Raw genomic sequence first — 144,179 nt, 5'->3', positions numbered from 1 at the left:
GATTGTTATTGTGCCTATAAATGATTGTCATTTATTGGGCTAGCTTCTTCCAAAGTGTAAAAGTAGCTTAAATGAGCATTTATTACTCATACGCCCTGTTATGCCGTGCTATTATTGCATGTTTAGAGTGTTGAAAAATTTGTATGGTTTAGTTATTCAAGTTTGCAGCTCTAAAGTATGTACATTTACTTCTAAAGTCGTAAATAAATTGCACTACAAGTAACCCAATTGATCGATTAACTTTAAGTAATGAGTACCTTTAGGTTATGTGGAGTTATTGTGGGTATTAAGCATTTGAAAATGATCTGTACTTTAAAGTAATTCATTATAAAAATTTTGAAAGCTAGACACAGTTGATAATTTTTCTAGTTGACAACTCTAGATATTACTCAATATGCCTTATATATTTTGAAAGTATTTTGTATGAATCTAAGTTCACTTCTTATAGAAATATTGAAAAAAAGAGACGATCAGAACAGAAAAACATGTTACACATACGCCCTGCTGTGCCTAGCTCAAAGTTTCACATTTACCTGTCGTCTTTAAGTTATTTACAGTCTGAATATGGTTTTTTTAATATTGTAGTATGGGGAAGCATCAAAAGCCCAAGTGCGGAACTTTAATCCGCTAAACCTAACCTACTCCCAACGCATGTCTCTCCCACGGAACCACCAGATTAAGTATAACTTCATGTGAGAGAAAAAGACGTTTAGGTCTCCTCTACGGTACGGACTGACTAACTCCTAATCTGTTCTAAATATCTCAGTTTTGTCATAATCAGAGCTGCCGCTTCGCTGACAGCTTTCCATTTATCAGAGGACTGACCAATATGTGCTGTCAAAGTTTGCACCGTTAGACTACCGCCGAGTGTAGATTTTAACTTTTCCCTAATATTTAAAAAACGGGGGCACTGAAAAAATACGTGCTTAGAGTCTTCTATGCACTCTGTACACGTTAAGCAATACGGACTAACATCATGATAAATTTTGAAGAGATACTTTCTTAAGCATCCATGCCCACCCAGTATTTGGGTTAGGTGGAAATTCAGGTCCCCATGTCGTCTGTCTATTCACGTAAGAATGTCCAAAATCAGTCTGTGGGTCCATCGTCCTTTAGATGAGGTTTGCCACCGCTGCTTCGACATTATTAGGCTCTTGGTTCTCTCCTCTTTTTTTACTTTTGAAGACGGCACTGAAGCTGGTACAGTCGCGCGAATATCAATAGGCGTCATGCTGGCTAATACTTCAGCAGCATCACTTGATATCGTTCGGAAAGCATTTGTACTCGGATTGCGGAGAGCCTATGCACTGCGTTTATTGGTCTAGAATATGATTTTATATCTAGTGCTTGTATCCATATTGGTGCTGCATATTCACGGAACTCATTCTCGATAGGGCGTTATAAATTTTGTTTGTTTTACCGGAAGTATACGCCAGGTGTTCCTTAAATTTAAATTTGAAGTCTAGTATTAGGTTAGGTTAGGTTAGCAGGTCGATCCCAAAAAAGGATCCCACTTGGACAGCTTAAGACGCCGGTCCGTTGTGATGCCTACAAAATTCCTATAATCCGGATCAAAAGACCCTTACAAGTCGACGAGACGCTTTGTGCTTACTACAAACTTGTTAAGACGGCCAATATCCATTTCGGATAAGTATTCAGGTCCGCCAAAAGTGTGATTGCCGAGATATTTCAATCTCAGCCTAGCGAAAGCCGGACATCGGAGGAGAAAGTGCCGGAATGATTCCACCCCGCCCTCCTCCACGCAACTTTGGCAACTAGCATCGGGTAGTACTCCAAGCCGTACCGCATGAGAGCCCATTGGACCGTGTCCAGTGAGAACTCCTACCATAGCGGCGAGATGAACTTTGCTCAGGGCGAGAAGTTCCCCCGACCTCCTGCGATCCACTCTTGGCCAGAAGGATCTCGCGGTCGCACAGGACTTGGTCGTCGACCAGCGTCTGCTGAGTGCACGCGAGGTCCATTGATCGAACACACCGTAGAACATTATTGGCTTAACTACGGCTTCGTAGAGCCAAAACACCACCTTAAGTGAGAGTCCCCACCTTTTCCCTATAGCCCCTTTGCAGCAGTATAAGGCGACCGATGCCTTCTTAATTCTCTCCTCAATGTTTGGCCTCCAGGAAAGTTTTCTATCGAGGATAAGCCCTAGGTATTTCACTTTCTCAGAAGGTTGAAGTAGTGAACCCCCGAAGGAGGGGCGAGGCAAATTTGGTATCTTATACCTCCTGGTAAATAAAACCATTTTGGTTTTACTTGGGTTGACGACTAGGCCACTTCTATTAGCCCAGCTAGATACCACGTTCAGGTACCCCTCGGTGAGCTCGTAGACGGTATTCAGGAATTTTCCCTTAACCATAAGAAACACATCATCAGCGTAGGCTGTCACCCGACAGCCTTGCGTTTCGAGTTCTATAAGTAGGTCGTTTACCACCAATATCCAGAGCAGTGGGGAGAGTACTCCCCCCTGCGGAGTTCCCTTATTCACTTTTCTGGTTGTCTTGGCACCACCCCACTCCGCTGCGACAGTTCTGTCGCAAAGAAGACTAAAAATAAGGTGCTTGAGGTTAGATTCCACCTCAGACTTTTCGAGGGCTTTAACCACTGCCTCTGGTCGCACATTGTTGAAGGCCCCTCGATGTAGAGAAAGGTGCCCACAGCAAATTCCTTGTGCTTGAGAGCTATTTCCAGCCATGACACTACATCATGCAAAGCAGTGTCGACCGACCTGCCTTTGATCAGTTTACCCCTCGGTGTTCTGCTCCTATTGTACAGATCCATAAGCCTTTCTAATGTTTTCAACAGAAACGAGGATAGGCTGATGGGTCTGAAATCTTTTGCACCGACGTGAGAGCTTTTGCCGGCCTTCGGAATGAAAGTAACCTTAACCTGTCTCCAGACCTTCGGGACATGGCCCAATCTGACACAGTTCGCGTAGATGGGGGCCAAAGTCTAGTATTACTCCCAGATACTTCAGCTACGGCTGTGAAGTAATATCGTACTCTCCTATGGTGAGTGTTAACCTTTTTTCCACCTTCCTTGTGCTTATGAGAAAGACTTCCGTTTTCTGCTCTGCCAGCTCTAAACTCATGGTAGCAAACCATTGGCGCAGACCATTTATGCAATCGATGCATTTCAGCCTGATGTCATCTATATGTTTAGCCACTGCTACCACTATGAGGTCATCCGCATACGCTATTGTTTTCACGTTTTTTGGTTGATGTATTCTTTGTATATCAAGTTCCTTAGTAGAGGGCCTAAGACCGAGCCTTGCGGTACTCCACTCGAGATAGTGTAGCTCTGAGTGCCCTCGTCCGTGTAACATATAAGAAGAAGAATAACAATCTGCGATTTTTCAAATAGCTTATTATAATATTTGCGAGATATTGGGGAGTGCGTATTTCGCATAGAGCTTTGATTATACAATATTTGCCCACTTTGCGGAGTTTTTTTGTGCCACCTTTCCATCTTTTGCCACTTACTGCACATTTCGCAGTATCAACGACCTCTCTTAGTGCGTCAATAGGACCTCTTTTTTATAAAGGCGTATTGTCTTTCTATAATCCGCCGGCTTTTTGGATTGTTAACTCCAAGCGGTTTCTTACAATGCTTTCGGACACTTTACCAATCGTGTCGAGCATGCACAATGTTCGATAAGGTTCATCCGGTGGCTTCTTTTTTTGGCTTTGGGAGCAGTACCAAACGTTGTATCTTCTAGGGGTCGGGGAACACCTCTTCTATTATACACGAATTGTACATTTCTGCAAACAAACTGGGTTTTATAGTCAAGGCTTCCTTTAGGGCTTTGTTGGGTATGCCATCTATTCAAGGCGCTTTGTTGTTTCTTATTCTTTTAGCTATGGTCAATATTTCATCTTCAGTGACCAACAATTGTGGCTCTGCTACATCGTTTCGTGGCTTAGCATATGAGATAGGGTGGTGTGCCGGAAATAATAACCCGACTACTCTTTTCATAAAGAATGCATTATTAGGCTGCTGGGACTTTTTAAATTTGGACATGCAAATTTAGTACGTGGGGATATGTTCGCTTCATCATAGAGCTTTTCGAAACTGTCTCTTTTGCTGCGGGTAATCGCTGACTTCAGGAGCTTCTTGTGCCTTTTTAACGTTTCCCTGAACTCAATTTCGTTTGCACCACTCTGGGTACGCTGTAGGCAACGTCTGGAGGAGTGACAAAGTTTCCTGAGCGTGGCTATATGCTCGTTCCACCAATATACTGGCCTTCGTTTATTACGGTGGGTTGACCTACGCATAGTTGTGTCACATGTTGCGACCAGTGCTTTTCGCACTGGGGATACCAAGTGAGCGGCGTCTTCAGCTGGTGTCTCTGCCGCACTCCAGACTAACTCAAAAATATCTTTATCGAAATCTTTTGGTCTCCAGCTTTGCCTTTGGGAAGAATTTCTGCTACGGGGATTCGTTTCCCGAGAGAACAAAACTTCAGCAATTATAGCAGAGTGATCGCTATTTGTGTAGATGTTTGACACCTCCCACTTAATGGGTCTGCTCAAAGTGTCATTAGTAAACATAAGGTCTATTATTTATTTCCTTTTTGGTATGCATTTTTCGTGCCGCTATTCATTAACGTGAGGTTCGTTTGGCTCAGGTATTCTAAAATAAAACGGCCACGATGGTTTGTTCTTTTGCTGCCTCAAGCCGTAGACCATGCGTTAAAATCACCTACTATTATTGGTGATTTGCCTCTGGTTTCTAGGGACAGTTCCAGGAGAAAGTCCTCAAAATCTCTAACTGATGCGTTGGGACGGGCATAGCAGCTTACAAGATGTATGCCTTGTATTTTTGCCCATGTGAAACCATTGTGAGTTTGCCTGGAGTGCGACATGAAAGGTTTCCCTTTTGCAAGACCATATTGCTGCCTTGCCAGTTCTGTTTGCGATCCAAGTGCTTTCCGAACGCTGGCAGTATTATTTCTGTAATTGTTTGTTTGAGAAAGTCTTGTGCTGCAGCACAGTGGCTTAGATTTAGCTGCAATATCCTCATTTTTTTAGTGATCATCATCCCCAGATATTTCAGGCACTTCGTACTCAAGACTGAGTGCTCCCCTTTACAGAGCATGCATTTTGGAGCACTTGTGCATGTCTTTGCAACGTGTCCTCCAGTTCCATAACGCGTGCAAAGAGACGACCTGTCAGTCGGGTTGCAACATTTTTGTGTCATATGTCCCAAGTTGAAACACCTAAAACAACGCGGGATAGGCGAGTATTCCCGGCGACGACAGATCAATCACCCTATCCTAACTTTGCATAGTTTTAGTGCAGCCTTGGCATCCGGAGCACGCAGGCATACAAGAGCTATTTGTGTGCCACTACGGGTTTTTTTCATACATCTGAATATCTAAGATAAAGCATTTGCTTGCAAATAGAAAAGCAACATGCATTTCGAAAGTCTTTAATTTGATTTCATTCAGAAAATGTTTTTTCATAAAAACTGAAAGTTTGAGAAGCCTTACAGAGTTGATATAATGCAAAAAGAGTTTATAAATATATATGTATAAATGAGTCGAATATAACACATATTTTTATGTCCTTCGAAGTTTTTTGTTCAGTTTTTAAAGAGTTTGTGACTTTGATTCATTGTTTTTGACAAACTAAATGTATATAGAAATTTAAATTCAAAAATAGATTGAATTCTAAAATTAAACAGTTGTGTTTATTACTTGTATCTTGAAATACAATAGGTTATATTTGACGCATTATATATTTTCTCTGTAAATGGGTTTATTTCGAAGTTAGGGTATTTCTTGGGCCACTTGTCCCAACAAAATCATAAAATCACGTTAGCATACTGATTTAATGTCCTAATTGAAAAAGAAACATTTCCTGAATATAACCAGCCAAAATTAATAAGTAGGAAGAAAGTAAAATTTTTCTATAAAAATGCAAGTTTTCTAGAACTCAGAACAACTTTTAAAATATCATAAATTTAAGTAGAATAATCTAGTCAAATAGCCCATAATGTCCTGCTGCCGGAAGTTTTCGAAATTTACATGAATAACTTAGTTTTCAAAAGTTCCAAACATTTCTTAATTTAACATAAGCTTAATATATTTCCGAGCTTAAATTTTCCATAGCAAATACCGTAGTAAAAATACTATAACATATTAAATGTAAAAGCAAATATCCGCAGCATATACCGGTAGCAATTGCGTCCACCCCGACTTGACAACTTCAATAAAGCGAACTGTCACAAAAGTTAAACAAAACTTATATAATAAAATATAAAATATAGTGAGCAATGTCGAAAAGCTGTGTAAGCGTTCGAAAAAAATAAATTTTTCATAAATTTTGCAATATTTGTCAAAGTCACCTTCAACAGTTGCCAAACAAACTTTGCAGCATACAGTTGCAGCAGCAGCAAATGCAATAACATACCGCTAACAACAAAAACAATACGCGTATATTAGTGGTATATATATATGTTTATGCAAAAATATATGTTTATACGATATTTTATAAACGCAAAATTCTTCAAAAATAACCATATCTAGAGCAAGCTCAGGAAGAGCAAGCAAATATAGGGTGTTTTTACAGAGTCAAATAGTTTTATTTGCATTGAAACACTGAAATAAATGAAACAGGAATGTTTGGACAATATTAGTTAGCCAACTCTAGTCTGTAGGCTTTAGTGATAGACAGTTGTGTTGGCCTTATTCAGATTTTGAGTTGAGTTTTCTAGATAGTTAAGGAGCTTGGGAAGCGCTTTCAGAGTTTGCTGGTTTTCGAATAAGGCGAAATATGACCTACTCCATATATATGTGACGGACCCTGTCAATTTGCCGCATAGAACGCGATTTTTAGAAAGAAATTATAATGTTTTTAAATATTGGTGCGGTCGTTATTCCATAGTAATTATCCAAATTTGTACCAACATAAATGTAAAACACATATCTATTACTAACTAGAAAACTCAAAAGCTCTAAAAAATCACCCTCTACTCGCATATTTAGTACATACTGAGGTATCAGCCTTCAAATATTTTTGCTTAGCTGCACGCTGTTTGACTTTTTACAGCGTTATTGTTATACTTTTTGTTATTGTTGTTGTGATTGTTGCGATTTCTGTCAGTTTTTGTCGCCGTCCTGGCCACCGACACCATCGTCACCAGTAATTTATGGCAGCGCGGCAAAGCGTAAAGCAACAAATCATTTGAACACCGCGGTAAAAATACATTATATACACACACACAGCTATACGCATACATATATATTACATGCACGTTTGAGCTTCAAAAAAAGCACATTTGCATGCAGGCGGTGGCCCGCTTCGACAAAGCCCCAAATAAATATGCAGCGTAATCTCGAAAGCAAGAAATATATTAAATTGGAAAAAATATGGTTACCCCACCCGCCAACCCCGCCTCATAATACGCAAGTCAAACATTTTTCTAACGCAACGCAGTCAACACGCTTATAAAATAACGGTAACACCAATAGCAACAGATAGGGGCGCCAAGGCATTAGTGAGTGAGAGTATTTGTGTGGGCAGACATATTTACACACACACATGGACACACATACATACGCACGTGACTCAACGGCAGCAGCAGCAGGTGCAAGGGGTGTAACTGGAACGAGCATAACAAAGCTAACGGTAACAATTGCAATGTAAATATTTACGAAATGTAAATACCAGAAAAATGATATATGAGTCTGCGTGCTTGTGTGTGTGAGTAGCAAATGCTGGTGGCTACACGCTGAAATACGTCCGTACAACACGCACACACATGTAAATATGTATACATATGTATATATGTTATATACTGCTTGTTTGTACCCTTGAAGTTGGTGCAAATTTATGTTTGTGTGTGTGTGCGTTTGTATGAGTTTAGTGAGATATTTCAAATACTCTTTAACCACAAACATTTATTAGCAATACTTTCATTGCCGTGCTCAAAAGCATATAGGAAGCTATACTCACGTTCAAGTATACAATAATACATATGTTTAGCTTTATTAAATCATAAAATTATATATTCAAAAATGAGAACTGAAATGTTTTCGCACGTAATAAACTTTGCAAGTAGTTTTGAGTAATTCTTTGTTTTTTACTTTTTGTGTAAAGGCCAGTTTCGGACTTTTTTCAAATTTATTTCGTATTTTTTTGCGCGTCACTGCAAAAGTATCATATAGTCAAATAAAATATACGAATATTTTAGAAATCAGAGTTTCCTATTCGGGGAAAAATCTTCAGGTGTTGGCTATATTAAAAAATTGCGAAAGAATTCAACATTCATAATTCGACGAAATCGTAAATGCATTACAATCGAATGTAATATTTTATTAAGCGATAATAAAGGTCGAATACTCAATTAGTTTTATAACCATATTTTAGTTTCCGTAAGCGAAAATGATATTAAAATTATTCTCAAGTGGGATATACATATCTAACATAAGCTTAACCGAAGAGGCTACTTTTAATACGAGATGTGTTCAAAGGAAAAGGAGAATTTTGATTTTCCGCGGGTGATTCGATTGTCGATATTTTGTTTGTATGTTTATCGTGTGCTTGCATTAAAAGCCAATTCCGATTAGTAGCTTGTTTTGACAACCGAAAAGGTTAGTCAAGTTTTTGTGTAATCTTCGATTTTTGACTTTTGAAAGAAATGGATCAAAAAATATGTATTAAATTTTGCGTTAAGAATGGTATAAAGTGCTCCAAGGCACTTGAAATGTTGACTGTGGCATTGGGTGAGTGCACTTTGTCTCAAAAAAGTGTTTAATAGTTGTACAAGTGTTTTACAGAAGTACGAGAATATGTTGATGATGATGAGGATGAGGAGACAGGCTTATCGATTGGCTCATGCTATTCAATTTTCTCGAATGTTTTGGGAATGAAACGAGTGGAAGCGAAGTTTGTTCCGAAATTGTTAAGTTGTGAGCAAGAGCTATGTCGCATTAGTATAATTTGTGGCCAAAAACAAAACCGTAATATGCTTCAATCACCGAATTAACTAGATTTGGCTCTCTGTGCCTGTTTTCTTTTCCCGAAACTGAAGAAATCAATGAAAGGAAAGCGTTTTGCCACAGTTGATGAGATCAAGCCAGAATCGAAGAAAGAGCTGATGTCCATAGCGCATTTCAGAAGTGCTTCGAATGATTGGAAAAAGCGTTGTCACAAGTGTGTTACATCCGAGGGTGATTACTTTGAAAGGACAAAGTAAAAACTTTTCAAAAAAATTCAAAATTCACATTTTCTTTTGAACACATATATTGAGTTGATGTGCTTAACATCAACCAGAAGATCGGAATTGATGATTTGAGGGATATGAGGTTAAGAGCAAGGTCTAGATGAACTCCATTGATGATCAGCACATAACCAATAGTATAATAAGATTTGTTAGAATAACCAAAAATTATTGTTTGTAGTATATACAATTTCAAATATTTTCGGCATTAAACTAAAAATACGGTATAAGACCAAGCGGAAGTTTGAAAATCTTTTATAAGGTAGAGATAAGTGTAGTATCAGATTTTATCTATTTTTGGCATTACCACACATTATTAACAGAAAAATATGCTCTCTGATTTTCATTTAGTTACCTCACATACCAGCAACAATATGTAAGGGGTAAAATCAAATGGATCTTTGAAAATTCCTGATATTAGTTATAGGGCGGCTAGTGCAAGTTAAGAGACAAACACGCTTACTCAATTTAATTACGATAACGTACATATCTGCCGATATATGTCTTATAAAGTCAACCGGATGTTAAAAAATCTTTCTATTAGGTACAAGGGAGCTAAGGCAAAAAGGGACCCGATACAAGCCATTTTTACCATATAATATAATGACCTTTTAGCAGGAAAAGATTTTCAATTTATTTTATTAATATATCTCACTGACCGATATTTTCGGCAAAACGTCAGCCATAGGCTCTGGGATCCCCCTGCCCAGAGCCTGTGGACTTAAATATTTATGGTCAGATTTAAACAATTTTCCGTCATAAGGTGGCACATCTTAAATGCACTATTTGTGCAAAGCTATATCCGGATTATAGTTTCGCTTCCGCCCATTTTCGCACTGTAACATGGGAATGTCAGTAAAGATTTACAAAATTTGGTTGAAATTGGTGGAGTAGGTCCATAGATATGTGATGACACGCCCATTGTCCAATTTTGATACCGACTCCTCTAAAGTCTTCTGTTATCATCCCGGTTGTAAAATTTTATGTCTCTGGCGCATTTATTTATTGATTTATCGCGGTTTTAGTAGTTTTTAAGGCTATAACCCGCCATCCGATTTCATACATAGTGGTTTAGGAGATATGTACATTAAACCTGTTAGAGGACAGGGCTTTTTGTTTAATTTCTAACCCACAGTTGCTCTTGGCTAATGCAATCCCCTTTACTAAATTAAAGGTATATATCTGAATTTAGTGCTTATTTATGTCATTTTATAGGCTTTCGTTTAATAATTTTGTGGGTGTGGGCCCATATACGAACTCGTCCTCACTTTTCTAAAAAAGACGTGTACCAAATTTCATTGTGATATCTTAATTTTTACTCAAGTTATCGCTTGCACAGACGGATAGGTGGACGAACGGACGCACAGACAGTCACTCGGAATTCAGCTTATCTCGTCTACGTGATCATTTACATTACATTACTCCATATCTAACTCGATTATTTTTTCGTGATACAAACAATCGTTAGGTGAACAACACATATGAACATGTTGCAAGAGTATAAAAATTAGAACACATGACCCCATGAGTAATCCCTCACGGATATAGCATTTCGTTAAGAAAGTGAGAATAATCTGAGCGGCTCATGATAGTTGTGGTATAAGCTCGTTTTTAGTGATATGCCAGCCCTAGATCGAACCCTTGGAAAATTAATATATACGTGACCTTGAAATTTTCTTTTACTATTTGAGAATAACTGTTAATAGATATATGATGGTTTTTCACAGCGGGTTTCAAACACATTCTCACAATCATTTTCGAAAGTATAATCGCCTAGAAAAAACGGTTTTTAGAAATTTTTTCAAGAAAGTTGCAGCATGAAATGTTTTAAAATTTGTCGGTAATAGGTATTTATTCACAATTAGTGAATATAGACAAAAAATTTCAAAAAAACAATTATGTATAATTTTTGTTAAAAAAAAAATATTTTTAAATTTTTTTTCCCACTTTCTCTGCCTCTTAAATTTATATAACTGGACAAAAAATAGTTGCTGAATTTAATTCTAAAGCAGAGCGGTTGTAAAGTTTAGCATCAGCGAGGTTGACACACGATTATAGCGATCTTCCTACTTATTTATACCGTAGTACGATTGGGTTTTTTGCTCTTTTAAGAGAAGATGATTAATGCTTTTCACTTGAAGGATGGCTTCTGTAATATAACAGTACTGTAATGTTCCTAACTTTGAATTGAATACGAACAGTCTGAATATTATTTCTGCTGATGTATCGTCAAATCTGAGCTGAGTATTTCTCTTGCCAGAGCAGTTGCCAATTTCTTTGAACATTGGTGTAACTATTCAAATAAACCCAAAAAGGTAGTTAAGAGACTCGAAAGAGGGCTCCTCTTCAATCTTTTGTGCATACAAACTGATCCTGATCTATTGGCAGCACATGACAATACACAATTTCTGACTTCCGCAAATAGAAATTTTTGAAAATTTTTCATACACTCTCTAATAGAGATTTTCGTTAAGATATTGATAAAAATTGAATCCTGCTTATAATTAGTAATCGATGCAAATGAAAATAAGGAAACCATTTTTTACTTTTCGTTCTTCTTCCTTCAAAAAATATATTTTTATTTAATCAAATAGCGGGACTTATACCTGCCATTCTAAAGAGCAATGAAATATTACAAGCTCTAGCAAAATTTTTTTCCCCTTCAACAAATTAAAATTCCAATTTACTTTTAAATTAATTAGGTAACTCGATAAGCTTGAGAGTGTCAACGGAAAATAGTGAGGTAAAATATTAATGTGTACAATCTTCAATCAGAATAGGGCCAATTCATAAGCACTAAACTAAAATATGCAACTGCAACATTCGAAAACAATACGCAGCCTCCAAAAATCAACGACCCCTTTCGGCGAACCATAAACAAGATTAAACCCTTAAGCGAATAAACTCCCAGAGGGAGCGGCCAAGAGCACTTACGAAACTGTCACGCGACTCAATTGTGTTGCTGGTGTTAAAGAAGCAGCCGAAATATCGGAGGGCTGGAAAAACTGTCGACGAAAAATATAATCTTAATTAAGGAAAAAGTCAATGGCTGAGCGACGCAGCGACAAAACAACCGGCTGGCTGCCTGATGGTCGCGCTCTCTATGTGGGTGTGCCGCCAGGCAGTCTCTTGCAGCATTGACGAAAAACCACAAACGAGGTAACCGGTTGGCGGCCGAAATAAAATACGAGAAACTAAAACGAATTATAAAATTATACAAAGACAAATAAAATGGATGAGGAAGATATATATGTTATGTATATACTATATTTCATAGTAAAGTGCTTAGTGCGGGCGAAAACGAAGCGAAACCGCCAAAACCGAAAAAGTGAAACAAACAGCCGTTTGCATATCAAAGCAACTCTGGCAAAGATGAGATGCGATTTTTTAATTAAATATCCTCTTTGGGGCCCGTTTCACACCGTCGTGTATCTGTTTGAAATTTATTCCATTTTTAATTCCAACTCAAGGCGAATAATTGCATTCTATATTTTAGTAGAAGCACGGAAGTCGTGCAAGGTGTAAGAGTGAGGGGTTGAAAGAGAAAGCGTGTGAGCGTCAGTGTGTGGCTGGGAGTGAGAACTTAAACAAAATCTGCAAGTGAGCTCCAACAGATTGTGTTTTGGAAAGTGTTTACTGGTGGCTTGCTGACTGGCTGGCTAGCTGGCTGGATGGATGGCTATAACGAAGGCGATAAATGGAAAAACTTTCGCACTACTTGAGCGTAGACGAATACCTTTTCGTACATAACTTATAAATATATCTACATATAGTGAAATACATATGTATGTTTATACAAAAAGACCTTTATGTACTATGTATATGCTTTGCTGTTGAAGAATCTGCAAATTGAATTGAATTTGTTTGTGTTCAAAAGCATTCAAATGGAATGTAAAATGTCATTGTCACTATCCAATGACAACGGCAACGGCAACAACAGCAACAATGGCAATGACAGCGATGGATTTGAGTACAATTTGGCAGAAATTTAATTTTCGTACATGAAAGAAACGAATGAAAAAATATTTAAATGAAAACAATCCTTGTCCGCTTGTAAGGATAAAGGATTGCGATAGAGTGCCGGGAGTGGTGGCGGTGACAATGGCAGAGACGAGTGTTGTGTTTATTATTTTAAAACATTTCAATATAGTCACTTACAGGTAATAGTAACGAGTAGGTGGTAAGGTTGCCATGAGGGTTTGGTTAGAAATTAAGGGTGTGCTTAGTAGTAAATATAATAAATATTAAAACTTTTCTTCTTACAAATAACAAAGTATTACTATTTCGCAAAATTGTGATTAAAAATGGTACACTTAGTGTGACAACATAAAAAAATGTGGAAAACGGTTGGCCTCAAGGGCCATCCCTGCAACTTCCCGCTAATTTCATACGCTAACGTTCAAATTTCGCTTTTTTCACTGCTTTTGAGCTCTTCGAAATTTTTCGTTTTCAATATCTCGCAAGTAAATCAACCGATTTTGACCCGGTTTGCGGCAAACGATGTGTTTTTTCAAGGTTTAGAATGGTCGATCGGTCAAGTCGTCTGGAAGAAATTCGATTTTTCAAAATTTTCATTTTTAAGATTAGAGTAATCTAGATATATGTAGTTCTGCTAATAAAGTATGGATGACAAAACCGCATTTAGGTACTAGCAGATTAAAGAGAATGCTTTTTAATGTTCACTTGAGTGTAATCGATGAATTTTGTTACTTCACAATTTTGAAATTCCTCGGAAAATAATTTACTTGTACATGGCAACCCTAAATTTTTTTTTCTCGTCTACTTTGGTATCTCACTTATACTAAATAACTGCGAATTTAGTTATCTATTTTAATTCACTCGCATTCGTTATATCCTTTGCTCGTGTACATATTGTTGTATTTGAGCTTCCTTTGTAGCAATCTTTAATGAAAACAATTAGAACAAGCGATATTGGCACAAAAAAGCTCAAAGTCATATTGAATGTAAACAATGAATGAGTGAGCATAAGATATCTGCGTTAATAGTCAGTAGTTGAATTCATTAATGCTTGAACATACGACTGCAAGTTTTTAGATCTAAGGATAGAAGAAGGTAACTGTAATGGTCTGTTATTTTAAATAATTGTAATTCGATTCGACTATTGCTAAATTATAACAAATATGTTGTAATATGATATGTATTTGACTTAACAGTTTGAGGTGAAAATATGTTTAAGGCTTGGTCTATTTACCACCACTGAGATATGTACAAAAAAAAAGTAGGTTTTACCCACTCAATGCTCTTCAGAATTTTTTATTTAACATTTCTAGTATACTTTCCTTTCCTGTATAAACTAACTGTTTTTTATGATTTTTATTCGAACAATTGTGAGTTTTCTATTAGCTTCAATTCTATTTCTTAGTGAGTTATGTAGTTTAATGAGGCGATCAGTACTTGAAAATCAACTTCATATGATCGGAATTAAAGTTAGAGACACCTTAAAATTTTTTTTCTGTATCGTAGTTGGTTTGATTGTCATGAACATTCATTGCTAAAAATCACATATTCATAATCAGCACTTCAGTCGTTATCAAGTCGAAACAGAGATTGGACATTCCAATTATAATTTTAATCCTAAATAAGGAATCATAATGCATAAGCAGAAGAAATCTGTGTGAAGTAAGCAGTCAGTCTTCAATTCTAATGTATCATATTTCAATGTGTCACACTCCTCTCGTTCTATTCTTCCCAAATAGAATTAGACAGGTAAGGCGGTGATCTTTACAATGAAATAATCATTCATAGCGGTTTGTAAAATCATAGTTTATTCCTGAATAGCTTTATCCTTATTGTAGCTTCTAAGAGCAATATTTCACTAACAATGTGTTAAGGGTTTCTAGGGATCGCCCACTAATAGGTTTAATGAATATATCTCATAAACCACAATATTAACCAATATCACTAACTTATGACCCATATAACGGCTCTGTTGAAAACTACTAAAAGTGCAATAACTCACTAACAAAACATGGCAGCGACATTCAACTTTACACCTAAGGCGGTATAAACGAGTTTTATAGGACCTAATATAAAAACTGGACAGTAAGCGTGGCACCGCCCACTAATGTCCCACAAATTCAGTGCATAACATCATTTTTATTTTAGTATGTTACACTGTGAAAATGGGTGAAATTGGACAACAACCAAGTCTACTGGCCATAAATCTGAATTTTAAATTTCATTTGATTCTTTCAGTTTATAGTGTGAAATCAAGTACGGCACAAAATATCGGAAAAATACTGTGTAAAAGTGAAGCAAGGCATCTTACGCCCAAATATTGTTGAAATCGAACCAAAATTTTTAAGCCCCCTATACCATCTATATTAACTTTAGTGCCTTAAACTAAAATTTTACTTAAAACTTTTCCTAAGTAATATTATGCCTTTGTGCAAAAAAGGGTTAAATGGTGTAAAAACTACCCCTAGAATCCATATAAAGACTTTCGAACTTCAAGTTGACTTTATACCGTATATGTCGATCAACATGTGAGTTATTTTTATTAAACTAAAAAATCATCTCTCTCTAATAACAGTGTATTCTTGTGCCTAAAATGGATCAAATCGGTTGAATACTGCCCCTAGCTTCCATATACCTAATATAATAATGGTTAAGCATCCAATTAACTTTGTGCCATATATATGCGTCAGTATGTGTGGTTTCTTTTTGAAAGGTTGCGAACATCTTTTTCTGGTAATAGTATATCGTGATTGAATTGATAAAACCGGGTCAATACTTAACCTTGCTTCCATATACCTAATATAAGAATTTCAGCTTCCGGTTGGCTTTATACCGCATATAACAGTAAGATGTCTTAGCAAAATTAAGTAAACATATAATATTCGATATACTACAGTTTGATGCAGAAAGTGTGTAAAATCGATCCTCAAATTACCCCAGCTTTCATATGACATATACAAGTATAATGTTTGTCGTTATTATAGCATACTTTATGCCGATTTATATTAATTTTTAAGTTATATTTGCAAAATAACGTGAAGTCCTAACGTTATTTCAATTAGTTTAAACCTTTCACTATCCCCAATATACCCGATAGTGTGATTTACTTTAAATCGTTTATATCGTGCAATATGAGAGCTACTTTAATAAAATTATTCTAGATCTAATTCTAAACTTCATATTCCTAATATAGTGATTTTTATTCTCTAGTCGATGATTTTCCTAAAATACATACACAAAACTATAGAATTATGAATTTAGCTTCTTTGGTTGAGTTTATTTCACTTATGTATATATCATTTGAGTTAATTTAGTTGGTTTTAACATAATTAATGTAGTATAAATATTAATAATTTATGAATGTAATACTTTCACACCTCGAATAATGACTTCCTTTTAAAAATGGAGAGCGCTATAAGGTACGCTAAGTTCTGGTTCACCTCAGCAATATCCACTGTCCGTGGTGGTATGAAAGGTTAGGATAGGTTAGGTTAGATAACGGATCGTTCGCCATGGCGGAGGTAAGATGTTCAATCTTACTGCGTGGATTCCGATAGGACTGTAAGCAGTTAAAACTCTTACAACCATTAAAAGGTGATCCAATATGACAACATGCCATATAAAATAAATGATTCAGTTAACTGGCCATCTAGTTTTTGTGATTCTACTCCTTAAGTCCATTTTCGATTATTGACATGAAAAAAATTATTTGTTGAAATTTCTCTTTTTAACTCTCTGCTAAAGCAATCGTGTTTTAGAAAATTAACAAATTCCACTGCTCTACAGAAATAACTTCGGTTCAATTTACCCGCTTGTATGTAAGCTCCACGCTTCGCATGCACTGCTAACACAACCATCCCATGGCGAAATATTGTTTTACTTGCTTTACTACTTCCTTGAGAATTAATTACAACATATTTATCACTTCCTTTATAATTTTGTTAAAATTATGTGAAAAATCTAATAAATTTTGTTGTAATAGAAAAATGTAGTGAGAAGCTTAAATAATGATAACGTTTAATTTATGTACTGCACAGAATATAGGGTGAGCTAATAATTTTGCGGCAAGCGCCGAAGTAGTAAATAGGTGTACATATGTATGTATATCCCTACATATGTATGCCATTAAACATATGTACATATATATTCAACAATATTTCCTGCTTGTTAGTCCAGTACGTACAACAGGGTACAAAAGGCAGTCCAAGGCAGCAACACGACACAGTGTGGAGAGTATATCCACCGCGTAGACCATGACGCCACTGCAGGTCGGGCCAATTTGCCGTCTTTGTTCGCTAGCGACCAGCGGCGCTATTGTCGTTTAGTTGCCGTCGCCAACGCAATTGCTCGTCGCTTCCTTTGGCGCGTTAAAAATTTGCGCAATGCATTTACTTGGTTGCCAACAACAACAACAGCTACTACAAAATCAACTACGGTAATGGTATGGTCTCTTAAAAACAATTTATGAAAGTAGTTATGGAATAGCGGCAGTACTGAGAGAGTACTCTCACTCTCACTCGCCCGCTCTGCGCGGTGAAGCACCCGGGGTGCCGCCATAGCGAAGCGTAGGAATCCTAAAAATTTAACAAAATGCCCGACAACGTTATTCTATCGGTCATTAGGGGTGTTGAGCAGGCGCGACGCCATAATGGTGATGTTATTTTGCGTGCTGTTGTTCTTGTTGGTTTTCGCATGTGGTTGGCTACGCCGTATGGCGGTCGGTAAAGTGGCGTGCAACGTGTGGGTAATGTGGCAAAAGCGTTTGTGGCAATTTACTCGCTAGCTTTTCAGTTCACTCATTCGCCGTCCCATCCTCTTCCTTCGCCCCTGCAACGGTTAACATTTGGCGCGTACTTTATGAGCCGTACAGTTCCGCTAGAAATTTGGCGCGTACCAATTATGTGGTAATTAATTTAATTTGGTGCTGCTTTTCGGTTCCGTTGCATAAATGTTACACATCTATTCTTAGCAAGGAGCGTCACTCACAAATACATACATACATTTACGTTTTTATATATTACATACATATATATTTACTAACCTGCATATACTATGCATAATGTCTTGCACTCTTCCTCATAAATATTGTATGTATTTTGGGTCGGTGTTGCGACGAGCGGTAAACGATACTGTTCACACACTTTAGTTAAACATAACAAATGTGTGCTTAAATAACGTCCCAACAGGAGTGTTAGATATTTATGATAATTAACGAAGCGATGTCGAGGATGGAAAATAATCTTAAATATCCATCCCACATGTTATGGAATTGCGCGGTTCAAATTGAAAAATATTGGAAATAAGCCATTTTCATAAAATTACAAAATAAAGTCAGGATAATGTTTTGCCCAAATTTGTTGAAAATCGGTCGAGTAGTTCCTCATGTAAAGGATTGCATGTAAAGGTGGGCGGTGTTGAATTTTAATTTTCGATTTTTATCTCTACCTAAAAATACCACTGAAAGCTCAATTAGTTCTCGATAGTCATCTCGGATTAAATCTTTGAGCAATTCGGATTCAATTTTAGGAAAATATCGATAAAATAATAAGAATCGTTAAGTCTGACCGTCATAAAAGCACTGTATCGATTGCTCAGGAACCTGTGCATATCATATAATAAGGCGTCAAGTGACAGCGGCGTGGTCAAAATCGCCGTGAGCCGGTGCATATGGTAGTAAGGATTGAGGATTGATTGATTGATCAACAGTTTGGGCCATCTGAAGAATGAAGTCCCCTAGAAGCGGCCAAGTTCGGCCAATAGGAGAGGAATTGCATTCCATCAGAATAACGCCAGATGGATGCTACGGGAGCTTGGTTGGGAATTTCTTATGCAATTGATTGATTTGCTTGACTGAAAAGTAATCGCTGGGAATCTACTCTTGACGAGTCTTATCAAAAATTTTGGTGTTTTGTAACTTCCATTACTATATTTATGACCATTTATTTTAATATTTTTAGTAAAATAATTATTTATTAATAATAAGAGACAATAAGTTATTATTTTATTAACGAGATCAGGTATGCATGTGTCTGTATTTATCATTAATAATTTTTTTGCATTTCCGTGTGCTGGAAAGGTCATTACTTGAACGCATAATGACTTGAAGCTTACGGAAAATGAAATACACAGAAGGAGGATGTATGTAATAAAGAGTCAACATTATTAACACACACACATACATGTACTTATTTATGTACACATATGTTCATGAATATATTAACATAATATTCTGCCCACGCGCCTGCTCCTACGTGGGCACCAACACCATACTGGAGCCTATTTCTCGACTTGGACATGCGGTGTATGTGTGTATGTGTGAGCCAAGTGTACGCTGAAATGAGGAGCAATAATGAGTAGAGAGGCATAACAAAAAACTCGTAGGTGCCAGAAAATGAAGCACGAAAGGCAGCAGATGGACGATGCCCGATGAGCAGGCGCAGTCAAAGTTGGAGTTTAATTAACATGCTGCCGTTAAGGTTGAAGCTTGGCGTTGAGATTGCGACTGTTGCCTTTGGGCAGACATTAATTTCACACGTCTCTACACGAGTTAATACTTCAGTGATGACAAGGAAAGCAGAAAATTGTCTTACAACACATATTTACATTATATGTATACTGAATACATATAAACAAATGACAAATACAGACGGTCTTCGGTGGATAAACATGCGTGGAAGAGCAAATATTTAACAAAAGTGCGAATGTGCTGAGTACTTTACGCAACACAAAGGTATACAAGAATTAAGAAAATAGGTGTTTGACTTTAAAATATGAAGTTGTGTGAACATTAATGTGGCTGAGTTGCCACATATACATATAATGCTATATAATATTATTTTATTAAAACATTTGTACAGTAGGAAAATTTTAGCTTAAGATAAATTTAGAAAGTACCTAAAATAATTGATAAGGTTTCGGAAAACCTCAGCAGCGCTTACGTGATAGTAAACAGTTACATGTATAACGACCCTTAGCTTCAAATTTCTGAGCAAGCTGTTGCCGTATAAACATACTTGCTTTGAATTTCGAGTTTTGAGGTCAAAATAACTTTTTACTCTGTTTTGTTTTGAAGTAAGTTTTGGATTTCTGTATAAGGGACACACATAGTGTGAAATTAAAAAAAAACGATCAAAATTTCTAATCGATATCTCAAATGTTTTTTGAGTTACAGCCTTCTAAAGTGTAGCCACTCAGTTCAATCAATTAGTTTATCTTCAAATGCGTTTTTCGAATTTGCTGCAAAGATAACTCGAAGGCAAATGATCCGATTATTATGAAATTTGTTTCTCCCTGTTCTTTATATCATTCTACAGTCAATGGCCTATCTGTTTCAGTCAATTTTGTGTAAAATTAACTTTTTTTGATTTGTTTTTTTGATCGTAGGTCATTCATTGTACGGAGAATATCTTCTAGTTAAACGAGCATATTTAATTTTTAGGCTTTATTCACTAAGAAGGCCGGAATCACTGCAGCAATGGAGGACCCTATTTTTTAAGCGCCGTCAGAGATCTCGTATAACTCAAGAAAAGTTTTTTTTTTAAATATCGCTGTATATTCTTGAAATGTGAAATTAATCTTTGGCAACGACAAGGCTAGCAATGCCGCCTGATTGTCTGCGTAAATGGTAGCTTTCTGTTTCTTTCAGTAGAACACCACAGGCCTTTTCCATGTCTAGTACTTCTGCTTGGAAGATGCTAACTGATTTTGGAAGACGGATATCAAGATCCTGGGAATATACCCCCGTCTCTAAACTGCAGTTCATTTTGGATCCGTCAGTATACATTGACATATCCTCCCCTTCACTATTCACGTCTAGAGGGTATTTTCACCTGGAAGAAACTATTGAAATCAAAAATTGGAACGCTAATTATAAGAATTTGTTCAAGCTGTAATACATGGAAATTTTAATTTAGTGCAAGTCAGGAATATTGATGTTTTTCAGTATAAGTATACAGATACAGTCTGATTATTTCGACTAAAATTCGCTTCACTTAAAATTGAGACCCATTTTAATAAATCAATTATCCATTTATCGAAATGAGATAAACATTTGAAGACTGCTAGCTGAAGACGTGATTTCGTTTAAAAAATGCTGCCTATGGAAAGCTCTTTCTTTAGTTAAAATTCTAATTATATCGCCAATAATAATCCCATTTTTTCTCCCTATGACAGAATATTCCTTATTTTTCTCGACTATACTAGTAGAAGTGGTCTTCCACATGTGGTTCGAACCAATTTAGACATAAAAACTGTTCGTGAAGTGGTCTTCCACACGTGGTTCGAACCAATTTAGCCATAAAAACTGTTCGTGAATGCAATCCCAAAAATATCCTTAGAAAATGAAAAAATTATGTCAAGGGAAATGAATATATCGACCAGGTCTATCTTAAAACTTATTCAAGATGATCTCCACATGAAAGCCTACCGTCAGTCAACTGGCCATCTTCTGACAATGCTCTTGAAGCACATTAGGTTCAACAGATGAAATCCGCTTCTTCAGTAGCACACGGTCAACGACCATGAAATTATCCTTTTTTACAAAATCTACGGAAAAACTTCCATCCTGGGAACTGGGGAAAAGTGCACCAGCTCGAGGTTTTAGAAGGTGCGATAAAGCATCATCTCTTCGATGGAAAGCATTTTTTTGTTATTCATGATTCTTCCCAGCATGCAATGCAAAAATCACCCGGCTGTAGCTCAAAAATATATTCCCGGTTTCACAGCAGGAGGTGATTGGCCGTCTAGAAGTATGGGTTTGTATCCATTGGACTACAGTTTGTGATCAGAGTTGAAGAACATGGTCCCTCGATTGCATCATAGAAATTTTACGAGTCTCAAATCTTTGGTTTTCATCAAATTTTTTTGATCGATTATCTAATGTATGCATTATTAAATCAAATTAACTTTATTAAAACATGTTATACAATTTTATCTTTATAGAAGTCTAAACTTGTATCTGAACTTATAGCTGGTCTAAGCCATATCCAGAATATATAATATATACTATAGTTGATGGAGCGATGTGCTTTAATTTACTGATTTTTTCTTGAACTATCTCTTTTTAATTATTTTAAAATGTAAATACTTTTCAAACGAACCATGGCAACACCAGTACGAAAATTACTGCACCTTGAGTATAGTGTTGACACTCCACAATGCATTTTTATGCGACACAATAACAAATACACTCATAAAAATACCATGTACGCAAGCTATGTAATCACGAGTGTAGTCATTAAAGTATCCAATGTTAACATTTTAAGAAGAACATATTTTTAACGTCAACAAAAATAAACAAACCTGTAAACAAGCCACCCCCTAAGCTGCTAAACAAACTTTAAAGTATACTTCAACTGACACGTAGACACACATACATATATACACATATAAAAGCACAAAAGCACGAGCACACTTTCAGGACAAGTCAGTCGCGCTAACAAGCAAGCTGCAGCCAGCCATTCAAGCGACAAAGCCGCGTTTTTGTGCGCAGACCACTTCATTTTAGGGCAGGCAGCACATCAGCGCGCCTCAGTAGACGTGTCTTTCTTAAATGCGTATATGTGTGTGTGTATGTATGAAAGCGAAATGTGTGCCTGTATGTGTGCATTGTTGTGCTTGTCTCCAAGTCTTCATGCAGTTTATTTTTGTTGTCAACTTATCAGCGTCGCTGACATTCTACTACCATACATGCAGACGCTCTTACACGCCTCCACCCCTTCGCTTTCGTACGTTCAACGCCCTCGACTCCCATTCGCAACCATCTTTGGCTTTGCCACTTACACATGTACATATGCACACATTCATGTATGTGTATTGTGTTCTCATTCTCGTCATCGTCGTCGTCGGTCGTGGTCTCACTCGCTGCTTTTGTTGGCCATGTTGTTCCTCATTGCCTTTAACGGCACTGCGTTTACCGTCTTTTTAATGAGTATTGCATAAATCCGTTGAAGCTGAAGTTACACGCCTTACATATGCTCACAAACAAGCTTGAAAATCACAAGCAGCAACACATAGCACTTATTCACCTGCATTTTCTTGTTGGCGCACACAAGCACCTGTTTAAACTCATACTTACATACACACACTTACAGTTTGCTGTTGACGGCTAAGTACGCTGTAATTATAAGAAAAGGTTTTAATAAAGCAACAGAAACCACTTTAACACGCTCTTATCGCCGCCTCACAGCCGTAAATGTATTGTAGACACATGTATATATACCATACATACATAAATATGTATGTGTGTTGTTCATTCGTTTGTCTGCATTCATATGCTTGGCTGTCTAGTGTAAGACACGGCTCCTGATTTCATTGTAATTAAATTCTTTCCCTTGTTTGTCTCATCACAAAGTACTCATTTGAAGTGCACATGTGAGGCGATTTATCTTTTTTTCGCTTTTTTATGCATTTAAATATTCAGATTTACTGGGCGCGAACAATTTTCTCCTCAAAGGCAACTGTAAATGCTGAGATGAGTTGTAATTAAAGCTCACAATAATTGTAAAAAAAATATACATGCAATAAAGTCAAAGGCTTTTAATTGATAGTTGAAATGTGAATTATCTGCTGAGATGTGAATTAAATGAATTTGTGGGAAAATCGGCCTTAAGGCAGCACACCTAAAATACGTGATTTTAAAAATTTTTCTTAACAAAAACTACTGCATAAAATATTTTAAAATTATACAGTAAGTATTCATAAAAAAATTTTAAATAAAGAAATTAATTATAAGCGAGTTATTTACTATTTCCCAATTTATTAACAAAAAACCTGAAGTGCATTTTTTGTATGAAAAAAAAAAACCAAGTCAGGTAGAGCTAAGTTCAGGTGTAACAGAACGTTTAATACTCTTGCAACTTGTAGAGATCAAAACCGGGGAAGTACTTTTAGGCGTAGGCGAAACTTTATTTAAAAAAATTTTGGAAAAGAATTCAACATTCCTTAATCGTCGAAATCCTGATTGGATTACAATCCAATTTGGTATCATATTAAATTATAATATATTGTATGTTGAATACTCATTTAGTTTTATAATTATATTTTACTCACCGTAAGCGAAATTGTTTTAAAATCAACTCCAAAAATATCTCATACATATTAGGGTGGAGCGATAAACATTTTTTTTTTTGCTTAGCGTGATAATAAATCTCTAGATTATAAAAAAAGTAAATTTTTGGACAAAAAAAATTATTTTTGGTTTAAACTTCTTACATTTATATAAAAATTACCGAATGTGACGGTTTTTGACTCAAAATTTATTTTTACGCGTAAGGAAAGCAAGTTGTCGTTTAAGACTTTTTTCTAAAACTCCAATAATGACCACAAACTTTTTGTTTAAGTTTATAACTTTTAATTGGCTAGAAAGAGGACTCTTCACAGCTTCTAAAACACTTATCAAAAAATTTTTACGAAATAAGAATTTTAACTTGAAAATTTATTTTAAAACTGAGATATATAAAATGTTAAAACAAAAATTTTTTTTGTTTGTCCAAAAAATGATCTTTTTATATAATTTACAAATTTACCCTCTGGTTAAGCAAAAACAAATTTCATTTTTGCTCCACCCTAATATATATATATAACTCATATACTGACCGACAAAGTCGGCATAAAGTTTGTTAGAAAAACAAAAATCATTAGGGGTAATTCGTAATATTACGTATATGGGTACTAAAGATATTATTAACAGAAAAAAAAACTTTCTGAGTTTTATTAAGGTACCTTACATACCATCACCCATATATAATATAAGGAGCAAGTTTTCATCCGACTTTATCCTTTTTACTCACAAAGGGAAACATAAGGTGGTACACCTTAAAAGCACTATTCGTAAAAATTATGTCCCAATAAATTCATTGATGCTTGATTTGTTTTATATCTCCGTACATCTATCTCGACTAGTTTTAAGTAATACAAACAACCGTTAGGAGTACGAAACTATTATAACATACTCTGCAGTAACATGTTGCAAAAGTATAAAAAATAAAAAAGTTGGTGTCGTTTTCCATAATAAACGGATATAGTATGTATAAAAGATATTTGTCCAAAATTACAAGTAATTTGTATATCATATGCTCTGACAACCGCTTCGAAAAAATTCGCCATTTCAATTATTGATTTTTAAAGAAATGTACAGTTGTGCCCTAGTTACAAGTATGTTGTATTAACTGATTCGTAACAATGAATCATACTCATTCGTTGTGCGTTATCCGATTTCATGGGGACTATCTCAACTTAATTGGGAAGTACTATACGTAGTGAATATTTTTAAATAGGTATATCGCCCCCCCATAACCGTTATCATAATTTTTTAAGTTGAAATGATAACCGATTAGAACTGCGATTGAATTTGTGGTTAAATTGTTATTTGTTTATCTTTATTTCCAATCTCAATTACTTTGTTTTTTCGTACATTTCTATGGTTAACTTAGATCCATAATGTCTGTTTTGAGGTCATAATAAACCTGAACCTATTGTAGTGTATTGTATTTTTTTCCTAGTTCAAGCTTCTGTGCAGTATCTTGACTTCAAGTAAGGGTATTTTTAAAGATATAATGAGAATTTTACAAATCGTCCCGATATTTGATTTGCAAGTCTGACTTGAATTTCACTTTAAATTCTAAGACTTATTTTTACTTGTCATCATTTTTATACTAAGAACAGGATATATTAAGTTTGTGGCACCCCATGATGTTTGTAACACGCAGAAGGAAACGTCGGTGACCCTAAAATATATATATCTATATCATCAGCATGACAAACTGAGTCGATTTAGCCATGTCCGTCCATCGATTTGAAGTTTTGCACACTTCCATTTCTCCCCAAGCTCATTTGTCGGAACCGCCGCTATCGGACCACTATAGCATATAGCTGCCATACAAACTGAACGATCGGAATCAAGTTATTGTAACGAATCTTTTGTATTTGTGAATGTTATTATTTGTTGGTGCAATCGAAGGTAACTTTTTTCTTATTTTTGGTAATAATGAACAACATTTCATCTGTTAGAATAACATCACATATGCTATTGTAGAGGGAACTTGACTAAACTGTATACAATACAGAGAAGAGCAGCTGACAGTCTAGCTCAGTGTATAACGCACACATATGTACTAAATTATTTTCGAGCACCGTCAAAGTATCCTCATTCGCATCAATAGAAGTGTGTCTAGAATTCATCCAAATTTGGTTTGTACTTTAGGTTCCTTAAGATCTCGGTTTTCTTCTTTGCTTCTGTAAGCCTTAATACTTACATGGCGATTTGCGAGTACAAATTTTTTTCACTTTTTCAGTGTCGATAAAATAAATAAGTGGCTTACCTGAGGTAAATATTTTACCGCGATCTTCAGTAAAACAACTACTTCTCCTCTACAGGATAGACTTTTTTAAAATTTTTGACATTACTTCAATATTGCATTAAATGGATTTTTTTTTAATTCAGGCTTAATGCCAGATGAATCCTTAAATCACTGCGTCTGTGAGTTTTCAGTTTTCAGCCGATTCAGGCAGATTTCTTTACTATAATTATTATATTCCTGCTTATTAATTTGCGTTCTGTTTGGCTTTGACATAGCAATATTGAAATTTAAATTGCTTGACATATTTTACTAGGATTTTTTATGCACGAAGTAAATTTTCAAACACAATATTCTGCCTTAATTTACAGTTGAAATATTTCACGTAGCCGAACTAAACTTAAAGTAATTTCGTTTTTCATGCACTTTCTTATTTCCGCATCCTGTGTACGAACTTGCGCACGGCCATCCCTGGTAACTAGAGTGTAGTACCATTCAGGCAACCCGGGCAACCAGGGCGTATGATGAATGCATCAGCCTGTTTCTGTCGCTGCGCTTGGCTTGGCTGGCGTGCAACATGGCGTGTCGTGCAGCAAATGCGCTGTGTGCCAAGCGGTTTTTTTTAAATATATTTGTTTTCTTTTTCCAGTAGCGAACGTGCAACACGAGCGCAAGGAAACTTCGTTGAAGGGCATACTCGCAGACATAGTGGCGAAGCGCTTGGTGTGTTACGGGAGCATGAAAGAGAGTGTGAGTGAGAAAAGGAAAGCCATGCCAAGAAGTTGTTAAGCGGCAGGAAGCAGTGAAGAAGAGGTTGATAAAAATGAAGCATAAGTGGGAGGGCGTAACAGCTGTAGCGATACCTTGAAATAAGTAGCAATCATACCACAATGTCGCATGGCGGTTGCTGTTGTATTTTGTTGCTATTTTTCCCTGTCTGTCCTCTGTCGTAAGCAACAGTTTCCGCCACATACTGTTGCACACGCTTCGCGCTTGCTATCGCTTCTCCACATGGCTCTCCTGTTATTGCTTTAATGCCACGTCGCCATTTTTTCGAATGAAAGTGAAATCCGACAGTTGGCGTATGTGCGTGCTTGTGGCTGTTCGTGCACAGCTTCGGACGAAGTTCATAATATGTTCACTTATCCTATAATGAAATGCACAAAGTATGCAGCTGCTTGTGTAGTCATTTTCTGTGTTAATTATAAATTTATTATAATAACTACTTCGGGGCATCTTTGAGAGTAGTAGTAGCGCTCGTAATATCCGTTCGACCTATATACTTGTGTCAAGTATGGGAATATACCATGTTAATAAGAATGCATATATAGTAATAAGTGTATTTCTTCGTGGATAATGCTGACACTGTTGCCTTACTTTCTAGTGTATGAAATACAGTATTAATTTCATTATATTTATTACATCTCTGTTATGTCCAATTAAACCAGCCCAAGACAAAGAATAATTTAAATATTTAATTTTATGAAAAAATTATTTAAATATACATACAACAAAATCGTATAGAAATTAAAGCCTACGCAGAAAAATTGTGATAGAGAAAACAGCGCGGAGCTTTCTGTATAATTAAGTCTTACTATATAATGCTATTTCAAGCAAAATAAAAAAATTTTTTCAGGTCATAAAGATGTCAAATTTTTATGCAAATTATACATTTATTTTTTAAAGTAAATATTTTGATCCGCTGTTGCTGCTGGGATGTAACCTTACATTTTTGGTTTTTCATAAAACCATTTTATACTTTAATGCCGTTTTTAAAGAAACTATTATAATTTTTTTTAGCGGTGGATATAATTTTAATTTAGCAAGAGGAATTAGTCGTGAAATATTTGTCTTCAATAATCATGCTGTCTCATTACCGTCAAACACAGCGGCTATGCCACTTTGTGGTCCTTTAGATGGCTTTAGTAATCTGCATCGCGTTGTATAAGTAAAAATACAATATACAAAAATAAAAAAAAAACTTTTCAGAGAGTTTTCTGATTGCTTGACTCAGTATTGTTTGAGCATGTGTCAAAGATGGACACCAGAAAAAAAAATTGATCCAATTTTGTATTTTTTTTTTGATAAAGGCGAAAACGTAACCAGACGACTAAAAATATGAATAGATTTTAAGGTTTATGGTTCTGATACTGTAACATGATCTGCTCCCTATGAGCTAGCTGTTACTTAGGACTTGTACTGGCAACAAAACTGTCTAAAGGAGGAAATCTCCCAGAAACGGTATTCTTTGGTTACTTGAAGGGAGACTGGGTTTCATCGGGACAACTAGGCCACATACATCTATAGTGACTCGACAGAAACTCCGGAGCTTGGTTGGAATGTTTGTGTGCTTCCACATTATCCAACTGGACCTGACGTCAAATAATTACTACCTGCTCCTGTTTCTGGCGAATAATTGTGCTGGTTAAAAACTCTCCTCAATAGAAGCTTGTAAGAATCGACTGGCCCAGCGTTTTGGCAATAGGGAAGAGGGTTTCTATGAGAGCAGCATGAACAAGACGTTATCCAACTAAACGTTGCATATTTGACCGAACTTGGATCACTCTTACTATGTTAAATAATACCTTCAATTTGAAGAAAAAGAGAAGAAATGAGTAAATCCCTCTATGAAAACTTTTCCGAGGTATGTTTAAGATAAAATATTATTAAACAAGTGAGGTAGGGCTATGTTCGGAGGTAACATTTTATACTCTCGCAAAGTCAAATGGTACACTCGTTTGAGATTTCTTTCTATACTATGATAATAAGAAGTAGGAACTGTTGCCTCAGTTACAGTTACATTAACATTCACAGTAAAATTAATTGATTTTACATAGAATGCATTACAACTGTATTGAGGAGTATAAAAAGACATGTAAGCTGCGGAAATTCGAGGACCGATTACACACATTCCATCTCTTCATCCAGATCATTTATATATATATAACCCTATATCTAACTCGATTAGTTTTAGGTGATACAAACCACTGTTAGGTGAACAAAACTATTATACTCTGTAGCAACATGTTGCGGGAGTATAAACAAATTTTATCTAAGCCATTTGATGAGATTAAGTCTTTTTTTGATGATTCCCTCCTTCTTAATCCATGAAAGTAATTTTTATCTTCATAGTAACGGTGCAATATTAACCAACTTTTTAGTTAATTAGCTTAGTTGATTTTAAGAATACAATACTTATTTAATTTTTGCATAGATACTAACTGATACTCTTCATTGTTACAACAAATATTACGATTAATTAATTTAGTTTTTTCAGTAGCCTCCGTATTTGCCCACCCTATATATAGTACCTATAATATATGCAGTTGAAAGTAATTGTTATTCAATTACTGAGCTCATTAATTATGTGATCCAATTACTTCAGTTCATGAGGTTATTTTCAATCAATAATATCAATTATTTTTAGACTCTTGCAACATATTGCTACAGAGTATAATAGTTTTGTTCACCTAGCAGTTGTTTGTGTGACCTAAAACTAATGGAGATAGGTAAATGGTTATATATTGTGACGAGCACGGAGGATAAAACAAAATCGAATCTTCGATAAATTGCCAGAAGCAACTAGACAGCGAATTCGTAGTCGCCAGAACATTCTAGAAGCGAAGAGTTATTAAAGATGTACTGTAAGGGCTGCAAGATCGTGCAGCACAAACAGTTCTAGTTAGAGTGTTGTCGTGTTAAGAGCAATTTAGATATAAGCAAAAAGTTGTAAGCTCGAATAACGTGCAATAAGTGTTAAGTTGTTGGATTAGATAAGTGGATAGCCATTAAGCTGGGACTTTTATTTAACAATCCAGTGATTAAACTCAAGAGTGAGTTACAGGTATACGATTTATCGAGAAATCCGTTACAATATATATAAATAATCAAGACGATGAGACAAGTGACTCTCTGTCTTTTTTTCTGTCCGTCCGTGCAAACTGTAATTTGATTCAAAATTAAGTTATCTTAATGAAACTTGGTACAAAGGTTCCATGGTACAATATGAAGTTTGACATTGTAGACAGACCACTGCTACGCCCACAAAGCGCCATTACTCGAAAACCTATAAAATGCCATAATTAAGCACAAAATTAAGATATAAACCTGTCTTTTGGGATTGCATTAAGGAGGGGCATCTTAGTTGTCAAAATTTTTGAAAAGTAGGCATGAACCCGCCCAAAAAAGTTTAATTTAAATAAATATTTCTTTTCGAGCTATTTTACCAAAATTTACAAATAAGGTATATTTTTGACTGTTCCTCCGACAATATGTAAATGGATAAAATCTGATTATAGCCCCGCCCACTCCCAATATAAACCGCTAAAAGTGCGATAAATCTATTACGAAATGTGTAAGAGACATATAGTTTTACGTCTAGGATGGGAGTGGCAGCGCCTACATTTAGGTGCAATCACATATCTCGGGACCTGCTCGACTGATTTCAATCAAATTCGGCACATAACATTTTTATGACATATTCATGTCACAGTGGGAATATGGGCGAAATCAGACTACAACTAGGCGTGGTTCACATTCACATATCACACAATTTTAAATTCCATCTGGACTTTCTAGTATACCAATCAAACCCCAATCAATGTTTCTTTTACTTATAACTGTGTACTTTTGTTTAAAATGGATAAAATCAGATGAAAACTTGGCCCTCAAATAACTAATATCATGATTTTCAAACATCTCGCTGACTTTGTATGATTGGATATGGTATTTAAGGTGCCTTAATGAAATCCTGGGAGCGCTTTGTGAGGCTGTAGCATGTGGTATGAGCAAAAATTTATAAAATCATGTCATACCATATAATGATTTTGGTTATTCAAATAAGTTGCCGAATGTGGTCGGTCAGTGAGTTTTATTTACATATAAAATTTCTCCAAAATATATTCTCGAGTATACCAGAGCAATGCCAAAATTAATGAAATCAGCACGTCTATTTCTCTATTCCCTATATATATAACCCATACAATGATTTCCGTCATTCTACCTGCATTTAAATCGTTCAAGTTGGTCGAAATATGTTTCTTAAAAATTATTTGATTTAGCGCTGAATTTGAATGGAATTTTTCTATACCTTGATCTAAACCTCTATCCCTAATATAATGAATTTCGGTTCCCTAGTTGACGTTTTCCACATCAACTCATTATTGTACTTTTGCCTGACGGGAATTATAATATGGTTATTAAACTAATTTAGTCTATGGAATATAATATAAATTTATATTAACATACGAATTATCTTCCACTCATTAGTTTGTACTGCCTTCCGTATACGAGGTGGAGTTGTAATACTGTTCTGTCCTGCCCGTCCTTATTTGTTAAAATTTTTGTTGTAATATTTTCATCAACTTTTTAAACGTAATTAACACTTAATTTGCAGCAATGTCATTTGATTCGGTAAGATATTAGGTTAGGTATTTGGGCTGATCAGACATTAATGGGTATAGAAAACGATTTTGTTATGCCAAAACTCTTGAAGATGGTTATAATTTCTGAATCATAATCTGATCTTGATACTAATTTCGATTCAAGCCATTAAGCCACGATCTCGATTTAATTTTTGCGAGTTTTAAAAGAGTTTTTTTTAAGAGATATCCACGTATGAGAAACTATATATGTTAAATTTAGATGTTTTAAGCCATCTATAAAATTGCATCTCTGAATTTTGTGTTGTCCAAAAAATTATAAAAGTCCGACATGAGTCTCCGATCAGTCGGAAATGCTCTCGATCCCTACATATGGAGTAAACTATTTTATTTTGTTCGGGCCTGTCCTATGAAGATACTTTTGTAGCAGAAAGGTTACAAAAGAAGACTAATCCGTTTCAAAGTTTACGGACATATTTTGTAAACTAATTATTATAATTTTTGTAGTATTTAGTCTTTGTAACAGAATTGTATATATTGGAGAATAATTCAATAACAATTTTATAGTGTACTTTGGGTGTACTCTCTTTAAAGATATTTTTTCCCACTTTTTTGTAGAAGTGTTATAGTTCCTTATAATGTTGATATTGTGGTAAATGATGACATAAGTCAGTAAAATTCTATTTGAGTTTTAAAATATCTTGCCAAGAACGTAATAGCAATACGTAATTGATCTCCGTTTAGCTGCTTCCTAAATATGCTTGAGCTGAATATTACTCACATATCAAAACACTTATTTACTTACGACAACAGCAAAAAATTTATTCAGCGCAGTACCAACTTTGAAATTGGTATAATCAATTGAAAGTACCTGAAGTATAGAAGATGAAGAGAAACTCGCTCCAAGTAACGGCCAAAGTGTGCCATATGTTCCTGGTAAAATGAATTGTAGCGCGTTCCCTACTGGTGAACCTCTACTTAATTGTCCTAGTCTCTTAAATTTATGTCAGTAGCTTGTTCGTTTCGCCACTTTACAATTTTTCTTGTTTTAAAGCCGTTTAAGTACAGCCTAATCTTAAATAAAAATATTTCTCTATTCGCTAAAACTTGTAAAGTGATGAATCAAAGAAACCAAAATATATATATGTATATGATATATTTTTGACCGGATATCACCAATCGAATGCTTCATACACGTTCGCATGACCTTGTGGCATGCGCTTATATACATATATTGGTTTTCAAAATATTTCTCATATCTCATATGAAATGAGAATACATTCAATATGTCGTTAATACTGCACAATATTATAACAAAAAGTAACTTTACTGACTCTTTGCTCAAGAGTCTACAGAATAGATAAATTTATTTTACATTTGCATATTATTTGCCAAGCAAATAGCTGGAAAACGCAAAATAAATATTTATGATCACAAAGTTGCTTTTGCTAGTATTGGCAAGATTGCGTTTCAATACCTCACCAATTTGCATATAAATGAATTTAATTGATTTAAACACAAATACTTGAATTCCTTGTCATTGAAACAACAATCCAGCAATTAACCTAAATATTCCAGAGCAATATTTAATTATTTATTTTAGTTAAGGACGTGTCTTTGGCTTTGTTGGCATTTACATTAATCAATTTGGGCAGAGCGGAAGAGAGAGAGAGCGAGTGTCGGTTCGTGAGCTACGAGGTGGAACCGAAGGACGTGTCGCAACCTCCGCACGCACTGTTTTCGCAAGCAAACCAGTAAGTAAAGGGCCTCTTATACACTCCATTTATCAATGTGCGCTAATATGCTGCAAAGGTATTTTAATTCGGTTAGCTGCAATCTAAACAATGCAAATGCACAGCGTAAAGGAATGAAGGTGATCCTTCATTCACGCACTTTGTAGAGATTTTAAAAAGATTTGATGAATGAGTTTGATAAATATTAAACGTTGTTTGTATTTGTGTGTTTAGTAGAATGTTATTATGGCAATTATTTCTTAAGATTATTTTGAAGCAATAAAGCTTTTCTTACACGTGATTGAAGCTCGCTGTGTGGCATTTAATCGTTTTTGACAAATTGTTCAGCAATTGTGACATTACGGCCAATTAATCAAAATTATTACATATTCTTGAACAAATGATAGATTTGAAATTTTTTGAATTATAAAGTACTTTCTTTTATTTAAAGTATGCTTTTGTCATCGATTATTTGGCTATTAAATATACAAGTTGATTCAATTTTCAAAAGAAAAAAAATTAAAGTTTTTTTTAACGTTAAACAAACATATATGTAAACATACTTTTATACGTTGAAAGTGAGCAGAGCTCAAAAACCGTGAACAGAGAAGTGGCCAGTTAAGGAAGTGTAATATTTAGCAGCACACTTGCAAAAACTAAAAATCTGGGTGTGGTTATGGCTATTTTTTTGTTTATAAACGCATATTGTAGAAGATATTGTTTTCGATACAGAAGTTTCTGTTAAATACTCAAAGCTTTCAAATTATACTTTTAGAAATATTTAGATTATTTTGCAAAACGATAGAATGCCATTAGGTAGATTCAGCATTAGAACTTTAAAATCAGATTATATATTATATTGGAAATTGAAGAGTTGTTAAAATATTTCATACAACTTATATTTTAGTTGCTTGGGTGGATAACTAGCGTTTGGTCGCCTCTTTACTGGGTAAGGTTAGGTTATACTGACCGGTTGTCACGCCATACATACATCTACTGGTCTTTAGTAATGTCAGTTGGAATTTAATTTAAGCTTAAGTATTCGTCATACAAGACGTCAACGACTTTTGAAAACTTTAAGAACGACTTGATAACTAATTTTGCTGCATCGTCTAATCCCTTGAATTTCAAAGCTCCTAGATATTTAAGATAACTTCTAGATAATGCTGGACAGCGGTCTCTCATGGCCACTTCTCTGCACCCGGCTCGCGTGTGATGTCAGTAGATTGTGACATGTCATTAGGCCAACAACCGTCATGCAGTCTTTTCGGGACCATGTGAGTAAAACGCATGCGATTTTTCCTTCGGGGCTCTTGCACCTTTTCTTGGCGATCGTGTACATACTTAAGGCATCCGATCTCGCCGTGATTCGTCTGCCAGCCCTTTCGAAAATTTCATAGTTTGTTATTTTTAGCGACTTCCATATTTCCTGTACTTATTCGGTAGCCAAGCAGATGGCACTTTTGACAATCTCATAGGCTGTTCCGTTTCCTGGAATTCCTTTGTGGCCTGGAATCAAGTATATATGCAGCCGCTTTCCGGCAGCCTCTATATCTTCTCTCTCCCCGATTATTGCCTTGATTGGCGCCTGACTATCGAGGTCCGGCTCTTTGTTAACTTCCAATTCTCCCTCCGAATAATTTGAAAGCGGTTTGACGGGTTCCTCTGTTTAACTATCTAATAAATATTTTCATTAAAAAGCAAAAAATTGCAGTACGTACAAGTTCTGATATCTTAAGCAGTTGTTTTTGAACAATATAATGAAATATGTTGTCAGCTGCTAGTCAAGAGTTTTTTCTTTCTTTCTTTTTTTCATAAGTAAAACCGTAATGTTTCTGTTTTTCTAAACATAAGCCTTCGAATTTCGAAATCAGGCTTCTCCTACAACATTATTATTGATTAAAAAAAGTAGTTACTGAAGAATTACAGGTGTGTACACAATCTACCTTTTCCTCGTAATTTATATTTTTCGGTCAAGTTTAAAATGATTGCAAGGGTCTGAGTTTGATCTTTGAAAAAAAATCATATCTCAAAAAGTACTAGTTTAATGAAATACTTCACAAATTCTCTCGAATAAAAAGGTTTGTTCAAATACCCAGCCGAGCATAATATATAGAAACATAAGAAACTTGTGGTATTGGATACAATAATTACCAAAGCCTGTTATCACTGAATAATTAGTTGCCTTAAGAAGTGATTGCCCGCCTAACGATGAACTGTCATTCACCTGATTATGAAGTAAACAACTCAAAGTCAAAAGAAAGCTAATAACATATAGTAATCAATTTAATTATGACAGTTATAAGTTAATTTAATTAGATGCTATCTGAAAAAAGATCTCACGGCATTTTAACGAGCTTATCAAATTATATTATGGAAATTTTAGGCGTATGTAAATGTGCTCTAATATGTATGTTTGTGTGTTGAAAGCACCTAAGTTTATGCGTGATATGTCAAAGGCAAATGTGTCATGAAAACTTTTTGCTTTGGTATTATAAAAACAGAAGCAAAGCAAACATAAACTCACTGACATTTACGTATACATACGTATATAAAATTCGTGCATTATTGTTTTTATTTGCTCGTAAAATAACAGTACATAACGGGTTAACATAACAAATGATAAAGTAATAATTTAAGTGCAGGTGACTAATTAAGGTTGCTGTTGTTTTGTGACTACCTACTGTTTGCTGCAGGTTCGCAATTTTATATCAGAAATCCCCAGATTGTTGCAACAGATGTCATTTCGAATTCAGGAATGATCTTATACAAATACTTAAAAACAAACAAATATCTCCTCAAATAAAAAAGTTTTCCAAACAACGACTTGATTTGAATGGATCAGTTTGTATGGCAGCTATTATAGTATTTCGATATCAGTGATTTCGTGAAATAAGAAGCATTTTGGGGAAAAAAGAGTGTTTGCAAAATTTCTGATTGATATCAAACAACTATAGTATAAATGTAACTCCCGTACAAACTGAGGATCGGAATTAAGTGGTTGTATGGAAAACTTTTTATTTTTTCGAGGTATCTTCAAGAAACTTAGCAGAAAGTGTTATTCAAGACATTGCTACAATCTCCAACGAAATTGTTCAGATCGGAGTATTATAGCATACATGTAGCTGCCATTCTACTGACCGATTAAACTCAAGTCCTTGTAATTTTTTTGTCTCCTTATACCATTTTATGCTTTTACAAGTAAGGAAGTTCTAAGTTCGGGTGTTGGTAGAACCTCATATTAAAAAATGTTGCGAAAAAATTCGATATTCATTATTCGACGAAATCGTGAGACTCAATCATAACTTTCATAACTATACTTTACTTCCCGTCAGCGAAAATTATATTAAAATCATCTGAAAATGAGTTATACATATCTGATATAAACTTAACCGAAGAGGCTAAATTTAATAAAATGTGCAAAACGTCAACCAGAAAATCGGAGTTGATGATATTAGGGATATAAAATTAAGACCAAGGTCTGTACCAACTCGGATTTCAACTTGTCTCAACATCCTAACCATTTATATAACTTTTTTTTCTTTTTTAATTTTTAAAAGGTCAGAAGACATCTAACATAGTCCGTAGAGCAAAGTTAGTCATTGGTATGGCAATAACAAAATAAGTTGAAAAAAATTCAAAATTTTTACCTTATGCATTAAAAACTTGTTGACTTCAGTAAAAAAAAATCAAAAATCTAGAAAGGATGACACAGCTGAACTGCGGGTATATGCGCTTTCACCTCATGAGCTGCCGGTGGTAATTTGTGAGAGCACTGATGTGCAATGCGCAACTCTTCCATCCATTCGTGCCACTCAAGTACATCTATTAATCTTTATATTTGCTACAGTGCCACGTCACTGACAATTAAAGTGATATGTAGTGCATAAAACAACGCGTACAAACATCAAAAGCAAAACTTTTACCACACATTCTCTTCATCACTACAACAGCCGGCGGTGTAGTTATGGTACGCTGCCGACACTCACCTAGTGATTATGAGTACTCCGGTACACATGTCGCTACATTTGTCAACTCTTAATACTAGAAGAAGTTATGTGGCGCTACCACATACCACACGAACATACACAACTGCCTCCTAACCTTTCAAGCAGCGCCTTGGTTATGCCGCCACACATGGCGTATGAGTAATTATTGTTTAAGAGCGCAGGATAAATGTGAAATTTGCCATTGTTGTGGCGGCTTCTGTTGATTTACTAGCCACTCACTAGAAGACGAAGATGTGTGCGATTGCTTGGTTGAGTGCTTTTATGTAGTCATTAATGGCCTTTGTTGTAAAGTATGTAGGCAGTGGCACTATAAAGACAATAAAGAAGGAATTTGGTTCAGTCTTTGAAAAGTTAATTATTTCAATGGTTTCTCTAGGTAAATATGTTAGCAAATATAAAATGAAACTACTTTTCTTTATTTCCATTACCTCAGTTATTGTTTGGAATTATTTTACACCTTTCTGCTGCAGTTTTATTATACTCCACATAAATACCATTCAATGCCAGTCGCTATTCCACCAACTCTTGACAATTCAATTAAGCACTTCTCACTTCTACCAAACTTGTTTGTGATCTCACTCAAATGTAATGTATACTCCTACCATCTGCAATACCACTTTTCCAATCCACCACTTCAGGGCTTCTCCATGTCACAACCACTCGTCATTTATCACCAATGCATTTGCCATTATTAGCAGTTACGCGTTTATAGTTCGCTCGCCCCGTTATTTGTATTTGTCAAATTGTGAAATGCTTGACAAACTTTGCGCTTTGCTCATCGCACCATCAATACCACTGCTGTGCACATTTATTCATATATGTTGTTGTATGTGTACTTTCCTTCGTCGCTAGCATATTTTTAAAGTTTTAGCAATGTTTCCCATTACTTGTTTCGCGGATTCGAATTCGATGTCGTCTCATTAATACATATTGATTACCTCAAACTTTACTCATAAATGCCAATCGCATTCAAGCGCATTGAGTGGAATTTCTTTGCCAGCAATTGCGAATAATTCGCGCTGCGAGACGAGTGAGAATTTTATGGAAATAGTTTGGACCTAAATTATTTGGTTTAAATGTGTATGAAAATACTTAATTTGGTATTATAAGATTGCATATTTTAACTGCATTTAGACGCTTCCTATAGACTCTTATGTGTCGATCTCTGAATCGGTCTATAATAAACATATATCAATGATCAAATTTTAAAGAACACAGAAAGTTAGTGGAAGCTGACAAATAACAAATTGAACACCAAAAGTCTTAGAGTACAAGATTGTTGATCTAAGAGCACTATCTCAAGCCTTTAGAGATTTGTTATTACAGTATTATATTAAAACAGGGAATAGATCATTCGCAAAATATTTTATGACAATAAAATAACAATAAAATAATAAATCGTAATACTTTGTATAGGTTACATATTAACCTAACCATTTACACAAGCTTCCCTTGAGGCGAATTTATCACCGCCAAAATCATTCACCATAGATAGGAGCCAGTTCCAGACTATAAGACGAGTGTACAATTACCTCCCCACCAAACTTCAGGAGCTTCTGGTGAGTCACTAACGAAGTGTGTGGGCTGGCATTGTTCTGTTGGTTTTACATACAAATATCACATGGAAAATAATTGTATGTAAGGACATTGAACGATTCCATTTAGACTCGGAATATTTTCTTAATGATGATTTACATTAAATAATTGAAGTTTTTTATATGGATAAATAATTTCCCACTGGGTTCGCAATTTTCTCATACTGCCTGCATATGTTACCGTTAACTTTATGTACTTAAATTGAGATTTCGAACTTCACAACACCGGCTCTATACCCTGGTGTATGTACCTGAGCAAAGGTAATTTACAATTTTCCAAACACACGTGTACAAATGTAGTGCAAGGTTGATATCTTTACTAATTTGCCTTGCAGTGAAAACTTCGACAATTATTGGAGAGCATGCTCAGTTGTTTCAATTGAAAACCTTCATGTATTTGAACTGTGCGAATTCACGTATAAAATTAATCTGTGTTTTAATGTAAGTTTTCCAAATATAAAACTTATAATACTAGACACGGAGTGTGATTTTTGTCAATTATTGTAATATTATTTCAGTTGGAAAATATTTTTAACGATAAACTAGTGAATTCTCCAAGAATTAAAGTAATCTGATTACTCGTTTGTGATGTTTATTTACGGATTTGTGTCAAATTTTGTCAGTGTGTTCAGTAAGATTTGCCATTTCAACATGTCGTGTCTCACTTTGGTACAACGGTTGGAAACTGTCCAAGATAATTACGCAAATTGACGTTCTCCGGTGACTACTGTAAGAACTATTCGCGCAAAACATGATATTTTCAGATAAGGTCCACTTCTGGGTTCAAGGCTTCGCCAACAAACAAAATTGTCGATATGGCAGGGAGCCAAATTCTCGAGTGTTCCAGGAAACGCAAACGCACCCTCAAAAATTAACCATTTGGTGCGAATGGGCCTATTTTTTTTTTTGAAATAAGGCATGAAAAGCCTTTATCATCAATAGCGAGCGATATAAGAAGATGTTAATTGACTTTTTTTCTCCGGAATGTGATGAAATTGACGCGGACGATATTTATTTCCAACAAGACGGGTGGATAAATGCAAACGGAGCCGGTGGTAATTTTGCCGACATTTTTTTTAAATTGTAAATGTCATAAAATTACCAGCATAACAAAAAATATAGAATCCATTTACCCCAATTCAAGTGTTTTTTGTTAAACCCTATAGAACAAAATCCTCTCCTTCTATTGTTAAGTTTTGACATAGCATCGAATAATTTAGCGCCGAAGCTTTGAGACCGAACATTATCAGGCTTTCGTATTAAAATTTCGTGAAATCCAAACATGTAAATGGGGATGCTCTCTTCGTACCAACCTAAGTACAGGAACGATGAGAAGTGACTTGCTGCACCAGAAAGAAAACATTCCATGAACATGTTGGTTCGCAGCGAAAATTAGTAGGAGAGTTTATCGCGAGATTCCTGGTGAAACATGGAGGCGCGTTTATAAACCGAAAAAGATAGAGACCATAATATGTGAGTGCCAAGTATTATTGCAGAAAAGACGAGTGCTCGAAAACTCTACCAAATCGCACCAAACGCCAGCTTTCTTGTGAGTGAGAAAAATGTCTCTTCTGTGTTGTAAAAACCAAACAAAAGAATAATTGTCAAGTCTTTTATATGCTCGGTAGTTGCATAAAGTGGGTAGAGATCATCTCCCTTTTTAGCGGTCGCCAACTCGTAAGCCCTGGTGCTTTCGCAGCATCTTTTTCTCGAACACACCAATAAACGGTAAAGCTTTATGATATGTTTAATATGGCAAGAAATTATGTTAAATATATTTATGAGTTATCATAAGGAGAATATTCGAGAGACTAGAGTCTCATGACGCTGGTTACATTCTGGAAATTGCATCGAGTACATCTTTTGTTAAATATTTTAATAATATAAATATTTTTATATATATACAATATAAAGAAATGACATTACACTCTCATTGGCGTTACTGATAAGGGCATCAAGGCTATTTACAAAGCATTATGGGAAAACTATATGACAAACAATCTTTAGAAAAAGCAACCGGTGGTTTTTTATAACATAAAAACCTTTTGATTGTTGGATTGGTCGTTTGGTGTCGTACTGTAAAGGTAAGCAATTAACTACAACCACGGGTTAATTTAGCAGGATCAATATTAGTAATCTCACTTAACCAGTTGGTTTACAAGTGTATTTGTTATAAGTTGTGGTTCTAATTTGCCTTTGAACGATGATCTGCATTTTGCCCTAATTCGTGCATTATGACTTACTCTCCACTGCATATTCACGAAACAAACCACTCTCTCTAAACTGGAAGTCCGAAAACTTTAAAATTTTCCAAGACACATTCCAACAATGCTTTTTCGACAGCTGCTTCACTTGAACTTAGGTAAGCGAACGCTTAATACAAGTTGAAGGGCCAATGTTAGTAAAGAGAAATCCAGATTAGCGCAGCTTTACCCGCGAATTCTTAACCCTTTAGAAACCAGAATGTAATTTTTTTTATTTTAACCTTAAACATATTTTTTCGCTTGTTCAAAGTTGCAGTGGGCGGGACAGCAAAATTGAAATTCTTAAAATGGAATTTTTTTTCTGAAACCATAATCTTGAGTATTTTTTATTACGTATAAATAGAGCAAAAACATAAAGTCTTTGTAGCTCAGGGTTAAACGAAGAAGGAAAAACATTAAAAGCATCGGGAGAGCACTCAAGGAACACACACCATATTGTCAGCCCTCTGAAGCAACAAATCCTATTTGCCGATGGATCTTCAACCCGCAGAAAAAAAGGAAGGATACGCATCTCTAAAACTCTATCCTTTACCTGCCCTCAAATTCTAAATTTTTTTTTGCTTTCGCTTTTATTGCTGTTTTCTCTCGAATCCGACGTGTTTTTACATTACTTCGCTCATTTGGCTTGGCACACTGTGCAAAAAAAGGCGCTTTAAGGCAAATTAGTTTTTACATTGTTCTCCTGTCGTTGTCATTTCCATTTGTTCGCGTTAGTGTAATTGTTGTTTTCGCTTTTCGGCAAAATTTTTTTGCTGCACGTGTTTCTCACTGATGTTTTGTGCAATCACATTTTCTGAGTGTCCTTCGTTTTCACGCAAATTTGCTCAAATCATTCGTGAGCTGATTTTCACTATGGCTTTCGTTTCCGATTTTATATTTTTCGTTTTGTTGTATCCTTTTTTGCTAGCGGAAAAAGTAAATTTGCAATTCACTGTATTGATCAAGCCTAACTAACTGCATTTCAGGCACAATATCCAAAAGTTTCCTATGTCAATTGCTTTTTTGTTTCCTTACTACAAAAGTGTTGCTGCTGAGAGAAGGTAACAAAAGAAACACAGTTATTCCATCACGCTGTGTAGCGATTCGGAAATGGTTTTATGAAAACAACTACCCAGTAGAGACCAACAATGTTATCTATGCTTTCAATAAATCTTTTGATGTTTAGTTCTGATTAGTGTACACAATGTGCGATAGGAAACGAAATAATAGTTAACAGGAAGAAATCTAATATTCAATATTATCTATTCTCGCCCTTTATGGCCAGGTCTGTAAAGATAATGTAGCAAGGAAAAATAGAGATTTAAGGAATTCAACTATATATAATGATTATTTTTTAGCGCGAAGCTTAAATTTTATTTTTTTGTCAAACCGTTTTGCTTTAAAAATCTAGCTGTTGATATTACTTCTTTTTGAAGAATTAACTGTCAAAGTCATTGGTCGGTATGGTTGATGCTCACTAATTGCAATGTACTCACCTATTTTCAACCTTATGTATAAACTTTTATTTAAAATTTTTCTGAACTTTCAGTTTGTTTATTGTGAAGCCAAAGGAACTGCTGAAATTTGCTTAATTTCTACCCCTTGGCTGGCTGTGATGAGATATTTCCTTTCAAAAGAGGAGCTACTTTATTTAACAAGGAGCTTAGAAGTTTTGATTTTTACCCGAAAATTGACTGTGGGTAGTTTTGTTCAAAAACTAAAGAGATCCATGAAAGGTCGACCTTACGCTAAGTTTGAAAAGATAAAAACTGCATCGAATTAGGAGCTGATCAAGATCACAAAAAATAACTCAAGTAGTAAAAAAACGCTGACATAAGTTCATTATATAATATCTAGGGGCGATTACTTTGTAGGGGACAAAATACGAGTAGATATTGCTGAATAAGAAAGCACTTTCTTAAAAAATACAAAATTTACGTTACGTTTTAAACAAACCTCGTCATCCCCTTCGAACCTTTAGGGTAAATTTTTGTATCAATTAAATAATAATAATTATGCAACTTAACGTGATTTTTCAATATAAACCCATTATTATGGTATCGAATTATCAGACATTAACATATCACCCATATAGTGATAAGTTTGTGGTATGGAGCTTCTTCGTATAGTCTTTCTTGAATATTTTGGGCGAAAATAATTTTTAGCTTATCTTTGACTTTGGTTTTGGAACACATATTTTCCTTGAATTTCCATTTAAAGTTCCTTTTTAATTTTTGCCTTTGGAATCAGCTCATTTTTTTTGGCATATATTTTTTATACTATTGTAAACAGCCATTATTAAACAAAACTAATATAACTTTTACAACATTTTGTGGGTGTGTTAAATCATAGTTACACACAAATAAACATAACTTTCCTCTTCCTCACTTTCTATCCGTTCTGCAACTTTCCCAAGGCATCTTTTATTTTTTGTTTAAGAGCAAGCCAATTTAGCAAACTATTTGAACAATTGTTTGTTTAATATCACCACTCAAATGCAAGCAAGTCAAGAATTTTGTCGACCAATCAACACCCTCAACTCAACCGCTTGTTAGTTACGTATACGCGCCGTTGTACTACAGGCCAGCAATAGAATGGCGTGGCGATTGTATGTTTGCGTGTAGTAGTAAATGAGGAATGGTAAAGTGTAGTTAAATAATGCAGAAATTGAACAACGAAATTGAGTTATTTATTTCCTTATTTTATTGACACAAAATGAGCAAAACGCCAGACATAGCATACCGTAAAACCGCACTTACGGAAAACAAACTACTTTTATTTGGCGGGGAAATAAATTTGGTACGTGACAATGAAAGCGAAAACCGCAATTTGCTCGATTATAAACGGATGCAGTGGCACTCGGCAGTGTCTCGCGCGTCTTTTTGCTTTTGGTGTCTTGGTTGCTGTTGGTGTCCCTGTCGCTGCTGGTGGCTTTTCGCCGCCGCTTAAGTGCCCCTTCAACGACTACCGTCTGCTTGTACTATATCTTCGTGTATATGTGTCTGTGTTGGCATGACAGCAAGTGTTGTTCTGCTACTTTTCCATCAATTGTTGGCATTGCCTGTTGGCACGTGCGCGTCTCAACATTGCTCGGCTAGTTATTTGCTCGAGTGCATGATAGTTTGCCTTTGTATTTCTGCTTTTTTGCAAAACTTTTTTTTTTTTCCTTTTTTTTTTTGCATGACTCTTTCTGCATTTACTACCGCTCTGGCCTGCCGTCTGCACGAGTACGTTTTGTCAGTCTGCCAAAGTAGGTAGTAACTTTTACTTTTATATTTATTGCAGTGGCAATACAAACAGATCGATTGATGGCACTGTCAATATGTTTACTGTGCGTGTTGTTGCGGTTGCCGGCAGTGTTAAATATGGCGTTAATGGCATTGCGGTTGATGGAGTTAAAGCGTGCCAGTGAGTGACACACACAGTTGATTTTCTGTATGTGTGTGTGAGTATGTCATTGCCTATCGACTTATTTGCATAGCATGTATATACATATGTGAATATATGAGCGCTTATGTGTGCGTTTTCACACGCTAAAGAATTTACGTATGCGGTGAACATACACTTCGTTGTGAATTTTATGCAAATATTTGTGAGATTTTTTTTCTTTTCTTTTTGACTTCTTGCTTCAGGTGAGTCATTGTGCTATAAGTGACTGCATGTATGCCGCTTCAGTCACGTGTTTATTAAAGTATCAGTGTTGAAAAAAATATTCAACACGAGCTTGTATGCCATTTCGTTTATAAATTGCAAAATAAAATTGTCTGGCAGCACAATTTTGCGCTGTCCATTTGTGTTTTCAGGCAATTTGTTCAGACTTCAGATGTTGCGGTGAGCATGAGCCTGAAGATCTTGCAATTTGGTTTCGTTTAATAAATTATTGCGGTTGCTGGCAGTATCTGCGGCAAAATCAAGCTGTAATTAGCCCAAAATATTTTCGCTTCTTTGTTTCAAAATATTCTGTGTTTACTTCCACTGCAATTTCTTTAGCCTTCTTAGTAATTAGCCAGAAACAATGAAGCAAAGCAATACTTGTTAGCTTTCTAGTCAACACACGTGACCACACTGACCCACTTGGCAGCGCACCGAAAAATTTAGAATTGAGATATGCGGCTAAATTTAGCAATTAGAAGATAAATATTTGTACGAAAATAAATCAAGGTATCTTTTGTATTTCTGCAAATAGGCAGTATCATGGAAATATTTTACGTTATTTATGTCTTTTGTTGAAAGTCTACGCTGGAAAATATATAATAATAGCTTATACAAATATTAGTGAGTGATTTCTGGTTTCCACACAACAACGCTGAAATCATTCGTTAGCAATTTTTTATGTCCTGCCGCCCATTGGGAGTAAAAGTAAATTCGTGTCATGTTAGCATTCAATAATAGCTTTCATTTTTCTAATTCAAGCATGCAATTGTGTTCTCGAATAAATGCTCCCACTTCTTTTATATTTATACCTTTACAAAATTGAAGTGTTTGTTGCGACAGAAATAAAAATAGTCGATTCATAATCTGTTTATTGACTTTTGCACTTTGATAAATTTCCTACGAGAATTAATTTAATATCAATTGAATTGGGGCGCTATATACATATGTATAGTTATATTTAGAACTGACTTTTGTTTGAGTAAATCTCAATTTATATAGTATACATATAAATATATACATACATAAGCTACAAACGACAAATAAATTAATTGAACATTTTTTTAGCATGCTTCTGTACAAAATTTTTTAGAAAATAAAACTTTAAAGCAGTGTTTTCACACAACATGTTTTATGGACAATTAGGCATGTTCCAGAAACCGAATGAAATTGATTTGATTTCGTTTTTACAAATCGATTTTCTTTATCTTGCAGACGTTGTATTTTATACTCAAATAGCTGTTTGAAGCAAGAATGACGTAGTTTTCATCTAATATGCTTTCGTAAATATTTTATTTTCCCAAATTTCAAATTTTCTAGAATAAAAGTGAGTGCTGTCGTGAGAGTATTGCACAATAAAAACTTCACTTTACAAAGGGTTAGAAGTAGGCTTTTCAAGGATAACTCGATTACGTTGAAGTTGCTGATGTAATGTTTTACTACTTTTATTGACTTTTGTTTATTTGTTTGAGATTTCAGAAGGGAGATTGTATTGGTAGCGGATTGAATTGGAATTGCATGGCAATGATATAACAAAATATAAGCGGCATTTCTGGGAATAGTTTCATACACCTGAAATGGTTGGTTGTATTGAAAGCAGAAATGACATATTATTACTACATATCGCAGTGGCTATTGAATTCAGTTGCTAGTTTCTTGCTCAGAGTTTCAATCCATATTTTGTCTCTTTACCAAATTTTTAGGCGAAATTTCGGTTGTATTTTGTCCCTAATTTATAAAGCTTTCACTATCACTCAATTTTCACATTTTATAAAATAGTGTTACCCAAAAAATTATAAAGTGTTATAAAATAATCTAATAAAACCTTCAGAGTCAAGATAATAAAGCTGGTTTGCTTTTGAATCGGTATAAGAATTCGGTTTGGAACCTCCCATTTTTAGTCGAAATCAGCAACTGAGTGACTAAATTCAACCAGATTAGGTTCATAGCGGTATCTTGACATCTTTATGTTTAAACTTGAAAGTGGGCAGTTGGGAATACAAACTTCTTATATAAAAAATGTTATATCCAGTACTATTGAAAATAAATATATAAAATTCATCAATTGCCAAAGCTTCTTAAAATTTGTACTTCTTAACCAGAATACTCCTTTAATAAACTTTTCCCGACCAAACTTAAGTTGAAAACTAACAAGAAAAAACCTTAACTTCGTTTGCACCGAAGCTGTGATACCCTTCACAAATACAAGAGATTCCTTACAAAAATTCGGAGATTCCACCGTTGCATTGGACAATAACCCATCCTAAATTTGTCAAATAAAAAAAATTCCCATACAAGCACTTGACTCCGAGTGTTCAGTTTGTATGGCAGCTATATGCTATAGTAGTCCGATATCGGCTTTTCCGTCAACTGAGCAGTATCTTGGAGAAAATCGCGTGTGCAAAATTTCAAATCGATATCTCAAAAAGTGAGGGACTAGTTTGCGTATATACAGACAGACATACGGACATACATACAGACAGACGGCCATAACTAAATCGACTCAGCTCTTCATGCTGATTGTATATATATATATTTTATATGGTATTCGACATTTTCTTCTGCGTGTTACAAACTTCGTGGGAAACTTAATATACCTTTTTAAGGTATAAAAATAGATGAAATCAGCCCATACCTTACTATAGCTCCCTTACTATAGCTACGATATTCCTAATAGATCTGTTAATATGTGTAATTTTGTAATTATATTAAGTTGTCTTAGAAATAATGGTGTTTGGTGCTAAAATTTTTGAAACCTATACACATATACCCCAAAACCCCATACACAATGTAATGTTTTGATTCGTCTTGATTGATTGTAATTGATTCACAATCTCGTTAAATAAAGAAAGAAGAAAGAAAAGTCAAGTAAGGTTATTATACTCTTGCAACACATTGCTACAGAGTATAATAATTTTGTTCACCTAGCGGTTGTTTGTATCACCTAAACCTAATCGAGAAAGATTTCGAGTTATGATAAGGATGGCGAAACGAGTTGAAATCCGGGCGACTGTTTCTCCGGGCAGGCGATAACTTGAGTCAAAATTAAGATATCTTGATGACACTTGGTGTACATCTTCCTTGACACCCAATGATGGTTAATATTGCGGTCTATTGATAAGGATGGCGAAATGAGTTGAAATCCGGGCGACTGTTTCTCCGGGCAGGCGATAACTTGAGTCAAAATTAAGATATCTTGATGACACTTGGTGTACATCTACCTTGACACCCAATGATGGTTAATATTGCGGTCTATTGCCACGTCCATAAAACGCCATTAAACACAAATTTTAAAGTTCCATAACTAAGTCGCAAATTAAAATACAAAACTGTAATGTAGCTAGGGAGCCCTGTGAGCTAAATATTTTTTAATATATTAAAAACCACACACACACTCCCCATATAAGGGTAATGTTGAAAATAACTAAAAGTACGATAACTCAGTTGATAAATGAGCCACAAGCATTAAATTTTATAACCAGAATGGTAGATAAGGCTTTATAGGATCTATTGTGAAAATTGGGTGAAATCCTATTTATCAGGAACAACTCGACCGATTTCAACCAAAATTGATGTGTGAGGTTACAACCCTTATGGCACAAACCTTTAAATTCCACCTGATTCTTTCAGTATAGCAGTATACAAGTCAAACATCAATAAAGTTATGAGAATAAAACTTTGCACAAATAGTTACCTCCATTTATTTCATATGACGTCGGTAATTTCATCTATTGTCCGAAATAGCGCTTTAACTTGTGCCAAATATGGATAAAAGCAGGTCAACACTTGCCTTAGCCCCCATAGACCTAACACAAAATTTTCGAACCTCCGCTCTACTTTATTCGCATCTATCGGTCAATATGTAAGAAATCTTAATGAAATTCAAATAGAATCTTTTTATAATAACAGTGCATCCTCTTTAATTAAAGGGACGAAATCATGGCGATACTTTCCTTAGTTTGATATAAAGTATTGTCAAAACCAGAAGGTGTTCCTCCGCCATTGTTCCTTGCAAGTTGCAAGAATATGAAATATTCGGTTACATCCGAACTTAGCCCTTTCTTCTTTTGATATATAATTTTAACAATATCTGGAAATATTGTTAGGTCATTGGGCCTTGCTATTTGCGAGGTCACAAAGTATTTCGACAGATCCAAATTGTAACCTTTTCTTATTTGAGAAATATGCATATAATAATGCTGTCTTGGGTACAGCTCATCGTTTTTCTGGCATGATTCTCTCTATTGAAGGATATCTAGAGGTTCAGAACCCGATTTGATATCATATACATTTTTTATATGCTAATTAATTGCCTCTACGTTCCAGAAATAGGACAGCAGAAACTTATAATCTTTATAAAAGTGCTTCTATAGGATGACGAAATGGTACTAGGAGTTTTTAAACCAAAGGAGCAAGGCGAATGGGTCTGGATCTCTAACAAAATAAGCATACAAAGTTTTTTGATACCTGGCGCCCTCCGTAATAAGATAGCCTTACTTGCGCAACGGGGGCTATGCGCAAGTGGACATACTTTCCCCCACACTCGTGGGACCATCTATGAACCGAAACACAAATAAACAAATTCAAAACAAAAATAAAAACAATAACCGGAGAGAGCCCGGATCTCCAGAAAAAAAGCCGGAGAGGGCTAGTTGTTCCCAAAAAAGAGCAGCGTTTGGAGCGAGCTCGGCAACAAACATCAAAAGGACAGGAGCGAAGCTTGATCCAAAAGATAAGGCAAGCACTAGTAAAGGGGCAGAAGCTAAAGCTGGCCCACTGAAAGTGGTAGCGCCGGAGGCAGCCAGACTCAAACCCTGCAGCCAAAACACGGCTGAGAAGCAGAGGCAGGGAGGAGATGCCACAGGGGCTGTTGCTGGAAGTGCATCTGCCAGGGAGTGGCCTGCATTTAGCATTCAGGACCCGGCAAAGGCAAAATGTGCGGAGAGACGACGCGATGCATACCTACTAAGATTGGTAGAGTTAAAGCCGCCAACGAAATAGGAGCTAACGAAGGAGCTTCAAGCATCGATTGACAGCGCGAGAGCAGTCATACCCAATTTCAAGCTGGATCCGTCGGTAAAGGCAGCCAAGCGACAGAGGTCAGCTGAAGAGGCAAAGTCGTCAGCCAAGATGCCGAAGACAAAGGGCGCAAAATCATTTGCAGAAGTGGCCCGGAACCGAATTATCATTGGCGTTCTGGATGAGGGAGATCCCGATGGAAGAATCCCCAGAGCCCAATGGAAATGGGTGCAGGCTGCGCTGACAAATGTGGCGCTGGAAGTGCTACTAAGCAATCCGGGTCCGCCACCGTCATGCACAGATGCCGGCTGGTACCAGGGCCAGATCAAAATGATTGCTTGCGACGACGAGAGATCGGTCGCTCTATACAAAGCTGCTATAGACAAAGTGGGAGAGGTATACCAAGGGGCAAAATTGGTAGCAGTAGACAAAAAGGACATACCATCCATACATACCAGCAGCACAGATGTCAATGACAGAGGTGAGTGTCTCTTTAATTACCTACTAGGCACTAAGTTACTGGTGTGTAAAAAGGGAAGCACGCCAACACCCAATGGAAGGTTCTCGAAGAACATTCCTTTTCGGATCACCGATATATTGAATGTACAATAGAGGAAAGGGCCGATAGAGGCATTAACATAAGGAAACATAGGAAAACGAACTCGCAGGTGCACATGCAAGAGCTGGAAAAACGTATCCCTATGATTCTACCGTTTCAGCCCAATAGCAAAGAGGATCTAGGTATTCTCGTTAATCGACTCACGGAAACGTCCCGGCAAGCATTAGAAGTGGTTTGTCCAATAACACGAAGTAGGAGTAGAATAAGGCTCCCCTGGTGGTCTCTAGAACCTCAAAAGCTACAGAAAGAATGCAAATGCAGTTCAATTTAGCCAAGCAACCCCAAGGCGAGTCAGACTGGAATTATTATTACAACCTCCTTAGGTCATACAAAAAGGAAGTTAGGAGAGCATACAAAAATTCATGGAAATCTTTTTGTAATGATATCGAGAACACGGCGGAAGCGTCTCGACTTCGGAAAATAATGGCACAATCCGTGCATAGTATCGGTTATCTTCAGAAGCCAGACCGAAGTTGGACGGTATCCAGTGAAGCGTCCCTGGGGCTACTAATGGATACCCACTTCCCAGGCAGCTCTGAAAGCCATACTGCTGAATATACTCAAGACAGTGGAGCAGAAATGGACTCCACTCTTATAAACATAGTGTCAGAAAGCAACGTACGCTGGACAATAAATAGCTTTAAGCCCTTCAAGTTGCCGGGACCAGACGGTCTATTCCCGGCTCAATTGCAGCAGTTACAGAATTACAGAATGAATTGGCTAATTGCCATTCTTAAGGGGGCGCTGCAATTAAACTATATCCCTTCGCTTTGGAGGGAAGTCAAGGTAATATACATACCAAAGGCAGGCAAAAGCTCTCATACAAGTCCAAAGGACTTCAGGCCAATTAGCCTCTCCTCATTCCTTCTAAAAACACTGGAAAGACTAAGACTTAAGGATCTGGACATCTCTGAACCTCTCAGAAAATTAATTGGACAGATGCTCACGAGGAGGTCAATAATTTCAACGCTGGGAGCGTCAACGATGTGCAGATTTGTCCAAAGAGGGTGTACCTCAAGGAGGCGTGTTATCCCCACTTCTCTGGGTCCTGACAATGGATAAGTTGCTGTTGGATCTAGAAAAGAAGGAGGTACATGTTGTGGCCTACGCTGACGATGTGGCAGTATCAGTTAGAGGTCAATTCCCGAATACTTTCGCAAACCTTATGCAAACGATTTTGGACGATATAAATCGTTGGGCTGTATCGTGCAGATTAAACTTAAATGCTGGTAAGACAGAGCTAGTATTGTTCACCAGAAAACATAATGCTCCAGAAGTGACGGCACCATTAATAAATGGTTGCAGCCTAACAATTCGAGATAAGGCTAGCTATTCAGGAGTAATCTTAGCCAGGAAACTTTCATGGAAACAAAACTTGGATGCTAGGGTGAAGAAGCCAGCCACAGCATTCTACACCTGTAAAAGGATGGTGAGCCCCAAATGGGGGCTAACGCCTCGGGTAACTTATTGGCTCTATACAGCAGTTGTCAGACCAATCATGACATACGGTATATTGGTATGGTGGCCAATAATGGAAAAGAAATACGCGGTAAAGCGTATGAAAAGCATACAAAGAGCAGCCAGTATATGCATTAGTGAACTGAAACTAAATTCGGTCCACAATATTGCCTTCCCCACAAGAGAAGAGTGGAAAAGGGACGAGGTGGACAGGAATACAGGAATTAGCATCTACACGGATGGATCCAAACTGGATAATCGAGTGGCAGGTGGTGTCTTTTGCGCAACTTTAGATACCACCTTCCGTTTACCAGACCACTGCAGTGTCTTCCAGGCGGAGATCACAGCAATTAAAGAAAGCCTTGTGCTATTGACAAAAAGTGTGCTCACAACAAGGAGCATATATATATATATATATACGGATAGCCAAGCGGCCTTGAAATCGCTCAAGTCTCCAATGGTCTCATCCAAGCTAGTGAAAGAATGTCTTGACCTATTAGAGGATCTCATATCCTACTTCACAATAAACCTGCAATGTGTTCCAGGACATAGTGATATCCCTGGTAACTGCGAAGCAGATGAGCCAGCCAGAACAGGTACCACTTTGCAACTAACCCCTGAAAAAGAGGGTATTTTTATGCCTCTGGCAACTTGCAAACACTTAATCAGCGAACATGCTATATGTATAGCAGAGTCTCGGTGGAGACAATCAATAACCTGCTCAACCAGCAGACTAACGTGGCAGGAATAGAGCGTGAGTCGCACAAACCGACTACTAAAATTTAAAAGGAATGACCTACCTACCTACCTTACTCGTTAGTATGCTAAAAACACCTGTTCAAATTAGACCCTAATTTTCAGTACACTTTTTATAAACGGCGACTGGGACGGTCTTACGTGCTTTCAGCGAGTTTTGATTTTTTCGATTTCGCCTCAGTTTAGAAACGCCATTCGCTTCCTCAGTAATGATGCAGTTGAGTCCTCAGCTACGTTGTCAAGCATCTGTTTTGCGACCTCTTTTTGACGTCGATTTTGCATTTATACGATTCATAACCAAAACATTAACTAAAATGTTTTGAGTCAGTCGATCCATAAGAGATATTGAGATCCTCTGCTATCTCTCTGACGTCAACAAAATGATTTTCAAGCACTGTTTCTTTAACTTTTTCGGTATTATCGGCAATAATGAATGGTCGACTCGCATGCGATAAGATTTTGATGTCTTCACGACTTTTACAGAATGCTTTGTGGAATCCTTTTCAAATACTTGTGCTCATGAGAATGTAGTATAATCCCTAAAACACTTCTGTCCCTACTTCTGATTTCAATTATTCATTTGCCGTGATTCTATTGAAAACACAAAATTTCAAGCAAACACATTTTTAAATTGTTTTCCATAGTAAAAATCACCAAAAATTTCGCATCGTTAACAAACATGCACTAAACGACATGTGGAACTTCACAAGATGATAAAAAAGGTTGTACCAATATAGAAAGATTTGGTATTGCTTCGGCTTGTACGCGCAATTTAAATAGTCCAGTGTGGATCAAATTTATTATCTTCTGATGGTGAGTGTAGAAGTGTATGAATATGTATGTATGTGAAGTGCAGAGCTAATTAAAAAAACAAAGAGCAATATGCATATATTTGTATGTAGATTATTGCGCTGACATTTCTCACACAAAACCTCCGGTAAATTTGAAAAATGGAACAAGCAAATCGCTTAAGTATTCGCTAAAGATCAACAAACTCGTTAAGTTGAAGAGATAAATCTGCCGGAACAGCGCAGCAATGGTCTCTATTGTCGATGCGGCAAAAGTGATATAAATACAAAACATGATAAACACAACAACAAAAAAAGCACAATAAAAACCATAACGAATTGGTAAAACAAAAGCAACAACAGCGATTGTACCCACAGCCTTTCGCATAAAAACAAAAGACAACAACAACAACGCAAACGCGCTATGTAGATATGCTATGTATATACCTAGCTAGCCACGCAGCGAAACGCGGCCGTGTCAGTCTGCATATCGCCTTAATATTACTCCCAGCGAAGTCGCAGTTATATCCGTTTCATGCGCCACAGTATCATTTCCTTTGCAGATGCGCTTACGCCGAGGCACACAATAAAAAAAAAACTTACACATATATACTTACATAACAACGTGCGGGTGTAGCTTTAAACTGACCTCTTTTATGTAATGTTGTTAGTGTTTTTATACCATTTCGCTATTTTTTTTGCACTCCCCTGCTTTTGTTGTTGTTGAGTTTAATATAATTTTTTGCTGTCTCTTTTATCTGCTTCGCTGCCGTTGCCGTGGGTAGCTAACATTGCAAGTGTTATTATTGTTGTAGTTTTGGTATTTTTGTGTTTATTTTTGTTGTTGTTGTTTATCACTACTTGGCGGGCGGCAGACTTAATTTGACGCAAGCACCTAAATACGCTAAAAGACACGGAAAATCCACTGGCATCCACTGACAGGGCGAGTGAATGAAATATGGCCGAAAAGCAGATGGGGTTACGCTGATACACACGCGCACTTACACACACACACATAATTACATAGTTACATACAAATGTATATATATATATATAGGGCATATACTTACATCCATTGACTGCTGTGTGTCGCAGTGCATGTCAGGGCGTTCGAAAAAACAGCAAAAGGTATGAAGTAAAAATGGGATTTGCATTTACTCTTTAATATGAACAAAAGAGTATATAAGTAGCTTTAATACACACACACATACACATACATATTTTGAAATGCCACAGTGATATCCACATCTATGCCACATATTTACATATAAATATTATCTGATATAAACAAAGTATCAGTATCGGCTTGCAAGAAGGTTAACTTGGATATGCTTGAATATCGGAAAAGCCTGCTGTTGTATTCGTGCATATTATATACCGTTAACGCTTGTTGTACCCATGGCAAGAGTAGCGGTAATTTGCTGGCCGTAAAATGTGTGCTTTGTATGCTGACTACTTAAGCAGCGACATAAATTTATTGGATAACCAACTTGCGCACACACCCTCCCACGGAACAGATATATACTCATGAATGTATGTATGTGTACGTATATGTGAGAATGTGGGTATTCTTGCATTTTTTGCGTAAATCTCTTTTATTCTAATAAATTTGCCAAATAAATTAGGTGAAAAAGCGCTGAATCCGCTTGTGGCTTTGTTACGCGAATGACCTAAATTTAATCGAAATTTCACGCAATACATTGGTATAAGCTCACACACGCCGAAACATTGCTCAGGAGATTTTATATTTTTTATATTCAAAACCGTTGAAAGTCGCGAAACATGCGGCCTTTATTTTGTATCAAACATATTTTTCTTTACTCTCAAGATAAATTGTTAATGTTAAGCATTGATTGAGAGCTGTAGACTAGCATAGCTTCTTAAGTTGAACTTGGCGTGAAATCGGACTACAACCACGCCTAACTTTCCAGCATACAAATCCAGCATCAAACTTTCCTTTATTTCCTTTAACGTACGCCATGTCAGGGTATTGTCAAAATCGGATCATAACTTTTCAAGCCCCTAGATAACAAAAATGTGAACTCTAGAGCCTATGGCTAACTTTTTGCCGAAAATATCGGTCAATCTGTGAGATATAACGGGTTTTCCCATAGGGATGATATGATTTTTAAGTGTCATTTCGTCCATTTTTAATATGTCACAATCTGTAATTTTTAACTTCCCGCTAAGAAAAAATCGGGAAGAATTTGGTTTCACCCCATTTTGCAAAAATCGAGTTCTCAACAGATCTCGACGTTCTGAGGGTCGAGGAAGCTTCCCCGAACATTTCTATGATGATGTCCGTATATCTGTATGTATCTGTGTGTGTGTGTGGATGTATGTAAACCTCTTATAACTTTTAAACGGCTCAACTGATTTTAATAAACTAAACGGCATTCCAGAGGGTTTCATTGCACTTTAATTTCGTGTAAGTTTGGACCCAATCGGACCAGTAGATTTCGATAAATTTCAAAAATAAAAATTTTGAAAAATGGTTTTTTTTTTTTTGAATTTCTTCCAAACGACTTGACTGATCGATACCAAAAACTAATCAGTTCTAAAATCGGTTGATTTACTTGCGAGAAATCACCAAAATTGATTAGTCTTTGAGAAATTTGGGAAATAGTGTTATATTAAACTCCCATTAAACGTTAACATATGAAATTAGCGGGAAGTTGCAGGGATGGCCCTTGAGGCCAACCGTTTTCCATATTTTTTTTATTGTATTTAATAATGTTTACAATTTTATCGTGGAAAGATATACGCAAGAAAAACCTATACAAATTATTAAATTTTATTATCAAACTATTAGGTCTCCAATTGAATTTTTTTTTAAGAAAATCTTCTTCTCCGATGAGACTCACTTTCATCTAAGTAGTGTGGTAAATAAACCAAACTGTCGATTCTGGTGCGAAGAAAATTTACAAATTATTTATGAACAACCATTACATTCACCTAAATTGTCGGTTGGGTGTGGTTTTTGGTCTGGTGGAATCATCGGTCCGTACTTCTTTCAAAATGAAACCGTTACTATCAATGGAGAGCGGTATAGATCCATGATAACCAACTTTTTATGGCCGCAATTGGTAGAAGTTGATCTTGACAACATCTGGTTCGGACAAGACTGGGCTATGTGCCACACAGTACATGCAACAACCGAATTTTGGCGAGAAAAGTTTGGAGATTCACTAATTTCAAAAAACTTGTGACATTGTATGTAAGTTGTGATTTAACACCATTAGACTACTTGTTGTGTGGTTATTTGAAGCCATTGGTCTTAAGCAATAAACCAGACTCTATTCAAGCTTTAGAAGTCAATATTGAACGTGCTTTACATGACTTGATGGAAAAAGTACTCGAAAATTGGGTTTATCGAATTCGTTCCTGCAAAAGAAGTCGTGGAGGCTATTTGAATGATGTTATATTCAAAATTTAATTGTATCGATTGTACTTCACATTAAATTAAAAACATTTGAATTTGCTTTATAAGTAGTTTTTTTTTATTTTAATCATATCACTTTTATTGGAAAACCCTTTAGAAATAGGTTCTCTTTTAGTACAATAGATTTTTCATGTATCTAAAAGGTTTTTATAAGTAACTCATGTTATATGACAACCAGCTATTTTGCAATTGAGTAGTTGGGAACTTTTGTAAACTGAACGGTTTTTTTGTTACTTCTATAATTAGTTCATGAGGTGAACTATGGTCAAGGCCCATTAGATCATTTGCCACCACAAATATCAGAATATCTGCTTTAAAGCTTAAAGTTAGCACTTTTCGGCAGTAACAATCACCATAACATCGCAAACATTGCATTGCAGTGCACAAGAAAAAAAGTTGCATTCAAATTTCGCCGCACTTCGTACACTTATTGGCTCAACACCCACAGCGTTTATTGATGCGGGCACACACCATCAATTTATAGCAAAGTAGTAAAGTATTGCCAACTGATTACAGTGCCAAGAGCAGCAACCCTATTGTGGGTCAACACTACTTCCAACCTGGTGTGTGTGTCGGCATCAAGTTCGAAGTGGTATTGTAAAATAAAATGATGAACTCGCCAAGCAATCGTGCACGGCATGCATGTGTGTGCATGCCGCAGTATAGTTTTTTACGAGCCAAAATAGCCACTCACGGCCGACGCGATCGGAACGATGATGCAGCGCGATATCTCTATATCTCCACAAGTATGTGCGCTTGTGTAGGTGTTTACTTAGTTAGTCGTAAAAAAGTACACTGATTTCTTTCTTTCGGTATTTTGCGATTTTATTATCACAGCAAGTGTTGCGCAATTCCAACCACTAACCCATGGCAGTGCAAATATCTCCAAGGGAAGATACGAAGCAGTAAGTAAACATTGGGGAAGAAGGCGCAAAAGAAATTGAGTCATCAATTCGCAGCTAAACGAAAAGCTGGAAAGAAAAATATTTAAGTGAGAAAGAAAATAAAGACATATTCACATCCAGCGCCACGGTTGTGTGTATGTATGTATGCTTGTGGTAATAAAAAGAAAGTGGAGATACAAAAAAAGCAAAACGGGCAAAATGGGCGAAGTTGCGGCAAGCTGTGTAATACACAGCAAACTCCTCAGCAAAAAATACAACAATAACAATGATCAGGAGTGATTGTGTTGTTGTTTGCTCTTCCTTTATTCGTGTTAAAAAAGTATAACTATGTCTGTAAAAATTTAAGCAAAGCATAAAGCGAAAAGGCGCAGCGAAATGACAGAAACAATAGCGGTGGCGGCAACAAAAACAAAAAACAAAAACACTTAATGTACGATAGTAAAAATGGCCACAATATTGGAAATTGAAAACCATAAAACTCGTCCACACCATAAATGCATGCGAACCAATATACCCAACACACTGCACGTACTAAATGGCATCACATGGCCTCTAGGAAAATTGTTTAGGTTTTCTTTGCACACTATACTCGCTTACTCTGTCAGATTAGAGGTAGAATTAGATTCAAAAAAGTTAGATATGAATTTTTTTTAAACTAATGCTCGGTATTTGATAGAACTCGTATATGGAAGTACCTAGTTATAAGTCATGAAAAAATATTGTAATTAGTTGAATAGGAAATTAATGAATGATTTGTTAGTTAAATGGTTGAATTCGTTAACTTCGGCATATGCTTTTTGTACCAAGGCACACATACCAAAATTTTCAAATCAACCGTTGTATTCAAACATGCGTGAGACAGATTTTTCCAAGCCTATAAATTCTCTCCAGCTATGTCAAAATTGTAAGGTGATATGAAGAACACTGAGTACTGATATCCATAGCATTGATTATATCAGAAAGTCAAAGTAGAGTCAAAAAATTAAAAATAATATGTTAGAGCATATAAGAATCATCCGTCCAAAAATTAAATAAGACATTCTGCTCAATATCCTCCGTTATGTTATGTTTAATGTTGAAAAAGAGACTTTAAGTCTGATATTCGTCCAGAAAACTTAATATAAATAATTAACACCCCCATGGTGTATCTATACTATAGCGAGTGTATTAGCCGGTAGACAACTTTAAATTTTTTTTTTACTGTCTATTACTTGTCTTATTGTAGTATACAGAAATGTCAAAGTCATTCAACTTCTCAATTCAATTCTCACTACTAAATACTGTTAAGGTGACCACAGCAAGTATACCGGCCACTATAATCCAGTAGCCTTCCACAGTTAGAGATGTTAAGGCTGTTTTTTTTTTTTTGGGAATCGGCGGTAATTCGAAATATTAAATGATGATCTAATGATTTTCAAGTTTACCACTAAACAACAAGACCTCTTGGAAATCCCATTGACTTTACATAGCATCTCAAATAGAATTACTTTATATAGTATTTTCAAATAATTGTTTTAACTGATGGGACTCAATTTATATTTTTGAAAACATATATTTTCCATGTACTCTCAAAATTATTTCAGCTGCTCAGTCTTACTCTCTGCCACTGTATTATTCGATACTTCTCAGAAAATAAGAGTAAAGTCACAAAATTCGTAAAATGGTTCTTACCGCTCTTAGTGATTCGAAATTGGTTCAAAGTTTCGGAACATCTGTGTGCCATACCTCAGATCGTGTTTTGCAATTTGATTTCTTCCGATTCGCTTCCTATGAAGTGTGTTTAGAATTGCGTATAACAGAAGCGTAGCAGTTCCATTTGGTGATAAGGAAGTGTATCATGTTTTCTTGAAGGTCCATCCCAAATCTTAGTTCCTAGTTACTAGATTTGTTGAGAAAACCACTAGACAAGTATGTAACATCTGAATCGACAAAAAGGAAGAAAGTACCTAAAATAATTATATATTACTTGCCCAGAAGATATATTTACTGGTATGCAAAGTTAATGAACTCTGCTTCACATATTCCTAACGAGTGCTTGATGGAACATATATGCAATTCATACAATAACATACTTATCATCAGTTTGTACATTCATATATTGTATTGGCAGACAATGGTTGAACAACAGCCAAAGAATGAAAACGCGTGCGCATTTTGACCGGAAGCGCACTGGGCGTATGAGCAACAAACCGAAGCATACCCACAATGGAAACAACCTATCAATACCGTGAACACTTTGTTGGACATACACTCACACTCACACATATGAACACAAACACACATCAGACTAGTGGAGTACTGAATCTTCAATGCACAGACGCCACACGATGTTTTGCTTCGGGCGCTATAGCTGCTTGCCACAGGCGGCTGTTGCAATAACTGCTCCTTGGTTCCCAAACAATTTTCCATGCACTTGCTAGAATTTCTTTTGGGGCTAATAAAAATGTAAGAATTGCATTAAATTGTGTCTTTAAAAAAGCCAAAGTAAAAACAGACTTTACTCCGTCGTAGACACCAGAGAGGTCATGTTGCTGTGCTCAGTGTTGTCTCTGCTTATGGGTTTTGTAATTTTTTTTCCATTCCTGTTGCATCATCACAATGACCTTTTATTGCATATTTATCGTTACTTGTTATTTTGGCTTTTGTTGGAAGATTTGCTGCTTGTTGTCAAAGTTAATGGAAGTTGTTATTGATTTAGGGACACTTTATGCGAGCTTCGGAGACAGTTTCCGCGTAAATATGCTTACAAGCTTAAATGTTAACTTTACTTGCCACTGGGTAATATTAAAATTGAGAGAAATGCGTATTTATTAGCTTTAAGTCGTTTAAAGAGTGTTTAAGGTATCTGTGTGGGAATACAGAATAAGGAGTAGGCGTCACTGTACATATGTGTATAAGAATTTGAAAATATTTCAAGCCTTCCTTAGTGCTTTATCCCCTCAGTATTTCACATTTTGGATTGATTATTAAATTCGGGGACACGGCTTGTCTTTATTGAAGTACTATTTCACTGAGGAATATGTAATATATCCAGCTCCAAATCGTGATATTTTAGTTTTATTTTTGTTGTTGCAGCGGCAAAAAATATCCACCAAATATTATAATAATAAGAAATCCATGGGCCATATTTTTAGTCGTAAAAAACTCATTGGGATTCCTTGCTACATAACAATAAATGGTTTGTTGCTCTGTTGAAACGGAGTATTTTAATATAGGGGCCGGGATTTTGGATATCTTTGACGCTATTCTTCTTCTTCTACATTGCTTAATTTTTTTCCCCTTACCCTACCCATATGAATATAGTTTGATTTATTTATTTGTATTCTTCCAATTTTTCTAATTTTTTTCCTTTGCCTGCTCATTTTTACCTTTCTTACTTTAGCCATGCGAGTGCGTTTTCGGTGAATACTTTTCTTCTTCTTCGATATTTATTGCTTTAGTATTTTCGTCTGTATTACTCTATGAAATAATGAGTTTGATCTGTCTTTTCAGGAATTATTAATCTATAGATTTTAGTTGCCTTAACCGAAACTTAAATATTAATGAATTTATAGAACTTCCATTTGCCAAGCCAATTTCAAAAAATCTCATCCTACAAAATGCAGTATTAACCTTCCAGGGTTCTTCGAAAAATATGTTTATATCCCTATAACGATCATCAGTAAGTAGACAACAAAATCTTAGATAGCCTTCTTTAAAAAAACATTATTCGTTATTAAGTGAACTTGTGAAAGAGTTGCGCTGGTTTTTGGTTCATATTGCCACTTTAGTTTTTTAGCATATATTGGTTTATTTCAAAAATATGTAACTACTTTAAAATCAAACTAACTAATAGAAATTGACATTCAGCCATTGACCGATATCACTCATGCTTGATTTCGAATGATGTTTTGAGAAATAAAAAACTCTTACGTCGAGCATTTAAGAGCTAGAGAAAGTCTTGCAACAATTTCATCTGCTATTGGCACCAAGTCACATTACAGTACTTAGACAAATATGCCAATATATTGATCACTCTATTTGATAATATAAGGTTATTTATTATAATTAATACACGAGAAGTATGAGAAAGTATGGAGGAATTTCGTAAATTTGGGAAATGACTTGCCAGAAGCCAGCAGCGTTATTTTTGCCAAGCTCTGTTTCATTTCCAGCTAAAAGGTAGCTACATATTGCTTAGTAAAAGAACCTGATAGAATTCCAAATTGTATTTTATGACAAGTAAATGTATTTGTGGTTCAGTTTTGATCAGTCTTAAACCATATTAAGGGACCATCTTAGATTGAATTCAGTCGTGCTTTTCGTTGTAGATAAATTTTCATATGTATATGAATTCGTATATGTTGGTCCGATATGTGATCCTTAAATCCTCTTAATACTTTTGAATAATACTCTTGTATGCAATTTTCATATGTTTAGCATAATTTCAATTACAAGAGTTCGACTACCATAGCGATAGTTGATGAAAATGTTGCTCAAAATCAAATCGAGTGAAAATCACATTGATAATTCAAGGTTTTTTAAACTAAAAGTGCTCCGCAAACCCAACAATCAGTTAGATGCATCATTAAAGTTGCCTACGTATGTATTTACGATGTAATTACACTTTTCACTGCGCCATTAATTTAACATTAATAATGGTTAGCTTAGAAATTAAAAGGTCTCTTTTCAAGCACAACAAACTCTCTTATAAATAATTGTAGTTGAAAGGTTTGGTGGCAAAAAAAAATTCAATTTATAGATCTTAAATATTTATGCCTCAGCAACTTGAAGCAGTTCGCGCATAACTGAATCGCATATTGATCAAAAAAATAAAATAAAATACTTTTTCCAGCATAATAGCCACCAACAAAACTCGAAACAGATGTATATTAAAAATCAATAAGACAGCACCGAAAATTTGCTGAGCACTTAATAGCGCCTGGCTAACCTTTTTTTTTTTTTTTAATTTTTTCTTTGCCCCAACCATGCACCTCAGCAGTTATTAATGGCTGCAATTTTGCCTTAATGCCTTAATACTCGTAATTATCAATTTTCCTTATTATGCGCCTTCATCACTGTATTTAGCACTTTGCGCTCTACACTTTGCTACAACAAAAAACTAACCATCGTGTCTACATGCAAGGACCTAAATATATGTAGACACACATATAAATACGTACACATTGATGTAATGTACGCCAACCACATCAGCACATTGCGTTCGACAGCGACGGCGACGACTCCCATCGACATAAACTCATATTAATTTCAATCGATTTTTGATATTAAACTGTGCAACGCAGGGCTGTGCGCTGAGCGTTTTTGTGATTTTATCCATTTCATATAATTTTAATATTTTTTTCGCCATTTTCGTGCATTTATTTGCCATTTTCCATTTAAGCCACGCTACTACTTTTTGCAGACAAGCTGCCAGCGGTAAGTTGTCTTCGGTCGGAGATCATGAAAATAAATTGCATCCGTTTCCTTTGAACATTAAAGCTACAGCACCGATGCCAGCTAGCCAGCTGGGCAGCTGCTGTTGCAGAAGCTTTTCATTTCGCGTTTTTGGGTCGCTGTGAAAGCGTTTAAGCGATTTTTTGTGGGTTTTTTTATAGAGAACTTCATTAACTTTAGCGTGGTGTATAATTTTCGAATAAAATTGGAATATTTTTTAATGAATTTCTTACGCGCAGCTGACGGCGTTATAATCTATTTGCTATGCATGAATATAAATTAATGGACATAATATCTGTAAAACTGTGTACTTATGGATGTATCTATATATAAGGGAAAATCTGCGTATTTTCACTATTGTTGTTGTTATCACGATTACAATGCAGACCATTTCAATTATTGCGTATTAGTTATAATTTATTTTTTTAATATCGAACCTTGAATAGAGGAACTGTTCGAGCAAAGCGCACAAATGGTGCGAGCTTGAGAGAGAAAGAGTACCATTCTCAGGATTAATAATATTTAGAATAAAGATAATTTAATGAGCTATAACCTACTCACGAAAAGTCGACACAAAATCAGTAATACTGTTATCGCGACTATTGATATGATTGTAGCGTTACCTGATGTATTCAGCATGAAACAAGTTAAAATATACAAGTATGTATCAGCCATTATATCACAGGTACACGATATGTTTATAGGAGGCTTGTACATAAATAGCTCTGTACCATATTTCATATGAAAATTTTTGACCGATAGTTTCATTTCAATGATTTTGAAGAATTTATTCAACCCCATTTGTATGGTTTTTCGTCCGTTCGTCTATAGACCAAAAAAAAAACATTCAGCTTTCAAAGGAAAATTAAAATTTCTCGAAAATGCCGATTTATTTCTTTTGCATTGCCTCTCTTTAGCTTGATACGCTTAATTCAGTAATTCTCCAACTTCATTAGCCCGTCTAAAAAATAAGTTTTTCGGAGGTCTTCAATGTCGGCCTCCTTGGTGGCGATCATTCGACTCAAATTTGGCCATATGGAGCCAAAATTGGAGAACACGGTCGATGGTGTAGAAGTTCATAGCCTAATTTCAGCAATTTGACGACGGCGAAGATTATGGAGCGGATAAGTGGTCATGGTGGTCGTTTGGCCATTCTCCAAGTAGTCGGAGGAGCTCACAATTTGTGAATCCCAGTCTTCGCTTTCTTTGGAATTTGTTCGTCGAACTGTTTGGACTTAGTCAACGCAGTTTTTTGAAATGCTCTATATTACATGTATCTTGTGCATGTTCAATCGGCTGTGTGTAAATAAAATATCATGGAATTTTGCAAAATTATCCTCCGCGTTAGCTCTGGGAGTGGTTCATCAAAAAACCGACGTGTGACCCCATTGACACTCTACTTGTTGGCAGTCACAACTTACTTTGAAGGTGGCAACACTTCAAGCTCTTAAGCTGTAATTTTTTGGCTGTGAACTTTTGTGTTTTTATTTTATAAATTCTTCAAGTTTAATTGATTTTTTTTTACTGATTTAATACAATTTTTGGTGATTTAACTCTGAGTTGCAAGATAAGTATTAAATGTTCCTAAGTTTTGTGCAGTATTAAAAAGTTTAAACTTTCGAATTTTTGGTGCCGAGTCAGCTTTTTGTTTCATTTTGTTTTATTTTATTCTATTTTTCTCATTATCATTATCTCATTTACTTCTTTATTCACAGCTGTGTTGCGTTTAGCTTTTCATTTGTTACAGTGCTTCTAAAACTGATCGCTATATTGCTTTTTAAAACTGGCTTGGTTTTAAACTTTGATAAAAAGATTGCTATTATTTTTGCGTTTGTTCTTAATTGAATTTATTATTATTAATATTTTATTAACAAACTAATTTATTATATATCTATTAAATTTTGTTCTACTTACCCTTTTATTTGATCTTCATTCTTGTGGTTTATTATGTCGTGTAACTTCCCCAATTGTAACATTAAAGGCGAGTCAGATCGCTGCGTTTCATGCTGGTTTTGTGATGGTCTTGCCCATATTAAATGTGCTGGACTGACAGGTAGAATCTTAGATCTTATTCTCGACTGTAAGGGATTGCGTTGGTCCTGTTTAAATTGTAGATCTATTGAAATCGATCTATTTAAAGTTTATAGGAAGACACGCAGTGGCTTTAACGAAATCGGTCGTGATCTTGTAACCCTCAATGAAAAATTTAGGCACTATGAAAAATTGTTCAAATCTTTTAAGTGCTGAATGATTCTCACGAATACTCTAAACCTGCTCCTAAGCGTAAACGTCCTTCCGATGAAGTAACGCTTAGTTCTTCTGTACAGAAAGGAACGTCTTCTCCTTGCCCTCAAGGTGATAAGCCGTCAACTTCCAAAAGGCTCAATTCTCCAAAAGCTCTATCTAATAGTAATAAGTGTCTCACAATTCCAGAGGCCCCCCCTAATAACTTAGTAGCATCAGTTAATAATTTGATAGTTATTCCACCTAAAAAGTCTATATTTATTTCGAGACTTGCCAAAAATACCTTGGCGGACATTAAATCTTACATTTCGTCACGTTTAAAAATCGATGATATCAATATCCGTAAATTTAACTTCAATTATGATAGTAGAAACATTCAAGAAGATCTTAGATAGTTCATTCTAGCCACCTGGGGCTTTTGTACGCGAATTTAAACCTAAACTTAGAAGTCAAACTGAGGAAAACATTGTTAAATTACCAAAAGCAACCACCGATATAAAAAACTGATTGGTAGAAATTCGCTAAGCATTTATTATCAAAGTGTTAGAGGTCTTCATACAAAATTAACTGACTTGTATTTGAACAGTTCCAATTTTAATTTCCATATAATTGGATTTACAGAAACTTGGTTAAAACCTCACATTTTTGATAGTGAGATTTTAAACAGCGAATTTCAAATTTTTCGATGTGATCGACTGAACAGAATCGGTGGAGGTGTGCTTTTTCCGTGCATTCCTCTATCCCATCTGAAAATATTCTTGTTCCAGGGACCGACTCATTTGAATTTAAATGTATTAGAGTCTACGTTAATAGTTGCTTTATTTATTTAACCCTATCTTATATCCCACCCCATTCAGACTTATCTGTATACATGCAGCATGCTTCTTTAATAAATAGTGCTACCTCGATGGCAAATAATGCAGATTCAATAATTGTATTAGGTGATTTCAATTTACCGTGTGCTTCGTGCAAACCTTTCGATGACTATATCGTGCCGATTTGCAATCGGTCATGTTTTAATGAGTTTTTCAAAAAAATGTTCGAGTTGGGTCTGAACGAAATTAATTTGATTCCGAATAAATTTGGTAAATGTTTAGATTTAGTATACGTTGATATCTCTGCAAAGTGTTCCGTTATTCAGAGTAATCCTCTTGTTCTACCAGAGGACTCATATCATCCTGCTTTGGAAATATCTGTCGAAATCTCAGGCAATGTACGGGATAATAATCATCAAACTTCGTGCTTCCGTACTCGGTTTAACTTTGCAAAAGCTAATTTTAAAAAGTTAAATACAGAACTTTCTACAATAACATGGCCTAATTATAATGGTGACATTGAATTGAGTGTCACTCATTTTAATAACATTATTATGAAATTATTTTAAAAGTATGTTCCAATAGTAATTGTTAATAAAAGTAAAAGTATAAGTCGGTGGTTTTCGAAAGAGTTATTTAAATTGAAAAACAGAAAAACTCGAGCCTTTAAACATTTTAAAAAAACTGGTGCACTTCTCATACTATTCTAAATATTTTCTATTGTGTCGACAATATTTTGACCTAAACAAAAAATGTTATAATAATTACTTAAATAAAGTAAAAAGAATATTGTAAGTAATCCAAAATCGTTTTATCATTTCGTCAACTCCAAACGCAGGATTTCCAAATTTCCGTCCGCAATGAAATACAAATCTATCATTTAAAGTGACAATGATATTATATCCAATATGTTTGCAGAATTTTTCAAGTCAAACTACTGTAAAATTCTTCCAAAACTTTTTCTTATCAGCACGTGGTGTGTTCGAATACTTTAATTACCGCTCCAATTATTTCTGAAGAAGACGTCCTACTTAATTTAAATAAGTTAAAACCATCTTTTAGTTATGGCCCAGACATGATACCCTCATGCTTCCTAAAAAATAGTGCCAAATATATTTACCTGCCTTTGACAAGGATATTTAATTCCTCTCTTAAACACGGTATATTTCCTTCAATATGGAAACAGTCATTTATAATCCCTTTGCATAAAAGTGGATTTAGATCCAAAATTGAAAACTATAGAGGTATCGCAAAACTATCAGTTATACCTAAACTTATAATTCGGACCATAACCACGGCAGGAACTCATATGCCATAGTTTTCAATTTAATTTTTTACTAGATGATAAAAGCTAATATGATACAATTTCTACTATTTTCCATCGAAAAGCAGTTTTTGGAGTTATTGAAATAAGCCACATAGAAGTTATTGATCGATATTTTGTCTCCAACAACCTTCTTAGCGAGATATGTAGCTATTTGCAGTCCAATGCTGATATCATTTAACTAATATTGATGTGGACCGGAGTAATCAAACTGTCGCGAATAAATTAATTACCGCGACTTCTTCCATCTTCCGAGGTCTATGCATGATAATTTGATAAAAAAAATAGTGAAAATAACTGATAACACATATATTTTGACAGCTGGTTTGGCAGTTGGTTTGACAACTATTACAGTTTTCAAAGATATGTCTATAATTATTTAAAAAAAAACAAAGAAATAATAAATTTACAAAACTTTAAATTAATATTATATTTTATGTTCTCGGCTATTAGAAATTGTGAGTCATTGTATATTTGTAATCTATATTACTTAAACATACAAGTACAGCGGCTACCAATAGCAGCCATGTTTGTTTACGTGTTTGTGTAAAATATTGTCAGTGTGTTCAGTAAGATTTGTCATTTCATCATGTCACGTTTCAATTGGATACAACGCTCGGAAAGTGTTTAACAATATCACGCACATTTACGTTCATCGCAAAATACTCTTCTCAGATGATGTCCATTTCTGCTTTAATGGCTTCGTCAACAAACTAATTTGACGCTAATGGGGTGAGTAATATCCTCGTGTGGTTCAGGAAACGTAATTGCATCCTCAAAAGTTAACCGTTTGGTGCGGATGGTGGTATGAGCCTATTTCTTTCATAATGTGGTAGGAAATGCTGTTGCCATCAATAGCGAGCGTTCTAACACGATGTTGACCGTCATTTTTTCTCCGGAATTCGATGAAACCAACGCGGACGATCTCTATTTCCAACAAGATGGTGCACCGCGGATGCAGATTGCTATTACTAGCGAGCAAAGTTTCTGCTGAAAAAGCATTTCATAACCCAAAAACTAGTAGAAGAGTTGAACAGATGTTATAATACCCTTCACAAATACAAATTTTCCTTACTTGAACTAAAATTTCTTAGAAGAATACATTGTTACCTTAAACAATAACTCCTGCCAAATTTCGTGAAGAAATCTCGTCAAATAAAAAATTTTCCCATACAAGGGCCTGACTCCGATTGTTCAGTTTGCATGGCAGCTATATGCTATAGTGATCCGATATCGACGGTTCCGACAAACGAGCTGCTTCCTAGTGAGAAAAGGACAGGTGGAAAATTTCAGATCGATAGCTTAAAAACTGAGAGACTAGTTCGCGAACATACAAACAGACAGACGGACATGGCTAAATCAACTCAGGTCATCATACTGATCATTTATGTTTATATTTTATAGGGTCTCCGACGTTTCCTTCTGGGTGTTACAAACTTCGTGGCAAACTTAACATACCCTGTTCAGGGTAAAAAAAGCTGAGAGAGCTGCCAGTTTCTGCTAATGAAATGTCTATTAGCAGAAAATAGCTACGCCCATACATGATTTAATTATATAATATAAGGTTGTGTCTATACGGAGCGGGCTTCCTCTTACGAAAAATAAAGCACTTGTGTAAATTTGACACATTTGCTTTGATTTTGTTTATTTTCATTTTTTTGAGTTGTGAAAATAAAGATTTGATTGATTAATTTTCAAGTGTTGATACGCAGTGATTGTGAAAAGCGACATTCTGGTATTTTGTTGCTAGTTTCTCGTTTCTTTACTTTTGCGTTATTTCGTTCTTTGTAACTTGCAATCCACTTTTGATAGCTAGTAGCCACCAGCAGTTAAGATGCAGATCTATTGTCTGCATATTTTGACCAAATTTCAGTGTTTTGTGTAATTTTATACGAGTTTATGCCAGTTAGAAGATTAAAGTGCAATAACGAGGTAATTCAATATTCGTTATTCCGAGCACTGTCTTTTGTTGTAATTAGTTTCATATGCAATGAACAAAAGTGCTTGCATGCAACAATTTCAGTTAATAAATACTGCATTGTTGTACTTTTATTGCAACAGTTTTGAAGTAGTTATCTGTATATGCTGCTACTTAACCAAAGCTCAAGCACTTACACATGAGCTTACGCATTTAATCTAACTTGTTGCAAGCAGTGGCTAAGTATTGTATGTGGCTAATTTTGTGAGAACAATGTTGAAAACATTTCATTTATTTATTTCATATGCATGTGTATATGTATGTGTGCCTAACATACATATATTGTTTTACCTTATTCACAGACTTCTTTATGTTCATATTTATTTCAATTTTATTTTCTACAACATTTAATCTACGTTTTATCGGCGATTACGTATTCAAAGCACACATATATGTTTATATGCTTTAAAATCAAATGCAGTTTAACGTAAATACATTTGTGAGCATACAATTTAAAACTGAAAATAATCTCTTACAATCCTTGGTGATTTAACGTCACTTAGGGGCTGTTAACACATTATTTTATAAAAATGGTGAAGCCTGAAAGTTATTATGACACACAGCTGAATTTTAGAATTTCACATTAAATATGTATATGGTTCTGATCAACATACATCTATATTTCTATATATTCTTACCCTCAACAGGGTATATTAAGTTTGACACGATGTTTGTAACACCAAAAAGGAAACGTCAGCGAACCTATAAAATATATTTGCTTGTTTTAAATTATATTTTGCATTTGAAAGAAAGTTGCTTGTATAATTAATGATTTGACACCCACTCAAAAATTTCGTGTTTGTAGTGGAATTATATTTATTTCACTAGATAGCGCCTGATCTGGAAATTATATCTACAAGTATGTCATATAAAATTGCATCATCATTTTAGAAAATAGATCGCTGAAATCTGGGTCGACGAGTCCACACGTTAAGCAAACATTAAAATCGTGTTGGATTTTAAGACAGTCAAGGAATTTCTATATGGAGCCGCAGATATGCATCACCGATATTTGGTAGTTGATTAGTTGCATCTTAAATTTAGTTGCTACGCTTAAAACTTCAACCCTAAAATATAATATTTCTTCGATATATAGGTATGTTAGGTAGGTAAGTAAGTGTGCAACCCCTTCGTGCTTCGTAAGGCTTTTAAATATTGCTATCTCGTTTCATCGTCGTGTTCAAACCATTTGGTGCCCACAATTAAACTATTTATCTCCCTTATGCTTTTTGTAAATAGACATTTAAGTTTTGATATTTGCTGGATTCCAAGAGTTCTTTGTCGAGCTTGTGATAGAGATGGGCACTGACAGAAGAAGTGTTTAGTTATTCCCTCAGAGTTTGCAGCAAATGTTTTAGAGCATTGGCATATTAAACGCATATTTTCTAAATGTCCAACGATCTTTAATGATAGCTGTAAGTCTACTTTATCACGAACGCATGTATTTTAGTGGCACAAAGTATTCAGTGAAGGTCGTGAAGCCATCAAAAATTTACTTTGCGCGAGTCGTTCAGTGACATCGGAGCATCTCAACATATCCTTTGGATCGACTCACCCCTAGTTTTGATAATGTTTTGGTTACGGATATTTTGCAAAAATGACATGGAGTAAAGGTCGCAAAAGAGACACTTTTCAAACGCATCATTGCTTGTGACGAGACGAGGGTGATGAGCCGAAACCGAAAAAACCAACAGTCAGTGAAGGTACTAAAGGCCATCCTAGCCGTGGCTTATAATAGGTGTATAGAAATTTGGATTGACATACGTGTAGTCGATTTGTATTAAAATATTTGAAAATGTACAACAAAATGTCAGCCCGAGTCAAATTTGATCAGGTGGTAAAGTAGAATACGGCGATTTTTCCTTCGTATATATAACAGTATGGTACTTGTGCACAGCTCTTTACCAGAAAATATATTTCTTATTACACATAGTTAATCTCATGCAATTCATTGTAAATTCCTATACTATACTTCCAGATATGGGATATTATTTGATCAATTTTGTCCGATGTGAGTACATTAATATTTTAATAACGGCAAAGTAATCTAAGTGAAGTTGAATTAAATATCTTTATATAACTTCAGTTTAAGGGAATTTGGTACCCTTTTTAGTAGGACGACTTAACTCACTATTTTGATTTTGACAATTTTTAGAACTGAGATGGCATGTACTAAAGAAAATAGTAGTGCAAATAAATCAGATGAAATTAAAGTTCTGTTATAAGGAAAGTAGGCGTTGTTACCGTCCAATTTCGGCACTGTGGCATGATAATGTCAAAATAATATTATGTACCAAATTTGGTTGAAATTGGTGGAGTAGGTTCGGAGATATGTAATTTCATCTTAATGTAGGCGGACACTCCCATTTTCCAATTTTAACACCCGCTCCTTTAAAGCCCTTTTGTATCACCTCGGATGTAAAACTTAATGTTTCTCACGCATTTCCTTATTGATTTAACGCAATTTTAGTAGTTTTTAACAATACCGCTATATGGGGAGTGGGCGTGGTTATCATCCGATTTCACTTACTTTCATGCTGTCGTACAAGGTGTCAAGATGAAAAGGCCCTGGCGAACTAGGGTGATTACGTTGAATACTTTTGGAGGTATACTCACTGAAACTATCAAACCACAGGTGGCCATCATTATTGCGATTCGTTGTACTCAATTTCGGTTTTGTATCTTATTGTGGAGCTTAGTAATAGAAATTTATAGGTTTTCGATTAATGGCGTTTTGTGGGCGTGGTATTGATCCAATTACGCCTATCTACGAACTTGTCCCTTACCTTTTTGCCAGGAAACACGTGTATCAAGTTTCATTAAGGTATCTTAATCCTTGATAGTTTCAAGTGATACAAGCAACCGTTAGGTGAACAAAACTTTTATAATCTGTAGCAACTATTGCAAGAGTATAAAAATACATTGTTCTTACTTAACATAAAAAATTTTTCTTTTATGTGCTTTTCTTGCATGGGTAGAAACATCAGCCTTGTTTTGAATGCTCCAGAAGTAATCAACCAGCATACTTTCATTCCAATAGCCCTGGTATCGCTCTTTCATAGTGCGAATATCCTGATGAAAGCGTTCTTTTTATTCTTCTATAAGGTCACCTAAATTTTCTGGGACGCGGCGTAAACGGCTGAAGGGAAAGTGCGTCTTGATGCTCATGTTATATCCAAACTGTTATATCAGACTACGAGGAGGTGGTAATATTATATAATGCGTTCTCTGCCTACGAGAGTGCCTTGTCTCGGCTAACCCATAAGCACATGAAACAGGGGTATTTGGTATATGCTCCTTGTTGACCTAAAAGAAAATTTACCGTTTTAAGATCGAAGCATATCAGCCAGTTATGTTCTATGTATTTTATTCCCAAAGCAGACCAAATAGGTTTTTTTTAATAGATACAGACGCATTTAAACGGAATTCTTTAAATATACAAGGTAATTTCCAAAGTAAACAGGACTTTATAAAAAAAGACAGAACAAATGGTTTTATCGGCAAAATCTATTAATTTTAGCTTTTTTGCACGGTCCAAAAGCATGTCAAACGTATGTTTTAACTTGTTGCCCGGTATGGCCGCCAGTATGCCGGTGCAAGCCTTTTGAATGGCCTCCACGTTGAAACCACTCATGCACTCTGCTACTGGATAGGCAATCATCGCCATAAACTTGTTTCATCAATTGAAACGTTTCGGTAAAAGTTTTACCAATTTTAAAACAAAATTTAATGTGGGCTCTTTGTTCGAAGCTCATTTTCGCACCGATGACATAAACATACTGACACTTAAAACACAATAACTTCACTTCCAATAGATGAAATGAATGACCACAAACAGCACAAAACCTATTCGGACCATTTGAAAAAGTTTTTTTTTAATTTAGACATAGCGGTTCATTTATGAAATTAGTAATTTTTTGCTCTAAAAATTATTTCAAGTAAGCCGACTAACGATATTTTAAGAAGTAACTGTACCATCAAAACTAGAACTGTTAGAAAGAAACTGATAGATTTTAAATCTGCGAGGTCAAGTTGGTTAGAAACAGTTTTAAAACTAAAATAAACAAGTTTAATTTTCGTTACCAGTTTAATTGGAAATATTAGGTGTCTAAGAACCTATTTTTCAGAGGATCAAGCGAAAAAAATGAATTCGTTTTATTACCCTCCCAAATACATATCTAGCAGATAAATACAATATTTTCGTACATTTCTTTAGCTAATACATACTTCTTCTGTGACTATCAGCGAATAACAGTCTAATAAGGACGTAGGCCATACACACATTTTAACCAAAATTTGTTGCGTCTTACATAATACTCTTTTAAGTTCGAAAGCGAAGTTCTTATAAGACTCTTAAGTTTTTTCAAAACTTTGGAGTAATAAATGTCAAGGAAACAACTCAGGTCTTGGAACACCACCACTACAATCCCTGCCACATAATTATTTTGGGTTAGCATTTATATTGGACACACCCAAACGCTTATAATATTATGAAGTAAACAGAGCAAAGTGAAATCTAGAGAAGGCAAAGCATGCGTTGAGGATGATAAAAACTCATTACCTCTCTGAATAGCAGTACTTGAAATTGAGCAGTTTGAAGGGAAAAGATTACGAATTTTCCAACTCCAGGGAGTTGTCTAATGGTGCTTATTTAAGTCGCACTTGGGAGCAAAATGAGTCTCATAAACACTTAAACACGCCCACTTGGGGCCAGGCTCTATGAGGTGTTTTTCGAAATTTTTTGCGAATTTTCCTCGAAGGGTATTCATAGTAAGAATCACAAAATCCGAAAAATAATTTTTTTAATATGACTTTACTTTATCGTCTATAGTATTTTGCGTATTCACAAATATTACCCATTGATTAATTTTCCAAGTAATATATACATCAGAACACTATCTATGTAAAGTGTTGCCACATAATCTTTTATTTATATATAAGTATTGGAGTATATATTCCTACAAACATTTGTATATAATACCAATATACATTCACATTATATATACAAAAGTTCTACTCCACTCATTTTGCTCCACTTAGGACTGATAGGTGCCTATGAATGCGTCACACATGGGGCAGAAATGGTTTGCATTTCGACATGTGCTCATACAGTATGGCAAACAGCAGCAACAACTGTATACAAAATATATAACAATTACATATATACATATCCACATTATGTATGTACATATAAGTACATGTAAAAGCGTAAGAATTCCAATAAGATCCTTACCAAGTCCACGAAAGCAGTATACAAGCCAAATGAGTTTTTGTGGTCGAACGATGTCTAACAGTCGTCTTAACGGTGCATTTACATTGTGGACACCGTAGTTGTGTAGATTGTGGACTCACCGGCGGATTTGGATTCGTAAATACTGTCGAAATACTAGATATCTCATTGTCCATATCGCCTTCAATTTGTAGGCCAGCATACTGGTGCTTAATTTTGGTCATATTCTTAATGAAACTTTATCCAGAAAATGCGACGTCCTCCAGTAGCACAAATTTTAAAACAACCGCCGTGTGTGAACTGCCGATCACAACTAATGCACAGCTGTGGCTTTCGACTTCGTTTGACTGACGCCTGTTAATGAAAACCTTGCAAGAACTATATACACACCTATGTTTATGCATACATATGTATGTAGTTTCACATTTGGCTGTTGTTGCTGCCCGGTTTGAATGGCCCGTACAATATAAATGCATCAAAGATATACCTCGTGCGGATCAAAGTATATTTCATATTTAAAACTTGAGCAATGAACTCCAATGAGTCATATTGTCTCAAAATTTTTGCACGGTTATAACTCGCTAAGCCTTAGAGAGTAGCGATACAAACATCTAACTATTAAAGATTCAATAGAAAGGTCAAATCACATGCGGAGTGCAAGAGGTTGTATTGCTTTAATGAGTAATGCATCTTTCAAAACCAAGAAGCGAGGCACGATATTGCTTTTCTAAAATCCGCGGACTCGCGATCAAACCAAAACTCTGAATCCGATTCGCCTGCAATTTTGATAAAGGCCGTCTGTCAGAATGTACTAGGGAACAGTGGCGGCAATGTGCGACTAAGTACTTTATATTTTTTGAGCATTTATTTTACTCTAGGAAATATTCAGATGTGACTTAGAATTTTGGATCTTTCCAATTTTGTTCAAATCGTATACGATTTTGTAAGGTATACATATGTTGTTAGGATTACAATGCAGTTGGTGCTTTTCTAACATTCGGCTGACCAGTTGAGTTTAAATAATTGCAACGAAAAGGTATAATATTACATACCAAATGGTAAATACTAATACATACATACATAAGTGCCTCTTGGTAATATGATTCCAAAGCAGAGTCTCTCAAACACTTCATTGCTACACATCTACGACTGGCCAGTGTAAATACACAAAAATTATAGCAATATAAACCAAATATAAATAATAAACAAATGTAGGTTTATTTATATAGCATACATACGCACAAACGTATCACAAATGGGATATGGGAGAAATACAGAATTACCATATATGTGTGCATATTAAAACGGGTCGATTTTTTTTCTATAAAATCGCGAATGCGGGAAATGTTTCACGGATCATTCTGAACAACTTTGCTTAAGAAGCTACGGGACTAAAATCGGTTTCGAACCAGCGATTTTGAAGGCGAAGTTTATCTTTTAGGGTTTATGAAAATTTCTTCGTCAGTTTTTGAGATGTCCGAATGAAATTTAGTACATAGGTGCATTTTGATATTCTTTTGATCATTTGTCGGAATCGATCAGAGTGGACCACCATATCATATATCTTAAATACAACCCATTATTCTGTTATTTTATTTTCCGGTAGCCTGCCTTTAATTAAAAAGCTAAAGGCACGAAACTTTGTAGAACTCTTCTCTCTGGTGCTGATTTTGACTGGTCTCCCTACTATAATAGGTGTTGATAGTATTTGATAAAATACATAATTCCCTGCGGTAGATAGGTATTCACAGCTGTGCTTGTCCATTAATAACCTAGAGTTTCAATTTTGATAAAAATCTTTTAAACCGAATGTTCACATTACTATACGTTTTTTTTATAAGTTGGCTGTACGTATTTTACTGTTGTATAATATTCTTTCCAACGAAATTAAAAAATAATCAAATGTCATTATTATTTTATTATATCTATGATACATTTGTGAGTATCAATTTTGATACTTCAGGCATTTCGCCCTACATAAAACCTACCTACTAATTCTTTAGCTATTAAAACTTTTTGAACTTCCGATTCATTATTTTTCTGCATAGCTTGGTGTTGGGATTACTTTGATTTTTATATTATTATAGAAATTCATCAAAAATGCGACCAGAAGAGATCGAGAGCATATTGAATATTGATTTCTTTATGGTGTTAATGCCTGAAGTAACAAAATTGATACCTGTTTTTTTTCTTCTAAATAAATATGTAAAATAAATATTGTGATTTTTTTAGCTATTTTTCCCTTCATCTAGACCCTCATGCAAACACAGTAATATTAAATTGTTTTTAAATCGTTGCCATTATGTCAGATATTGAAATTAAAAAAATATTTTTTTTTTGATTTCAAGTTTCTGAAGCTGAAATCTTTTGCCAAATAGTCAACTACGCATGTTTGTGTTTTTTTCCATCATCAAACATAGGCCCGTAATCTGAGTGCGATAGTAGACGATCCCCTTAAATAAATTAAAATGCCACATAAGCCCTAGCAGTTTATAAGATGTATTTATGTAAGTATGTGAATACATATATGTCAATAGATTAGGCCGCTAGGAAACGAGGGGTCATGCTCATTAAAAAACAAAAGGTATCCCATTGTGAGGCTCCATGCCAGTTTCGAAGCATAATTGGCGATTGAATTATATCAATAACAATCTCCTCAAGGTACGAAAGGATTTGAGCGCCAAAGCGGTTATCACTTATATCTACCGGATTAGTTTTACAATAACGATACGCCATGCAAAATACTGACTACTGGTAAATGAAATTTAAAAAAAAAATCCAGCTGGAATTAGCAACATAAAAATAACTTACACATAAAAACACATACGGCATAGAAATGTAATCGTTTATTTATATAATGGAATGTACACTAACGTACTCATATAAGCATGTACAACAAATTAATAATGCGTTTTACCGAAAGGCTCTTCTCTTCGCCACTCTTTATACGCCCTTAAGATTGATAGGTGCCTATGAAAGTGCCACACGTGGGGCAGAAATGATTCGCATTTCGGCATGAGTTCATACAGTACGGCAAACAGCAACAACAACTGTATACAAATTAGATAACAATTACATATACACATATCCACATTATGTATGTACATATAAGTACATGTAAAAGCGTAAGTATTCCAATAAGATCCTTACCAAGTCCACGAAAGCAGTATACAAGCCAAATGAGTTTTTGTGGTCGAACGATATCTAACAGTCGTCTTCACTGTGCATTTACATTGTGGACACCGTATTTGTGTAGATTCTGGCCCCACCGGCGGATTTGGATTCATGGGTATTGTCGAACAGTTAGGCATCTGAGGCTCACCTGTCATCTGTACACCGCTGCTGCTCGGCTGCGCTGAAGTTACATGGTCAGTTTGCATGTAGGCTGATGACGGTGCCGACGCATTGTTCATTTCGCCTGGCAATACAAGTATGCCAGCATACGAATGCTTATTAGTGACCATATTCAGATCACAACTTTTTATAGCTTTTTCTACACACTTTATTCAGAACGACGTCGCTTTCCAAACTATCGTGTAAGAACTACCGATTAGAACTAAACCGCTGCACTGATTTCCCCTTCGTTTGAGTGAAGCGCGCTAACGGATCTTTCGTGGGTTCTCAAGTTATTTGACCGACAATAGTCGGCTTAGTATTGATGGCTTGGTGTTTGGGGAGCGCTGCTTGTCAGATGTAAACTCTTGCATGAACTATATACTTGTCTACGTAAATTATCGTATACTTATGTATTTGGATTGCATATGTTTCATACTATAGAATGTGTTCAACAGAGGGAGACTTTGTTGTTTATTATCGGCAAGTTCACTGTTGGTATACAATAGTTGCCAACGCCAAGAGAGTGGTTTAGTCTCTAGTGCTCTTTTAGTGCTTTTTTCAACTCATAGATATTGAATAACATGAAATAATGAAAAATATTTAAACGCTTGGAATTACTGTATTTAATAAATATTTAGATTCAACAATTTAACAATGTTTGAAAAAAAAAATTATTTTATTTAAACGTATTAACGCAATTGAAAGGTGATATAAAATAATAATTATAAACCCAACGATTGCCCTCCTCCCGCCCAACCGACGCGAGGGGCGCAATCCGCATACGTGCGGAATTTGCCGAGTCAGAAAAGGCAAGAGAGTTTTTTAAGTGTTGAGATCTAAAACTGCTAAGATCTAAAGTTACAATATAATAAATTGTTACATTTTCATTTATTAAGAGAAAACAATAAAGTCTTTTTAATTTTGAAAAGTGAGTCAGATAAGTCAAATGTGCTGGAATGAGAATTAAAATCATGACATATACAGCGGAATGGCTCGTTTAGTTCAAAACTTGATCTACAGGATTTTAGCAGTAAAGGTCTAAATGGCCTCGAAAGGCGAACCGGGATATTAAATTTAATTTCAGACAGGAGAAAAGAACTGCAAACTGTTCCATTCAAAATTTTCACTAAGAATATTATGCCAAGCATTTCCCTACGACTAGAAAGTGTAGGTAGATTAATAAGTTTTAAACGACTAGTGTATGGAGGTAGATTTACCCTAGCATCCCATCGGAAATGCGCTAAGGCGAAAAGTAAAAATTGTTTTTGAACCGACTCTAACTTATCAGAATGGATTTGGTAGCTAGGGTTCCAAACCACAGAACCATATTCCAATATAGGTCTAACCAAAGTTGTATAAAGTGTTTTAGTAATATTCGGATCTCTAAATTCTTTAGACCAACGTTTAACAAAACTGAGGACAGCTTTTGCTTTCACAACCATGGTATTAACATGAAGACTGAAATTAAGCTTAGGGTCAATATTAACTCCCAAATCAACATAGTTAAAAACTTGCTCTAGAATATGGTGTTTTATTACATAAGAAGAGGGGTGCACAGATCTACGGGAAAAGCACATCGTCTTACATTTATTGAGATTCAATGGCAAATCATTTCTATCACACCATGCAACCAAATTGTTTAAGTCTGTTTGCAACAGACACCTTTCCTCAGTTGAAGTGTATGATTTAAAAAGCTTTACGTCGTCAGCGTATAATAAAATTTTTGAGAATTCTATTACTGAAGAGATATCGTTAATAAACAACAAGAACAGAATCGGGCCAAGATGACTACCTTGCGGAACACCTGAAGAAACATTAATTGTATTTGAAGGTGTATCCTCAAATATCACTCGTTGTGTTCTATTATAAAGATAGGAAGATACCCATTGAAGGAATCTTGGCTGAAAGCCCAGCAGATCAAGTTTATGTATGAGAATCGAGATATTTACTTTACCGAAAGCTTTGCTAAAGTCTGTGTATATAATATCCGTATGCATATGTTCCCTAAAACCCAATGATACATGGATTACAAATTCAAGTAAGTTTGTTATAGTCGAATTCCCTTTACGAAATCCATGCTCAGATGAGGAAATTAACGGAGAAATCGAAAAGGTTATATGGTCAGTGATGATAGCTTCAAAAAGTTTAGGTATAACTGATAGTTTTGCGATACCTCTATAGTTTTCAATGTTGGATCTAAATCCACTTTTATGCAAAGGGATTATAAATGACTGTTTCCATATTGAAGGAAATATACCGTGTTTAAGAGAGGAATTAAATATCCTTGTCAAATGCTAGTAAATATATTTGGCACTATTTTTTAGGAAGCATGAGGGTATCATGTCTGGGCCATAACTAAAAGATGGTTTTAACTTATTTAAATTAAGTAGGACGTCTTCTTCAGAAATAATTGGAGCGGTAATTAAAGTATTCGAACACAGCACGTGCTGATAAGAAAAAGTTTTGGAAGAATTATTACAGTAGTTTGACTTGAAAAATTCATTGTCACTTTAAATGATAGATTTGTATTTCATTGCGGACGGAAATTTGGAAATCCTGCGTTTGGAGTTGACGAAATGATAAAACGATTTTGGATTACTTACAATATTCTTTTTACTTTATTTAAGTAATTATTATAACATTTTTTGTTTAGGTCAAAATATTGTCGACACAATAGAAAATATTTAGAATAGTATGAGAAGTGCACCAGTTTTTTTAAAATGTTTAAAGGCTCGAGTTTTTCTGTTTTTCAATTTAAATAACTCTTTCGAAAACCACCGACTTATACTTTTACTTTTATTAACAATTACTATTGGAACATACTTTTAAAATAATTTCATAATAATGTTATTAAAATGAGTGACACTCAATTCAATGTCACCATTATAATTAGGCCATGTTATTGTAGAAAGTTCTGTATTTAACTTTTTAAAATTAGCTTTTGCAAAGTTAAACCGAGTACGGAAGCACGAAGTTTGATGATTATTATCCCGTACAATGCCTGAGATTTCGACAGATATTTCCAAAGCAGGATGATATGAGTCCTCTGGTAGAACAAGAGGATTACACTGAATAGCGGAATAGTTACTGCTTTTGGTGAAAGGATTTTTTACAGATTCTAAAACTTTGACGAGCGTTGATTGCGGGTGGAGAAATATTAGTTTTAATCAATTGCATCATACGAAATCCTCTTCAGATTTCTGGAGTGAAATTAAGGAGCACATTTATTGTGATGGCTCAAAAAAGACGATTTGTACGACTATTGTTGCTGTTGTATATGTATGGTAATTCCATCCAAAACTCACATTAAACCATTTTTTTCGTGCAAAAAGTTCTTTTATGTTCTTTGAGGCAAAATATTGGGCACATGTTTTTATATTTCAACTCAATATCGAAAAAAGTACATCTTAGCCACAGTCAATGCAGTAAGCTAGCTAAGAAAAACAATAAATGTTAATATACTTTTTTCCAATATTTTTGTTTGTATTGGCTGATATTTCCCTCATATTTGGCATTTGTAGTAACCCAAGGTAAACATTTTTCTGTTGCTGTGAAATTATTTTTCAAAAAATAATTAAAAACGAAAAAATGCCAAATAATTCTTATATCTATTTTTATTTTAAACCTTCTAATAATTCTAAGATTCGAATTTACACAAAAGCACATAAAAAAGGTTTGGGAGTATTTTTTAAAAAAGGTGCATTCTATGGGTTAAAGAGAGAAAATCCGTTCATGCATACATTGTCATGCATATTGCCAACGGCTGGTTTACTGTGTACTGTACTTTTAACATTTGGGTGTACGTATAAAAGTAGTTCATTATAAAAACAAGTAAGGAAGACTAAGTCGGGTGTAACCGAACATTTCATACTCTTGCAAGTTGCAAGGATCCAAGCCGAGGGAATACATTCAGGTGTTGCCAAAACTATGTATTAAGAAATGCAGCGAAAAGGTTCAACTTCATTGATTGACAAAATCGTGAATGGACTACAATCAAATTTCGTATCATATTAATTTAAATTACAGGTCATGTACTCACTTAGTTTTGTTACTATATTTTACTTCCCGTCAGCGAAAAATATACTAAAATCATTGGGGGCATAAAAAATGAAGGGCTAAATTTTAACATTGCTCAGGGATACTTGAGAACTTATTTCCAAGCAATTTTATGAATATATAAATATATATATGTATAAATGGAGAGAAGTCAGGCGATCGTTTCAAAATCGCGAATATCAGTTATTCGGGGGTTAAGGCGAGTTTTCACCCGATTTCTCAATTCTAGGCACACAGATACACTGTCATTAGAGAAATACGCTCTCTTAATTTTATTAAAATAGCTCCCAGATGTGCCGATATATAATATGTGGTAAAAAGTCAACTGTTTATATATTATATCAAAAGACTATATTATTATCAAAAGACCGATATTTTGCACAAAAAATCCGCCATATGCACTAGGGTCTATATATTCGGTATGTGTGGGCTTAAACAGTTACTGTCCGATTTTGACAATTTTCAGAATCGAGATGGCATTATTTGTGAAATATAATCATTGGCACTTGTTTTGTGAACTGGAAAGGGAAAGAATCATATGGAATTTAAAATAGTGCTATATGGGAAGTAGGCCTGTAAATTTTTACTCAAGCTATCGCTTACAATGTCAGACGGACAGACGGACGGACAGGCAGACAGTCACTCGGATTTCAACCCATTTCATCATTCTGATCATTTATATATACATAGCCCTATACCTATCTCGATTATTTTTAGGTGATACAAACAACCGTAAGTTGAACAAATTTATTATATTCTGCGGTTAAATGAGTCTGAGTTCCAACACACCATCCCACACACATTCCACATCAGAACAGTCCACATCATTTCACCACGTACCAATCCAACCACCACGATCACACCATAAATGAGGACACACTATACTTCACACCGACAGAAGTAAAACGGATCGACGAGCGACCATCAACTCTCTTGCTCAACTCCATCGCACGCTTTACACGACCCCCGCTTGTCATCCGTAACGATTTTCTTTTTATAAATAAAATTGTGAACTGAATTTTTAAAAAAACTAAATACAGTTCGGCTCGTTAGTGAACTTTATAATGTCTACGGTGAGTGCTAACAAAGGTGGCGTATAAATTAAACACAGTAATATGTTGAAAGAGTGTAATATTATATTGCTCTTACTTAACATTCTTCAATGTGCTTTCATCCAAGAGTAGAAACATCAGTCTTGTTTTGAATGCTTCAGAAGTAATCAACCATAATATTTGCATTTCAACGACTATAGTGCAAATATCCCGATGAGCGTTCTTCTTATTCTTTGTTAAGGTTGCCTAATTTTCTGGGAGGCGGAGTAAACACCTGAAGGGGGAGTGCATCTTGGTGCTCATGTTACATCCTAGTTTCAGTCCAACATGAGCTGCCAAATATCTTCAGTGTTGTTTGGAGACTTATTTTTTTAAGAAATTTTTCACAACCCAAATAAATTTAATCCATTCAGATTTCTTCTTATCTCTCCTACAATCAGTAAACTTTTTATTAGTTCGCTGATTTGAGTACCGTCAAAAATACTAGCTTAAATTTTTTTTGTACTTAATTTTGGAAAAATTTACTGATATGTTTAAAACAATTCCTATCCTTGTTTTGAGATTTAACAAACTGTTCTATCACGCCTATATGATGCGGTACTAAATTAACTCTTTTTTAGTCCGATGTTCTGTCTTGCTTCGGCTATACCGTAAGCACATGCAACAGGGGTAATTTGAAATATCCTCCAAATATGCCTTTATCATAGAATTAGACGCTTTTAAACGGCATTCTCTAAACATTGTTAATGTAGAGTAGAATAATGCAGTTTATTTATGAAAATAGTAATTTTTTGCTCTAAAAATAAATGCAGCTAAGCCGAGTAATGATATTTCAAGAAGTACCTTCTGTAGCGCTAAAACTAGAGCTGCTAGAAAGAAACTGAAACTGGTAGATTTGAAATCAGCAACGTCAAATTAGCAAGAAACATTTTAGAAACTTCATAAAACAAATAAAAAATTTAATTTCGTTTACCGATGTTATATATCCAATTTCTTATATTTAGCGTAAATGACATTGCCAATTCAAGGCATTTATCTTTCTGAATTTATTGAAGGCAAAAGAAAGTGAAAGTAATTTATTACAATTTGACATTGCTTCGAGGTGCCAGCAAAAGGAAAATATTCAAATGTGGAAATTTTTTTGAAGAAAAGTCAATTTCAGGCGAAGCTTTCGTAAGGACAAATAAAGATGTATATTTTTTAAGTAAAAAAAAATACTTTATTTGAGTCTTTAAAACGCTTACCACATTAACTTACTTCTGTATTTAAACACGCTCATTTCCTCATTTGCTTTTGGTTGTGTAGATTCTGATAAGCTCTTAAGCACGACACTTAATGCCAAACATGCGCTGTCAAAATGAACTCGAGAGTAAATGATCTAAATTAACGAAAGAAAGTCATTAGTCATTTTGATAAGCATCACATGGTTTTACAAATACACATACATTAACATATGCACGCGAATATTTGTGGAATACTGATAAATCACGCAATCATGTATGCAATTACTAAACATTAGTATATGACACTTGGCAAATGGAAAATATATGTTTACATTTTTCTTTAAAAACTTTTCAATGGAAACTAAAGCGTTCAGCATAGGGTCAGGGTTTGTTCATATAATTAGGAGTTCTTGAAGACAAGGTTACTAATCTAGCTCTGACCATCGATACAGAGGGTCTATCAATAAGAACGATATGATGTTAAAATGAAATAAACCACTCAAATTAGGTCAAAATGGATTGTGTTTGTGTTTTTTTTTTGCTATGCAGATAATTTTATGCCATATATGATTTGAACACAATTTTGACCAAAATGGCCATCATGTCTTAGTTTGTATATCTCTACCCAGTTTCGTAAATTCTCGATGACCCTGTGAAGCATTTCGGCTGCAATTTCGCTATAGTGCGCTGAATGTCGTCTTCTGGTTGATTGGCGTAAACCTTTGACCTCCATACTGAGAAAACAACTTAGAGGCATTAAATGACATGATTTTGACGGCCATTTGATTGGGCCATTTCTCGAAACTCGCACCGTCTTTTTTAAAGTGGAGATGGTCCGACGCGGATTTCATTACTTTCCGGCAAGAAAAAGTCAGTCAGCATCGTGCTATAACGCTCGCTATTGAAGGTAACAGCTTTTCCTGCGTCATTTCGAAAGAAATAAGGACTGATAATGCCGCCATACCACAATCTGCACCAAACGCTCAATTTTTGGGGATGCAATTGCGTTTGCGAAACACTACATGATGAAATGGCAAATCTTATCATCTCATAAACAAAAACTGAAAATTTGCTTAAAATTTAAATGTTTTTTTGGTGTCTGCACATATTAGGGTCTTTCATTCAGGTTCATTTAGTAGTGTTAAAGGGTTCGGGTCAGTCAGATACAGCGCTTTAAACGTGCTTGTCTCGAACTTAGAGACAATCGCAAGTGTACCCCTCAAACTTTATTTGTAGCTGGACAAAACCTTTATCCAGTATACTTCAAAGGACTTGTTTTCGCAACCTTTTATTATTAGAAAAAACTTCCCCATAGAGGCTCTCTTGATTTGGCCCAAAAGAGGACATTAGTATTAAAATAACTGGATATATGCTTTAGACTATCATAATTATGTTCATTAGAGATTTGAAGAACTAAGCCGGAATACTTTTCGCTTACATTCGGAAGAAAATTGCATTTTAAAAGGTCTCAGATTCTCCTAACTCTTTTAAGAGATATAGTTAATTACAAATAGACAAAATACTAATTTTACTAACGTCTACGAAGAAATCAGAGGGTAGCTCAACGTGGTATCGAACTGGGAGAATAGAAGCGGCTTAGCCGTCAACCCAAGTAAAACTGAAATGGTTTTATTTACCAGGAAGTATAAAATTCCAGACGTCAGTGGGTTTATTCTTGATGGAGGGCTTTCATTGAGGCCACATTACCAAAGATGGTGTTTTGTATCTATGAAACCGAATCAAAGCTAATAACGTTTGATGGTGTATTCGTTTGTGAAGGGCGCTCAAAAAGGCTACGCTCGCTAAGAAGCTTGATCATGTCCAAAGAGCAGCTCTCAGACTACATCAAAAACAGCACTCAATGCCAATTTACACAGAGTAACCGTAGATATAGCCGGCAGATGCATTGCTGTGAAGGTGCTGTTAGGCTAAGGGAAACTGAGTATACGAAGGGGTAAATTCTCTTCACCTTCAACTGCATCACTAAAAACTTGGACCGCAGAGGTTACTCCGGGTACCCTTTTATCTGCTCACAAATCGACAAAGGATATGTGGACGGGGAGAAGTCTTTTGAGAAGATAGGCAGAGAGCTTCTTCACGGATGGGTCGAAGCTGGGAGGGAGAGTTTTCTGTAAGGCTACCGGATCACTGTTGTGTATTACGGGCAGAAGTAGCTGCCATTAGGTTATTAACAACCACACTGCTCCGAATTGCAGCCTCTTTTAGGAAGGTGAGCATTCACAGAAAAGCTCGCTAAATATGCGCACAAAGTTTGTTAATTAGTGTCTGTCCACACTAGAAATAGTAGCAAGACACTTCATTATCAGACTCGTTTTGGTGCCTAGTCATAACGGAATCGCTAGCAACTACAAGTTGGATCCCCGCTGTCATCTTGCATTCTAGCACTGAACCTATGGACCTTTCTTCGACAACCAGCTTCTGTGCGACTGCGAAATTGTTTTGGCCTACAATATATCGCAGAAGATGTTCTGAACTAGATACTTGCCCTTAGAAAAGTTTTTTCTTGGTGTAGTCGCATGAGTTATTACTGGACATTGACCAATAGGCATTCATGATGAGAAAGATGAGGTAAAGACAACCAGGCATTTTCACCTCCAAATGCCCAATTTTTGCAAGACTCAGTAACTTTCAGTTTTAAAACCACTTAGTAGTCATACCTTCGGCGAACCAATGCCCATAGCCGAAACTGACATTAGCCGCCCAACAGGTTTTTGATAGGCTTAAAGCGCTCTGTCGATTTATGGGAACCTTATGATCAATTATATAAGAGTTTTAGCTACCTTAACGGGCCGGTATTCGGAGCTATCCAAGTGAGATCAACCAATCGACCTCTAATTCTAATCTAACTTAACCTAGCTCGAGAACTTTAAGCAAGCATTTGCCCTTCTTACTTTTTCCAGTCTTATATCTTTTTATCTGTGGTTATATGTTTAGTCAAAGACACCAAACAGACAAATGTTATAATTTCGGTGGATCGTTTTACTGTCTCCTATAGATAATAAAAGGTTTTCATTATTTAAACTTAAAAGTATCTAGTATATGCTATGCACCAATTTCTTATGTCTAGGGTCACCCTTTAACCCAATATTAACTCAATAATAAGTCTTTTATTTAAAAAAGAGACAGGATGCTATTTGTATAGAGTAAAATAATAATGATTTGACAAACTTATTTATTATTATTTTTTAATTTGTAATTGCATTTAGATCTCATAATTATTCGTAATAATAATTTCGGCTTAAAGATTGGTTACTTACTAATGCTTCCATTGATATCAAGGCATTGGCATAAGAACTTACAAGTAGAATATATTCTTTCTCTTACCGCTCTCTGTCAATCTATAATATTATTTTTTTACAAATTATAATTTCATAAGAATACACTAACTACAATTTCGCAGCTTAAAACTGTAGAAAACATTCATATATTATCTTCATTTTTATTGCCACACTGAATTCAAATATTCTTATTGAAAACTGCCTACTTAATACTTAGTGAAACTAACATTTCCGTTATCACGCTACACACACATGCAGAATTTTAATAATCAATAAAGCAGACATACAGTTTTACTAAAATTAATTGCAAGTTTAAGTATTAAATTTTCCGCGAACTTTTTACTTGTGGTTTTTCGCAACTCAACATGGCGTATACGTAATATTTGTATAATGTCGCCGCAGCTAATTTTAATAGGCTTTAAGAAACTTTAAATGTCTGAAAGCCGCAACAGAACCAAATGCTTGGCAATGTCTATCAACCTAAGCACATAAAATTGAATATGCGCCGACTTTTGTGCTTGAATGTATGTGTGTGTGCCGTTTCGAAATAAAAGGCTGTCATTGTATTTGATGTAGTAAGCTTTTGCTTGACTTTTATATAGACTTATGTTATGTTTAAATCTTATCATTACTATTTTTCACAAACACTAACAACAACACCAATAAGCAATCATTCATTTGTATAGTTGGCATTGCTTAGCTACAACAGCTCTTTAAGTCAAAGGGTTTTGGCATTACAATGTGGCGCTTATAAAAGTAAATGAGTCTTTACATTTAGAAACATGTACTCACGCATAATAGTTTCCTTGATGCAAAGCACAAATCAAAATTGAACTAAGTCGCTGGCGTCTTTTGACAGCAGCGATCTTAGGTCGACCACAATTTCGAGGGTGTTGTGTTCGGCGTTGTCATTGTAATTAATGACGCAATAATTCAGTTTGTTGTTGACAACGCAAAAAGATTGGCATGATGTTATAAACTGTTTAACATATTTACATGTATGTTTGTATATATATATATTTCTTTAAACATTAGGGTAAGAATTTTCCGCCCAATATTTAAAAATACAGAGTCACAGGTAGTTCTTCAAAAAAGAGATATTGATGCCGCTATAAGTATATGATCCTCTTTGTTACGATTGAAAACTGAAGACTTAACTCTAAATATGTTACGGTTGTTAGCAACCTTATTGTTCCTTTTTTAGTATAATAGAAATGCCAGTTCTAACTTACTTATGTGTGATTCTTGTTTAAAGTTGGTTTCAATGGCTGATGGGGATCGCGCTTGATCTACTCATTCGCGAGGACACCGTTAGGCCATTGACTAGTTAGAATTCCTAGAAAAAAGCAAACCTTATTGAGGATGAAGAACCCACTAGATCTCTTGCGATCCACTTTAGGCCAACGGCAGCGTGGGAATTTGTGAAAGCCCAGCGCTGGACAAACTCCCGAGAGTCCCAGAGATGGGAACGTCCGATGTGTTTTACGTAAGTACAACCTCTTTCGTTTTCGGGTACGGAACCCAGTTGTTTGTGCAACTTCTTTTTTGAACTGAAAATTCAGTTCTTCCAGCATTTAGGTTTAAACCACAGCCACCACGATACTCTCCAAAGTACCGAACCCAATGAGCAGAGTGAACCAAGGTCCAAGAGCATTCTGCTCCCCGTGGTACCAGAGTTGAGTCTCCGGTAATACTGTGTAGCCGAAGCTACTGCCAGTTGAGCTACGCCTTACTCAATGACTGGTGACATTTGTCGCTTGAACTTCAAATGTCTTTTTATTTGGAATCTCATTTAAAGTCTATAATATCAGTTCAAGCTGAGTATTATAGCACTATGTTTGACATCATTTACTAATCCCAGAGATGGGAACTCCGAATCGAACACATTCAACTGACATCGGGGCTAAGGTGGCTTTTAATGACCTGGAACTAATACTATTCTTATCAGAAAGTGACTTGATGCCGTATATCGTTAGGTTAGGTTTTAATAACCTAGCTTTGAACGCACGGTTAATGAGCTTTAATCTAGTTTTGCCGCCCTAATATCGGATTTATGTATATCTAACGGTTGATTTTTCTACTATGAACCGATATAAAGTAGTATTAATTTCGCTTGTGCTCACTTTTTTTATACTCGTTTAAAATATAACTATTATCCACTGAAGTGAACGCATACACTTATGTTTGTGTCTCAGTTTATTTTCAGCCCACTCACATTACCCACTCATATTTTCTTCTTCTTTATCTGGCAAGATTTTAGCTTCTGAAATAAATAGTTTGATATTACTTGCGGGATTTTCTTCATTAAATTTCACACGTGATTTAATTAAGTGAAATAAAGTGGTCGTTTTGCCGCCATTAAACATTTCATACTTTTGCTTTCTTCTTCTCTAGATCCAAAGCTTGCCTTTAAGTTGTTCTTTTAATTACAAGCTCATGTCTATTTTTGATAATTTGCTCGCTAAGGTTACTTGTAAGTATGAGCTCTTTTTTTTTTTGTTATAATGTACCATAAATCGGCTGCCCAGTTTAGTCTCTGCACTATTATTCTCTTATTCATTCTTACATCTAGTAACTTAAACTACTACTAGGTTAGGTAGTTAAGTATGTGAGTGCACTAAAGTCGTTAGCGGAAATGCTCACGAACCTCGCTAATGGGCAGCTGAACTCTGTAAGTGCCACACTCTGAACTATTAGTTCGTCATTTGCGATAAGTGCAAGTGAATGAATGAGAGTGCAAGCTTAAGGGTAAGAAATTGCTCAGAAGAAATTTATATGAACTTGCTTAACAAAAGATACTGAACAATAAAGCGATGGAAGTATTCACTTTAGTGGGACAGGCGGAGGATAATGTTCATTAGGTATTGAATTACAAATATAATATATGTGATGTATTGCATAAGGGGTTAAGAAGAATAACATATAATGAGTATAATAATAATTTTCTCAGTAGAAATGTAGACGAAATGCCGAAGAGCTATTTATTAAAGCGGATTAAAATTCACATTTATCGATTGGTATCATCATGCTCACAAAAGTGTCTGTTTAGGCTGGATAACTGAATTCCGTTGATGCCAGCTTTTAAATAAAAAATTAATATTATTATTTTTTACTCCAATTTTAAAGTTAAAATATACTTTTCCATATTTAATCCAATATATTCGTTTATTAAAATAAAAAATAAAATTTTATATTTTTAATCCCAAACATTTTGGAAATTGAAAATACAAAATTGGAAATCTACACTTCTCCCTTCGCAAAATTAAGCCGTTTTTTTTGCAACCGTTTTGCCCTTCCCCTATCTTCAGATTTTGAACATACCATAGATTGCACCTTGTTGACTACCAAAAACCAGATGACTATAATTTTTTCGGTCGATCGGAACGTCTTCATTTTCTTCTTCGAAGTGACATGTCAGATTTTCTTGTGATATCAAAACATATATTTTCGTAAATAGTACAAACATCAGCTACATTTAGAGAATTTATTGCTCTTCAAAGCTCTTATCTTTTATTAGTTGCCGCATTTGTCGACCTACAAATATTCGCTTTTTCCGATACTTTACCGTGCTAACTTAGAACAGGTTCCGGAGTAGAGTACAGATTTTCTCAATTTGTAGGTTTTGGCAGGTTTACCAGTGTAATTTGCTATCGCGATATTTTGACAGCTATCTTGTCTAGTTTTGTGTTCTATTTTGGGCCAATTCAGCAAATCCTTGATTATTTAGGCTATGTGTACCGCCTCGTAAGGAGTTTTAGTTTTATTCATTTGTAATATGAATAATGATTTCACGAGTATTTGCATGCGATCTTATAATTTTTAATTTTTTGAAAGATTTTTATAATGAAGTATAACTTCATGCGCTCATTCCATCAATATATCTCAGCGTTTACTTGTATCGCTCGTTGGCAGGACAACCAACTATATAATTCCCTGACTTTTGATATGCAAGTACAAATGAACATATCCTCAATAACTCAGACGGCTTCTGTTGAGACCTGTTCATCCATCTACCTTCCAATCAATATTGCTTTATAGAGAAATATAAATGACTGAATGGCTTTTTAGCTTCAGTAGTTCAATTGCACTTTGAGTATTTTGTAAAACTATTTAAACGCACACAGTTTTTCCATTGCTCACAAAGTCGTCGTAAACTACTTACATACATAAACTCCTATATACATATAAATATATATACATACATATTAGCATAGGAATGCGCTTTGTATATATTCTAAGCACAACTTACAAGTAATACGGTTCAAAAGAATCGCAACCAGACATTTGAAATGCTATTACAAGACTAATACATACATGTGGCATGTGCCAAGTCTGTACAGTTATAACTAAAGTGTAGCGGCATGCTTGGATACTTAATATATTTATGTTGAGTGATTGTGGCTGTTTGTGTGTGTATGCTTTGAAAAAAGCGTTTCGACTAAAAATGCCTTAAGACACGCACACATACACATACAAAAATATACAAATAAGCTTTTAAATGTTTGCTATTTATTAGTCAGTTGTTGCTTGCAAATATAAGCAAGCTTCGTTATAAACATATATACAGATGTGTGTGGTGGTAAATATTCAAGTGGCGCATATCAAATGCAACATTGCATTTCCGTGCTTTTTGCCGCAATAGGAAAGCACCAGAAACAACAACAAAAACAACCAGTACCAAAACAGTAAGCATGCGTAAGTGTATACGGATATGGCCACTTTAGGCTAACAACTCTCATACAAAATGTTACTCATACGCGCTGTTGGTCGCCATATTTTTAATATGAGTAGTGCGTGCGTGTGTGTGTATGTGCGCGCTGTTATATATATATAGATATATATGCATGCACTGCAACTATGTGGCACAGGGCAGAACTATATGCAGTTACATGTAATTTGTATATATTTATAAATATTTATACAAATACATGCACATAAACAACAACAAATACACGCACAAGCTTGGTGCTTTGTTTGTATGTATTTATGCGGGTTTGAGGCAACATAAAGCATCGTTCGGTGGAGTACATACACTTGACTTAAGTTGGAGTTAGTGCACTTTGGCCAACAATGTTGTGTTCTACAACAACAAAAGCAGTGGAAACAACAACAACCACAAAAAAGGAGTAAGAGCGAAAAGCAGTAACAACGAAAAATACAACAACAACCACAGCAGCAACAGCAACAACAACCCGAAAAAGGCATATACAGCAAACTAGCGCGTACACATACAAGTACACACTTATTACATACGTACATGCATGCCAACCAATTCACATTTAATCCTTTAGTCCTGCTGGCTAGTACTTCCTTAACGCTTACCGCTTACCATTACGCTCGGCGCTGTATCCTTTCATATTCCTGCAATCAGCTTAGTGAAGTCATATGTTTCCGTCATTTTTAAGTGTTGTTATGGCTTTGTTGCCGACTACCACTGTTATTGCAACTGTTTGCATGCAATGCAACTATTGTTGTTGTTGCTGGTGCTGTTATTGTTACATTTTGTGCTTGGTTACCTCATTGTTCCGTTCTATTCTGCTGTGAGTTCCGGCAGCGTTGACGCATAACGAGCACTCATTGCTGGCATTACTTGGCCGGGCATTGTGTTGTTGCTGCCTGTTGAAGGGCCGATGAAGAAAGCAGCTAAGAAATAAAATATTATTTCTGGTCGAGTTATTTTTTATTATGCGCTATTATTGTTATTGTTGGCGTTCATTTTGACTGCATTGCACTTGCATTTATTCAGTGAGCGTCTCATACTGCAATGTCCTATAATGACAGATATCCATGACTACAACATCGGGCACAACAATAATAACAACAAATTGAATTTGTAACGCTAACAAGCGACAACAATGGCATAAATTCTTTATATGGGAGCAGTTGAAAATATAAAGAAAAAAAATTATAAAAAAAATATGTATTGCTCGTCTAAAGACAGCTGTCAGTGGACTTGTTGCCTCTTCTTACAGCAACAATTTTTATTTTCATCTGCTTAACTTATGTCATCTTGCTGCGCCATCCTGCGTAATTTTGTGTGAAATTGCTGAGGCTTATATTCTCATTTGTCGTTGTTCTGGTTGGGCTTCTTGCACACTTGACACTTATCTGGCGCGATTCTGCTGCTCTCTTGCGCTTCGATATATCATAGTATGGCACAATTGCATAATTTAATTATTCTTTGTGTATAGTAGCTCTCTCATTGTTGTCCGTCGTGTTGTTATTTATATATTACAATGTATCAAAATAGGTTTTGCTATTATTAACACTTACCTCTCTTTTGTGTGAAAACGAGAAAAAACCTTAACTTCGGCTGCACCGAAGCAATAAAACCGTTCACAATTAAGCAATGTTTCCATACAAACTTTCTGGCAAACTTAATATTCCCTGGTTACGGTATAAATATAATATAATATACTTAAAATTTTGCTGGATTTTCGGAACTATAAATTTAGTTTTCAATCAAGAATTTATTATCAATTACCTCTTGAAGATGATGATTCACAAGGACCCTGAATATTTCCTGTACGCTATATTAGCAGAAATATCTAGGCGAGACCGAGACAACGCCCACAAAACAAAGGTTTTAAATATTTTTTGAGTGTTTTTTATGTTTTGCTAAACATCGCGTTTTCTCCTACAAAGTGTCCCAGTATATAAAAAATTGTAATATCAAAAATCCCTCTAGGCATTCCCTGGGAAAAACTGTTGTCTAACGAAAGAAGTTTGATTTTTTTGATTTTTCATAATTTAGCATCAAGGCACTGCAATTTATTTTTTACCCAGATACCTTGGAATAATTGCCGCCGTACTCGTATTATTTAATATTTCATGAGATAGTCTTCCGCAAGTTGGAAAACACACCTAGATTTTTGTTCCATTTTTAAATTAAAAACTTAAGATCTCTGAAATAGCGATATCAAATTTTAAATAAATTTGTTTTTTCTTTATATGTATTTCAGGCACTTAAGGAAAAGCTTTCATAATCTAGAGATTAACATTAAATATAAAGGTAAGGTCATAAGACTTTGAGTTAATGCAAAAATAATTGCAATACTTAAATATTCCATATGCCAGTATAATACTGTCTACTGGTTATATCCTTTTTGATATCTTTTTGTAAAGCTTGATCGATTAAGTAATTTTTAATGTACTTGACTATTGTTTGGGATTCGATGAGTAAATTTTATCACGTTAACAATAATAGGAATAATATTGGATATGAAGAGCGGTGCCTTTTGTGCAAAAGCAGATTAATTTTTTTTTTTCTAAAAACAAAAATGTAACCTCTAAAAAGGCGGTGACTTCTAACGAGGAACGTAATTGTCATTATAAATGCTGATTAATTGTTATAAATTGCATATGTTTAGAACTTAAGTTCTACGCGATATTCCGACCATATTTTGCAAAGGTAATGAGAATTCGATCTACAATTTCTAACAGAATGAAAAATATGGTGTATTTTCTATGCTTGCGAATAGATAACACTAATTTCCAAATATAAAGATTATAGTCATATGATATAAAAAATATCAGTAATAGAATTGTGTTAAATTGTTTTGCTAAAACCATGATTTATAAATATTACTTTGCATTTTTCATGCCCCAAGTAAAATAAAATGCCAACATTTGTACTGCATAACACATTTTAATTCCCATTAAATGATTGATGTAAATTGGATATGCGCGAGCTTAGGCGGTGTTTATCCGCACAAAAGGTTTACAAACATTTAAGTAGAAAACAACAAAAATAATATAGTCCGCAACAAAGGAAAAAAATGCACACACAAATGTGAAATACTCTGGAGGCTCGAAGAAAATTTCAACGTACCTTATTTTTTATGTAAAGAAAAAGTAATCGATATCTGCTCATAGCGAGCGCTTTGTTAGAATGTAGTTACTGTTCATATAACCATCCCATTTCACAGTAAAAATTTGGTGGTTTTTGCCATGTATGTATGTGTGTATATGTATAAATCAACACGACTAGAAAACTAAAGAAAATTTCCATTTTAAAATTATAGTTTATTTATGTTTTTTTATTTGAATCACATTCGGTGGCACCGAGAGCGAAATAGTTTTAAGTGTCACATGTACTTACTATCAGATTTAGTCCATATTGAAATAAAATTTTTGTGAAATATAGTATGGTATATGACCAATATATGTTGCTGTAATTTACATAGTTCCCAAAACTTTTTCGCCATTTGTTCATAAGTAAAAAAAAATATTTTTACATGTATTTTAGGGAGAGTGATAAATTTAGATTAGAAATTTCAATGATATGTACTTTCACATCTTATATCGATTCGATTGACAACCACATATCTGACATTTTCCATACAAGTCGATACTATTTACATTGAAAAGGTTGGATTAATTTTATATTGGAATTATAGAGGTATACCACAAAATTATTGGTTTGATTATGACTGCCATTGAAGTTTTTATAATGAGCTTAAGGCTTCAGATAGCGATAAAATGGTTTACATATACATCAACTGTAAAAAAGTTATTTCAGATATTACCTCTAAAGTTTCTTGTTTGGGAGCCTAAATTTTCCGACGCTCGATAAAAAAAAAATTGTATTTTTACTATCAGTTTTCAAAAACAATAAAAATAAAAAAATAAACAAATTTCAAGTTACACTTTATTGAAGTAGAGGGGGAAAGGGGCGTGTCCATCCGTCATGATTTTCACACTTCTGTTCATCTGAAAACAAAAAATGCTTACAAAAAAGAAAACATGACAAAAATTTATTGTAATTTTTTAGACTAGAAACCCACTTAAATTTTAAATATTATAGTATTTTGCATAGCCGTTTCATGTTCATTGGAATTGGTACTTGGAGAAATTTACATTTCAGACTCAGAAACTTAACTTACATGTATCTCTGCCCTGTACAAATATTAGCTATGTACTTACTAATGATTGGTTTAACAAGTTCCTTTCTCGAATTATGCTTTTTTGTACAATCGAGTCAATTTTATTTCTACATTCAAGTTAATAAGAATGTGAATTTCTAAATACTGTTTAGTTCAGATCAAAATCTGCTACTTATTACGCGTCTATTTATGCATATGCAGTAGGTAGTACGTCTTATATTTTTGTTCGTTAAATTTGAATTTTATTCGATGATCCTAACAAATTTTGATATAAAAATGTTCCCTGGCAGGTATTTAGCTCACTGTCATATACAGAATCAGAATGTCTTAACTTCGACTTATCTTGAATTTCTGATAATTTATCAACCATCCATATTTCATAATCGGTTGATGCCGATTCACTGCATTTATAACATACTTGATATACAGGCTCATTTCTCAGTAGACATGAAATGTGCAAGTGACTAAAGAAATAAAATCGTCTAATCATAATTACTTGCAAAAGCAATAAGTTGTGAATCGTTAAGTTGATAGACGTTCAAGCACAATTATTTATGATGTGCCGAAATGACAATGAGAGAAAGAGAGAGTGAGAGTGAAAGTGCATGGCGTAGTGACTACTTAAAAGCAGGGAAAATAATTGAGTTTGTTTTAACTTGAGAAGAATTGTGTTGTTTTTACTGAAGTGACTGTCCGTCTGTCCGTCCGTCCGTGCAAGCTCTAACTTGAGTAAAAATTGAGATATCTTTATGAAACTTGGTAGACATGTTTGTTGGTACCGTGAGACGGTTGGTATTGCAGATGGGCGTAATCGAACCACTGCCACGCCCACAAAACGCCATTAAACAAAAACAAATAAATTGCCATAACTAAGCTCCGCAATATGTTACAAGAATGTTATTTGGTACACAGGATCACATTAGGGAGGGGCATCTGCAGTTAAAATTTTTTTTTAAGTGGACGTGGTCCCGCCCCTAATAGGTTTAATGTGCATATCTCCTAAACTACTAAAGCTATAATAACAAAATTCACTGGAAGCAAATTCTTTTAGCACCTCTACCTACGGTTGGAAAATGGGTACTGTTAAAATCTACTACTGGGATGGTATGAGATGACTTTATAGGAACCGTGCTTAACAATTTTAAAATTTCAACCAAATTCGGTGCATAACGTGTTTTTCGTATTCCTATGTCATAGTGCGAAAATATATTTCCGTTTACTAGCCGGTGAGTTTGTATCCTGTGAACTTCCTCTACCCACTAAATTTGCTTTTAAGGATTTATTATCTCACATGATTTTCGTTTCTTTCACTTATATTCTGGCTCTCTTGCTGCTTGTTGGCGTCATTTTCATTTGAATTTTTTCCACTTGATTTGCACTCGTTATTGATAGCGTTAAACTGTCCATGGAAAAGCACTTTTTTTCTGTATCATCTCCGTTCTTTAGTAAATATATATATAAGAGGACATATATATAATGTAAATAGATTTACTTAATGTAACTTTGTTAGCAGAAAATTGAAACTTAGCATTATTTATTTAGCTTTCCAATAGTCACTGTTATAAATACAATTTCCGCTAGCTGCTCGTTTATCCATTTCATCCATTTCTTTTTCACTTTTTTACTGGGCTCAGCTGTTTTGCTTTTCTTTCGCGAAAATGATTGACAAATTGCTTATAAAATCAACTTAAGTCTTCCAGCTGCAATCATCGAAAGTTTGCCGCCAACCAAAGCGTTCTTCCTTCCTTTCATCATAGCCATCTGCACACTTCTCCTTCCGCCATCCTAGCTTTCACTTTCACTTTCCGTTCCTCTGCATGCTGAAGGTCGTTTGGTATTTTTCTTATCATTTTGTGTCAGTCTTCGATTTTACTTAAGCCAAATTTTCCAAGTTTCCTCTATTATTTTTTACATATTTTGTTTTCCTTTTTATTTCGTGATCATTTGTAATTTCTTGTGCAACTTTTTATCGCGCTTTTTGCTTTGCTGAAGTCTGTTTGTATACTGAGACATTTTTTGAAAGAGCACAAAGTTTTATTGGAGCATATTTAAATTAATTAACTTGTGATAAATGGTGAGCGCAAGGACGAAATATCTGAATGAGAACGAAAATTATAATTAGATTATAGCAAAAAAATAGCTGCATAATTATCACGACTTGTTGCATTATAAACAGACACCTAAAATTATGTTAAACAAAGTCTTTTTTGATAAAAAAAAGGAACTAAGTGGGATAATTGGTGCTGCTAACATTACTAGATAGTATATATTGTATAATGTTGCTAGAAACATACCCAAAATTATTTGTTTAGTAACTCCGCAGAAACGATTGAGAAATTGTAAATTAACTGTGTTAGGATCCTAAGAGTATGCGGCATATTTTGATTATACTGAAATATGTTTAAATCTAAAGGGAGCTTATTATGAGGATAATTTTGAGGTACCCAATGAGGGTAATGGAAAAACATTTAATTCTATTATTATTATTTTTATTATCAATATAATTTTTTGTGGAATTTTAATGGAAATAAATATTGGTAAAATGCAATATTCTGCAAAATCCATTTCGAACCCTTCGACCTAGGTATAAAAATGTAAACACCTTTTCTTTTTGGTTTATTTGATTAAAATTAATAAACTGCAATAAACAATAGTACAACGATAATATATACGTACAGAGTCTTTAGACAAGCTCTCGAGTACTCCTATATCTTTATGAAACTCGGTATACGTATTTCTTGGTACCGTAAGACGGTTGGTATTGCAGATGGGCGTAATCGGTACCACTGCCACGCACATAAAACGCCATTAATCAAAAACAAATAAATTGCCATAACTAAGCTCCACAATGAGATACAAGACTGTTATTTGGTATACAGCATCACATTAGGGAGAGGCATTTGCCGTTTAAAATATTTTTTAAACTGGGCGTGGTCCCACCTCCTAATAGGTTTTATGTGCATATCTCATACTGATAATAATTTAAATTTATATTATAAAATAAATAAATGAAACTCTTGATAATAGTGTGTTTTTGTGTCAAAAATGGGTTGAATCGGATCAATACTCCCTTTAGTATAAAATTTTGTCAACACCTGAAGTAATTTCCCGAGCTTTGATCCTTGGAAGTTGCGAGAGTATAAAATGTTCGGTTACACCCGAACTTAGAACTTCCTTACTTGTTTTCATTATGATTTAATAGCCACCAGCAGTGCTGTTTCGTCAATGTGGTTTCAGTTTTGTCTCTAAACGGTATGTACTTGTATATGTCGAAACGTTTGTTTTCAGCAGTGAGTATTTTCGAAGGCACTACTTTGTTGCTCTTTTAAATATGTGATAGATTATTGGGATGCTGTTCTCGTTTTGGATAAAACCATTTTTGTCCAAGTTGAGAGAGGATTCGGGTGGTACAAATCCGTTTGCAATAACTAATGCAAAGTAGTCATCACTGTCGTTCTCTTATTAAAGGGTTATTGTTATCATATAGGCAGCGACTTATACAAGTATACTTTCTAATTAGAATTATAATATGACAATAAATACTGGGAGCTTTTGCAATGTCGTATGGTTTAGAGTTAGATATAAATTTAGTGAAATTACTATTCTGAGACCTGTGCAGCGATGTGCATGATTGGAGTATTCTTCTCTAGAATTTTCTGAGTCTTTCATTTATATAAAGGGGAAAAGTAACGTACTTTTAGATCTTGGCGCTAATGAATTCTCAAGTCATTTATGGTTCGGAAAAATGCATGCGTTATGCAAATTGAGTCACTAAAAACAGTTGACGAAAGGAATATAATAGTTGTAGCTATGATTATGATTATTATATTTTATTTCCCAGTATATTACATTGTGTGAAAAACTACAAAAATTTATATTGTCTATTAAACTAATAATAAGACTAATTGTTTATTTCCATAAAAGTTAGAAAATGCTCGTTTTATTATTAAAATTAGAATTTACGATTTATACTGCATAATTTTTAACCAAATGTAATCAAATTTAATTTAATTTAGCATAAAGCAATGCACGTGGATATTAAAAATGCATTAATTTTTGAAATATTCTTTTGCTGTTACTAAAGTATGAATGTGGAAAATATATTCAACTCTCAGTGTCATAATCGCTATTAACAGTACTCAAATTTCTCTCAGTGCTATCTGTGTAGATTGGCAAACACTTAAATTTAGGGATGACACGTATGTATATCGATTATAGAATATCGCGTAAGGCATTGTAAGTTGCCTGTCACAATTACGTGAAGTTGTACGCTTGCCAGTAGGTAAAATTAAAGAACGTAACGAGAAGAACGTGATATGCAGATTTCAAGATATGATTTCATTCACTTTTTCCATGTTGTCTTGAATAAGGAAGGACAAGTTTTATATGATTTCGCAATCTTATCTAACCCTGTAATTTTTCATATTCTCAATAAGACATCGGTATTTCATCACAGACAATCAGTCGCGTTGATCTATATAATATCTTCTGTTTTATGTTATAAAGTTGAATTCTATTTTATCATATTAATAGCTATGAAGTATTGTCTGTTTTAGACTCTCTGCGATGAGAACCATCTTAGTTTACGAAAAAACTCTGGTATTTTAAATATTGTTGGGGATTTATTATATAGATTACGATTACAATTGAAAAGATTCAACTATACAAGCTGTTATGTGAAACATTCCTTAACCAACTTAAAACTTATTCTTAACATAAACAAATATTCAGTTCAAAATACAATGGTTCAACCATAACTTGTTTTTATTTAATTCCTATGTTTTCTGTTCTATGTACGGTGTCTTGGATACAAGAACATGTAAGTTATGTCGAAAGTTTTTTTATATCTTTTGCAATGCTTTTCCAGTTATCATATCGATCGAACTTATTTGGAAAGAGCCTCAAAAATTTTTTCTTGAATATTACAAGGAATTTAGTTACTTCTAGAGCCTTCACTAGGATGACCTTAAGCTTACAAGTTTAGCCAATACTGATTAAAAAGTCTTAGCAATTTTCAGTCAAATGAGTAAAAGTTTTAAAAACCATGGCAACCTTGCCATCTCTAACGAAACGGACACATTTCATTCAAATTACTAGTACCGTTGTATGAACATTCATTGACGGAAATTATGTCAACCACAGACTGTGTACATTTCATTATCGCGTTTAATATCGATGGCCACAGGTTTGCATATGTATTACTCTTAGCGCTGTAATAGATTAAACACTAAAAAATATACCACTGTATGCAGTAAAAAGCCAGCGCGGCTGAAAATATAATAAATACATGTGATATTAATTTAATATTTGCGGTTCGCGTGTTGTAATTCATTTGATTTTTTCTACTGATGGTTTTTGTCAGATTAATGCCTAATTGTGGTTATTAATGCGCAATGTTGTAGTAAGTAGTGTTATAATAAAAATTCATTATATAATAAGGTAAATGTCGGAAATGCGGTTGGCTAATCGTGTTAAATTGAATTGTGCTTTAGTTTGCTCTAAAAAAAAAGAGAATTGAAAATAGTACCATGTAGAAAAAAATTCAACTATTTATATTATATTTTCGTAAAGTACCGAGAATGACTGTCGAAAAGCTTTAGCTCGAGTTATGGTTTGATGTTGTTTCTCTAATTCAAATACCTCTACACCGAGTAAAAGTAAAGTCAAAAACTTGATTGGTCTTGGCTTTTAGTTAAATTGTGCCAAAAATTTCTTGCCAAAACCGGTATTTCCCTTTTTCAATTCCCTTTAAGTAAAGATACTGGAGTAATTCTCACTAACCGGATTTATGAACTTTGTTCGGGTAGGAATCCATATTTTTTCACCAAGCTTGGCATATGTGATTTTGCCTTCTATGCGCATGATATTTATCAACTCGGAGGTACAATTTTCAGCTCGTCCAATTTGTGTGAGTTGCACTGAAGTATCGACCCAGGCTTTTAATTAGGTGATAGAACTAAGCCACCACTGCGGATATACATAAATACATACTTAGTTTTGGAAATAAATTTCCATTTGTCACTTTCAATAATACATTTTATTGTTGCCATATTTTTAATCTCAAATTGTGGTTTACAAAAAATTAAATTACATTTTCGGTATTTTTTTTCTATACTAATGTTGTTAAACAATATTTTTGCTATTTAAAATATTAAATACTGAAGTATATTAATAACATACCTTAACTGCGCTTTTGCACAACCAAATATTACCAATAATTTCTAAATTAATCCCATATTTACTATTAACGCGAATTCATTCCAAAAATAATTGTAAACTTTAATTTATGAAATTTGTATTTTGGTTTAATAAATGACTTTCAATTACGAAGCCATTGTAATTAAATATGGTCTCATGAAAAAAAATGTTTAGTGCTGTAAAATTTATATAAAAAAGCACGAAAAAATACAAACAATTATGAAATAGCCAACATTTTATGGGTACTAGTTAGCAGATATACCTATTACTAGTTTATTAAAAAAAAGTAACGAAGGGCAAAGTTCGGCAGTAACCGAGTTTTATACTCAACTAATTTGAAAAGATCAAAGGCGTGGAAATAGTTTGAAGTGTTGCAAAAATTTATATTAAAAAATGTTGCGAAACAATTCAACCTAATTAACTCAAATAAGACTTACCTGATATAAACTCAATTAAAGCTTAAAAAAAAAAGTACTAAAAGACTTTTTCTCAGCAATTATGTTTGATTTACCTTCAGCGGATTGAAATATATGTACATTAAGCAAAATGTTTGTCTACAAGTATCCCTCGCTACTGTACTAAATTAGGCTTCTCTTGGGTGCCAAAGAATTCATTCTGCAAGTTTTATTAAGATATCTAAAATTATACTCGAGATATCGCTTGCACGTCAGATAGCCAGGCCGGATCGGCGAACGGACGCACAGACAGTCACCCGGATTTTAACTCGTCTCGTCATCTTGATTACTTACATATGGTATATATTTATTTATTTCGATTAGTTTTAGGTCTTACAAGCAACTGTTTGGGGAATAAAACTATTATACACTGTTGGGAGAGTATAAAATTAGTGAAGAGCCGACCATTGAAAAAGTTCTTCTGGTAGACTATAGCGGACTCAATATTTTTGTACTGAAAATCATCAAATGTACCGGACATACAGAATATCGATTGCGTATTTTTACCCGCCTCTTCGACTAGGTGGCGTTGTGGTACAATTTTGGTTACTTTGCATAGTTTTTCTTCGAAAAATAGTATTGATACGATTTTAAAGCGAACTATATCTACTTTATGATGGTTTCGAAAATTTTTCGAAATCTACCCATATTTTTTTTAACCCTCAAACTTTGTATATGCTAATAAGTTAAGAAAAGAGAGAGCAGTCGGTTCATATTTTCAAACTGTAACTGATGCTAAATTCATATGCAACATTTTTATGGTATACTCTCGCAACATATTATATTACACAGAATATAAATGTATCTAACGGCTAAAGTCAAATATCTCATAATTTAACCCTTTGCAGTATATATAATATTATATGTACCAATAATGATATCGGAATAAAATTTATACAAAATAGAATTTTTCAGGACAAAATGGTCAAAATTAGAGCATAACTATGCAAGTCCTAGATATCGACTATGAGGACATTGGTGCCTACGGTTGACTTTTCACAAAAAATGTGTCAGATATCTTAACAAAGTTCGAATATTCTTGATAATTATGTGTACAAGTTCCAAAAATGGGTAAAACCGGACCAATTCTTCCTTTAGTGCCCATATGTTTAATATACCATAATCTGGCATTCTGAACTAGATCAGTTAGTCTACATACTTTGATTTCAACACTCACTCTCTATTCCAGCCCCAATTGCCGTGATCAGAGTGCCAATTTCTGCAAATGAAAAAATGCGATCCAGCCCTGCACGTTCTAAGTTTAGAATTTTTCCTCTTAAAGCAAGTACCGCCTGGGTACTCTCTGTCAAGTGAATTACAGTAAAGTTCCAGAATTAGCGTTTCTATGATAACAATTACTCTTCGTCATCAAAAATCATACTTTCAGTTGGCTTTATATCTGTAGATATGGTATATCGGTTAAAATGAAAGACAGGCTAGTAAAATTGAGTGAAAATCGTGGTTAAATTTAAAGTAACTGGTCTACGAGTTACCCCAGCCGCCATATAATACATATAATTCTTTGCGACTTAAATATTTTTAAAATTGCATGGAAACGTGTACTCGAGCTTAATTTGGCTTAACGTCATTATAGATTTCCGACTTTCCGGTTACCTTAACATCGCTTACCTAGGTGGTGCTTTAATGAAACTAAGAGGGCATGTTTTCCTAAACATAATGTGATTAAGCGCAGAATATTTATGTAATCGTAATATATTTTGGTCTAGCCCCCTTTTATTCGATCCCTTTGGCTAACTTTAACCTTCAACTTTATCCAAAAAGTTTCATTCTCTTGGCGGTATGGGTATTGGTATTGTAACAAATATTATAACTTAATACCACATTTCATATTTTTGAATAAAAACAACTAATGGTTTTAATCGACTACGTATTGCAGTTTATTGAAAAGTATCATATTACTTTGATTTTTTCTAAACGTTCATAATTACATACATATATATGTGTATGTATGGCGTTAGCTCGATTTTGATTTAAATTGATAGTTGCGTTAAACTTTCGAACAGCGCCAGGTGAACTCATCTCTTGCGCATTACATTGTAATTAAAGTGGTTTAGCGTCGAAATGTGCAACAGCGCTGCAGCTATCAGCAGTCAGTTATCAATAATGAATGCGCATTTTATTGAACTAAATTCCTCATAAATTGCTTGGAAATTGAAATGTAAACGGTATTGATATGTAATCGTAGCTTTTCGTGATAAATGCATATATAATGAGAATACATATGAAAGAGAATGAGAGAAAAATATACATACATATGTATGTACATGTTTACGAAGGGATTTAGCAGAATATGTTCGTATATGGGTATATACTCGTATGCTTGTACAATATATTGAAAATGTAATGTGTATAGGTATTAAATGCTATTTCTGAGTATACTTACCAAATGTACTTCATCTGAGCTTTCTAAATTTAAAGACAGATAATTAATTTAAGAAAACTGAGAGTTTACTCTGCCCAGAAAACTGTTCAGGTCCCGGCTGAGTGAATGATAAAGCGAAAAGTTATATCTGAAGGGGTATTTTAGTAAAGTAGTACCAATAAACTCAACAGGTCTCAGAGTTATATTGATTCATATTTTTATTTCATAAATTATTTGTACATCAGTAATAATCGATCGCTTGAAGCAACAATTACTTGCGTATTCTCTGACCGCTCTCAAATCTTTTCTTTTCTTTATGATTTCCTCTGTAATTTAGTTTCTTAATTCCAATGTTAAAACTTAAATTTCTAAGTCAGTACGAAATATAAATGCTTTGTTAAGCTCACGTGAGCGAAAATAATTGAAAAGCCAAAAACTTAAAATAAAATAATTTCTTTCTCTTTATTAAATTCTTACTACAATATTAATTTTCAAAATTTCTTCCCTTTTAGCATAGTTAACTTTGTCGGCGAATTATTTTCCTTCCTACCTTGGAATCCATATATATATACCCACAATTTAAATTAAAAAATTAAAAAAATATAAAGGAAAGAAATAAAAAAATGTGTTTAATTTTATATAATTTTCAAGTAAAGAATATAATAGTTTGCAGAGTAAATTTATTTATTATTATATATGTATGTATGTGGATTTTGAATATTGCAAATAAATAAAGATTTATTTAGGAATGTGGAATATTCATACCTTCTGCAAGTTCATGTATTATTCCGTGAAAATTACGAATGAAAACAGAATATGAATGTTTCTTGATGCCGATGGCGAGGAATCAGCTAGTTGGCCAAAAAATCAGCCGATACCGATGGCTTAAAAAAAAAACCCTAAATATTAATTTGTTTATGAAAATAAAATATTTAGTGAACTTGTATAACATTGGTCATGAACAAATAGTATTACAAAATATATAAGCATTTTAGAACATACTCGTATTCGCTTATATATATATACATGTGCATATACATACATTATTATTTATTACAAATACTTCGCATTCAATACATTATTTCATAGAATTTTTTTTCTTCAATATTAAATAAATATTTGATCCTAAATTAAATTCATGGCAATAGCTTCTGGTTAATAATGTTCTGAACAGCAGCCAACTTCACACTTAACAACTTTACCGTTATATATTCGAATAGCTGATATATGATATATTATATATGTTTGTAAAAAATTTTTCTAAATTTTTTGGAATAGTTTTTGTTTAGTGTCCTATCAAATATGGTAGACCGAAAGCAGCATATTCGGCATATTTTACTGTCTTTTTATCAAAAGGGTAAAAATACAGCTCAAGCAAGACGAAAATTATATTATATGTACGGAGAAGACGTGTTGACCGAAGGCCAATGCCAAAATTGGTTTGGAAAATTTCGTTCCGCCAATTTCCATCTTGGGGATGCACCACGTCCTGGAAGGCATATTGAAGCTGATGTGGATAAATACTGTTGTTAAACCATGCAAATCGTCGATTAACAACTCGGGAGATTGCTAAAGGTTAAATTCGTCTAACATGACCGTTCACAAGCACATGAAACGTCTAGGATTAATATCGAAGCTTGACATATGGGTTCCTCATGTTCCTACATAATGAAATTTGCTTCGTCGCATTAACGACTGTGAGCTGCTAATCAAACGTCAAAGAAGTGATACATTTTGTGAAGCGCATTGTAACTGGCGACGAAAAGTGGATTCTTTTCAAGAATATAAAGATCATGGACATCAAACGGATGAGAGCTCAAACCACGACAGTCACCAAAAAGTTATGTTGCCTGTTTGGTGGGATTTCAAAGGGATCGTTTATTTTAAGCTTTTGCTCGACAATACCACGATTAATTCTGAAGTGTGTCGGCTGGACAAATTCAGTGGTTCATTCCAACAGAAGAGACCAGAATCGGTCAATAGGAAAGGTGTAGTATTCCACCACGATAATGAGAGACCTCTTGCAAGGTTTATGACTTGCAGCTTGAATGGGATGCGCTAAAACACCCACCATGTTCTGCAGACTTGGCACCTTCGGACTATTAGTTGTTCCGCTCTCCAAAAAATTTTTTGGATGGGAGAACCTTCACCTCAAATCAGGACACCAAAAACCACTTGGACCAGTTTTTTGCCTGAAAGGATCAAACATTTTATGTGCGTGGAATCAATTTCAAATGCCAAAATGTATTAGATGAAAATAGAGAATATATAATCTCCTAAAATGTTTTACACAATAAAAAAATCGTTTTTAAAATGGCCCAAAAAAACGAAATTACTTAGTGAATGACCCATTATACAAAATTTTCGGCTTACGTTAATTATTTTAAATACATAGTCGATTATTTTTTTCACGCCACATTTTGATTGCTCCATCGCTGTACCGAATATTAAATTTTGATTCATCTGTAAAAGATAACCGTTCCAGAATTAAAAATCCTTATTTAAGTAGTTTCTTGCGAATCTAATACGTTTCATTTTACTCGTAGCACACACACCTGCGTGAATGTAGGTAGGTAGAGTGGCTGTCTGACGACGCACCTACGCCTTTAAGAGATCCACCGTTACTACAGTTCCCTCACTCTCACAGTTCCCTCACTCTATTAAGTGCTCTCTGAACCACCCCGTGCTTCTAATAAAGTTCATAAGTATAAAAAGTTGTATTCGTGTCATCTCCAAGACGTCATCAAGAAATCCTCGACAGATAGTTGCGAATATTTTCCTCTATAGAGCGTTGCATTGGCATCGAATACGTTTTAAATTCTTCTCTTCTTCTACCGCCTGACAACTTCCACAATAGCTATTATTTGGTGTTCCTAGTCTGTTGGCATGTCTGTCAATTAGACAGTGAGCTGTTATCACTCCTACTAGAGTTCTTATGTCATTTCTCAAATTCCATTCATGCTTCGATGGCCTGCTTGTTGAGCAAGTTAGGGATGGACTCCACTACTCAGCTATATTTACAACATGTTTGCCGATTAAATATTTACAAATAGCCAAAGGCATATATACTCTCTCTTTTCTCTGGCTAGTTCATCTGCTTCACAATTACCAGGAATATCACTATGTTCTGAAACCCATTACAGTTAACCACTAAGAGATCTAGGCATTATTTGATAATCTTTGATGAAACTCCAAGAGACTTTAGTGATTTCAAAGCTGCTTGGTTCTCCGTATATAGAAATATATTCCTTGTTGTGAGCACACTCCTTGTCAGAACAAGAAGGCTTAATTTAACTGTGGTGTGGCTGTGATCTTCGCTTAGAAGACACTGAAATAGTCTAGCATTTTGTTAATAAGACACCACTTTCCATTCGATTATCTACTTTGGACCCATCCGTATAGATGCTTATCCCTATATCCCTGTCCACCTCGCCCCTTTTCCGCTCTTCTCTTTAAGAGAACACACTATTGGGTACCGAACTTACATTTAATTCTATAGGATTACAAAGATCCGAGGATTGGGTAGAAACAGGAACTTACTAAGTATCTTAGAATGCCTCTTATTACAGGCGACTAATAAGGAAGATTCGCTATGTCTAAGTGCAGACTTCGCTGCCAATTGCTTATAAAACAAGTCTGTTTGCAGCAAATGTAAAATGACGGTTAGTTCCTGACTTGACGTTGTTCGAAGATCACTGATGTATATACTAGCTTCTCTGGCCATCATTTTGCATCGAAAAGTAAATTTTTTTATACATTAGAAGTTAAGCCCTTTATTTAGTACGCAAATAAGCAACTTGTCGTATTTATTTAAGTCGAGTAATTATGAAGATATTGTTCAGTCTCCTAGTTATGCCTGACCAATTGATTTTCAACACACAGCTGCGTTTGGTATTTCCGTTAAAATTTGCGAATTATTGTCTCATTCTTTAGTTTTTCTGTGTTTTGTTTAAAATGATGGTTGTGTACCTCTAAAATCATTATTTACTACGCTTGGTTATATCTTTGTGATTAAAACATTAATGATACATAGATTTTTTTGACGCATCGTAAGGAAAATTTAGAGGAAGTATGAAGCCATAAGAATAAATGAATCGGTTTAGAAAACTACCTCATGCATAATGTAAAGATGATTACTTTGTGACAGACAAAGGATAATCCAGTGATCATATTCAATTAAACCAAAAAACTGATTTGTAAGGCAAGTACCGTACGTTGACATCACTGTCAAAATAAAATTTCAATTCGTTTCAATTTAGAAGTACCTTCGCTAGTCCATCCATTGATATACTTGTATTATATATATGTATGTAAATGAGTACATGACCTCCACTTATCATCATATCTAGACAAACATCAAACCTTAAGGTTTATTTAGGCAAGCAAGTTACAATAAACATCTTTTATTTATATATATATATAATTTCCTAAGGATAAGGACACATATTTCATACATCATATGTCTTCGCTTTCAAATATTAAACAAATGCTACGTAAATCAATTAGTATTTAATTAATTATGAAAACTCGAATTTACATTTTACATGTTTAAATAATATATATTTGATTAATTGAAATGGACACATATGAATGCACGTGAGGCATTTGTTTCCCCAAGAGTTTGTACACATTGCTATGTCTTCATTATAACTTGAGAGCAATTGTTTACATATGAGAGCATATTGTACAAATATATTTATTGATTATGGACTTGCTCATTTTGAACTTAATTTGCAAAATTTCTATAAGCAGCTTCAAATCCAAAATATTTAATTAATATATATAATATAAAGGTGGAGTATTAGGAGACTAAATTTACCTATATTAAGTGGATCGGATTAATAAATTAGGATTTGCAGCTTTCCCAATTAATTTGTCAAAGATTTTTTGCTTTTTTATTGTGTCATAGTAAAAACTGTAATATATTATATTAGATGGGCTTTGATGATGTTAGGTTGCTAGTATTTCCGTGAACCTGTTAAAAAGCTTCTTGCATAGTATTTTCAATACCAAACAATGAAAAAGTGGTCATTTTGATATCGCTGTTCTTACTTGACTTGTTGAGAGCAACTAAATGGAAATATTCATGTGTGTTACTCAAATAACGAAATTCTACAGGAGTTCACAAAAACGCTTAAAATTACATAAGCTCTCGATATTTAAAAGATTTTCAGACTGGGAGAAGCTATGATAATAATACAACAGCAGAGTTCTATAAAATGCTTAGGACATCTGTTGGTTTCTCTCTAAAAATATCCATTTGGTATGTGGTCTCTTGAATTGTTTTTAACCATTCCGGGTAAGCGGCAGCTAAAAGAAAAAAATCCTGTCGTTGGACCTGTCTGCATATTAGAGCTATAGGCAAATTCGTATACAAAATTCGAAAATAGTAGCAATAGTCAGATATTCTTATATTTTCGCAGCATGTTGCTAGAGAGTATAATAGTTTTGTTTACCTAACGCTTGTTTTTAGCACCTAACACTAATCGAGTTAGATATAGGGTTATATATATATACATATAAATGAACAGGTTGACGAGACGAGTTGAAATCCTTTAATGATGATAATCCATTAAACAAAACCCTATAAAGTGTCATAACTAAGTACTAAATTAAGATATGATTATATAACTGTAATTTGGTACAGTGGATCGCAGTAACAAGGGACACTGGTTGGCCAAATTTTTTTTTTTTAATGGGCTAGGCCCGACACTTAAATACAAGTAGTTTAATCTACATATTTTCCAATACGCTAAAGGCAAATTAACTAAAGATAAGAAGTGTTCATCCCACCAAAGGTGGGTAAAGTCAGATAATAACCACGCCCGTTCCCCATACAACGGTTATTTTTAAAAGTACTAAAAGTGTGATAACTCATTGAATAAATGCGCCACAAGTAATAAATTTCACAACTAAGATAATCTTGAAGAGCTTTATAGAAGCAAGTGTAAAAATTGGACAAGGAGCTTGGCATTGCTCACCTTTAGGTGAAACCATATATCGCTGGAACTACTCGACCAATTTAAAGCAAATGGTACATGAGGTTACCATACTTATTATACACTGTGAATTGGCTGAATCGGCCAACAATCACACCCACTTCTGATATAACACTATTTAAAAATCCATCAAACTTTTATTTCCAGGTTACAAATCCAACACCATTGAATATATCGGGATAAAACTTTGCACAAAAGTACTTAGCCGGGCCGTAACTTTTCAAGGACCCATACATCAAATATCTGAACCCAGTGCATTGAACTGATTTTTTAACGAATATATGTGTGAATTCTAGTATTCAAATTCGGGGATTATATTTTATTGATTACAACACATCTTTGTGCCTTCTTTAGCCCCCATATGCATTATATAAATATTTTCGAATATCCGGTTGACGTCTATCGGTCCATATGTAAGAAATCTTAATGAAATTCAGAAAAAATCTCTTTCTAGTAATAGTGTATCTTCGTGCCTATGATTGTGAATAATGAATACAATACTTCTTAATTTAAGTTAAAATATAAACCAAAATCTCATATGTCCCTTTACCTTGCGAGAGTATAAAATGTTCGGTTACAGCCCAATTTAACCCTTCTTTATTTGTTTTGTTTTATTTTATAGAGATAGGTCTTTCAAAAATATGCAAGCATCTTTGGTTAGAAATTTTTAAGAAAACCATAACCCCGAAAAGATGCCTGACCGCAAGCGGATGTACGTGAATTATGATTAAACTTTTTGCGTTTTCAAGTGTGATCCGACTTATCACTGCTCAAAAAGTTGCTGGATTTTTGTAACATTTTTTAGATCTTTTCCTGTTTCTCTATCTCTCTATTATTTAGGAAGATTGGAAGACGTCGAAGAAAGTTCGCCGCAACTGTCTGAAGTCTAGGAACTTACGAGGGATATTTTTTAACTTTTAGTCAGTTTCAGTTCTAACCATTTTCTTCAACTTAATTTTTCATTCACTAATGTTTTAAAATTAAACAAAAGCTATAAATAAGGAGTATAGTAAAACAATAGGTACATAAATAAATTGAAATACTATTTTTTTACTTCTAACTTCTATTTTTGATATATGAGTTAAATCACATTTTTACTTTTTATTGCAATATAAAAGAATTTTGCGTTGTACCTTCGGGTCTGTATGACCTAATAGTATATAATTACAATTAAAAATATTTGTGTTGGAATTTGCTTTAAATATGATGATTATAAATAGCTTGCACTGAAGAAAACCAGAATTCTCCCTTCTGTTCTAAAAAAAAGTACATTTTTAAAAACAACTCTTTACACACGGCTGCGCCTATAGGTATGCCATATGCTGTGTATTTGCTACCTTATTCGCCGATAACATTGACTTATTCTCGACCATATCCAGTTACTTTAAAGAAAAATCACAAATACACACACAAAGTGTCATTTTGTCGGGCGAATTGTTGTATCCCCAGCCTTAAGTATGCTCCGCTCATAAGTATGTGCTTAAACACAAATTGCTAAAATATGTGCAACAACAACATATCAACAGTATCATCCCACTACCTGTGCGTATTATGTAATTTGGGCTACAACCAAACGGTTAGGGGAATTGAAAATAATTTCAATTCTTTTGTGTGGCTAAAGAAGTAGAAAGTAACTGGAAAATCTACACAATGCTGGCAATGTTCGTGTATATACAGAATCATATACACAGGCGCGCATATGTATGTAGAATGCCTTATGCGCCTACATGCAACCGAGCTGATTGCATGTCTTCACAAACATTTTGTATTTCGTTTTTGAGGGCGAACGCAAAGAGTCCGACAAACAAGCCAATGGCTTTGTTTCCGGTAAAGTAAAAAAGTAAACCTCATTTCAAATACTCGTCAAAAAATGAGAAATAAAGCTCAATATTTTTCTCCAAGGTGCCCTACATCGTATTCGTGTATTGTGGTTTAGTTCGATACCCTTTGCGGGAAGTAAGTAAATTTATTTTTTCTAAATCATTTAACCTGAGCTATTGATGAGTTCCATATGTTACTTCTCTGATGTGTTATTTTTTTTTTTGTGTTTGTACTTTTGTATTTTGTAGAACTTTGTATGACGTTAGGACCAGCTTACTTGCCAGCACATGCACAAAATAATAATAAAGTCGTTAGTTTGCAAAAGGCTTGGGTTTAATAAAATATAAAGTGCTTAGAAAGCTGATAGATAAAGAGTAGAAAATGAATAATTCTAGAATAAAGTGATGCCCAAAGTAAATTTAAATTGTGGTGAGTAGGAGACTTCAAAACGAATACCGAGACAACTTGATGGTCAGTATTATACGAAGTCATGGGTTCATAGTTGAAACAAAACATAGAATGAAGATAAAGACTAAGTGTGTACGGCACATTGAAATGTTCTAACCTGCCTGCATTTTTGAATATATTTATATTTGGTGATTTTGTAAATAAATAAAAATAAATGAAAGCGAACTGTGGCCCGTGTTAAGAAACCTATTTTTTATTTAAACATTATCCAAAACATGAGACCTTAATAATTGGGAATTATTTGCTTACTAAATTTGGGCAATAAATTGACGTTCGTTGTAACATTTTTAATTAAAAGTTAGCGAGTTTGTTAATGATACATAAAACACAGGGAACGGTCACTCTCCTAGTGTTACATGGACAATATCTTGATTTTTCCGATTTTTTTATGAAAGAACTTTGCTGTTTTAAACAAGCCGTCTGGATAACAAACTTACTTGCTTAAAAAATAAACTATGTAAGTATAATTTTCAAATATATTTATAATATTTTCTAAGGCTTTTTACACTCAAATGAGTTTATTTTGTTCTTTGGAGATGGAAGCCTAACTTTCTGCTAAGATTTCTAGTGATAAAAACCTTCACTGAGAATATAACCTAAAATTTAAAAAAGACCATTTGTAGGATAAAGGAAACATACTGAAAATTCTCAAGAGTTTTTGAGAAACGAAAAGAAGTTATTAATAAGGGTGCGCGATTATAAAACGAAAACTTAATTGCCTGCAATAAAGAAAGTAAAAATATCCGATACAAATAAATTAGGTCCGCACGATTCTCCGGTTAAAATTACAATGAAACTTTATTCCGTTTCTTAGAAACGCTTAGCCTAAACTTAAGCTAACGGCTTAAACTAGTGGTAATGGAAATATGTACAAAAAGGGGTAAGTATCAGATGATTACATTTCGAACTTCCATTAATTATTGAAATAGATTAAGGTGAGTATTTCACGAAGGGTTGCCAAGTAAATACTTATTTTTATAACAAAAAACTTTATAATTCAATTACAATATTTTAATAATTTTATATTTTAAATTAATTTAATATTTAAGTTAGTATTCATGAAGTCGGTTGACGCAACACATACTATATAATTCTCCCTAATATTTCTATATCATCAACCATAAAACTGAATTAATGCATGATTTACTTATGAATTTATTTGTGTTTGTCCATAGTATTATAAAAGAGTGCTCAAAAGATAGATATATAGAGAACAAAACCTGATGGATGAGATGGCATACTTGTAATGTTGTTTTTGTTTTTCTATAACGTTAACATGTGTTTCTCATGTACTAAATGGCGTTGTTCTTGCCAAAATAATGACATTAGTAGCTGATATGCATTGAGATTTTCCCATACAATCGTCATTAACAGATGTTGTCAAAGCATTTTTTTAAACATTTCGGGAATCTCACTCAGCTTTTAAGGTACTCAAGTATGTAAACTTCATAAACACCTATATTCTTATTCGGACATACTTTTCCCATTTTGGATATGAATTTTAAAGCATGTGATATGTTGGAGAGTAATTAAGCGAATTTACTATACCAGTTGTTCAAACAAACTGACAGTACACGCCAACATGTTCTTTGACGCATACGCGAATGTGATAAGCTTTTTTCTATGATGGAGTACTTCTTCTTTCTGCGAGAAAAAACCTTAATAACCTCTAAGTTTCGCACCTTACGTTTTCCGTAAACAACTATAATATATTTCAAGTATTTTATGTGTATTTTTATTACTGAGTGTAATTTGTTATTTCAGTAATCCACTACTAACTAATAACTGGTATAAAATACACGCATACTCTTTTGTATCTATTCAAATGGATTACTTTGCTGTTGTTTATTCATGCCAATGCTTTGTCGAGAGAGCACAGCTTTAAAATAGCTAGCAGAAAATTGATTTATTCCTGTGTCGAAAAAAAAACTACGCACAAGCGAAATGTTTTTCAAATAGTACTCTCTTCTAAAAGTAAGTTATTTTCAACAACTTGGTCTAGGTAAATATATAAACGTAAAAGCGAAAGAAGTTTAAATAAAGTTACGAAAACAGTTAAAACTTTGCCGACTAGTTTGTACAAATTATTTGAATTACACTGTCGTAGCAAGAGGCGACTAATGATGCAAATGACATTCAACAGGAGCGTCAACAAAAACAAACAATTGAAATGTGTAAGAAAGTAACAAAGTGAACATATTTAAATGTTTGCGTGAGAGAACTATCGAACATCAGTATGTGCTAAAAGTCAACATAGCACCCAGCAAACATAAAAGGGAAAGGGAAGGAACAAGAAATTATTATATAACTAACCTTTTTCTCTAAGCTCTAATTGTATAGAACGACACAACAAACATTATTTCCTCAAATAAAACGGGACATATTCGCTCTGAGAAGGTTCTAGCATGAATCGGTAAATGCTGTATCTACAAGTAAAGTAAGAATTAGACCTTGCTGGTTACACATACAAAGTTCGTTCGAAAACAGTTCGTTTAAAGAATAAAGATGGTTTCAGGATATAATATGTTATAACACTCAAAAGTAAACATCAGAAACTCAACGCATATAGTACTCGTATTTATATAAATGATCAAAGTCGATTTAGCCAAATCCCTCTGTCTGTATATGTATGTACGAACTAGTCCCTCTGTTTTTGAGATATCGATCTGAAGCTATGCACTCTTCCTTTTTTCACTCGGAATGGCCGATTTTGGACCACTATACCATCCAGCTGCTATACAAACTGAACGATCTTAATAATATGTTCGTATGGGCAGCTCTTTCGTGATATCCGCAAAACATTTGGCTTAGACTATTGCCTATGGCAATGGTGCGATCTCCGAAGAAATGGTTCAGATCGGATCACTATAGCATATAGCTGCCATACAAATTGAACGATCTTAATCAATAGCTTGTATGGAAAGCTTTTTCATTTGACGAGATATCATCACGAATTTGGACATGAACTATGCCGCCATTAGGAGATATGAAAATTCTAACTGGTCCTTCGATCATTACCTGTGTAGAAATAATATATTTTTTTTGTTTTTGGATTTTAGATAGTTTAATCAGAAAATTCTTTCTCCCTACCAGATACCTTTTTTTGAAGGTCCTCCTGGAGATCTGCTACGAGATGCCTCTTAAAAAATTAAAAAAGAAATCACAGAAAAACGGCTGACATATTATAAAATCTTTGAAAAACTCTTTTGAAATTTATTGCTGGTCTCAAACAGACTCAGAATTTTTTTGGTGTTTCTATATTAATCAAAAATATATATAAAATTATAATTTTTGCAGTAGTCAAAAGTAAAAAGGATAATTTTTTGCCCATTTTTCCAATTTTTTTTCAAAAAGAAATAATATAATTTTATTTTATGAATGAAAAATTAGTTACTAAGTATATTTTTCTTGATGAAATTTAGCACTGCATCTGTTCAAACATTTTTCTTAGTGGTATTTCTATAAAGTGTATAATTTCGAGAAAGTTATTTAATCTAGAAGAAATAATATGTATTTAAACATCGGTGTAGCACTTTAGCCGCATAGTACCTAATAATTTTAATTGTATAAACATTTGGCTACTGAAGCCAAGCCTAATTCTTTCCTACCTACCCTGGTTATTATCTTGATTAACTTGGTATTCATTTGTCAGGTAGTGGCTGTATAATTTAAATATAGAAGTTACTTGAAGACGTATAAAAAGAACTAATTTAACATGAGAATAAACTTTGAACTTTTGCACACAAGTTAGCAAACATACAAGGAAATACTCTTCACATGAGTGACGAGGTTGCACGGCTCATTTCGCCGCAATGTTGCCAATACTTCCCCGCCACACATCGACCCAGCCGCAACTGTTAGTCTGAGCTCTCTAATTTAAAGTTGACTTCATTGTTATTTGTCGAGTGAAAAGTTTTACTTTTCTACTTTTCTACTTTTCTTCTTAAAATTTAAACGTTCGAAAACGCGAAGTCGCGCAGAGGCAGCAGTAAAATTTGTGCAAAATCGAAGTTATTCAATTTAAATGGCATCCTGCTTTGCTATTTCCTAATACTTACGACTTACGCCGAAGTTTTCCAAACTAAAGCACTTAGTGGGAGAGCGGCTTTCAGTGCCGGGGCGATATATTTGTGGTATACTTGAGTATATTTATACATATGCGTGCGTATAATAAAAGTGTTAAAGTTGGGAAAACTTTGATGCTTCCTGGTGCGCCCGAACATGCGAGCATGTGGCGCGATTAGTTAGGCACTGAAGCGCTGAGTAAGTACTCTGACTGACTGTGTTCGCACGAGTTGGTAATGGTGCTTATTAGGCTAGTTTCGTTAAGATTTTTATGCTTCTGTATTTATGTCCTGATCTATTGTACTTGTATGCATTTTTGTACTAAAATTTGGTTGAGAGATTTTGATATATTTTGAAATTTTTCTACTTTGAAAATGTTCATTCATTTGAGAGTGTATAGTGTTTTGGCTCCAATTGCGGAATATCATTGCAATCAGTGAAGGAATACGAATGGCTTTAAATTAAATATTGCACTGAAAACTAATTTTAATTATTTGCCAAATTTGATATTCACTAACAAAAGGATTCACTGTGAATATTAACCGTACATTGACCGAATGATAATATATAAGTCTGTCTTGAAATTTGTCTTAAGCCGAAATCTCACCCAGACACAATAGGAGGGTAGTCTATAACACGCCAGCACTTATTGAATGCTAGTTAGTAAAGTAACAAACTCGTTAATGATCGGAGTTTTAATAATTTTAATTTTGTGAAGAAGATATCGAGCGAAAATAACGTAGAAAAAAAATCAAAGTAATTTAATAGTTTACATCAATGTTGATTGGCGGATTTTAGTTAAACTTGCAATAAAGTATATTTAAGTTGTTATCTTAAGGCTTTCAGCAAAAACTATTATTTTTGACGATTGCGTTATTTTGGCGTGTTGCCGTTTGTTTCCATCTTTTTTACTGTCAATAATTATAACATATTTCATAACTATTAATCCACATATAACGAAAATATCATTAAGTAGGCGAAAAAGGTAGGCGAAAATAGATAAAAACAATGAATTTCTTCCAGGTTATTTTTTATAAAAAATGTTCTATAGAATATATTATAATTCAATATATTAATATACTTCTAATTTTGTATAGGTAAGATGTTAATTTTTAAATAGATCAATTATAGTCCTGATCGAGTAATATTCTTTACTTTCTGTGCCTTTAGTGATATTAATAACACACGTGTATGAAGCGTTTTGAAATCACTAAATCTGAATATCTTCTCAATTTGTTTTTAGTGTGATATAAATATACCGTAGATTTGCATGTATTCAATATCAGTTTGTCATTCAGTGTCAGAACATTTTTTGTTTATAGAAATAAATTTTCATGAAAAATAAATCCCGTCCTTTTCGATATGCAATTTTTTGAATCATCAAAATAATTGGTAAAAAAATTTAAATTTTTATTTAAAATAAAAATAAATCATTTGATATTCTTCACATTTGCAATAATCTTTAATTACAGCTACAAATTTCATTATTTTCTGAAATGAAAAGAGCAAGAGTTCCGAAAATTTTTTCAAAATTAAAATATGTGAGCTGATATAATACAAGTATATATTAAAGTTGACTTATGTTTGCTTATTATAAATAAAAATAAAATCGTTAAAAATTTTATTTATTATCCGAGTATTTTATTTATGTGAAACTATTTAACTTGAGTCAAGGGGGAGTATGTAATGTGCATAATTGAGACTTCTAAGCAATTGCTGAGTTTGATCCACTTTTACTCTGAACATTTAAAATTGTATACGCACCTTGGTAGTCGAAATACGTCGTATTTGTCTAAAATAATCTATGAAGAAATTATATTGTTGATTTAGAATAAAGTACTACAACAAATTTCCAGTGAAGTACATTTTTCTAATTTTTTTGGTATAATTGTAGATTCTATGCTTGATATTGCACATGACGATCAGCTTATTATAATTATCAGATGTTTACGTGAAATTGTTGAAAGGTTTCTAGAATGTCTATCAAATATCGGCCATAAAGCTAATGATATTGAGGATGCTTTCCTAAAATCTCTAGAAAATAACGGAATCAGTCGAGTTCTTTTCTACTTTACGAGAACTATACAATTTCTCGACTATATCTACACATCGTTGAGAGCTTTTGGTACAGCGTACAAATTTAAGAGTTAAGAGTCTGCAATAATTGATGCACTGGAATTTATTGCCGAAAGCAGAGATGAGAAGCTGACTACTGATCTGAAGCGTAGATACAAACGAATTAAAACATCTTGCCAATAAGCTAGTCAGTAAGTATCCTGGTGATTTGGAAGCGACGTTAGGCAATGAATGTATTCATTTACATTGTCAACTCAAAGATCCTTTAGCAACTACGGAAGATGTATGCTCTGCACAAAAAATTGCATTGTATTGCATTGACAAAGTCTCCGAGATGTTTATCCAAATGTGGACAATGCTCTACGTATTTTTTTGAGTATTCCGGCGATTAATTGTTCAAAAGAAAGATCTTTTCCGACACTAACACTCTTTTACCCGGACCAAAGCCAGGAAAAAGAAAGTTTTAAAATTGACTAATTTAAAAAAATAATTATTATTTATCTGTTTAAAGTTCATAACTTATTTATCTGTCGTGTTTATTAGTTTATTTATAAAAATATTGGATCGAAATTAATGAAATTCACTTTTCAAAGGCCGGCGCATTGAATGAGGCCTAAGGCGGCAGCAAGCCTAAATCCATCACTGAACAAGATCATGGAGTATGCGATAAATATGTACATTATAGAAAGATTTTATCATTCCTAAGGATTTCTGCAGAAATGCAGAACTGGTTTAACGAAGGTGATAAACTTCCTCACAAACCGCCATGTATAGTAACAAAAAAAGCCTTCCAAAGAGCAAATATATAAAGGTTTATACGTGGCTTGACAAAAATCTAACCGATATTAAACAGAGCCAGGTCTGAACTGAATTAGACATTTTGAGAACCATACTACATTGCTGATATTTAAGTATTAAGTAAGTTGAAGACTAAGCGATCTTCGTTTTCAGTATATGGCGACTAGAAGGTGTAGGCCAATCTGGAGTATTTTATTATATGCAGGAGTTGTCGGATGTTAAATGTTCTTTTTGTGTTAGGTTTTACAGCGACTATTTTCATGACTTCTGAGTAAGCAATTATAAAATTAATAATCTGAATATATTTGAAACATTTTGTGTTTTATGGGTCGATCACTTCTCTTCCACTGATACATACAAACAACGACAGGATTAAAATTATTTTACTTTCATAAGCTATCGAAAGATATGTATTCAAAAATCATGCCAATATTATAAAATATTCAAATAATATACGGGAGAAATAAATACCATTTGTATATTTCAAGCTTTACAGATTTTTTTTAGATTTGTTTGCTTTACACGCATAACCATATTGGTTGCAGTGCAACTTAAGTCAGCGTATTCGAGCACACGAAAATCGCACCGCATCTGCGCGAAATAGTTGTTTATTACTGCTGCGAATTGCGGTTGTTGTTGTTTCGTTTAATAGTTTAAAGTTGGTTTATCGCCGCCGCTCCAATGGCAAAACGAAACGAAAAACTTTCCATGTGCACAAATAAAAAATATAAATATATTACACCTACAAGCGTATATTAATAAATACATATAAAACATACATATTTATTTGTGTGTAAATATCTGTAGTCGCCCAATGTGCGAACACCCCGAGTTGAAGGTTACTCATACGCACCGGAGCACACTATTTATGCATACGAGAGCATTTGTATTTTGCGCGGCAATAAAACATTTCTTTGCGTTACAGGCGCTTACTTGCGCACATATATACTGTCAGTCATGGCAGTTAATATGTACGTGGGTATGTGCCATTTTTTACATTCCTTAAACGACGCGTACTCGCATATTTATTTCCACAGGCGCTTACATAAACTCACACACATGTCCGTGGATAAATATTTAAATCGCCTTAAAAAACGCGTTAAGGCAATGCAGTGCCGCTTCGACTCACATACCCACATACATGTATATATACCTGCATCGTTGTATAATCGTATGTGCATATGTATATGGCGCCTAACAACTTTGAGCTGCTTTTTATTGTACAAGCACTTTTTTATTGTTATTGCTATTGTTGTTTTTGTTGCTGCTGCTACTATAGCTGCATTTGCAGTTGATTGCAGTCGGGATTTACGAGTTTCGGGTAATAAACTTTTTTGCTGATTGTTACGCCGTAAAGCCCTCTGCAGTGACACATACTGTCATAACCATATCCACATTTATATATGTGTGTGTCTGTATGAGTTTGCATATGTGCATGCAAATCATGCGCTTATATATGCCGTAGTTATTCACTTATGAAAAATGCATCGCATTACTTATTATACTCTGTGTGACTGCATATTGTATGGGCAGCAGTTTTCCATTCAAGCATTAAAGCCAAGCGGATTGACGGGCAGTCAATTGACAACCTGAGTAACGATCAGTGCGTAAAATTTCATAAATATGTATGTATATACAGATATAAATAAGCGTAATAAATTTCTGCATGAAATAAAATTAAATTTTTTGTTACTTTTAAGCGATTGAAGGGATTTATTCACAAAATTAATGAAATAAGGAGGGACTGTCAAACTACTCATATATTGGTGCTGGTCTTCTGTTCACACATTAATCATATATATGGTGAGACGTACTTTTTAAAAACAATTAAATTTCCTTTTTAATAAAGTTAGGTTTTTTTGTATTGTCTCCTCCTCAGTTCAGTGGACGTTCCAGCCTTGTCGACTTTGTTATATTTCTGGTAGATTATCTGTTATATGAATCAGACCGGAGGGCTACCACATTTAGATTAGCTTTCTACAGCTTATTATGTTCTCACGTTATTGTTCAGTAGTAACTTACAGAAATTAGTAACAGTAAAAACAGTAAATTTTATCGGTGCTCGGAAAATTCATTGCTGAATTTGGTAATAAATTCTTTGCCGGATAAAGCTTAAAACGTCATTATGAAATTGACCTATTACCAATTTATTTGTTTAAAAAAAAGAAAGCGATTTTAAGAATATTGATACTATTTAGTGTTTGGGTGAGTGTCACTCCCATAAGTCTTTGTAGTTTTTGTGGATTCTATATATAGTTCAAGGGCTTTTAGCATAGGAATTTATAACTTTTGGGGCCAAGTAGGTCACTCCTGACTTTCCAGTGGAACTGGTTTTACACAAAACCCAGTAGCACCGATTTGTCGATTGAAAGCCTCGTACTCAATACAAGTTGCCCATCTAATTACTAGGTAAATGTTGAATTTGAATTTTTAACACAATAGCTTAACTTTGCCATGCTTGCTTGTTCGATTGTCAAAAAAAATAATTCTCAATTATTGAATTGCGGAGTTTTCAGCAAGGACACTGTCGTGTTTTTCAGGCAGATGTGCAATGAGGAAGGCAGTAGACTTATTGCTACGAAGTACAGCTGCTTTCAGGGAAGTGAGTATTCACCTCGACACCAAGCCAGCAATATTAGCGCTGAACTTGCTAATTGTGCGCTCAAAGCTAGTCAAGAAGCAGGTTTACCTAAGATTATCGTAAGAGACTTTTTGGTTGAGTATTAAATTTTCTGCGAAATCCATTAAACAAGATATTTTTAGAAGTAGTTGAAAGAGAGATTTGATAATAAAAAAAAATAGAAAACTGTAGGGTGGAGAGCTTTACCGTTACAATTTGGAGTTTATTGCTTTCAATGATTTTCTTAGAGGTGTCTAAACATTTATTCACAGAGTACCAAACGAAAAAAAATATTGTTTTTTTTGTTGACCCACCTTAGAGACTACATTGAAAGATGAGATATTTACTTTATATGCACTTATTTATAATATTCGTAATAAATGTATGTATGTATCTAAGTCTTAGGATGTTACTAAGCAAGGCTTTAGCTTATTAAGCTGTATATGTTTATAATCCCGCTCTCGAAATCTAGTATATAATGAGGCAAGGAACTTAGGTTGTATTTATGAAAAAACTTCTCGAGAAAGCCAACTTTTTATTCTAACTACTTTTCAAATGCTAATTTTTCCAAAGTGGGGAATATAAATATGTAAAAAACAGTTAAACAAAATTTCTATACAATTTTACTCAAATTCTAATCAAACTCTCATTAAGTCTTATAAAGAGCATGAAAACTTAGAAAATCAAATTCACTTGCAACCATAAGCATTTATGCATATGCTTACGCGCGTACGTTTGTAAATATAGGAATTTCATACTCATTTGTATCGAAATATCTTAAAACTTAACTCTTACAATTCGCATGCCAATGAAAAGCAAACAGCATTCAAAGAATATTATTATCGTAGCAAGTTGAATGCAATGAAATGAACTTGCAACGCGCGCTGCAAGGCAACTGTCAGCTACCAATTTGCCAGTAAATGTTTTTGAAGTCACACACCGATGCACATACACACACACAAACACGCACGCACATTACTATAAAAGTTGGCAAAACTTTACTATTTGAATGCTAGAACTCTGCTGCTATATGCCACACATACACACACATGCAGAAGTAATAGTTAGAAAAAGCATATGAAGATGTATGTATGTGCGTGTTTGTTAAAGCAAACTATTAGATTAACAAGGCACACGCCTGAATAGAGAAATACCAATGTGGCAAAAACTTTGAATGACTGACTAAATTCACAGCCACTCGCCTCACACGTACGCCTTTTACATATTTACATATACGTATATTTATTTGCATGCGTGTGTATTTATAAACTTAAATTTTCAGTCGTATTCATCGTCGCACAATCAGCGTGAATGAATGCCATTTCATTTATGGCAATTTCAATGGCAACCAATTTCCAAACATAACCACACTAATGTGCTGAGACTCGGCAGGCGACTGTGGCGAGGTCATTGAAATGTCTGCCTGTGTCTGTTGCTTCAATTGCTGTTAGTGGTTGAAGTGTGTGATATGCCGGAGCAACCGCAGAAAGTTATAAAGTTGTGCCATTTAATCAGCAGCGAAAGCAACAGCAAGAGCCAGAGCAACAGCGTTAAAGACTCCGAAGAAAAAGCGCCAGAAGAAGGTCGGCACTGGTGTAGACACGCTGATGTATGTTTGTGACGCCTTGCCACACCTACCCTCACACACACACACACACAGTCATCCGCTCCCACTCGCCTCGGCAAACAACTTAGTTTTGCAAATGAATGGGAGTTTAAATGCCTTCACTCGCTTTGTGTTGCTCCCAATCCCAGTTTGTGTGTATTTATATACACCATATATGTGCGTATGTGTTTGTGTAAATATTTGCTGAACCATCTCAGCAACTTACGCAGCCGCGTTATTGCTGTTATAATGCTTTAATATCAACTTTTTCGCACATTAAAATGGGGAAGTAATGCAAACGGAGAGCCAGAGACTAACAAATATACCATACACATTTTCCCACTTAATATTCTGGGATAGTAAATTACCCCTAGGTATGTCTATTATGCTTATTAAAATATCATAAACAAAAGCGGCGTTAAAAGCTTGTGAGCCAGCAGAGTTGGATGAAAGCGGCAAAGATTGCTGGAAATAATGGCAATCATCGGAGACATAAGTAAACGAGCTGAGCAAAAGGAAGTTTCTCTAGTGAATATCTAATGCGAATGGGGATGATATATAAACTATTGAAAACTCCTTTTAATTTTAGTAAAGCGAGTGTGTGTATTGGCTCTAATATTATTTTGAATATAGTGCGGAAGGTTTCAAAAATTTGAGATAATAATTAAGTGAAAGTTTTCCTGAAAAAAACGTTGTGGTAATCCCAAGATATTTTAGCTAATGCTTGGAAAAACAAATTAAATTCTATCCGACATTCTTCGGGAACAAAAGCAGACACTTAACAAGTAGCAATATCTAAATTGTCGCTGGTTTTAAGAACTGTTTAAATTCTACCGGAATGTCTTTATATACATCACTTATAATTCGAGTCGTTTATTGAAACGACTGAAATCGGTAAATTATTTGCATCCTACTCCCATGAAAAAAAGTTACACACATTTATATCAAATAACTAGCTTTTGATAATTCGGTTGAGTCCACCTCAAATACTTCAAGACATGTGTGCACTTTTACCCAGCTCTTTAAATTTCTCATTGTTCTCTACAATTTTGTGTTCAAAAGCGCAAGAGAAAATATTTCACACTACACTGTTGCCAAAGTACATGATAGCTTTCGCTAATATTTAATGACTATTTGGCAATGGTTAAATGGTTCCCAGCCTCAACATCTGCTACTGCCGCTTAGAAGATACTCGCAGGGTTTGTGAAAATAGTAACGCTGGTAAAATATAACTAATATTCATTAAAAAAGCTCTTGAAAAAAATTTATCGAAAAATAGAATGGACGCGCTAAAACTTCTATAGCGTGTAATAGATTTCACAACATAATTTAATTAAGATTTATGCTTATACCAAAACACGTTATCAGCAAAACTTGAGAAATTTTTATGTATTACTTCACAGCCAAATTCATGACGCAATATATTTTGGTTAGTGACATACTTAAACAATCGTATAGCATCTCCAAAAGTCTTGGTTTCAAATATTCTTCTGATTCGAAGAATTGGTGAGGAAGTAGATTTACTATTTTAATCAATGTCTAATAGTCTTTGCTTCGACATGATGTGACACGTAACACTAGTACTATGGACAATAACGCCATCTCTTAGATAAAAACCGAACGAACCTTTTACTCGACCTAATATTATATAGGAATGATCAACGTAACGAGCTGAGTCGACTTAGGCATGTCTGTCTGCCTGTTCGCCTTTCCGTCTATCCGTATATATACGAACTAGTCTCTCAGTTTTTGAAATATCGATATGAAATTTTAGACATGTCCTTTTCTCATCAAACAGCTGCTCATTTGTCGGGACCGCCGATATCGGACAACTACAGCATACTGACCAAATAAACTCAAGTCCTTGTATGGAAAACGAAACGAATTTTGCCACAGATAATTATCCAAGGCATCGCTACAATCTGCGAAGAAATTGTTCAAATCCAACAACTACTTGTATAGCATATAGCTGTCATACAAACTGACCAATCAAACTTAGGTCTTTGTAAGCAAAACTGTTTTATTTGGCAAGATATCTTTACGAAATTTGGCACGGATTATTATTCAAGACAGAGGTAGGTTAGGTTAGGTTAAGAGGTCGATCCTAAGAAGGATCTCACTTGGACAGCTTTAAACGACAGTCCGTTGTGGTACCTAAAACTCCTAAAAAGCTGGATCGTAGGAATCTTACAGATCGACAAAGCACTTTAAGCCTATCACACATTTTTTGAGACGGCTAATATCAGTTCCGGCTATGTCTTCTGGTTCGCCGAAGGTAAGATTACTGAGATGATTCAGTCTCTGTCCTGCAAAACTGGATGTTTCTACGTCACCCTCTTGCATACAAGTCTAGGTGTCTAGTTGTCAAATGGATAAGATTTTAAGCCTTACCGTATGAGTGCCTTTTGGATAGTGTCCAGCAGGAACTCCTACGTATTGCGGCGAGATGAACTATGCTCAGGGCGAGTAGTGCACTTAGCGGATGCTCAGACTAACGATTAAAATCAAGTTCTTGATTGGATACTTCTTATTTGAGAAGGCCATTATGTTTTTCTTTTGTTTGTTTTTTGCTCATTACTTGCTGTCTTTATTTATAAACATATGTGGTTATCTGTCAGTAAAAGAATAGTTTAACTGAACACAAGGTTATTCCTACAAACTATAAATCGTTGCTTACTCACTTCCATCTTATGGTAACCACAAGCACTTTTTTCCCCCTAAAATCATTAAAATAATCTATGTACAACATATGCCTACATATAAATGCTAAACCACTACACACAACACTACCACAACAAATTGGTTTTTGAGTCATTGCCACCGGAGCGAATTCTCCCCATAAATGAGTTGGTGGTATAGACGGGGAAATGTGATACTTACATATTTTCACCGCTGAGTAAATTTTTTTTATTTTTTATTTTCTATTTGAGGTATTCCAACATTTTTTTCATCAATGCATGTTGCAGGTATTGCTTAGCAGCTGTTGTTGGCAATGTCGGCGCCGATGTTGAAAAACTACGCTTTGACAGTTTTCACGTAAAAATAAAATGTTAGCATTTTTCACTACATTACGCTCGGTACATGCCCAACAAGCATGTACTTATATACATATGTATTAGTATTTGCGAGAACACAAACATTCTGACAAACAAAAGGTGTCAACGTATTCCATGCAACATGAGCAGCAAATGTACATCCAACGGAAAAATGTGTGCAGCAATTTTTAAAATTCACACCTGCGCATATATTATATGTATGTCGCTGGATGCAGATGTGTTTTATGTAAAATATATGCAAAATACGCGACCACAAATACTCAACCACAGTCCGCCCACTCAATTTGGAAAGTGTTGTGCGCTTAATGAAAAGTATTTAAAATTTTAAATTGAACCGTTTTGTATGAACCGTACAAGTATGAAATTCACTTTTTTTAGTTTTAGAAAATACTTGTATAACCAAATATAAAGTGTACCGATATTGAAATTTTTCCATCGACACGTTTTTAAATTTCAATGAACAAAATATTAAAAATCCAAAAATTAAAAATAGTAAAAATATTAAAAAGATTTGAGTCTTTTACAAAGCAGTTTGTTTACGATAAAAAAAAATTTACAGCTTTATAATTTTCTAATTTTCTAAACGATTCAAAATGCTAATCGAACTAATAAAGGCCATGAAAATGTCGATAAATGTCTGCAAAAAGTAACTAACTGTAAAATAATTGAAAATTAAATTGCGGATATTTGGAGGAAAAATTTCGTTGTAAAATTTACATATATATTGTACAATTGTATTTCGAAACAATAAAGCAAGCAAAAATGCCTCTTTAAATACTAATTTCACTGTTAAATATTTTCGAATCTCGCTAGAAGTTTCATTTGTCATACACTCTAAATAACTTGTTTGTTTCGATTGTTTTGTTATACTACATATATATAAACATTTGAATGTTTAAATAAGACTTACAACGAAATTTCTTTCTTTTATTGAGCTTTGTACATAACACGTTAGAAGTGTCAAAACTAAATAAAAATAAAGTTTTCTCACTGATTTTAATTATTATGCGATACGAACCCTCCAAGACGGGTAAAAGTTACCTAACTAGTTACCAATAGGTTATCAGTAATTAATGCATTTGATACCCAAAGGTTACTTTTGTCCCAGCCTTGGGAAGGATAGTTTTTAGAAAACTATCTGTTACCCTTTGGTTAACAGCGTCCTTTTAATTTGCTATCTGTTTGGTTAGACATCTGTTACTAAAAATAGTTTCTTTCGTTATTGCTATGCTTACCTATAAGTTTTTTGTTTGGTTTACCATTGGTTACAAAAAACTGGTTCATCGGTTAGCTAGTCATTTGCTATGGCTTAGTTGTTTGCTTGTTGAAAATGTCAATTGTAAAAATGTCAATTGGGCTGGTATATACTGCAAAGAAGAAAATTTGTAGAAGTTATGCATTATAGTTCTATTTTTCGTTTCTATTATTAAAAATGTTTAGTAATTATTTTAAATATAAGCATTTATATATATATCTATTTATATATATATTACGAACAAACATTTATATATATAACGTTTGATCCAAGAAAATTTACTTTTTTCAATAGCCTTTCTATGACAGATAACGCGTGATTTTTGTCAATCTTTTATTTTACTTTTATTCAGTATTGTTGGGCAACGTTTACGAATTGCTTAATACAAATATTCAAGTTCTGTAAACAATGAGTTTCGCGCGCTTCGCTCAACTTATGGACAACATAATCGACCTACTGAGCGTACTATTCGCAACACCATCACCCATCTTGGGGCCCAGCACTCATTACTGGATATTATTCGACCTAATAGACTACCATGCCGCATTTGGAACGAAAAGCTACCTGATGTGATTCAAGAGCTGTCATTTCATTAAAAAAAAGCAATGGTTTGGCGGAATTTACCGACCGGTGAAAACATCGATCCATATTTCTTCGAAAATGTTGCCGGTGAGAACGTAACCGTCAATGGCGACTGTTATCGTGCCATGATAACCGACTATTTGATGCTTGAAATTGAAGCTCGTGATCTCGGCGATATTTGGCCCACACATCTCATCAATCGGTAAGCAGAGAATTTCACGTTTTGGGCCGGTCGAGTGGCCACCAAGATTGTGTTATATTACACTGACTTTTTTTTTTGTGGGGATATGTAAAGTTTTAAGTCTATGTGGACAATCCCACTTCGATTCAGACCTTGGAGCAAAACAGTTACTAGTCGAAATGCTCGAACGAGTCATCGAAAATTGGACCATCTGAGACGTAGGAGCGGCCAACATTTAAAAGAGATAATCTTAATAAAAGAAATGCCAAATAATGTTCTTTTTAATGATAATAAACATTCCACATTAAGGTTGAATTTTTTGTGTTTCATTTATTTTAAAAATGTAGGAAACCTCGAAATGGATCACACTTTATTAGGGATATAATGTTCAGAGAAAGATCTAGACGAAATTCTTCTTTTCGACATCTTTAGCCCATAGTTGCCTCTAGCGATCTCCTGTGCCATATTACAGTTTTATATCTCAATTTAGTGCCTAGTTATGTCACTTTATAGGTTTTCGTTTAACGGTGTTTTGTGGGCGTTGAAGTGGTCCGATTACGTCCATGTAACATACGAAATCGTCCATACATATATATATATATATATATACCAGAATAGTTTTAGATGTTAAAACTAACCGTTCAGTGAATAAAACTATTATACTCAGTAGCAACCTATTGCAAGGATAAACAAAGGAGAGTTACTAACACAGTATTGATTCCTTAGTAACTATCGCCTTGGAAACTCATATTTATTTACTTTCCTTAAATAAAAATTAAGTCTACATAACTTTAACAGCTACTAGTTCGAATCAATTAAACATTACAGTAAGCAATCTGCAATGAAACACCTCTCACAACTCGAAAACTATGTGCACCCGCCTTTAGAAGTAAATGATTTGAGGAAGTTACTATTGTCTGCGGTTTATACCGAAGCAATTACGAAGTTAACGATCTATCAACGTAGTCAGAGGATAAAAGCCCGGTGCTGTGAGCCCACAAAAGATCAGCAGTGCGCACGCCAAAGTTCAAGGAAGGAGACAAGTAAAAAGCTCGATGGCACAGAAAATGTGCTCAGCGAAAAAATTTTAAATGAAATACAGTTGGATCAGGAGCTAACTTTGCTGCGTAAAATTTACGGTACCGCGCTTTCGAAACTCGAGCTTGGCTCCACCAGTAAAGTTTATGATGCGGAGGACTCGGACGAAAAGCCTGTTCGATCACACGACCAGTTGTACACCGTAATCGAAGCACAAAAGCCGGACAAAAATGAAGTAGAACAAGCGTTAGATCTGCTAAACGCCAACAAAGAAGCATTCAAATCACTCAAAATGCAATTAACAGCGGAACAGCAAGCGGCGAAGGAGCGTATAGTTGCGCAGGACGACTGCATTGCTACACTACGTCATAATCTACGTAACGTACGGCTGCTTAACGAATTGGAGTTGCGCTTGGTGCAACGCTGGGAGGAGAATCGCTATACGCAGGCAAGTATTATCGGCGCTAATGAGGAACGCTCATTACAACAACAAATCGATGATTTACGCCGACGTATTGCAGGTGAAGAGCGCATTATAGTCCAAGTGGACAAGTTTAGTATGAAATATTTTGCGGAGCTAAATGCGAAAATCTCCGCTTGGCAGCAAAAGTACACGCGTGTAATGGAGATCAAATGCACAGAGACACAAGCGAAAGAGCGTCAAATACTGAAGTTGCAAAAGTCATTGGAACGCCATCGGGAAACGTACGCAGAGAGGCAAAAATTCGTGCGCGATTACTTGGCTGAGAAGGAAGGGGAGCGGCAGTTGTATGAACAGCAGATATACCGTGTGGCATGCGCAGTGCAGATTCAAGCGTGGTGGCGTGGGCTAATGGTTCGCCGCGGTCTGGGGCCGTTCAAAAAGAAGAGCAAAAAGGGCAAGAAGGGAAAGGGTAAACTAAAGTGAGCTAAAATATTTCATTCGATTTGTAACTGAGCAAAAATATATGATTTACATATATTTAAATAAAATTAAATTTGTAAAAAGATAAAATGAAATTAATTGCCGACGCTAACGTGTGAGCAGCAAGCCTCCTCGTTATCTTATCAAAGGTGTCGAAGTGGGTAGTCCGGAACTATACCGGTGGTCATATACTCTATCAGCCTCATAACTTTCTTAAACATTTTGATATATACTCACATTCATATAAGTAGGTAAATAGGAGTGCTGCCACCAACGTCTCAATTAGCGCTGGATGCGCCATTTTGATGCGCTATGGTAGGACCTTATAATCTTGCTATTCTGTTTCATCGTTACGCTCAAACCATTTGCTGCTTTAAATGTAACTACTTAAGTATATCCGTTATGCCTTTTGTAGACAGACATTCAAGGTTTGGTGCATGATAGGTTTCAGGTATTTTGTGTCTGGATTGTGTAGAGCTGGAAATTATAGCTTGCTGCTGCAGCAAATATTGTTGTAAGGCAGGCCCATTTTTAGAGAGAGCTCTTTAAAAGGCCAGTGCCCCGTTATAGTTGCTGTAAGTCTGTATCTACTACTTCTGGACCTATTTAATAAGTCCTTGATTATATTCCTGTTATACTTGAGCCATGTCTGCTTTGTTATCTTGCAGCTTGTTATTGATTTCCATCTGCTATAAGCTATTTGTTTAAAATGGACAAGTGGAGTTGAGCTACCAGTTTAAAGCCTTCGTGCAATTATTGACTACGCTGGAATTTATTTTTGGAGCCGACAAGTCCAGCAGTGCCGCCTGGCTATCCGTGTGTATGATTGCTTTCTGTATTCTGCCGTAGTTTTTCAATAGAGCTCCACAGGTCTTCTCTATACCTTCGAATTTCTTCCGCTGTAAGATGCTGGCTGAATTTGGTAGACCAATAGAAAGAGAGATGTCTAGATTATTGGAGTATACCGCCACCCCTACTCCACAGTCCATTTTGGTTCCGTCGGTATTAATAGAGGTAGTAGGTTCCTCCCCTACTAAACCTCTTCTTCATTCACGTCTAGAGGGTAAACACTGAAATCTGATCATGGGCGGATATAGTTTGATTTACTTAAGTTTAGCTGGTTCAGCACGGCGCTATGTCTATAATCTTTCAGGTTCCAACCTCCCAATTCCTTTAGTTGAGTAACCCCTGCACAAGCTGCTCTTAGTTTTCCATTTCTTTTTTTTATTTTATTCCATTATTTAGAATTGGTCTAATTACAGCCTCTTGCATCCACTTTGTTAATTCAATGTTTTGCTTTTAAAGTATTATTCTTATTTACAGTAAACTATGTTAACTATGTTAACCATTCATGATTTTATATGATATTCAAAATATATTTCCCCAATATTTTAAATTTTACCCCGAAAACAAAAGTATTTTTTATGCAAATTTATTTAACTGCAAGAAGAATAAGTCATTGAAGAAGATATTCTTTTGTAACATTTCTACATTTTACTGTCAGCGAAACTATTATATAAGTCATGGTACAGGGATTAGTTGAAATCGGTGCGCCCTTGCAAGCGTTTGATTTGGATATTTTTCACGACAACTCCAAAATTGTACCAATATCATATGAGGGTGGATATGAGGCAATAATATATAAATATCAAGTATATAAACCTGTGTGCATATGGTATCACATATGTATATGTGAGTATGTATAAGTAGCTACATAAATCATTTAAATATGTTGAAATATTTATCTATGTTCTATTTTTAAGACAGATTATTCCTTACGTAAATTTTTTTTGGAAGTTCAAATATATCCTAAATTTGTAGCTACACACACTTGCTATAAAAAGTATTCGTTTGTTCAAACAGCAACCACACGGCACATCATAAATGTTTTTCTGGGAAACGGTGTATTTTTAATGCTTATTTTCGGTGAATTGTTTTATATAGCGTGTTTGTTTCAAAGTAACGAGCTTTCCTGCAGGATAGCTGTCAAACCAGCTGTCAGAGTCAGCGCGAGGGTTTGACATTTCGGCTGAGCAGAGTTTGGTCATAATTATGGGAATTCTTACATTTGAACAGAGTTTAATATCCCCCTAAACTATTTTTTGAAACTCACATTCTGACATATTAACCTTCAGAGAAATTAACAAACATTAAAAATATACTTCACTGCTGTGTTTGGATTATGAGTTATCCTAAAGAGTTTCTCCTTGCTGCCTTGAATCCAAAAAAAAAGTTACCGATAATTATCTATAATACCGTTATTCATTGAAATGTAGTATAACAAATATTAGAAACAAAAATTTTTTGAGCAAAGATTCCTATAACAAAAAACTCTGCAACAGTTTCCATTTCCCTTTAAAGTATAGGAATACTTTTTCGATTAAGTGTATGTAAATATATTTGTGGTTATTATCAGTAACTTCAAAAAGTGCCAATAGAGCAACTCATATGCCCAATTTAAATTCAATTCAAAGTTGATTTATAGTCTCCCACCGCAACCGACAACGATACCGTCACCAATATCACACCACAACTTAACCTCAAGGCAATCTATGGAAAACGCATATGTCAATACAATAATTCCAACAAAGAAAAAAGCTTAGCCACCTTTTTCTTTCGTTACACTTTCTTAACAACCAACTTTTTCCTTATGGAGCTTTCAACTTTATTATGTTGGCTATACCTATATGTACATATACACAAAAATATATTTTAGTTGTGTGTGTGTGTATGTGTACCACAAACCCTCTTATTTCTTTGATATTATAAAATATTGTAAGGCTTCTACTTACTCATAAATAAAACAATAAAAACAAACCCGCACGTATTTACATATACGTGTACATATATACGAGTATAAACACTCATACATTCATACACACATATAAAACATAATCAAACATTTGTCATTTTATCGGCTAAAAGATTTTCTTTTGAACAAAAATAGATTTGCAAAAGTTTTCGTGCGATTATACCCATGCAGACATATTTGCATATGCACTAAGGCATGTATATTTTTTGTTGTTGCTCAAGTCGCTCGCTTGTTTTTTGATGGCATTGAAGTCGTACAAGCATGAAATATAATTTATGTAAAAATTGTCAAACCCATTTCATGTCGCCGAAATTAATTTGAGCAAACCGGAAGTTGCGAAATTCGCTATAAAACTGTTCAAACGGAAATCGGGCAACACTCATATGCAAAAGAAATGATGAAAATGAGAATGATGTTGGAAACGGAATAGTGAAGTGTAATCAGCTTTGGATATGCTCATAGGCGGACAGTTAAAAATTAATGTTTCTGTACATACATGCACACTAATATACATATATAATATATGTGTATGTATATGTATTCATAAAAAGCTTGAGGATTATGGTGATGTTTTATACCGTTGAATGAATTCAATCGCTTTGAGATTTAGGACAGATATATTTTCATGATTTTTGATACTTAAATATGTGTATATTCTATATGATTATTATATAAATTTTCTTAAAATTATCACTCAAAATGTAATTAAGCGGAAAAGTAAATCTCTTGTTCACTAACGGTTATTTGTATCACCTAAAAATAATCCAGATAGATATGTTATATATAATATATTATATGTTAACATTTGTAAACATAATTTTTCAGTAATTTTTTTTAAGTTTCGCGTTTTTTTTTTAATTAAAAAGTTCGATTTTTTGTTACTGTCATTCATGCCATATTTGAAGTAAATCGGTTGACTAAAACTTGAGATCTTTTGACAAGCACTTCAAAACAAGCTGTTCGAGAGAAATGTGTTTAAAGTTCGTCCAGCGATCTATTGCTCGATTCATTGTAACTAAAATGGCTAAGTTGCCACAGCACCAAAATAGCAGTAACTTTCATAAAACTCGATATAAAAAAAATATTTTCAGGAGAAAATATTTTTAAATATCTAAACTATTTAAATATAAAAAAGAACACGCTTTTCAACGGTTTCATAAAAGTATGACGTCTGTTAAAATGTGCTGATTTTTTAGTCGAAAGACAATTATGGCCATTGTCTGCCTATATATACTGCAGTTCCCCTTTTTAATTCTGGGAAAGTAAAATATCGCTTCTATATTTTATTAAGATCGTGCAAAGTTGTGATACTTTGATCGTCCGATTAAGCAGCAATGTTACTTATTCAAGAAGTTATCAAAAGTTTTATGAGATCAAGCCACTGATGTTTACCTCTTTTTTCTAAAACACCGGATGAGTGAACCAAAGTAATTTTATATTTTCATTGCGGTATTTGTTTTGCTCTACCGTACTTGCAGCCGCCTGCCACATTGCAACAGAAAATAAAACTATTTCGAGAATATTTCATATTCTACAACGAACAAAAACAATATAAGGTGTATATACACATATAGAAACAACGCTAATGAATAAGAGCATTAACAAAATTGCCGCGGAAAACTTTGCAGTAACTTCTGCCATGCAGATTAAAGGGTGAAGCAGTGTATATATACATATATAGATACGGTTATAAAACTGCCAGCAACTGCCCATACACACGTGATGGCGCATGAATATGCAAGTCGTAATTAATGCAAATGAGTTGAGAGAGTTTTCCTATAATTTTCGTCTCAGTATTGGTTGTTGTCCTTAGAACTTGCATATTATGTAAGTTATCATATTCGTAGTTGCGGTAAAATGATTACGACTTATAATAAATTTTCCTTTAAAAACGCTGTATTGTATATATGAATATATCTGCTTTAACTTGAAGGCATTTTTAATAAATGTAAAAAGGATATTTATTCGTACACAATATGTTCAAGGAACAAAAATGTATTTGTATTACCTAAAACTAATCGAGTTAGATATAGGGTTATGTATATATAAATGATTAGGATGAAGAGACGAGTTGAAATCCGGGTGATTGTCTGTCCGTCCGTCCGTCCGTCTGTCCGTCCGTCCGTGCAAATGTCACTGGAAGCAAATGTTTTTAGAGCCTCTACCCACAGAGTGAAAATGGGTGAAATCGGGTGGTAACTCCGCCCACTCCCTATATATAAAGGTACTGTTAAAAACTACTAAAAGCGTGATAAATCAAGCACTAACACATTTAATTTTATATCTGGGATGATGAGATGACTTTATAGGAACCGCACTCAAAATTAGTCAGTGGGCGTGGCACTGCTCAGTTTTAGGTGAAAAACCATATCTTGGGATCTGCTTAACCGATAGCAAACAACATAACATATAATTTTTCTCATATTTCTATGTTGTAGTGCGAAAATGGCGGAAACCGGATTACACCCACGCCTATTTCTCATATAACACGGTTTTAAATTTCATCTGATTATTTCACTTTTTACTATGCAAATCCAGCACAAATTATTGTATCGGGGTAAAACTTTGCGTGAATATAACGTTTAAAGTATGCAAAAAACCTTTTTAACACTATATGTATGAACATATCAGTAGTTCCCATGGCCGAGCCTGATTTTTTTACTATTCTACTAATTGAATAGTAGTTTTGGAACCCTATATTTATGAATTCTTTTATGTCGAATTTTTTGATAACTGAGCTTTTCATTAAAATATTATTAGTTTACAGAAAACTGTGTGTATTGTGAGCTTAGCGTCTTCCTTCACGAGATATAGACACGTCTTATACAGGTTGGTTGAAGATTTTCTGCTTTCACCAAGAAATAGCACTACTAGCTCCAAATTTTGTTTTCTCAAGTTGGTACGTCTATCGTGAGAACACATGCAGAGTCATAAGTCATTATGTCAATACATTCTTTGTTTACAAGCTATTTGAAGTTGATGTGTCAGAGTATTTTTTTTAATATGGACATTTTCACAAAGGTGTTTTAACAATGACAAAATTCAACGAATTAAAGTACGAATTGATTGAGTATACACCGTATTCACCAGATTTGGCTCCCAGCTAATACTACTTCTTCAGAAACTTGAAACAATTCCTTCGTGGAAAGCGTTTTTCGTCGAATACGAGTATTTTGCAGAGCTTCTGGAAAGTCATTATAGGGATGGCATAAAATTATTGGAGGCTCATTGGAATAAATGTATTGAAGTTAAGCGAGATTATATTGATTAAAAAAAACATTTCGTAGCAAAAACATAATTTTTTCATTTTGAGCGCAGAAACTTTTCAATCAACCTGTATTTGCTTTATTTTACACTGGGATAAAATGTTCGGACTTGTAAAATTGATTTAATATTATTATTATTTTTAATATTTTTTATGTTTTGCGAAGCACTATTTTCTTGTTTTTATTTACTAGATTCCACTGCACGGTTCCTTCTTATCATTGAGCTCGTGAAATGTAATCGATGTTGCAAAAGATGTGTATGAATAAAAGCGCGTAAATTCACTATTAAAATGTTTTAATTTATTGCTCAGAGCTTTCAGCTATGCGGGCGTAAATAATACTAATACAGCATGAGAGCAATACGGGTAGATGATACTGTGAGATAAATTCATTCAAAGGCTCATATACATATATGTGTGTGTGTGAGTTTGCAGTGCAAATAATCTTGTTAGACGTCCATTTGAAGTGCATATCCATACCCGCAGACATATCCTAATACATATAAATGTTAGCATATGAGCATTTTCTGCGCTTTATTGGTTATAATAAAAAGACCATTTGCCAAATTAAGCTAAATACAGTAACGTTATTAGCCCACACAACAGCTGCAGCCGTTCGCTCCAACCACCTGTTTATGCGTTTTTTTTTTAGAGTTTCCTACATGTGCGTGTGTTTAGTTGCTACTAATGCCTGCACTTCGTCTGGTGTTCGTTTCCATCATTGCCACGATGCTGATGCGTGTAATTTAATTTCCATGAAAGGGTTTTGTGGTTCGGTAATAATATTTATTATTTATTTCATATTTCACTTTAGTGCTTGCACGAGTACGAGTACACGTATACATACTTACATGCATTTTTATGAACTCATATTAACGCACCTGCAGATATTTTGCATTTTCGTTACGAATATTTGCACGCAAATAACTCCCATATTTTATTTATCTTCCGTACGACATCCCAGCAAAGTTTGACAAAAATTGTTATAAGCGGATATTAAGTATTTCCTGCGCATTAACGGTTATTTCATGTATCAACATAAATATTTCTACAGTTATTCGTCCATACAACGGCGTTGAAATTTCACAGTGCTTGTTTTTTTTGCCAAATTTGCTGTTGAAAGTTATAAGGATTTTATAGCTTTATGGAAGTAAAGTTCTTAAAAGGTTTAAGTAATAAATCAAAGTTATTTAATATTTCTCTGGTGATAATTTGATTTCTAAAAAAAAATAAATTTTAAAATTTTAATAAATTTGTACTATGAACGCACTCTTGCTTTAAACTAGTTCTGTTCAACCGAAGGTCAATCATAAATTGATATATTGTTTAAAAAACAAGAAAAATTTAAATATGCTTGGTGGAGAAAAAAATTTTATTTCTCAACATAGTATGTCCTTTTGACTGAGAAATTTACAATTTGAGTAAACATTCAGAAATTTTCATGAAACTTGAAGTTAAAGCATTTTATATAGCAAAGACTGATCAATCGACCGGACCGGAAAGATGATGGTCTACGTTCTTTGGAATTCACAAGGTATGATCTTCATCGACTACCTAGAGAATGGCGAAACGCTTACAGAGCTCTATGTTATACCGAGTTATTGGACCAATTGGATGCCTAAAATTTGGAAAACGGCCTTATTTGGTAAAGAAGAAAAGTCGAACTGTTATTTATTTCGAAGCTTGAAAAAATCACTCGCCTGCTAGAAATTTGAGTCCATTGAGGAATTTATCGCCGGCACGGAGGCCTACTATTCAGACTTCTAGAAAACATAACTTTGAGACCGATTAAAGATCTGTGAGCATCGCTGGGTCAAGTGTAGGGCTAAAGGAGACTAAGCTCAGAAATAAATCTGCTGCAAAAAGTAATACAAATATTCTATCATTTTCGGAATGTCGCTGCAACCAGTGCATCTCCAACGAGTTGACACCCACGTTGAATAATAAAATCGAATTTTGACAAAATAATAAGCTTTTACTATAAACAACACACATTTATTAGCATGCCCGAGAGACATCTTTTTAACTAACTTAATAAAAATCAAATTTATTTTACTTAAATTATTATCATACCCTGAATAAGGTAAATAAAGTGCGCCATAAAGTTTATAACACCCAGAAAGAAACCTGAATGATCAGTGTCACGAGTTTAGTTGATTTATCCACGTCCGTCAGTCCATACCATACAAATTTGAGTAAGCTCCTTAGTTTTTGAGATATCTGAAATTTTGCACACATTCTCTTCTCCCAAAGAAGCTGGTCAGTTGTTGGTATCGCCGATATCGAGCAACTTTAGTATATAGCCGCTATACAAACTGACCGATCATAATCCAGTTCTTATACGGATAACTTTTTTGTTTGACAAACTATCTTTACCAAAAATTTACATGAATTATTTTTAATGACAACGGTGCAATATCCGCCTAAATCACAAATCATATCGAACTACTATAGCATAAAACTGCGTTACAAGTTGACCGGTAAGAATCAAGATAAAAATAGCCGGTGCTAAAATTGGACGATAGACGAGGCACCGCCCATCACAAATTACATATTTGCAAACCACCCATTTCTATAAAATTCAGTATTCCGACGTTCCCATGTTACATTGCGAAAATGAGCCAAGTCGGGCAACAAATACGTCTTCTTCCCATGTAACACAACTTTGAGTTCCATCTGTTTATACAAATCAAGAACCAATGAATATATTCGGATAAACTTTGCACAAAAGGTGATTTTAAGGTATGTTCTCTCAAGTCTTAAATTTGTTAAAATCGGACCAAAACTGTTCAAGCCACCAGAAACCTCAGAAATAATCCTATCTTGATAATGGTATGTCTGTATATTAAAAAATGGGTCACTACTTCCCATAGCCTCCATACCAATAGAAAGATTTTCGATCAACCGGGTGACTTTATACCGTATATATCTGTGAATATGTAAAAATTCTTAACAAAATTAACTGATCGTATAATATTGGATAAACGATAGTTGACCTCGACTCCCATATAAGACATGTAATTATTTTTATTACGCTAATAAACCTATGCTGAATATGTCGGTAAGTATAATATATATGAGTATAAGTATTAAAAAAATTACTTTAAATTATATTATCGAGTATACCTAAGCAATGTCAAAAGTAATGCAATCAGCAAAAATCTTTCTCTGCCTCAATACACCCTGTGTAATTATTTCCGACTTTCGACCTGACTTTTAACCATTTGGGTTTATCAAAATGTGTGATATTTAAATAAAATTAAGTGGAAATACTATTTTAAAAAGTATAAAACTATATTATGGTTCAGAGCGGAATATGAATGGAGTTGGTCTAGACATTGATTTAAAGTAATGTTCATGCCCATAAATCATAACTCTAAATATACAATGAATTCCGATCCTTTGATTGACGTTATCCACATCAACTCAATATAATAAATTTAGCTTCCTCAGTAGAGTTTATATAATATTATATCATTCTCATTTGAAGATGATTTTAATATAATTTTAGCTGAAGCGAAGTAAAATATAGCATGGAAACTAAAACTGAGTTTATGACCTATAAAATAAGTTAATAAAATACCAAATTTCAATTTAATCAATTCACGATTTCGTCTAACAATTAACCCAGAATTTTTTAGTAACATTTTGTAAAATAAAGTTTTGCCAACACCTGAAAAAATTTCCAGGCTTTGATCTCTGCAGGTTGCAAGAGTATAAAATTTTCGGTTACACCCGAATTGAGCCCTTCCTTACTTGTTTTATATTAAATTTAGGTAATGAATTATAAAGCTGATACTATTTAAAAGTTAATATTTTTCATCCCCAATATTTGACTCAATTATTTTATATTGCAAACGAGTTCAACGATAAATTACTTTTTCCCACACATGATTATCATTTATTCTAATAAGCTGTGCATGATTATATACTTTTAATTATGCAAAAGTTTAAGCCAGACACCTCAACACACGCGTACATTATTCTGGCACGTGTACACACACAAATGTATAAAATGTTACGTATACGCCGTGTCAGGCATTAATTTTATAGTCCGCATTGGATTTAAATAACACACGAGTGGCATTTGTGCAAATATTTCACAGTATTTAAAGCGCATTTATTGAATGTATGCGTAACGGTTTTTTGTGCCACGTATTTCACGGTTGGCATTTGCAACATATGTTTCTATTGGAGAATGCATAATTATTTGCGGCTAACATTTGTGGCGTCTGTAACAATTTTATAATTAGTTTGATTTAGTTGGTTTTTTCTTCGTGTTTTTGTTGTGCGTTCGTTAAAGTAGTACGTGTATAACGAATATTATTATTTTAGTATTCGTGTCACAGCTGTGCCACGCCGCATGCAACGCCGCCGTTGACGTGTCCCTCGAGCGCGGCGCTTCACGTGGAAAATAGTTGTTGCTAATCCGGTTTTCGCTTTTTTGTTTGTTGTTTTGTCCGCTTTTGCATTTGCATTTTTGCGTTGTAAAATTGTTATAATTTGTTATTACAAATTACTGCTTTATTAGTGTAATTAATGATGTCAACACCATGTGTTTGCACTAATTTTGCGGTGTTGGCGCAAAAAGTATATACAAATAAGTAAGAGTGACAATGTTTTTTTAAGCATAAATGCCTTTTTTGTTACTAAATTCTGCCAAATATATGGCCCATATATGTCTATATAAAGATTTAAGCATTTGGTAATAGTATACTTTGTTTCTAGTTACAGGATTATGCTGAAATATTAACAACAAATCATGTGGCTTACTGAAAATAAGTGTCACAACCAGAATGCTATTCCAAATAATTATTTAATTAACGTGAGTACCATTTATTATTAATAAATTGAAATGGCATAACGCTCAAATTAAAATACTGTTTATTTTCACATATTTTTATTACACAATATATAATATCTATATTTATTAATATTTGCCTGTTTATTTCGTTAACTCTTTAAATGCATGATACATATATACAATAACTAGAAATATTTTTAATATAAGCATAATTAAAAACCAGTTATTTTCCAGGCTTATCCAAAATCTCGCTTGATTCAAATAATGATGCCGAAACAAATTTATTTAAAAATTACCTTTGTTGCTGTAACAGTAAGTTGTTGTGCTGCATACATAGCATTATTGATACTAAAGAGACTGTAATTTCGGATACGTAAACTTCCGTAACATAGTTAATTGATTGAGCTGGCATAAGTTTGTCACTTAGTCAAACGCCGTGAAAATACTTAAATATACCATATCGCATGTTACTTATTCATTACAAAAACACAGAATTACCATAGGTCGATGATGTCCAAGTAAATTTCCAAAGTTTACGAACTATGCCACTCTAAATTACTTCGCCAATTACAATTAGCGCTAATTTCATTTCACAAAGTGTTGATGGAAATGATTTTAGAAAATAAACGTAATCACAATTTCCACAATTCAACACACAACTCACCGCCGGACGAGCCATATACAACGGATGGACGGTTGTCGACGTATCCGAGCTCGTCGCAGAGCGCAGGTAACAAGCAGTCAAAGTGACTTTAAGTGGCAACATTATTGCAGGCAAATTAGTTGCCTTCATCACCTC

At 34.6% G+C, this 144,179-nt stretch overlaps 2 protein-coding genes and 1 long non-coding RNA gene across 4 annotated transcripts; 2 read left to right on the top strand and 1 right to left on the bottom strand.

Annotated features, from left to right (window-relative positions):
* The first annotated feature begins 68,360 nt into the window (after window positions 1-68,360).
* On the top strand, window positions 68,361-143,825 carry LOC138857278 (uncharacterized). 2 transcript variants are annotated; one of them, XR_011396368.1, is made up of 3 exons: window positions 68,361-68,667; window positions 143,305-143,401; window positions 143,615-143,825. It is a non-coding gene; the product is annotated as an uncharacterized lncRNA (long non-coding RNA). The 2 variants fall into 2 exon arrangements; XR_011396367.1 differs by lacking the exons at window positions 143,305-143,401; window positions 143,615-143,825 and adding exons at window positions 95,072-95,121; window positions 112,177-112,592.
* Window positions 74,818-75,491, bottom strand: LOC106620236 (lipopolysaccharide-induced tumor necrosis factor-alpha factor homolog). Its single transcript, XM_014238668.3, has 2 exons — window positions 75,147-75,491; window positions 74,818-75,046 (listed from the first exon to the last, which is right to left on the bottom strand). Exons 1-2 carry the CDS (start codon window positions 75,365-75,367, stop codon window positions 74,950-74,952), a joined length of 318 nt encoding a protein of 105 aa, XP_014094143.2. The 5' UTR covers window positions 75,368-75,491; the 3' UTR covers window positions 74,818-74,949.
* Window positions 131,399-132,528, top strand: LOC138857277 (dynein regulatory complex protein 9). The gene has a single exon (XM_070109537.1). It carries the CDS (start codon window positions 131,399-131,401, stop codon window positions 132,500-132,502), a length of 1,104 nt encoding a protein of 367 aa, XP_069965638.1. The 3' UTR covers window positions 132,503-132,528.
* Window positions 143,826-144,179: the final 354 nt, after the last annotated feature.

The sequence above is a fragment of the Bactrocera oleae genome, chromosome 5 (assembly GCF_042242935.1).
Source record: "Bactrocera oleae isolate idBacOlea1 chromosome 5, idBacOlea1, whole genome shotgun sequence".
Lineage (NCBI taxonomy): Eukaryota > Metazoa > Arthropoda > Insecta > Diptera > Tephritidae > Bactrocera > Bactrocera oleae.
The sequence above is the reverse complement of the archived record's forward strand: the minus strand, read 5'-3'. Positions and strand labels throughout refer to the sequence as shown.

Excerpts from the sequence above, each read along its gene's own strand:
- LOC106620236 (XM_014238668.3), bottom strand. The coding sequence starts at position 75,367 with ATGACCAAAATTAAGCACCAGTATGCTGGCCTACAAATTGAAGGCGAT. Across the intron at positions 75,047-75,146 it reads ATACTGCTTTCGTGGACTTG|TTGTTGCTGCTGTTTGCCAT; the intron begins GTAAGGATCTTA and ends TTTTGTATACAG.
- LOC138857277 (XM_070109537.1), top strand. The coding sequence starts at position 131,399 with ATGAAACACCTCTCACAACTCGAAAACTATGTGCACCCGCCTTTAGAA.